Source organism: Leptinotarsa decemlineata, unplaced genomic scaffold (genome assembly GCF_025532065.1).
Source record: "Leptinotarsa decemlineata unplaced genomic scaffold, Ldec_3_MD MMD2_tig00078422_RagTag_RagTag, whole genome shotgun sequence".
In the NCBI taxonomy this organism is placed as follows: Eukaryota; Metazoa; Arthropoda; class Insecta; order Coleoptera; family Chrysomelidae; genus Leptinotarsa; species Leptinotarsa decemlineata.
Window position 1 is genome coordinate 9884092 of NW_027412747.1, and position 144179 is coordinate 10028270.

General features: G+C 33.5%; 3 protein-coding genes across 8 annotated transcripts in view; 2 read left to right on the forward strand and 1 right to left on the reverse strand.

The window, feature by feature from the left end:
• The window catches only part of LOC141487184 (uncharacterized), a 9730-nt gene extending 8357 nt beyond the window's left edge, over positions 1-1373 (forward strand). For all 3 annotated transcript variants that reach the window (XM_074185961.1, XM_074185959.1, XM_074185960.1), the window contains one exon: positions 1-1373. This exon is cut by the window's left edge and continues 1804 nt beyond it. The gene's annotated coding sequence lies outside the window, so the exon portion shown is untranslated.
• An 8850-nt stretch (positions 1374-10223) lies between these two features.
• On the forward strand, positions 10224-19547 carry LOC111503341 (uncharacterized). Of its 3 annotated transcripts, none has more exons than XM_074186218.1 (2): positions 10224-10786; positions 15543-19547. In XM_074186218.1, exons 1-2 carry the CDS (start codon positions 10604-10606, stop codon positions 15603-15605), a joined length of 246 nt encoding a protein of 81 aa, XP_074042319.1. In that variant the 5' UTR covers positions 10224-10603; the 3' UTR covers positions 15606-19547. The 3 variants fall into 3 exon arrangements, with proteins under 3 accessions (XP_074042319.1, XP_074042318.1, XP_074042317.1); XM_074186217.1 differs by lacking the exon at positions 15543-19547 and adding an exon at positions 10983-15535 and having other exon boundaries at positions 10227-10928; XM_074186216.1 differs by having other exon boundaries at positions 10228-10928.
• A 3779-nt stretch (positions 19548-23326) lies between these two features.
• puf (ubiquitinyl hydrolase 1 puf) lies at positions 23327-117152 on the reverse strand. Of its 2 annotated transcripts, XM_074186214.1 has the most exons (40): positions 116952-117150; positions 116759-116855; positions 111502-111995; positions 111314-111448; positions 109120-109391; positions 106582-106800; positions 105970-106140; positions 104226-104412; positions 101878-102117; positions 99295-99439; positions 99126-99236; positions 98907-99066; positions 96856-97002; positions 96621-96748; positions 96296-96544; positions 94179-94501; positions 93264-93474; positions 92997-93204; positions 92776-92910; positions 92528-92716; positions 89130-89427; positions 88444-88826; positions 83641-83817; positions 83017-83575; positions 76808-77427; positions 72475-72698; positions 68838-69333; positions 64696-65463; positions 54106-54370; positions 51973-52229; positions 51676-51866; positions 47765-47942; positions 47520-47639; positions 47342-47458; positions 40511-40745; positions 35214-35446; positions 31902-32105; positions 31593-31730; positions 31274-31517; positions 23327-23841 (listed from the first exon to the last, which is right to left on the reverse strand). In XM_074186214.1, exons 1-40 carry the CDS (start codon positions 117019-117021, stop codon positions 23585-23587), a joined length of 9855 nt encoding a protein of 3284 aa, XP_074042315.1. In that variant the 5' UTR covers positions 117022-117150; the 3' UTR covers positions 23327-23584. The 2 variants fall into 2 exon arrangements, with proteins under 2 accessions (XP_074042315.1, XP_074042316.1); XM_074186215.1 differs by lacking the exons at positions 23327-23841; positions 31274-31517; positions 31593-31730; ... (3 more) ...; positions 47342-47458; positions 47520-47639 and having other exon boundaries at positions 47810-47937; positions 116952-117152.
• Between the last annotated feature and the right edge of the window lie 27027 nt (positions 117153-144179).

Here is a 144179-nt window from a genome sequence, read left to right on the forward strand (position 1 = left end):
AGGTCTTACCTTTTAACGTGTGATTCCTAACACGGACGCGAACTCTGAATTTCGGGCTCGGAGCCGGATTCAGATCATAGCCCCGAACAAAAAACTGACTTCAAAATTTGAATTCAGTCTTCAAAGATATCACTAGACGTCTGACAAAGGCCCATCATAGGAGTCCTAATTTATATAACCTCCGTCGTCGGGATGAGCGTTTCAAGGTGAATCAATTAGTTTGGAAGAAAAACTATGTGATATCCGATGCTAAGAATCACTTTTCTGCCAAATTAGCTTGGACCTTATACATTTTATCAGATCGTCTCACCTCACAATATTAGTGAGTCTGACACAATTTAATAAAACATGTTCCTCACTGTAAAATATCGTCAGTTTCATTTTTGGTATTGAGTTTCAGATAAAAGTTTTTGTTGAAGTGAAAACTTTTTTTCGGGAAAGATGGGTGTTAAATTGGTTAAAGCTTTCGCAGACGAGATTTTCAGTGTTACTATCTTCATTCGAGTTTGAAGTCAGCCACTTGGGCTGGCGATGCAGTTCCAAACTACAATGGCCTTCAAATCCGAATGAAGATAGTAACACTGAAAGAGGGGTGTATAACGGTTTCAAAATTGTTATCTGAAATATCTGTGAAACTGTTCAATTTTTAATAAAACTCGAGTAGATTTCATGATGAAGAAAGGAACCGTCTATAAAATTTTACATATAGTTTATTCACAATACACTAAAAACATTTCATTTCGTAACATGATTTTTTATGATCCTGTATATGCCAGAAAGTAAAACAAGTCTTCCTATCTCTGTTAGATTCGCGCATTTACAAAGTCTATTCGTAAGATATCGTTTTTTAAAATAAGTTCATATGTCTTTTATGACGATTCGAGACTTCAGACACAGGAAGAACATCGCGATATAGCAGATTTGAAGGAATGTTTCAAAGTATTCCTGAATCGAAAATTGATTTATCTCAAGGGAGATTATCAATTATCTACTATCGTAGGATTTCTGTTGAATTTACTCAAAACTTTCTAATTGAAGTGTACCTTGTCGAAGAACTCGGACATCTTATACGACCTACTTGCTTGCAATAAATTATGTTCAGACATGTATAAATTTTTAGGCCTTTCATTTTCGTTTGCCTTTAGACAATATTTCCAGTAATAGTGAATCTGTTTGTTGCTAATTGATAACGCCCTTAAGATCTTCCCAACATTGAGAATAGTTGTTAGCAAATCTCCGTTAGATGACTCACTCGTTGGAAGCGTCATAAGAGCTGATTGAAAGCCTTAAAGAAGATAATATTGTTCCAGAAAACAGTTCCGGTTCATTTCTCACGTATTTTTAGTTTTTATGAATAAAATAGTGCAACATCATTTTTTACTTATTACTATCAACTTATTACTATCAACATAGAGCAAATGATAAATTGGTACCAGAACCGAACCTCGTGATACATCAAAAGTTGGAACTGTTTCATAACTTTAAGAACTATTGATTACCATCGATTTTGAAAATATGTTTGGAATAATTTGCAACGATCCAAAATTGAAACAAAAGTTACCTGATAATACAAGTACTTATATGCCATTGGATATTGTGAGTTACTTGTATACTAATTAGTGTCCGACCGAAAGTTCGGTTTCGGCAAAAAAACTAGTTTCGGTTTCAGCAGCAAACTTGCCGAAACTAAAACCGAAACTGCATTCGGGAGTTCCTGCGCGGTGATCGGTCATGTTCAGCGCGTTGAATTTCATACAAGCGACAAACACATTTTGTCGTGTCCACGTGTCATGACTTACTTTGTGATTTACTTTGTTTATTACAGAAATATTGACAGGTTAAGTGCCATGTGATTTTTATCAAACTTTTTATCTGGGCCACCATGTTTTTTTTTTGACAATTCACATCATTTGGCATATAATTCTCGCAAGCCAATAGCCTGCCAATTGAACTACGCAGACCTGAAGAAATCAATGACTATTTTTTAAACGTGGCTGGACATTCAATAGTAAATAATGACACTCTTTCATTCCACAATAATAGTAAATTGAACGCTCCTATGAACTTTTCCCTCACCGATATATGTGATGATGATATTTTGACTGCTATCAAAGAAATAAAATCTAATGCTTTAGGTATTGACAATATAAATATCAAGATGATTTCTTTAGTGATACTCTACTGTATTGATGAAGTTAAACATATTTTCAACGAGTCTTTCAGACAGGGTATTTTTCCAGATGTTTCCCATCAAATAAGAGCTTTTCTTGAAGAAAATCGAATACTCCCGTACGAGCAGTCTGGGTTTCGCAAAAAACACGGAACACAGACTGCCCTCTTAGTAATCGACGATCTTCGGAGATCAATCAAAAGTCACCATTTTAGTACTGTGAGATAGCTGGACACAGCTATCTCACAGGCCGATCACAGAGGGTCAAACTGGGATGATTACTAATGGTCATCCCTTAAAGAAACAATCTCAGGTGTACCGCAGGGAAGTATATTAGGACCTTTGATGTTTTCGGTGTTTATTTTTGATTACCCCACTTTCTTATCACATTGTCAAGTACATCTATATACAGATGATATACAGTTATATTTGTCTTATAACGCCGATACAGAAAGCTGCGTGGCCAATATAAACAGATTTGCATAAACCATTCCGATACTCGGAGAATCATGGACTGAAAATCAATCCAAATAAATCTTTGGCGTTATGAATAGGGTCTCAAAGACAAATAGTGGAAACTCAGTGTAGCTTTAGGCTCACTCTCGATAACGCAGACATTGAATTGGTAGACAGTGCTAAAAGTCTTGGCATAACCATAGATAGCTCTTTGTCTCTCCATGAACATGTGACAAACATTTTCAAAGTATCATTCTTCAAACTCAAATCGCTATAGAAATTCAAGTATCAGTTATCAGAAGAAATGAAACTCAGGTTAGTTGAAACTTTTACTTACCCCCATATCGAGTATTGTTGTTCGGTGTATTACAATTTTTTGCCGCAATATAACAAACAGAAGTTACAACGTTACAAAAGTTATAAAATTCTTGCATGCGATTCGTATATGGTGAACATGTCACCCCATTTTTGTAAAAAATGAAGGAGCTGAATGTGAGGTACAGAGTCCAATATTTGATAAAAATGTTTTTGTTTAAGTTGCTTCAAACTAAAACACCTAGTTATTTATATTGTTTATTAAGCAGGCATCCTGACATACATATGGTCAATTTGAGAATTAACTCATTCAACATACCTAGGTACCGTACTTCCAAATTTCAAGGATGTTTTTCTTATATAGCCCCTTGTTATCTTAAAGAAATTTTACCCCTTTTAAATCATAATATTCATCAATTTAAGAAAGAAATAAAATCACAGATGCTTACTGCTCAGTGCTTTCACCGATCGGACACGTCTTTCAACGAGGTGACCGCCGATAGACTTTTACAAGCTCCGACAAGTTTCCTATTCAGTTTGTCATTTTGAACTGATCGGTGTGGTTGTTTTGTTGATATTATTCGATAGTATCAGTATGAGCAGCCGTACAAAACGAATTGCGGCCTTGGCTATGGCAAAAAAAGGACGATGGTGAGTCTCTTCACAAATATTTGGTAAAAGAATTTTCAGTCATTGTTTTCAACAGATGATAATTCTGAGTCCTCGAGTGATCCTTTTGCGGACGATTCGTTCGATGATCCTGGGTATCTACAACAGGAAGCAGCCAAGATCTTACTGATGATAGTGAGTTTGAGAGTGGTTAATCTCAAAGATTCCCAAAGGCAACCACGATTCATCTCAGCAAGTCGCAGATACCACGATGAATGCTGAAGGTGTGATTCATTCAGAATTCAATATGAGTCAATCAGATGATGAGATGAATACAGAAAATGTTAAAAAACAAATGTCACCTCAAGATTCACACAATTCTGTTTGGGATATTCCAAGAGGAGGGCATTCACGTTTTGAAGAAACATTTGTGGGAGGCATAAATCCTCAATATCATGCAGGAAGTAGACCTATCGACTATTACTTGGCTTTCGTGGATTGGAATATAATTGACATGATAGTCGATGAAACCATTACTTATGCCACCCAGATGCTTTCAGAAGATGAGACTATATCTAACAAATCTCGAATACATGCGTGGAAACCCACCAATCGTAAAGATATAATTCATTTGCTAGGTCTTCTTAGTTATATGGGCATTGTTCCGTTGAATTCATTCAGAGACTCTATTAGTCTACAAAGTCGATTTTCCGAAACGAGGTTGCCCCAAGCGTAATGAGCCGAAATAAATTCGAGTTGTTATTGAAAATGCTCCACTTCTCTGACAACAATCTGTGTCCGGAAGGAGATCGCTTATATAACATTCAGCCATTGCTTGATAAGCTCATCAAAAACTTCCAAGCCATATACACACCCTCCAAAACGTTCTGTATAGACGAAACCATGATTTCAGGGAAGATTGTTTTTCAGACAGTATAATCCACAGAAAACCCATAAATATGGTATCAAATCATGTTCAGAAAAAGGATATATTTGGAATATGAGTATATATGCAGGTCAACAGAACAAAGGTAATCCGAAGTATAAAGAAAATCCAATATTATCATCCACAAAAATTGTTTTAGATCTGGCACATGCTTTCTTAGAATGCGGCAGAGTATGTGTCACCGATAATAGGTATACCAGCCTGCAACTAGCCCACATATTATTGGATAGAAAAACACACTGCCTTGAAACATTACGTAGTAATCGAAAAGGAAATCCCGCTAAAGTCGCGCAAAAGAAACTAAAAAAAGGTGAAATTGTTGCCAGAGAAAATGAACGAGGAATATGTGTGCTCATATGTCATACCTACATGTCATACTGACGAAACTGTACAAATCCACCATCGTGGAACCATCATCCAAAAACCAAAAGCAGTCGTCGATTATAATACTGGCAAAAGTTCCATCGATTTATCGGATCAAATGTTGAGTTACAGCACAGCTCTTCGAAAGACCATACGATGGTACAAAATAAATTGCAATAGATGAGCTACTTTTGGGTACCACAATTGTGAACACACACTTCATTTTTAAACAAATCGGAACGAAGTAACATTTCTATAAATGATTTTCGATATTCTATCGTGGAGGAATTACTGAAGTTCGAAGAACAACGGATTGTTGCTTCTTGCCTACCTGTAAGTCTGAGAGCTCATACTCTATCGAAATTAGATTGTAAAACTCGTGAAAACCGAACATACTGTAAGGTTTGTTACAAAAAAAGTCGACGGTATTATAGTGAAAAATAAGTTGAAAAAAGTCATAACTTTTTGTGTTCAATGTAAAGGAAATTCTCGATTCTGTTTGGAATGTTTCAACGCCTACCATAAAAATCGTTGAAAACGATTGAATAATTTTCATTGAATGGTTTCGAAATATCCTTGAAAAAAATATGAATAAACTTGATTTGTTTTATTGCTTTCTGTCACCTTCCAAAATGATATCGAGAACCTGACATCAACGTTATCTAGCGCAAGGCCATGTGCAGACACCAATACCTATTGAAAATGTAGAAGTGTCCGCTCAGCGTAGGCAGAACAAATAATTTCGAAGTGTCGGTCGCACACCAGTGACCTCCGTGGCCCAGTTGGTAAATACTATGGCGGACATGGGTGTCCCCTACGGCGCTGAACCTGTTAAGTATAGTTCAAGTAAAAGATATAGTACCCCCTATCTTCCAGCAGTTCCCCTTTAATAGCACACACAACGGCGGTACTCATCGCTACATTCTGTTGGTCACCGTAAAGTAATTTTATGTTTAATATTTTTGAAAAACCATCAATAAAATTCAAAAGAAGGATCTCAAATAAACAGTGTATTATTTTTAAGTGTAAGTATTTTTACAGTGCAATTAATATTTTTTCTTAAATATGGGTTTGTTATGATGATTATCAATAAGTAAAAATGTCGAAGACTCCATATAACGTTGTGATTTAAAGATGAAACAATAAAGACTGACTGATTACAATAACGTTTTCTTTATTTTTTCCCCAAAAAATAATCCCTGTAATGAAGATTCGGTTTCGGCCGAAACTGAGACCGTTGCCGAAATTCGGTTTTGGTTTCGGTCGGACACTAATACTAATAAATCAATTTGTGTTTTTGCAAATTTGTCCACAACCCTTAGAATGTGCCTCACATCTTCAATCAAAACTGGAAATGATAAATTCATCAATATTGAACACAAAAAAGAATTGAAAGTGAGTGAAATTGTCAGATTTTGCTAGTGCAAAAGCACGAATAGTACATTTTTTGAAATTATACTTAGTACTATGAGTATCCTAATAACGATCCGTAAGTAGCTATAAAGTTGTCCTTTATTATTTGTAACCCACTCTTTCCTAAAAAATACTTTTCACTCATTTTTTAGGTAGTTTGAAATTATTCAAATAGATATTTGATGTCATTCACGAAATATTTCATCAAGAACATATGGTTGCATTCTGGGGTGAGCATACACTTTAAGGCAGCGAAGGTGTTAAGCCATTCACATTACATTTAGGTGTTAAATCACCTAAATGTAACGTGAATGGCTTGTTGTAATCACACAAAAATTCAACAACTTATAAAATGAATTAGTAAGTACCCATATTGCACTATGGTGAATGAATACTAATTACTAATTCATCTGCATTGAGAGGCCAGCTTCAGAAAAAAGTATTTCGCTGTACACACTGCTGCAAGGTGTAGGAAGATAGATGCACTGCAATCAATACAATAAGTCAATGAATGAAACAATTTGTTGACTTCGCTTATCAACGAAAAGATCCGAATTAGACGTCAATATCGTTCGCACGGCGCCTACGTAAACGTGCTTCTTTCGATGCGCTAAATGGCAACGTTACGCCGGATATTCCATAGCCGAACATCCGGCTGCAATGTTGGCCAAATATCTGGCTGGATTGCTATCTTTTTATATCTATAAAAAATATCTACATTGACAGAGACATATTGAAAGGTTTTTGCGAATGACTGTTGAATAAGATAAGCAGAAGATGGCTCCTTATACTGTCGTTTCATTGCGGCTCCACTGCACATACGATAACAATAGGAGAAAGTTTGTTGAATAGTGATAGCTTCATCTCGTGTCTTATATATTATTGCCACTATAATACAAAATCAAAAAGAAATTTAGTTCTCTTCGGTTTTTGAATATTTAGTTTGAGAAGCAGCTCCATGGTTTCACTCTAAGATGAGATTAGCAATACTGATAGATTACGAATAAATTTTGGCAAGTTCAGAGTTGCAATTTACTCGACGGTAGCGGCGTATCGGATTTGAACATAAAGTAACGGAATTTTCCACAAATAATCAATATTGAAAAAATATGGAAGAAGAAGAGGCAGTGGACAGCACTCGAAGGTGTCTTATAAATCATATAACCTCCAATATCTTGAAAGTAAATAACTAAAAGTATTATAAATTATATGGAACAAATTACAGTGGAAATGGAAGATAGTTCATCTGATTATAGCTCGAGCGAAAGGTCTACCGCAGTTGTAATTGACGGGAACGGAACATGTTCAAAAATATACAAAAAATCTCGAAAACAAACTTTTTCTCAACATTGGTTATCTGATTCCAAATTAAAAGGATGGATAAGATTTGTTGTGAATAATCGTTCAAGAGCTCAGTGTGACTATACGTACGTGAGCAAATTGATATTCATTTTTACTTTTCAAAATCATCATTTCAAGGTAAGAAATATTTGGTCGAGACGACAGCTTTTGAAAATTAACTGCTGTAAATTTGGGAAATTAGGTACCATCTACTGAGTTGCACGGTTGAAAATTAGCACGATCCTGATTCCTGACATTAGTGACAGTTCAGTTTTGTGCTATCGGAACCACAAACTACTTAAGTTTTGTCTGGTTAGTAATTGGACGCGGTTTTTGAAAAAACTGGTTACTCATCACCGAACCAATAGCATTGCTATTGATTGAGATGCAATGAAGCGTCGAGGCACAGCATAGCTAACAATCAGCATGTACACTTGGCCATGCCGCCTTTGCCTTTGATGTGGAAAAGTATCTAGACGCCATTTTGAAAAGTGACGATAAGAGGGAAAAGGGCCGGACTCGCGAAATGGTTTTGGACAGGTTCGCACTCAAACTTTTTTATATCCAAAATGCTCATATAATTTTGATAAATGTAAAAACAGCCGAATTTTTTCTGAAATCACCAGTAGGAATACAATGGTTGAATCAACTGGAATATGAAGGAGAAATTGTCCAGCAATCAACTTCTTGCTATAAACTTTATGACCTACCTCTCTCAAAATAAATGTTATTTTGTATATAACTAATTAACCTTTCAGTTGAATTGCTTGTTTATTATAAGAATTGACGTTCTCCTTGCATTTTAGAATGAACTCTTTTTCAACACAAGTGTCTTTTTTATATATACATAGGTAACCTCTATCCAAACATCAACTTACTTTTTTTACTCCAATCTTTTTATTCTTTTTCAGTAATACTTTCACAGAACGTTTTTTACCCTCCTGAAATGTCAATATCATGTAAATTAAGGTTATGACTACTTTTGAATAAAACTGAAAAAACTGCTTAATTTGTTTTATTTTTACGTAACAAAAATGACTGCACAGTAAGAACTCAAAAATTAACATTTGTATCTTGTGCTGTCATCTAGACACCAATAGGAAAAACAATGGGCAACGACCCCATGGCTTTTAGCCGAAATTGAAATTTTCTGTTAAATTAACAATTTAGTTGACCCACTTGGGATCCTTCTAGGTTTCCAGGGTAGCTGGTTATTATTGTATGAGGAAAATACTAGGAATACAAATTGTTCATTTTAAAACATTTATTCGTGTCTCCAAATTATTATTTCATTCTTCCTTCTTTTTTTGGCAATATTTTTCAGAGATTTGAAATTCTTATTTAAATATTTTAATGTATAAAATAATCTTACTCTACTATATGTTAAAAGTTAAAATTCACGATACCCACAGAACACAGGTAACATATACGTCCTTACAAGATCAAATCCAACGTCTGAAATTTTACAATCAGTTGAGCAACTTACAAAATTAAATTTTACTAGTTTCATTGCTATTGAACACATTTCATTGGGAATTTTAAAGTTGTTATGTTGGATATACAAAATTACCAAAAATGACGTAATTTTCTTCTTAACGTGAATATCCTATACTACAGTTCGGTCACAGCATAGGTAACAATGAGCAATGTCACTTCGCTTGGCGGGAGAAGTTCGCACATATCCGTCGCGTTGATGAGTCCGCCATTTTGGGAAGTGACAGACTTTCTCATTCTGCTTTTAGCTTTGCTCTTGTTAGAACCAATTGTGAACTAATAATGAATCTCTGTATTGTTATTTCAGAGCATTTCAAAACGGAACTTTCGACACATTCGGTAACTTAAGGATGCCCAAAAATGAATTTGTTTATTTTATTTCTTCCTTGGAAGTAAACTTCTAAAGCAATTTTGAGAATTTTATTGTAGGAACAAATGTCATTGCAGGATTTTGTTGTTTGAACATTTCAATCATAACCATCCATGTGAAAATTTACCAATATCCCACCTTTTGAAGTTATATAGTAAAGTAAGATTATTTTATACATTAAAATATTCAAATAGGAATTTCAAATCTCAGAAAAATATTGCCAAAAAAAAAGGAAGAATGAAATAATAATTTGGAGACACGAATCAATATTTTAAAATGAACAATTTATATTTCTAGTATTTTCCTTATATAATAATCACCAGCTACCCTGGAAACCTAGAAGGATCCTAAGTGGGTCACCTACATGATATTGACATTTCAGGAGGGTAAAAAACGTTATGTGAACGTATTACTAAAAAAGAATAAAAAGATTGGAGTAACAAAAGTAAATTGATGTTTGGATAGAACTCACCTATGTATATTTATTAAAAAAAACATTTATGTTGAAAAAGAATTCATTCTAAAATGCAAGGAGAACGTCAATTCTTATAATAAAGAACAAGCAATTCAACTGAAAGGTTAATTGGTTATATAAAAAATCATATTTATTTTAAGACAGGTAGATCATGAAGTTTATACCAAAAAGTTGATTGCTGGACAATTTCTCTTTCATATTCCAGTTGATTGAACCATTGTATTCCTACTGGTGATTTTAGAAATAATTCAGCTGTTTTGACATTTAAAAAAAATAATGTAACCAGATAGAATGTCTGCACAAGAATTATTATATCAATTGAATTTGGGTCCATTCCGTAAGGTATATCAAAATTATATGAGCATTTTGGATATAAAAAAGTTTGAGTGCGAACCTGTCCAAAACCATTTCGCGAGTCCTGCCCTCTTATCGTCACTTCCCAAAATGGCGTCTAATACTTTTCCACATCAAAAGCGGCATCGGCATAGCCAAGTGTCCATGCTGATTGGTACCTATGCTGTGGTTCGGTTTAATTCTACAGATTGTGAGGAAAGTGACCCAAAGATAAGTAGAGACTAACAAAATTTGTTAGTGGATTTGTTAAACAAATCCACGTTTTCTCCAAATATTTTTTGAAAATTGAACTAGATAATGACTACTGAAAATTGTGGAAGACTAATTAAACAGGAGAAGGAGGAATGTACTGCAGTCCAAATGATTATCTCAAAGTATGAATCAGAGCCAGAACAAGTCAAAAGTGAAAATATCATTGAAGTTAATCATGATTTGAAATGTGAAAGGTATTCAGAAGTAAAAGGAGCCTTACACTGTGAGGTATGTGGAGGAGGTTTGCTTAGTCCAACTGATTTCTTCAGCCCTGATCATTCAAAATTCTGTTATAACTATCAATGCCAGAATGGGTCTAATACTATGCAAGACGAATATATGACTGTGGATTTGAAACCACTTACTTCAGGTAACACATTCATTTCATATATTTTCAACAAAATTTTGTTCTAAATCCTTGTAGAAAATTATATCTGACGAACTTACTGCAGTGATTTGAGATGATTCAAGTAACATTTCATTGTGAAACTAGCGGACCCGGTGAACGTCGTTTCGAACAGTCGATGAATGAGCAGATTTAAGATTTTAAAATTACAAAATTTGTTTGAAGGTGGTTGACAATGTTTCGTGGTGTATTTCATCAGTTCGGACTCCCATTGTCTAATATAATATAAATTGATTTGAAATCCCTGAAAAAAATTTTAAAAATTAACCGAAAAATAACAATTTTATTAAACTGAAATTACAAAGAAATAACATACAAGCACCAATAAAAAATTGAAAAGTTAGTACAAGCTGAAAATTTAAAAAATTAAAAATTTTTATTAACGACTAGAAATTAAAAAAATCCAAACCAAGTTACGTCACGACATTTCAATTGTGAGTATCCACAATCGTCTTCAGGTGAAAACTGGACTTATTCCTCCGAGATATAACTATTTATAGGTCATTCGAGTGGTTTCACTTATCCCCTCTTCCCTCTCTCTGCTTCATTGGTTTTAGCGAGAGATGACCGTTTGGTGGGAGTTTGTCGTTTTTCGTTTGATTGGAGGTCTCCATATGTTACGTATCTCTGCGCTAGCTTTGCTAAATGCGTTGTTGGACAACATATACGTGGATTCTTTGAATTTTCTCCCAAACCAGTGTTCCTCCTTGTGGATGATTTCAGCTTGAGCCCACTTGATGTTATGTTGATGAATCCAAAGATGCAATGCGAACTTTCAATGGCCTCTTAGCTTCACCGATGTATGATTCTCCGCACCCGCAGGGTATCTGGTAAATGCAACAATAGCTATTGTATAGCGAAACATGTGTCGCGGTTTTTGTAAAACCCTTTTATAGTGAAAATCATACAATACACTGTATTGATTAGTTTTTTGTTGCTTGTATGTTATTTCTTTGTAATTTCAGTTTTTTGTTTGATAAAATTGTTATTTTTCGGTTAATCTTTTTAATTTTTTTCCGGGATTTCAAATCAATTTATATTATATTACACAATGGACGTCTGAACTGATGAAATGTTACAAAATTATTAAGTATAATAAAATAAATGGTATTGGTATATAATAAATGGGGATTGGTAGTAAGAGGACACTCTTCAGTAAAGCACCCTGTGATACACATGTGAGCAAATAGTTGTGTTTATTATAACATGTCACCATTATCACTGATGTTTTGCCACTTTTTTATTATTATTTTTATTGATGAGATATCATATTTCAATACTCATTGTCCTATTCCCGAAGAAGACAAATAAAAAAACACAAAAATCATAATAATTGGTCTAGCTTTTTTTTAGTTCTTATATTATTATTATTATTTTTCTTTCTTTTTTCATATTTACTAATCTTTTAAACCTTCCCTGCACTTCCACAAATAATTCAAAACCAAAATAAGCCAAATTGGTCCAGGTCGAGTTTTAGGGAGACTAACGAACTGCAATTCATATTTATGCATTAGATTTTCACAGTTTCATATAGTTTCAAAACCCAAAAAAGTTCACTTGCGAACAACATCACAATTTCAAATGGCTATATTTCCTTTGACACAAGTCCAAAAAAACACGGTACGAAGCAATATAATAATTCTTCGAAATCATCTTCATAGAAATCGTCGATAGGTTATTGAAATAAATATTGAATAATATCATTTGGGCATGATGAAATTCCACCCGTATAAAATTATTATTGATCGTCTTTAATGTGAATATATAATAAATCCTATTATCTAAAAGAAAAAAGTTTTTGGACCGACATCTATAAGAAAACAACTACCCCCCTGGCTAATACCACGAAGGGCGTTGGATTATATCCGACAGGTGTCAGTGCAAGATTCTTCACAGAAGTAATTACTGCTTATGCTGTTTGGCGATACAATTGCCGGAATCGATTTTCAATTATTGGTTTCTGGTTATTTGGCCACTTGTCAGTGCAAGGCAGTGTACTACATCAACAAGGAGTCGATGATTTCCGATAATTAAAAATCGAATTCCTTTCAGAATATTATTCCTTGAACTAGGCTGAAGCAAACGACAAAAACAACATATTTCTCATCTGTCGAGGTAGTAACCAACTGTTTGAAAATCTGTTTCAAAATATGTTTTTCCGTTAATCAGCTGTCGCCCCCATACAAACGACAACTCTGAGAAGTTGAGAAACTTGTGCGAGCAAAGGACTAACGAGGTCTTACCTTTTAACGTGTGATTCCTAACACGGCACAAATCCTCGTATAGCGACAAAAAATATGGTATGGAGGCATATTCGAAGACTTGCTTTAAATCAAATTATTTGAAAGAACAATTCGTTCTGGCTAGTCTTTCCTTACCTACATAGTAGGTAGAATATAATCCGAATCCCTTCGTGGTATTAGTCAGGGGAGTAGTGGTTTTCTGATCGGTGTCAGTCCATAAACCTACTGTGTAGGTAGTGGAAGACTGACCTGAATGAACTGTTCCTTTGGATAATTTGATTTAAAGCCAGTATTCAAGTATTGCCGCCCACCTACTGCAGGAAAAATAATAACTCATAGTTTTCTAGGTTCTGTAAAGGGGTTGTTAGTCAGATCACAACTTGAATATGGTTCAATTATTTGGTCACCAGAGTATAACGTTCATAAGTTATTACTGAAGAAAGTACAAAATAAATTCTTGAGATATTGTGATTATAGTTTTAATCTAAATCTCATTGCTGATCATGAGTATAGTCTTATTCTCCTTACACTGGATAAAAGAAGGATTATGTTTGACATTTCTCTCATTCATAAAATAATAAAAGGAATTGTATCATGCCCATCTTTGCTTTCTCAAATGAATCTTGCAGTTCCACAAAGAATGCTGAGGCTTTGTAATTTATTTTCCATTAGTTTTCACAGAACAAACTATGGTAAATTATTTTAAGGTTAGATCTCGTAGAGTTTCTAAAAAGAGAGAATAGATTGGATAATAATAATAATAATTGATTGGCCATTGGTTGTCATTTTCGGATTTGAGAGTGTGTTCTATAACCGTGTTAAATCCTTGCTCATTGAAAAATGTTACTGTAGTCGCCAAAATACCTAAATGATAATTTAATTTAGTTATTTTCCGAATAAGTCTAATGTGAATGTCAAAAATGTTATTTATTAGTATTATAGTATGCTTTTTGTTTTTAATTAACCTGCCATATATACATATTGTACCCATTGTACATATTGTACCCATATTTTTAATAATTCGTTTCAAGCCTTTGTGTTTACATATTTATAAGTATAAGTTGACATGTTCGATACCATGTAGTTGGTCCATGAATGAATAAATTTCTTTCTTTCTTTCTTTAAGAATACTCTACTAATGATAATTTGAAGTGTTATAGTTGCTGTTATACTAGACTGTAGGTACCTAAGTAATTTTAGAACTTCATTATCATTATTTTGTGATTTGTTGTTATTTTTTTAATAAGTTGTTGCGGAGTGAGTACCCACTTGAATAAAATTGAAGTAATTCAAAAATACTTTCTAAAAATAATCTATAATGAAAAATATGATTTTTCAAGTGAACACCTTTTCAAAATTGGTAAAAAATTGATATATGTCAATAATGATATATGTCAAAAATATAATTATTATATTTTTATAATCTTTTTATTTATATGTATAAAAATTAATCAAAGGTTCAATATAATAGTAATGAGTATAATACAAGAAATAAATTAACGTATTCTTTAAAAAATAGAGTGAAGAAAACGATATCTCAAAAAAATTACATGTTTATGATTCCTTGTATATTTGATAAGCTGCCTCATTATATAAAAAATTCCAAATCTTTTTTTTTTTCATATATAAATAAAATTAAATAATGGATAATAGGGACTTTATGATTTTTTTCATGTTATAATGAATTTCAATTAATCCTAATATACATTTCATCAACTAAATTTCTGGATAATTTTATTTAATTCATATATGTTATTAAGCATATATTTTGAATTTATGTATTGATTTATTTTCTTTTTTTTTGCATATGTGAGATTGTATTTATAAAGATGTATCTGTTTTTATGACTTTCCTTGGCACAATTTTTACTTTTCAAGGTTATTACTAGTTAATTTAGAAGTTTGTTTATTATTATTATTATGTGTACAATTCCATAAAAGACATAATGTTATAAGTAAAATTTTAAACCTCTAACGTAAAATGAATCTTTTGAAAAAAGTTTTTTCATGCTAGAACAATAATACTGTCTCTCAACGTGCCTTTCACTAGCCAAGTTGACACCATCAGTTGACGACAGTCAATTATTTTTGTTCTGGTGTGTAAAAAATGTTTTTATAAGATTGTTGGATAAACATATACATGAGATTTAGAAGTATAGTTTATTCTGGTGAAAATCCTGTTAATGTTGAATTCTGTGGCATTTCAACTGAAAAATGTTATTTTTCTTGAATACTTTGATTTGAAAATAATATGTTTCTCGTGACCTCTATCATAAATGTAACTGTGTACTGAAATGAATTGCTCTAATTACTATTCATTAAATTATTTTTTACAGATCCTGGAATCCCTCTTTTCAAAACCCAAGAAGAAACAATTGTTGATAAGGAAGAGAAGATAATCAATGAAAATATGTCAAGCGAAAAAGAATATGCTTTTGAAAGTGTTTATTTTGTTGAACAGAAAATATTACGTGAAACAGAGGAAATTACTGAAATACTTACTTCAAGTTCAATTAGAGAGTGCAGAATTCGTGAGGAAAATGAAGTCTGTCCAAAAAATTTGAATGAAAGAACTGATGTTGAATCTGTTGAAAATAAGTATATAGGGAAGATCCCACATATAATTTGCAAAAGTAGCTTGAAATTGCATGAAAAAATTCTTGCTAGCAAAAAACCATTTCAGTGTAAAATTTGCTCTAAATCTTTCATCCATAAAAATTATTTGAAACATCATGAAAAAATTCATACTGGTGAAAATCTGTATCAGTGTAAAATCTGCTCTAAATCATTCCTTCACTGTGATCATTTGAAAAGACATGAAAAAATTCATACTGGTGAAAGACCATTTCAGTGTAAAATGTGCTCTAAATCTTTCATTCAAAAAGTTCATTTGAAACATCATGAAACAATTCATACTGGTGAAAAACTGTATCAGTGTAAAATCTGCTCTAAATCATTCACTCGGTATGATAGTTTGAAAAGACATGAACGAATTCACGATGGTGAAAAACCGTTTCAGTGTAAAATCTGCTCCAAATCATTCATTCAAGGAAGTGATTTGAAAAACCATGAAAAAATTCATACCGGTGATAAATCGTTTCAGTGTAAAATCTGCTCTAAATCATTCCTTAACTGTGATCATTTGAAAAGACATGAAAAAATTCATACTGGCGAAAGACCATTTCAGTGTAAAATCTGCTTTAAATCATTTATTCAAGGAGGTGATTTGAAAGGACATGAACGGATTCATACTGGGGAAAAACCATTTCAGTGTAAAATCTGCTCTAAATCATTCGCTCGGTGTGATAATTTGAAAAGACATGAAAGAATTCACACTGGCGAAAAACCGTTTCAGTGTAAAATCTGCTCTAAATCATTCATTCAGGGAAGTGATTTGAAAAAACATGAAAACATTCATACCAGCGATAAATCGTTTCAATGTAAAATCTGCTCTAAATCATTCTTTAGCAAACTATATTTGAAAATACATGAAAAAATTCATACTGCCGAAAAACCATAGTGTAAAATGTGTCAATGCGGTCCTTTGAAAGGACATGAAAAAATTCATACTGGCGAAAAACACTTCAGTGTAATATTTGAATTAATTCAGTCAGTAAATAATTCGAAAAGACATGACAATGATTATTAGCAAATATCCATCTTAGTGTAAAATCTGCTCAAAATCATTCATTGAGAGACCTAACTTGAAGTTGAATGAACAAATTCATACTGCTCAAAGTCATTCACTCAAAGTAGGCCATTGAGAAATGAAATAGTGGGCATTTACCAGAAGGACATGAGTTCAACCATGAATACAAGCCCCTCCATTTCCAGAAGAAAGTTTTGATACTTAACCTGTTGGAGAGCATGGAAATAAACTTATAATGAAAATCATACAATAAACTGTATTAATTAGTTTTTTCCTATGTAAATTGGTTATTTTATGATCAATAAAATCAATCAATCAATCAAACATTTATTGAATCAGTTTTCCTTCACAATCACATTAGACAAAAATTAAGCATGTTCAGTATTGGTCACATGAGTATAATAGAGCGGATACCATGTTATGACCTCGTATTCCAAGTTACCTACTCATGAATAAGTGGTAAATGGAGGTTGTGACAATGTTTTAGAAATATCTACTTTGCTGCGTTCAAAAGCCATAAATCATATTTGCAGAGGAGTTATCATTTTTTATTTATTGCACGGGATTACACCTATTATAATAGTACAATCATCAACTACAGCGCATTTCTTTAATGTCCCCCCCATTTTATTTTTTGAACGGGTCAACTCAAAAAATTGAAATTTGGAGTAATGAAATTAATGCATAAATACTGTATTTTGAAGTGAAATTGACAGACGAAACTTTCAAGATGGCGACTGGGCGCCATCCAGGAAAAAAATTAAATGGAAAGGGGGGTCTTGTGACACATTTTTTTGAAGCTCCTGACAAATACTTCATAACCCTAGATAATGAAGTCAATATCTTCACCTACTACAAAATGACGGAATATTTAATAATTTCCTGAAGACAAACACATTCATATCGATATTTCTAGAAATATTCGTTTTTATCTGCCATATGGCAATTCCAACAACCCGATAAGATTTGTTAAGTTATTTTTTTGTTTATAAAAACGACAAAAAATGTCAGTACGACAATGAACATCATTGTTCAGTTAGAATATTCTCATTTAGGTAGTTTTCGGTTTTACTAGTAGAAAGGTACCACGTCAACAATCTCTAAAATGGTTAATTCGTATCGTGGTGCGACGCGTAACTTTCACGATACCGAAAGGATTTTCAATGAACGTTACATAACAAAAAATATTGATGCGCGTCAGAGAGTGAAAGCATAGCCAGTTAGATATAGAGACCAGGTCTAGAGTAAGAAGTTAGTGTACTTCAATTCCTGAACTTGGTTGGTGAAACGCTCGTCGAGAAGAGTATTGCAGTTCTGGATTGGAAAACTGCTTTTTTTTGGATTAATTCTATTATTTCCTATACTTAAATACCACTTTACAATTCGTTCCCAGTATTGAAATCAATGTGGCAAATGATTAAACAGAATCATTCATTCAAGAAGAGTTTGATGTGGATGGCATAGAGCAAGGGTCGGCAACCTTTTTCGAATGGCGGACCGTTCATTTTACTGATTCATCAAATTTGAAAGGATTGTCAATTCAAAATGTCCATTTCTTTTCGTAAAAATCTTGAAACCGATGACGAAAATTCTCATCCAGTACTTTTAGTAATGCAATTAAATATTTAAAGGAACCTGTTTGTCGTTTTTGCAAAGTAGGAAAATGAAAAGAATGATTCTTTTCAAGTCGAGACATAAAAAATAATTTTAAGCTGGAAACTTTTTTTTTATTCAAAATAACAGAACGAATTCCGCAAACATTTTGAAAAAAGCAGGTTCTGATTTTTTGCTACAATTACAGGAATATTATTTTTATTTGAATTGAAGGGGTTATTTATGATGCACTGATTTGGAACCTTTGGTGTAGTAAAGAATATTACTGGAGTTTTTCCCAACACCAAATAGTTATTTTTAACACCTCAACACGTGTTTCGATCACTAAGTGATCATCTTCAAAGAGGAAGATTAAAACTAGAAACTAATGCGAGCTAGCCCTATTTATGCTATATAGGTATCACATTCAGGTAAACCATCCAGGCGTACCACCCATACAGGTATACCAACCTAAATTAATTTTACAATTTTGCCTTATCTATTATATTACAATATATGTTTATATAAAACAATTTTCAGCTATATAAAAATTAATTTCACAATATTGCCTATCCAAATTTATTTTTGCAATGTGTCCTTATGTAGTAATCAGTAAACCCAACAACATTATATTATTTTAACAAGCTAAAAAAAAAATAACGATTTGGTGTTGGGAAAAAACTCCAGTAATATTGTATGGGTTATATTTTTAGGAGTGATTGATTTTTTTTTGGGAAAGAAAGTTTTTGGCTTTCTATTACTCCATCTTGATACAAAAAAATGTGGGAATCTTCCAAAGAATGAAAGCAAGTAATCAAACCGAAAATAAGTAACTCTATACATGGATGTGTAGATCATGCAAATAAGCAACTTTCAGACACAAACTGGAAGAAAGCCCTCCTGAAACAGCTACTTTCATATAAACATTGAATTACACGAAAGAAAAAATTCTTTCGAAACAAATATTTCTACATGAACACTGAATTATATAGAAGATACTTTTCTCTAATCAATGTTTGGAATACAAACAATATCAATACCCAATAATTTGTTCAACAAAATTTCATTATCAACAATAAAATAAAATTATCAATTATTATTACTATTTTTATTTTCACCGAAGTTTACGCTGGTCAGGCCCATTTCCCTGAAGCCCCGATACATTCGTGAAGGCGCGCCAGCATTATCAATCAACGAAAACTCCCCACACCGTGGGATAAGTGATCATTGGATCCAAAAATCATGTGTAAGTATGACAGCCTTCTGCATCTGTCTGGCTAGGATTTCCGCCTTAGTGCGGCAAGTCGGTATGATTTTAAGATTCGAGAGAAGAGAGGGCATCATTCCACCAACGACTCCAATAATCAGAACAACCATCTTGACAAAGTGGTCTGGATAGAGTCTGCGGAGTTCGAAGAGAAAATCTCAATACTTTATCCGTTTTCTCTTCTCTTTTCGGACGATAATCGTCTCGTTAGGAGCTAAAGACTTCACGACAAATATCGTCTTGCTCTGGTGGTCGAAAAGGACTACATCAGGCTTATTAGCTTGTATGAGTCTGAGGGTGGGAAACGAATAGTTCCAATAAATTCGGCACTTCTCGTTCCCCACAACGGATTCGATATCCTCCGGAGCGTATAGGGCAACACTGGTGTCTTGTCAATACGGTAAGAATGCCGTAGATGGTATTATAGCACTCTTAGAGCCGCGTTATGTCGATAGATATAGGTCAAGACTGCATATCCTGGACATATGCTGATAGCAAGTGCATTAGGGGATCGGGCCCTACACCTTGTGTCAGGAACCTCTATACCCATCACGCGACTGCGTGTTGGGTATTGTATTGAAGACACAATCCTGGCAAGCCATGATGAACCCCCCAGTTTCCGACTTCAGCCCACCCGACCTGAGGAAAGCGAAATCAGGCGCTTTGATAAGCCAAGGTCTTCAATGATATTGAAGAACACCTCATGCATTGGCTTACATTGTCTGGAGAAGTGAGGTGACCTCTGCGGATTTTATATGAGATTTTTGCTGAACAGGTTCCAAATCGGTGACAGAGTTGTGATCACCTCGTTCAGTGTCAAAAACTAAACAGAGTTGATCAGCTGCTCTGGCAGGTGCCCTAAAGAGAAATTCTCCAATTCCTGATCTTTCATGGCGCGGACCTTGCAGAGAAAAGGATCCGAATTCCTAATGACTTTACAGGCTCCATTCTGTCATCTAGACACTCTAAACTCAAAAATCCACGGCCTCCCTGTTATCGGCGGAAGTACAACCGTATTATTATTAACAGTATCAAAAGCTTTACAGAGGTCTAATGACTGAAGTCCACAGTTTTTACGCTCATCTAATTCTAACTAAATATTAGAGATAATATCAATTCTGTGTCACTAAACCTTTGAAAGCCATTTTGATTTGGATAGAAGAAATAAATCCAGAGTTTTTTGTACTCAAATCATAAATTTTATAAATTGAAAGGGTATATTTTTAAGATAGATTGGTTAGTTTATTAGGTGGAATTGGGTGGAATAATACAAATGAAAATTTACATAGACAAACCAATTTACATGAAAGGTTCAGAATAAATGTTTGGTAATTTTCTTTACTTTGAGCATTTGAAAAATGAAATGTTTCTACATTTTTATTCAACGAGTTTGATGGCTACTTAGATGAATTTTCAACAAGACAGTGCCCCTTCTTATAATAGCAATAATAAAGGAACATTCAGATGCAATATTCCTAACAAAGTGGATTGGAAACAATGGACCAATTTCCTGGCCAGTTTGATCCCCATACCTAATTCCTTTGGATTTTTTTGGCTGAAGATACACAAAGGATGAAGCTTTTCGACACAGTACAAATATCAACTATTTCAAATAAAAAATAAGAGATGCATGTATTAGCCCTACACCCTTCATGCTAAAAAATCGCCACAGAAATTGTTTGATTATTGTCACTGATGATGCTACTTATTTTAAATGAAACTCTAAACTGCTCTGTTCATGAAGTTTAAACAGATAGTATCTCTGTATTTATTTCTGGTAATACTTTTGTACTGGGTCCGTTGCTAAACCAAGATAATTTTGTACTCTATTATACATTGATGCTGTTATTTTTTTTTCCAAATTTAAATTTTTTGCATCTTTTCAGTTTATTATTATATGAACCCGTTGAGCGATTTTCCGCCAATTTTTTTCTACAAATTTAAAATGGACCAAAGCGCTACCGAAACAGCCCGAAAAATTAACCAGGCATTTGACAATGATAGTGTTAATGAACACATTGTTCAAAGTTGGTTTGAGAAATTTCGTTCTGCCGATTTTAGCATTGAAGATGAGTCCCGAAGTGGTCGACCTACAGTAATCCAGGATGAAGATTTGAGGACCCTGGTGGAGACTGACCCATCACAAACGGTGCGTGGGATGTTGGAAGAATTGAGCGTCTGCTCCCATGTGGTTTTTGATGGTTTGAAACATATTGGAAAGGTCAAACATCTTGAAAAGTGGGTGCCTCATGATTTGAATGATTCACTGAAATCGTCACGTTTTAAGGCCTGTGCTTTGATTTTGCGCAACCAAAACGATCCTTTTTTACAACAGAAAACGTTCTGGACAGTGGTTGGATAATTATGAGCCACCCAGGCACTTCACAAAGATGAAAAACCCACCAAAAATAGACCATGACTAACTGTATGGTGGTCAGCGAAATGTACCGAAAATTGCATCAGTAGCAGCCGGCACTGGTCAACAGAAGAGGTCTGATCCTGCTCCACGACAACACCCGTCCGCACGTTTCACAAACCACCATTCAAAAATTAAACGAATTGAGTGTTGAAGTACTGCCTTGTCCACCATATTTTCCAGACCTCTCGCAAACTGACTACCGTTTTTTCAAGCACTTCGATAGCTTTCTCAACGGTAGAACCTTTGCCAATCAGGACCAGGCAAAAACGGCCTTTATCAAATCTCGAGCACACATTTTTATGCTGACGGAATAAATCGAATTGTGTTATATTGGCAGTTAAAAGTAGACTCATAAAAACGGACAAAACTTTCGAAACAACCTACTAGTTCATCTTGATTTCTTGTAAATTAAAGCCTATTCAGTGTTCTGAATATGTGTGGAAACAGCCTTGTGACATTTGTGAATATTACTTCTCTTTAAAATATTGCATTTTTTTTGGAAAAAGTCCAAGAAAACAAATGCAAAAATAAAATCAGATTATAAAAAACTGCCTGATTCCCATTATATCCTTTGTATTTAAAAGATTTAATGGGAATCAAGCAGTGTTGAAAAGATCTGCTAAAATACTCTTGCAAACTACAAGGAGGTCTAGCACGCACCTAGCAAATTTTTCACTCCTTTTTTGAATTAAAATGTTTAAGATTGACAGGCCTTACCTACATTGCAATGACTAAACTTCATTGACAGTAAAACTATTTCTGAAGGAGCTTCCAGGCTTGACTTTAAATAGGCCTGCAATATCAACATAAAAGAAGAGATTGCATATTCCTCAAGATGGTATTCCATATTTTAGGTGGGATTCAATTATCTGTGGTGAATCGTTTTCGTGGTTTGGAAACCTACCACATTAGAAACTACTCTCACGGCATACCATCTGGAGGATGTTGTTCAAAAAAGAAGAATTTCAATATGCATAAGACAGATATCCTACGAATTCAATTTTAGTGTGGTTTTGCAGAATTCAACGTAAAAAAATTGTGGTCAAAATAGTTATCCTTTTGTAGTCCACTCAAAAGTATATGTTGAATTATTCAATTCTGTATTAAAATATAACTGAACTAAGTGGTTTGTTTATGTTTTCACACACAACAGAATTATCAAAAAAAAATAAAAAGGATACAAACAAGAAACTACTCAAAAGAAAAATACTTTATTCATAACAGTCTCATATGAATATCAAAAGCAAGATAACACATATTTGATGATTTATTTATTACAATTTTAAATAAAAAAGGAATTTACAACTAACAGAAATCTTACAAAACCCTGATCGTGACCGTTATACTTTCATAAATTAAATTTAAAACTCTCAATGTACATTTATCCGTAATTCTATAAATCACTTTCGAAAACATCATCAGAACCTATACAGCTGCGCTCAATGTGAATTCAAGCGTCCTTTTTGACGATATCAATGAGCTCGTTTACAGATCTACTCAGCAGATCTAGGTCCTCAATGGGCCCTGGAACCTTCTCTTTTTTCTCGTCCAAACTATTTTCGCTGCACGAAGTACTCTGCGTTTCCGAATCACTATCACTTTTGACCTTATTGTTCGTGTTTCCACCAGTCGTTTCTTGCACCTTTGAAGAACTCGCTTCGCTGGAAGCTTTCTCCTCGTTCTTCGTTGAACCTTCATCACATTTACCTGGAAGGAAATTAATTATAAACACCTGAATTAGACTTCAATCAGTTATTCAACAATGTAAAAATTATGTAAAATTGAATTATTGCAATGTTTTATAATTTTCTGAACTCGGATGCAGACAAGTGTTATACAATCTTTTTCATGATAAAAAACATGTATATTTGTGGTTATAACAATTAATGATTCAATTTTGAGTGGGGTCATCAAATTTACTTATCTATGTATGAATATGCATCATGAGCTTAGTTTGAGAGTGAATTGAATAACATTTCATTTTCTGCAAACAAAATGCCCTTATTTATATTTGAAAATGGTAAACTTTTGTCTTACCATACAATGAGGTATGAACATGACCATTTGTATTTGTTCCTCAATTCAATATTTCTGTTCATTCTGTAAAAAATCTGTTTCTTTATTATCGAAGTTTCGGATGTTATACTTGTATTATATATTCTGTAGTTACTAACCATGATATCAAAACAAATCAAAATGTCAAAAATAAAACTCTCCAACACTTAGTATTAAAATCAATAAATGTCATATGAGGTATATATGGAAGGGTATTTTTTAGTGTGAAATAGATTGAGATGCTTTCTAATCAGAGATTATTTTTGCTAAATGTATCATATATAGGTTCTTGTATTTTACTCACTTGGCCAACCGTTTTGATGAAAATTGCACGTATTCTGATTTCTCATGATTACCAATTGATTGATTGGTATTACAGCAAAGTACAATATCTTTAATAACATTGTCAGTTTTTAAGGAAACTCCTTGGGAAGTATCCCCTGTAACCACTATTGAGGTATCTTCTGAATGCATGAACAACCTACCTTCTTTGATAAACTTAGGCAAGTCATTCATGTACAAAAGAAAAACGAGAGGCCCGGATATACTTCCTTGTGGGGTCCTTAAATAAATTATTTCCCCTTCGAAAAGTTATGTCTCAATAGCTGTTTCGATTCAGTATGAACGAAATCAGCCAATCATTCACCCCGCCTCAAATACTCAATGCATCTAATTTCTTTCGTAAGATGTGTGAATTAAGAACATCAAAGGCACGGGATAATAATATTCCTAACATTTAATATTGAAAAAGTAAAAATCATGAAATTATAAAACAATAACAAAACTTAATAGGCGATCCGGGGCGACTTCCTTGATTCCAGTGGCGCATTTGCTTGTTTAGCTGCAGGAAAACCTGGAAAAACCTGCAGCACCATATCATCTGAAGACCTTGATATGCCAATGTCCTCTCTTTCATAAAACAAAATGTAGGGTGTGTTCAGAGGTTTCCAATAAATTCAATACATCGCCAGAACACTTAGTGATTATCCTAACATTTAATTATTCTGTTCAATGTTATCGTATATATAGTGTACCAGGTCTGATGTTGCGGTTTCTGTTAGTATTTAGAGAATCAAATACAATACTTTCGAAAACAGGAGATGATAATTCTTTGCAATTTCTTATGAGTTCCATCAGAATTTCATCCATACTAAATGATTTGGATTTTTCATTCGAATCTAACAACTTATTTTGGAAAATAGACAGAAAAATTTTATGTCTCCCAAATATTGGAAATGGAACCAGTTTTAAAGGAACTTGGATACCACAAAAGGACAAATTCAAGAGCGATTGCGGTAGCTTTGAACAGTAGTCTAAGTAAATTAATTAAAGGCATTTTTTATGTTCTTCATTTGAATAAATAGAAGTAGTGATAAAATTATGATTGGTGTAACAATAATGTGACGTAATCCCTAGAAAACATTACCTATGCTAAGTGGTCAGACACTTCTAATTGACATATTGTGCAGGATACGTTTGTAATATTGCTAACTATGTAATCAAGACTGCTGCTTGTAGTCCTACCACCATAAGCAGTTACTCAGGTTGGTGCACAGTATAGTAGAACCAAACTAAACATTACCAGAGTAACAAAAATCTGATGTTGAAATATCCTTAAAGTAATATGTACCTATATTCAATGATTGCTTACTTCAGAACTTCATTCAATTTATCCAAAAACAAATCAAGGTTCGCATAATGACACATATCATTTTTTTAGATCATGGATATTTTTACTTAAAAAATTCTGACTTGAGTAAGTATTTGTTCCTACAATAGCTGGAGACTAGCTCATAACCTGCCATAGGTTAGGATTAGTTCAAAAGTGAGTGAGCCTATTTGACCCTCCAATGCAACCCGCAAGGGTTTATTGTGGCTCTCACCTATTCAAACTCGACTAAAACTTCTTGACAAAGCCAATTAGTTTATATGGTGAGTGGTGAGGCACAAAGTATATGCTCTGCTGTTTCATCGTAACCTGCCATAAGTGTCACCTCAAATTTTTCTTCTAACATTCAATATTCAGACATACAGTTGTACGATGTACAGACATTTGAGTTTGAGGAGGTACTCTGCTGAGAAAGTTTATTGCAAGAAGTTGAACTGACGTCTTGCCTTGGAAGTTACCCAAAAATCGCTGATTTTGTTCGAGGTTGAAATACGAAAAATAAACATTTTTGGGCCAGATATTTCACTCATATACTACTTCTGTTTAAAAAAATCTGTTTGAAATTTGTTTTACCATTAACCAGCTATTGTCCCCATACGAACGACAACTCTCAAAAGTCGAAACTTGTGCGAGCTAAGGACTAACGAGGTCTTACCATTTAACGTGTGATTCCTAACGCGAATTGGACGATGGGAAGTGAAAACTGATCGTCGGGCCTTGCGGTTCGAACCAAAACAAACACAAAAACAGAAACAACCAAAACCAATCCCGAGGCTGGACAGAAGTGCTCACCTCAATCTAAGGCGGTGGCTGGGGATGAACAGAAATGTCCACCCCAATCTACCGCTTGGAATGAGGCAGAAGTGGCAGCAACAATAAGTGCACCCTCCTCCTCCCTCACTCCACCTCCAACAGCAAGGGCACTTCCACGAAGGGAACCCCAAGAAGGTTGAAAAAGCCGCGCAACGACAGTAATGCCGGTGCACCTTCCAAAACCTTCGCGGAGGCCACCGTGAGACACCTCAAGGTTGCCAAAGAGGTTGAGTGTTCGGCGAGTCTTGGCCTACAATATAAAGGAGATGTCTCCTAGTGACATCTCCTTTATATTGCTCTGCCGTGATTGACCTTCTTTCCCTAGCTACTGTGGGACCTTTATGGACAGAGTAAACTTAAAAATCCTTTCTGACGCTGAGTCTATAATGGAGATGGATGTCGAGCTTACGACTCCAACTGACCTCCCTGTAAACTTAGATCAGAAGCGAATCTACAGAAGAGATGGATGTCGAGTTTACGACTCCAATTGATCTTCCTGTAAACTTTAATCCAGGAGCGTTATTACAGAGGAGATGGATGTCGAGTTTACGACTCCAACTGACCTCTCTGTAAATTTAATTCAGGAGCGAGTCTCCAGAGGAGATGCATGTCGAGTTTACGACTCCAACGGTCCTCCTTGTAAATTTAGTTCAGGAGCGAGTCTACAGAGCAGATGGATGTTGAGTTTACGACTCCAACTGACCTTCCTGTAAATTTAGTTCATGAGCGAGTCTCCAGAGAAGATGGATATCGAGTTAACGACTCCAACGGACCTCCCTGTAAATTTAGTTGAGGAGCGAGCCTACAGAGGAGATGGATGTCGAGTTTATGACTCCAACTGACCTCCCTGTAAATTTAGTTCAAGAGCGAGCCTACAGAGGAGATGGATGTCGAGTTTACGACTCCAACGGACCTCTCTGTAAATTTAGTTCAGGAGCGAGTCTACAGAGGGGATGGATGTCGAGTTTACGACTCCAACGGACCTCCCTGTAAATTTAGTTCAGGAGCGAGTCTACAGAGGAGATGGATGTCGAGTTTACGACTCCAACTGACCTCCCAGTAAATTTAGTTCAGGAGCGAGTCTACAGAGGAGATGGGTGTCGAGTTTACGACCCCAATGGACCTCACTGTAAATTTAGTTCAGGAGCGAGTCTACAGAGGAGATGGATGTTGAGTTTACGACTCCAACTGACCTCCCTGTAAATTTAGTTCAGGAGCGAGAGCTGCGGCGTACGCAGAATCTGTCTCAGGTGGGGGAACTAACCTCCCCATGAGCAGGTTTCGCAAAAGTTTGCGCTCAAGTGAGGTTTTACCAAAACCAGAGGCGAAAGAACCCTGCACGGCTGAATCTAAGGCATCGTCAGGTGGAGCTGACGTGCAAAAACCCTCATATGGGAAGGTTGTCGTGAGTATCAAGGTGGGAATCTTGCAACTTGACTATCCGACTACCTCATTAACAGAGCATATACTTTGTGCCTGTCCCGCTGGGGACCGAATCAGGTCTTTAGATTTCGGCAGAACCATACTCTTACTATCTGACCTGAAAGACCACTCACCATACAAACTAATCGGCTTCGTTAAGAAGTTGGGTTTGTTTGTCCGAGTGAGAATAGGTGTGAGCCACAATAAACCCTTGCGGGTTGCGGTGGAGGGTGGAATAGACCCACTCACTTTGGACCTAACCTAACCTTCTAGTGACCTGTCCACCTTCCTGGAAAGGACAGGATAGATGATGACCTAGGAGGACAACTCCTCGGGAGGATGTACAATGGGTCACATGTGGCCTACACTCACCCTCCCTACTCTATAGATACAGAACCTTTTACCTCAACTCATTTTTTTCAGCATCTTTCGAGTTTATCCCTATTAGTCCAGATTTGGTAAAACAACTAATTCTCAAAAAGAAGCCCAATACTGAAGGGCTCGACAAAATATCTAGTAAAATGCTCAATTGAGCATTGCCTTTTGCCCCTCACACTTACGATGGTGGTCTGAAAAGTTTCCGACCTCAACATGAAGATAGTAGCATTCATAAATAAAAGCTAGCGAATTTCGTTGTTCATCTGTTGACAGATTCTCAACCAAAGTTTCAGCCATTTTGGACGCGCAGTTGTTATGTAACACTTGTTTGAGTGAGTTGATATGTGTTTTTATGAAAATGGACAAAATCGACTATCAAGCTGTCAATATAAATTTGATTTTGAAGGGCAATACACCTACACAAATCAAAGATGAGTTGGATTCTGTGTATGGGGACTCTGTAACATCATTTACCACAAACGCGGCCGTAAGAGCTTGGGAGACGAGTTCAAAAACTGCAACCACCGTCGAAAACATCCGCCAAAGTTCACCAAATGGTTCTAGAAGACCGCCGAATTAAAATGAGAGTGATAGCAGAGGTTATGAACATGTCAAAAGAAATGTTTGTAACATATTAAATCAACATTTAGGTATGAGGCTGTTCGCGCGTCGGTTGCCACGTTTCCTAAAGTTAGACCAAAAACGTGTTTGAATTAACATTTTCAACGCTCTGTTGGCACAGTTCAGCAGCAATTAATAAGAGTTTTGGCGGCGATTAATTAGTTTAGATGAAACTTGGATACGCCATTATACACCCGAAACAAAAATTCAGTCCAAACAGTAGACTGTAAAAGAGGAACCGTCTCCAAAAAAAAAACACACAAAAACTGTTTTTTGGCTGGATGTTATAGTGACTGTTTTTTAAGATAGTCATGAAGTTTCTTTAATCGATTATCTTCAAAAAGAAAAAACCATTACAGGAGCATACTACGCATCATTACTTGATAAGCCGAAGACAGAACTTGCCGAAAAACGTCCACATTCGCAGAAAAAGAAAATCCTGTTTCACTAAAACAACGCACCGTTCTCACACCTCAGCGGTTGCCATGGAAAAAATCCACAAATTACGGTTTGAACTGCTTGACCACTCGCCTTACTACTACTAATAATAATATAATAATGATATCGTTCATTATGCATAAAAAATACATTTATACATAAAAGGAAAAGGGTCAGCCAAAGGCCATCTTCCACCCCTTCCAAAAATTATACAGTGAGTGTAAGAAAATAATTATAAAAATACTTATTTACTATCATAACAATGACAGAGAAGAGAAAAAAATAATAGATCATTGAGTTGCTAATAACTCTTAATATTCTTAATATATTAATATTCTCGTCAAGAGTAAATAGCCTCAGTGATCTTCGCACCATAAATCTGACATCTGTACTCCTCAAAATCGCTGAAGGAGCCATACTTTCCCAGCATATTCTACCTTCTAACCAGTCAGGCTTCCGTAAAGGTCTCCGCATTATGTGCTATGACTGATGATATCTTCGAAGGGCTAGACAACCAAAAAGTGGTATCTCTTACCCTATTCAATATGTCGAAGGCTTTTGATACTGTCAACCTTGACTGCCTAATCGCGAAACTCCATTACTATGGGTTCGATGGTCGAATTTCTGACTGGCTCAAAGCCTATCTCTTCAACCAATCATAATTGGTCAATGTAAATGACCACCTAACAGTACTCATTTCAGACACCCAAATTGTCAATAATGGTGTACCTCATGGTTCAGTACTGGCTACCACTCTGTTTGCTATTTTTACATCTAACTTGCAACAGTTAATGGAAGACTGTAATCTACATATGTTTGATATGCTGACAAAAATAAACAACGATCTTATAACCATAAAGAGGTGGACCGAGAAAAACTCCCTACTCCTAAACCCCACAAAATTCCAAAAAGTTCTTATTGGACCATCCTTCAACTTAAGCCACCTTGATGAGTTCCCTGTATATATTGACTACAAGTCCATTCCTTCTGAATGACTTGGTGTTATTTTTAACGAGCAGCTCAAATTCTCCAAACGATAAGGTGTTGTCGCAGAGAACCTACTTAAGCCTTAAAAAACTATTATCCTTCAAACGGGATCTGGACACTACCACTAAAAAAAATGCATTCTTTTTATAAAATCGCTTCTCCCCCAAGCACATATCGCCCCCATATTAGGAAATTACAAATTTTGAAACTAGATAAAACACGTTTTGATGACTACGTTCGACTTGTCAAAAGATCTTGGCTACTGGACTACCCAAGTACCTTGCCTCAAAATTAGTTTGGAGGGAGGATATTCACAACAGGACAGTGAAAACATAAACTATAGATTTTTCTATTCCTTTCCATCCTTCTTCATTTTTCGATGCAACCTTTTCTTACTTATCTGCTAAATAATATGCCCTCAAGAGTATCGTAATTTACATGCATGTACTCTAAAAAAATTTCAACAAGACTATCCCGAATGGGCAGCTGAATTCAATACATTTTAATGCCTAGTTATTTTTATCATACATTTTTAACCTGTTTTTTGGGCTACGCTGATATCATTTTAAATGAACTTATTTTTGTTATTATATTATTATTATTCATTCTGGAGTTGACATTCCAATGATGCAATTGTATCTCTCACCATATTTCTGGTTTTTTGTTCATACATATTAAATTTCGTATAAAATACTTTACATCGATCAGACAGGTGGAAATCGTTACTAATTTCGATCTTAGACTAAGAATGCTCACCTTTTTTCACATCCAATTTGCTTATCTCTAATTTGATTTTGCTCTGCAGTGCCCTCAGCGTATTGAGCAGTAACGGAGGTGGAACCGCCTCCGGACTGTTATACACCAAAATCAAGGCCCTCAAGTCACCCGACAACCTCTTTGCCATTTTTGAAATGTCGAAAGATCCAACTTGTTCACTTAAAGAAACGACCGTGTTGTCGATCATCCTCAGTGTTTGTTCGGAAAGCACGTGAGCGGACACCTGAAATTGAATTTTTGAAAGTGTTTGTGGGTCAATCAGAACTGTATTTGAATATTCGTTTTGAAGAACACGTACCTTCGGGAAAAAAGCTGTTAAAAAATCGTATATGACGTCCACTGTTAATGCGGATCTCTCGTCCAAGAGAATGGCATCAACGTAATCCACAAAGTAATTGCAAGATGTTAGCATATTTATATACTTCCGGTCTATGTGCTGTAAAAAAAAAAAAAACAATTTGGTATAGGTTATTTCAAACTTGATTCGAGTCCTACAAAGTGTCATCACATAAAAGGTCTGAAAGGGTAACAGTCCTAAAATTGAATACTTTCTTCTTTGAAGTTTTTATATCGTAGAATTCACTTGAGAATTTTAATAGCAACAAACCTGAGCTCTTGAAATGTCCAGCCACAATTTAGGAAAATAAGTGGAATGTAGGGGAACGGATTCGAAACCTACTACGGCGCTTAAATTAATCAGTACTTCAGGAACCGAATCATTATTTACAGCTAACCTAAACATCATGTCTATAAAATCGTGGTAAGGGTTGTAGAATTTATCCAACGCCATATCATACTCTGGATCAATTCCCTGAAATGAAAAAAAAAAGATTAAAAAAAAACACTTTTCCTACATCATCAAATGTGTATTTTGACGATGATGCTTTTAATTAATAGAACTGACCGATACTTGATGAAAATTAATATTAAAAATAATTAATATTCTATGATTTTCACTATAAAGGGTTTTACAAAAACCACGACACAGTTACTTCTAGTAACTTTCAGTTTACGCTTGAGGAAACTATTGTATAGCAAAACACATGTCGCCGTTTTTGTAAAACCCTTTTTTTATGTTTTTATTGTAATGGAAGATTTAATTTTATTCTTTAATATTATCAGATTGTAAATTTTAATAATAACTTTTTTAAATGATTGCATATTACTTTGAACTGTTTTGAAGTTGAAGTTCAGATAGATAGATAGGTAGATAATTTTATTAATCTCCATAAACCATTTGCATGACATGGGATAAGTCCAATGGTAGTCATAAAAATAAGATAAATATAATAGTTTGAATAGTCAGGTATTTACACATAACAAAATTAAGTAATTGATGGACCATACAATATACAAATGTAAGTCTAGAGTTGGATGCCAACTATTTACAAAACTTGTGGAAAATATAAACTAAAATGTACATATAAAACATATAAAAAATGTTTAAAATTTGTCTATAGGTCACTGGATGTAGTTCTAATATTCAACTCAATGTATTCAGTTAGTGAATAAAAGGAGTGATGGAGCAAAAAATTCTTTAGGTCGGATTTTGATAATTTTTGAATTTTTTGCTAATTTTATGCATTCAGGAAGCAGGTTATAAAAGTAGCTTCCAGCACACAGGGGAAATTTTGTGTTGAATTGATTTAGTTGTATGTTGTTTTTATATCGTGAAGATCGCTATTTTTTGTAACTTTATCTTTATTATTAAATGTATAAAGTAATAACTTATATAGGTAAACACAGGGGAACTCTAGAATATTTTCCTGTTTCGAAGTATTTCTACAAGATTCGATATAATCCATGCCAAAAATGAGTCTTATAAATCGTTTTTGTAAAATGAACACTCCTGATACTTCAGTTGACCCACCCCATGTAATGATATTACAGCTGATTACCATGTAGACAAGAGCGTAATACATGTTAATCAAGTGGTTTCTGTGAAAGTTCGATTTGAGACTAGTAAAAGCATAATACAGTTTATTCAGTTTTTTACATAAGTTATCAAATTTGGTTGTTGAAGGTTAATTTGTAATCCAGCTCCATACCAAGGAATTTCGTGCTTTCTGATGCTAAGATATTAGTGTGGCCTAAGTTGAACCTTTATAGAACCTTTTTTGTTCTGTTGATACTTCATTATATTTTTTCGGTAATTGGTATAAATTTGGTTGTAGTTTTTTCACATGGTACAATCACATGTTTCGAGACTTCCAAGCTCTTCAACATTTGCATAGTGCTTTCAACAAATGTCTGCACCTGTTATTTTTATTTTTTTTATAATTACTTGATAACTTGTATTTCATATATATATATATATATATATATATATATATATATATATATATATATATATATATATATATATATATATATATATATATATATTTATTTATTATTTATTATTTGTTCAATTACAATGAAGTAAAATGCCCAGATGAGCGTAGAACATGTCAGTGTAATAAATATACAGTTAAAAACATTTAAAAATTGAAATCAATTAAATGTGAGACATTTTAGTAGGTAAAATCTGAAGGGATGGTATCTTTAAAATATTCATCAGTTGAGTAGTATGCTCTATTTAGAAGAAAGTTTTTAAGTTTATTTTTGAGTGTTGTTTTAGAGAGGCTTCTTAGTGCATTTGGAAGTTTGTTATAGATTTTTATTAGAGTATACGGTATATTTTTCTGAATATAAGTAAAATTAGGAATATTAGTAACCAAATCTGCTTTATTTCTTGTTGGGTAGATGTGTGCTTTATCAAAGTCGTTAAAAAGCTTTGGATTGCTTTTAATAAACATTATGCTGTCAAGAATATACTGACTGTATAGGGTCAGTACTTTCTTTTCTATGAATAAAGGTTTACAGCTATCAGTTTGTTTGGATTTATAAATAATTCTTAGGCAACGTTTTTGAAGTGAAAAAAAATTTTTTAACGTTCACAGATGCACCCCAAAAAATTAGGCAAAAAATTATATATATATATATATATATATATATATATATATATATATATATATATATGTGTGTGTGTGTATATATGTGCATATATGTGTTATATATGTGTATGTATATATATATATATATATATATATATATATATATATATATATATATATATATATATATATATATATATATATATATGTGTATGTTATTTTGTGTAATAGTATTGTTTTCATATGCTTTGTCAATAAGATTTTTTTCTTAGACAATAAAGTACAGTGATTGATTGATTGAAATATTATTTGCAAAACTTGAAGAACATCATACATACAATGGTTGAGAGATAACCTTAAAGGTGAAAAATAAAATTTCAATTAGCAGTTTTATAATGTCATATTACTGGTTTGTTTTCATAAAAAAATTAATTCCTACATAGATCATTTTTTGAACTGATCCTACTAATGTTAACTCAGAAATGGCAAGAAAAACAAGGTTGGTCACAAGGTTGGTCGAATTTGACAAATTGGGGACGGAGGGGCAATGAAAATCTTTCTGCAGAACTTGACAATCAATGTTCGGTTTTGAAATATCTGCAAAAAATTAAATTATTTTCAATACAGTACTAGTAAACTTTCAAGAGATATTCTATGTATGTCTTTATTTTATGTATACGAATAATATTGCCATCTACTTTTTGAATACATCTCTGACAGGAATTAATTGTATGGCGCAACTCTGATGATGATTTTCCAAAAAAAATCAACGAAAAATACAAGTTGTGACATGCCTGAATTTGTAGTGATAGTGGCTACTAAAATTGATGTTAAAATTGAAAAAAAAAAAAGTTAATGACGGATTCCAACGAATGAAATGTCACATTGAAAATTATTTTAGTGAAAATTCAAGCTGTATTACTGCACAATCGAATTGATATCAACAATTGTTTGAAAATATGAAAGTTGAAAAAAATCATTACCCTACTGCATTCCAACTGATTGTGAGGCACCGTCATTTGGACCATGGGCCTGAGAGGACGGGCACCTCCTTTGCCTGCGACGATGGGTAAGGAATGACCCCTCCTAGGGAAATACGGCCCCAGGGGCACGGCATCTTGACTGTCTTGAAAGGCAGAGTGGCAGTGTGACAACAGCGGTACCAGCACTTGCATAGCCTCTGGTGTCATAATCACAATGAATTCTTTGAGTACATCTGAAACGATAGAAAGCACAAAACTGGTCAAGTCTTGAACTCATCAATGGATTTGTTGTTGTCAGTCATGACCCCCTTTAAAGGTCGAGGACATTTAAATATCGGTTATGATGATGAAGTAGAATAGAATAATAATAATTGTAAATTATTGAACAAAATTACAATTTCACTCAACTGGTCTTCGACCGAAGTCCTTCCGCCTTTGTAACAAAATTGCTTTGAAATAACATAGCTTATGTTACAATAGGTTTGTTCTAGCAGCGATTTCAAACGATACGGAATCGTACGAAGCATGCGCATACGAATATAGGCGTTCTAGCAAAGCAAATCCAGGATTCGAACTAATAGTCGCATGTTCTAGCGAAGACGAAATCCAGTTTGCAAACCGTATGAGAACTGTCGAAGTAGTCCAGAGGAATTCGTAAGGATTTTCAGTTTGTGACATGCGCAAATATTCGGAGTGATCGAGTGATCCGATATCACGTTTGTTATGATTTTGGAATATGGATTTGTTGGTTATGTTATGTACTAAAGAAATGAGAAACCAAAATAGAAATATTTAGTGGCTTGATAATTGGTTTAAAAATCTTATAAAAATTTATAGAACGGCAATCCTCAAAACTGTCCATTTTTTCATATTTGCGTTTGGAAATTCAGGTGAGTAAAATGATTTTATGTTTTTGAATGAAAATCAAGCAAGAATTTGATGATTTTCAACTATGCATCAACTATTCAACTCCATTATTACAGGTAGGATTAGCCGAAATGTCATCAGAGTCATCAAGCTCTGAATCAAATTGGGGAAATAATTCTGAATCATCCAATGATGAGGAACTTGTCGAAATGCTGTTTCATCACCATGAGGAAGAGGATGAAGATAATCACATCAATAGAGATGCTGCAGACCACAGAAATTTTGTAGCTTGACAAATTTTAAGATAGCAATAAAATTGTAATATTTCTGTTTGTTGATGTTCATTTCATTGTTTGGCATAAGTTAAATAAACATCCATTCAGGTAAAATAAGAATTATTTTTAAAACAGTATAAAAATATAATTTGCTCAAGGGTGGGTACTTTACGACCGGATTAAGAGTCAATTAAAGTAATCGGTGCTGAGAATGACACCACATCCTGTCATTTGCTAGAGAGACAGCACAGCCCTAGCACTGATTATTTTAACGGGCTGTTAATCAGGTCGTAAAGTACTCGTCCTAACACATAAACTAATAACTTCTTTCTATATAATATCACATAACAGGAACCCTATGTATGACATAAGATATCAAACTAAATCCCTCATACTAACATTGAATTCAGAATATTTATCAACATCTGAATTCTTATTTTTGCTCATTTGTCTGAGCAAATTATTTCTTGTTTCTAATAATTCATTTCTCTTTTTTCTTATTTATAACTTTTCTTTTTCCAATTTCAACATTTCTTCTATTTTGATTTTTCCATTTTGACCAAGCCGATGACTATTCAAGCCAATTCAATATGTTCATTTTTATCGGTTTTCACCTTCACTTTTCGCTGCACAAAATATAAATTTCAAATTTCCAACTAATAAGTTAGTTTAAATGACAATTTGACAATTGACATTTATCAACACAAATAAGCGTTCTAGCAGGACATGAATCCCAAACTATTTTCAACCAGTCTCACGGCATACATGCGCAGTTGGCCAGTCCATAACACCAGCTTCAAATCATCCGAAATTTCTTGCTAGAACAAACCTAAAATCAAAAAAAAATATATGGATATAAAAATGAAGAAACAAAACAATTTCATTGATAAAGTTGGGTTAATTTTTCCAACAGTTTTTATGTTGGGTGTCGATGTCATACTCTTGTATGGGGGTTTCTTGTCACAGCATACTTTCTAATGATTTCTATATTGCTGTCTTTTCTAGCAAACTTCTGAGTAAGTGACGGTAGTCTTTCCTCGATAGGGATAATACCAGTGAGTTGGTACAGCAGAGCTTTGGAGGGTTGTGTTTGGGGTTATTGGGATGCCTTAATCTTGTTATTTTTCTTATAGGCGTTGTTTCAGATAATTTAATTGTTTGCAAGGCCCTTTGTTTGTATTCAATAAGTTGGCGACAGATTAGTTTATATGCTATATAATCAGCAAGCTGCTGATATGTTTGCACCTGCTCCTGGGTTTGTCAAACTTAAGAAATGTGCGGCTCTTGCAATCACTTTATTTTTTGTTATTGACGTGGCTGTTGAAATTTAGTCTGGAATCAAGCGTAACACCTAGGTAATTAACTGTCGATTTTGCAAGTGAGATATGTTGGAAAACGTTGAATAAATATGATGAACTAAGACTTAGATGTATTTGGCTGGAGCCTCCATTTATTGAACCAGTTATTGTTGATAGATGTTCCAAATTGTTAATAACTTTGTCTAGCGTTTGATCAAGCGCATTTAGGACGGTGTCATCTGCATACTGGAGAATATATGCTGCCTGAAGTGGCTGATATTCCCTTGTTGGTGATGATAAATACAGAGCTGTAAAGTTATATAACAATGGTGAGAGCGGTGGACCCTGTGGAACTCCCTGCTCTGGGATAAATTTGTCTGAAAAACTACTCAGTATTTTAACTCTCAGTTTCCTGCCACTTAGCGGATTCTTAATTGTATGTACTAGATAGTTAGAATAACCCAGTAGTTTGAATAAAAGACCCTTGTGCCAGATACTATCGAATGCTTTGTTCATATCCAGAAAGATCGCTGCTGTTTTGTTGTTGTTCAGATTGGTTGTTTCAATGTTGTTCGTGAGAATCGTGAGAGGATGTATAGTAGATCTTCCTTGTCTAAATCCAAACTGGTAGTTTGGAATTGTATCATTAAGCATTTGGAGTAAACGGTTTCGTAAAAAATTTTCAAAGTTTTTACCAATTACCAACTGTCTGGAAGGAAGTGATCATCTAGGAAGGAGATTGTGAAGTGTATGCATTCATTTCAATGATTGTTTATGGCTGGAGGATTTGCTCGTCTGGCTTTTAGTCAGAGGTGTGTTTGGACTAGAGTACTTCCTTTGGTCCGGTTATGTAATTGATAACTGACCAGTCTCTGTATGATGTGGTCTTTGCTTCCACAAACAATGAGCAATGAATATTATTATTCTCAATGTAGTTGCAAATGATGTGTTTTCTGTATGAGTAGCTGTTTATGTTGCAATATAGCAGATTAATTATTTTGGACAAAAATGTACTGGATATTATTGTTGACTGGTTCTGTTGGAGAGATGGGGCCTTCAGATCCAAGATCAAAGATGAGTATGTAAACACGGTTACCGGAAAAGACAGCTGTGGTATCTACATTGAAATTGTTTACAAATCTGTTTCTCAATTTTTGAATTAGTTCCTGTCTATTAGTGTTTATCGGGTTGTTCAGTTCATTGACATATGAGTTGATGATAAAATCATGAACTGCTAGGGCTTAGTGAATTCTGCAGTTTTTCTTCTTTTCTTGTATTTCACGCGATTTTTTGTTGATAGATTTAATTTGTATATTAGGTACCTCTGGAATCGGTGAGGTGGGTCTCATCGGGCATTTAAATGACCACGCTTGATATTCCTCGAAACCACATTCTGTACATTTCTGTGGTAAGATGGAGGTACACTGGTTCTCTGGATGTAAACCCTGGCATTTGGGACATTTTGGTTGGGTGTCACAGGTTTCTGTTGAATGAGAGAAGGAAAGGTATTTGTTACAAGGTTTTGGAGTTGGAGGGGGAGGTTTACTTGCATAAACTGAATAATATCGAAAATTGTAGTAGACTCCATCTTTCAGTAGGGTTTCAAATGTAGTGAGTGATCCATTGATAATTCTTATAAATGATGTTGGCAATCAGGTTTGTCTGGAGATGATTCTTCTGCAAAATCTGTTCTCAAGGTCGCTGTTATTCAGATGGTTGCTTTTGTTTTCTTCGCTGATTTCTCGTTCTATGCCACTTATAACAAAAGAGTAGCTTCTTGTTTGTGAGGCGGATTTGGGGGCTGTAGAATTAGGTTGAGTTTCTCTGAAATTGCTCATCTTCTTGAATAATACAAGTCTTTCAAGAGTATCTGTAACTATCTTCAAATCATTATTTGTTTTGAGAATGAATCCTTTTTGTGTTCTAATTATCCAATCGGTGACCTGAGGAAATAGTTTTTCCCATTCTTGAATACCCTGTATCTGCAGCTAGAAAGAAAGTGTGCTGGCATTTTTATGGGTAATTTCTTTCATCAATGGTGAGAAGTTTTTTTATTGTTAGTTTTTTTGGATTGGAATGATTATCTATTGTTTTTGTGGAGGTTGAGGGATTAGAATTAGTACAGTTGAGTGAACCCAAAATAGTTCGTTGGATTTCTTCTGGATCTGGATGACTTCTTTGGAAGGTACTTTTCAGACGTCTTCTTGGTGTTCGTTTATGCATCACTTTTCTCCATTGTCCGTCATCCTGAATTTCCATTTCACTGTAATACTCCTCTGTTTCGGTATCCATAGTTAATTTCTATATAATCACATGTACTAAGTAGCAGGTGTTTTCTCTTTGACTGATAAATGTGAACTCAGTAAGTAAAAAAGAAATTATAAAAATTGCATTTTCACAATTTAATCTATATTATGTGGCATCTTCCTAGAAGAATGTGGTGTCGCGTAAATGTCTGTGTCGCGATAATACCCCTCACTATTTTTGACAATTAAACTAGGTTAGAATGAGATAACCTGTTTCTGAGAAGTTCTGTTTTTTCATTTCTACTTATGAGGGTTCTTTTATCCTCTTACACCATCATTTTCTAGTTTTTCTAGTATAATAGTGTTATTGGGGCTGTAGGAAGCTATACACCTTTAAATAAATTATTATAATTTCTTGCATTTATTTTTTCTATGACGTTGTAGACTGCAGTCTCAATAGATTCTTCTATCAAGTACTGATGCTTTCGGGAAACTTTGGCATATACTACAATTTTTTATAAGCTAATGTGACCAATTATAAAGTTGAATGACTTCTCCGGTTGACTATAATGGAAAATCTAACTTGCAACATAATCAAAAGAGAAACTTACCTATACACAGAGCCCTCATTTCGGGGGGATTATACGTATTGAGTAAAGTCGCCAATTTTCTAAGAACCTCAAGCCAGTCTTTCGTTGCAAGCAGAATGCCTCGAGCATCTTTGTTATCTCTGTATGATCTAATGCACTGCATCAGGTCCTGCATTATCGTCAAAATGTCCAACATGTCGCCGACGACGTGACAAGCAGTCGCTTCGTGTAGCATGACGTGGAGATTCTGGAAACTCTGTAAAAAAAAATTACATTTATAATTTTTATGATTTATCGTTTGATGTCCGTGAATGAATTCAAAAATATGATGTTTTCCCTAGATACTTTTTCTCTGTCAATTTATTGAAAATATATAAACAATTTGAAATCGTGATTATTCTTTCTTTTGTTAGAAGACGATTTATAAGTAGGTCACCCTAACATACAAAAATTAATATCTGGGGATTATACATATATAATTCAGACATTTACTGCTTATATTTACAATGTTTTCTCTTAAATATTACAGGTGATTTTGATGTTTCAATTTCCACTGTAAATTCTTCTCTAAGTCCCCTGTAGAATAATAACTTCATTTGACTTATAAGATTATATTTGGATGAATAGAAATTTCTACTGTTATCATTCTCAATGTCTTTTGTGAACCTATTACACATACCTCTGTTTTGTAATTTTTGCAGTGCTGAAATTTTATTCAACAATCATTATTCTGGCTTGAAGATATTCTTGAAAAAAAAAAGTTTTCTCAGATATTGAATGGAACTGGAAATGGTAATTGTTAAATGGAAATGAAAGTCCATATCAAAACTTATTAGTGTAAAATATTCGCTATAAAAGGTTCACAAAACAGAGGCAATATAAGAAGGAATGATGCATTGTATAGCAAAATAAGTGTACCTATTTTGTAAACCTTTTATAGTGAACTCTATTAGTGAGTTATGTTATAGTTTTTTCTGTATTGATCAATCTTTAATGAAGTCAATTATATCATCATTAATTTTTAATTGCTAATGTTTAAATTTATGTATTTGTAAGATATTCACTATAGAGATTTACAAAACCGTGAAATGCTTATAAGAGCTTTTTCAAGCAGAAACGTTGTATTGTATAGGGAAATATGCAAAGATATTCTTGAAAAAATCAGTAAGTTATGTTATAGTTGTTTCTGATATTTTTGCTTACATAATCGAAGTAAACCTGGAGTGATACTGTATTATTTATACTTCCCCAATTATCAGTTACACCATTTTGATATTGAAAGTGGTATCTTTTCTTCGGATTGGTACTACAAAGCAAAATCTATTTATTCAACAGGCAACAGTGCATGTCATTGTATTCGTCTGTTATTTGTACATGCATAATGTCAGTTATAATGGAACTAGCTTTATGGATTTTTGATTGATTATTTGGAACTAATAGTGACTTTGTGAATGTATTTTTTTATATTATCATAATGATAACTTGAAAGAATTAGTCAAAGCTCAGTCAGATAATGTCCCAGAGGTAGATGCAGTTTTTTCCAAATAAAAATGCGGTAAGTCAAAGCCAAAAGGTTAAAAATTCTGATATAACACACAGCAATGTCTTGATAGCATAATGAAATTCTTGGTTTCATATTATACCTGATATGAAAGATTGAGGTTTTAATAAACTAATGAATAGATAACGTTTCAGGAACGTTATTACATTCAGTGGACAAAGTAGAAAACTAATAATGACATTTCGTTATATTCTCTGCAATTTTACCTACAATGAAATAGTCTTCACACAAGAAAAAAGTGGTCTTTAATAAAAACTCTTCAGATTCATATCAAATGGAACTTTTATAGAAGCTTTTTTTTACGTAGACACAGTGGTGTTTTTGCAATATGGCGCCATATATTTGTAAACCGTTTCTTCAGAAACAGTAAAGTGCACAACTTAAATTTTATTCAGTATCTAATGACAAAAATAAAATGTTCAGGCTACACCGTTACTGTGCAGCCTGAATAGAAATATACTTATTCATTTGTTAAAGCAGTACATAATATGTTACAACAGCTGATTAACGGAAAAACATATTTTTTTTTAAAAGTGGTACTACACAGATGTACCTACTTTATTAGACTAGTCATACATACAGTTCCAAATGAGTAATAGGTATTAAACACATCAATTTACATTTAACAACACATTTAAAATATTGATATATTGAAAGTTATGTACGTTTAAAATGTAAACAGGATAATTTTTCAACTCTGCAGAAACTCTTCCACACAATAAAATGCGTTTCTTATCAAAAATGTATATAAAAGGGATTTAAAGCATTTCGTGCCTTCAACATTTATTTCATCAACCAGTTTGTTTTTTATGTGGTTATAAAATAAGATGCATTTATGCATATGGGAATTTTGGCTTATGATTAGCCTTCAGAATGTTTCATATAAGTTATTGCTCCTCTCGTCACAAAAGAATAATACAACCAGTAGGCTCTCTTACCACGTAACATGACCGCTCTTAGGATGAGATTCTCATACAACGCGTTCAGTGCTGTAGTATCGAAGGATTTGATGGTACCATGGACATCGGATTATTTATAATAAACGGTCGGAAATTGATATTGTGTTTAGTTTATTCGCTGTTGTTATTATTATTATTAGTTTTTGTAGTTGGTTATAAGTAATTTACCACAAAATATTCTATAATAACCTTAAATTTCGTTTTTATATGAGCGCACGCCTATAAAGAACGAAATTGGCTCCACACTTCGTTTCGAGGTCACCGAGAACTTTGTGAATTCATGAATGAAAGTAGTGGGAGTGGACTTACTGGTTAATTTTACTATGCTATGTAATTATGATAAGAGCTGTTTTTAGGTAACTCCTGTAATTGTTTTTTTACGTTTAAAGTACTGTTAGGATAGATAATTCTACAAATATTTGGTCAATATGACTTGAATCTCCTCAGAATATCAAGCCATACGACATATTCGACTGTACCAGACCACAGCAAAACAACATTAATATACCCGGCCCTTCAGTTTCCTCAGTTAAAAGCAATTTTTACTCAGTTTATTATTTACTATTTTATTATGACTTTCCCAGCTCACTTTGTGATCAAGAGTGACACCTAACAATTTAGTTGTTGTGACTATTTCACTATTAACACATAAACCACTGGTAGTACACCACTAATAAAATTGTTGTGCGACATTATTGGCAGTGTGTACTGTTTTGTCTAGATTTCCATCAGATATTTTCATTGTTGTTTCATCTGTATAAATAATATTTTTTGCATGAATGCATGATAAATGAATGTCATTGACAAAGATAGTGAATAGTATTGGACCTAGTATTGATCTTTGGGGTACCCTGACATTGACAATTATTTCTTAGGATTTAGCATTTTTCAACATGATTATTTGTTATTTGTTTTGCGATGTTTAAGATTTGATATTATCCAATTTAATGATGGTACTCTAACAACGATGTCGTACTGTGTCAAATGCTTTACTTAAATCAAAGAAGAGAGTGATTGAAGCAAAATTAAAAAAAGTTCACGTTAAGAAGAGAATGACGTCATTTTTGGTAATTTTGAATATCTACCATAACAACGTTGAAATTCCCACTGAAATGCGTTCAATAGCAATGAAACTAGTAGAATTTCATTTTGTAAGTTGCTCAACTGATAATAAAATTTCAGAAGTTGCCGAATCGAAAATACTTTTCTCAAACCACAATCGGTGGATTTAGTTGCAAAGTAAATGAGATTGTTATTAAAGCTGAATTGATACATTATAAATTTACGTTGTAGGAATAAACCACCACCTATTTATGGAGCTGATACGCTTGCAGAAAAATATGGGCATCAAGTACTTCGTCTTCCAGCATATCACTGCATGTTTAATCCCATCGAACATCTTTGGGGATTAAGAAAAAAATTTTATAGGGATAATGTGGGAAGATATGGCACTTCAGCTGACAAATCCTGGGCTATATGGAAAGAAGCTTTAGACAAAGCTACACCTGATGTATGGGCTAAAACTATTCGACATACTGAACAAAACATAAAATTATATTGGGACAGAGAAGTTGTGTTTGACATGGAAGATGTTCAGCCTCTCATAATAAATTTCAATTCCGATGATGACTATGACGATGATGATGACGAGTTGTGATAAAAAAATATATACAATTAAACGAATTTAAATAAAATATTTTCTTTTTCATTACTTATTATGAAAAAAAGGTGAAGTGCCACTATAATTGTATTTCATCTAAATAAGATTTACAATTAAACAAATCAACTACAAAAAAATTGGAAGGTTCGAAATGGTGCACATGTTGGCAACGCCGTAACTTGTCATCTTGTGACGTCATTCTCTTCTTAACGTGAACAACCTAAAATTGTCCCCTCCTATATTCTCATCTTCTCAATTGGACTTCCTGGAAATCTATTCTGATGTCAATGAAGATGTATCCGAATTTTACAAAGTGATTTAGTCCATACTTGAATTATACATTCCAAAAACTCCTAATTTTGTCAGAAAGTACCCACCTTGGTTCAGTGAAGATACTATGAAAGAAATCAAAACAAAGAATAGAATTTTCAAAAAACTGAAAACATCGAACTCACAACAATTTAAAAGAACAATATATAGACAGAGCCGAAAAATCTATCAAAACTGATCCCTGATTACACAAAGTAAAAAAAGGACTTATATTATTCCTGGAATACTTTATGTGGATGACATAGAATGTAAAAACCCTTCAAGTATTCTAAATGCATTTTCAGATTATTTTAGCATTGTTTATACTACCCCAATTGATAATATTGCCATTGATGAGAATACACCACTGTCAAATACACCAACTATCTCACTTGGGAAATTAAGTGAAGACGACGTTCAGATTGCTCTGGAAAAACTTTAACCCAAACAAACCTGTGACTATGATAATATCCCTAGCTTTTTTGTGAAATATTGTTCCTGTGTATTTGCCAAGCCCCTCCAAATAATATATAACAGAGCATTGAATACTTGTACATTTTCCGACGTTTGGAAAAACTCAAAAATATACCCAATGTTTTAATCTGGAGCTATCAATCAAATAAGAAATTATCGTCCTAACACATTATTGTCAAACTTTGCAAAAGCTTTTGAAATCTCAATATACGAGGTTCAGCTATTAAATAACGAGACTGCGCGCCTAGGGGACGCCCTAGTGGGGTGATGAAAAAACGAGGAGTGCGTTGGATATCTGGCAATATTTTCTATTCACGTACCAAAACATGTTTTCATCACTATTATAGTATTTGTGCAGTAGCGGTTTGAAACTAACGTATTTTTTTCTCATACCGAAAACCATGTGTGACGAAATACAGGAGCAACGTATCGATCTCAAATTTCTCGGTAAATTGAAAAAACTCCGAGTGCTATAAATTGTTGCAAGAGGCCTACGGGGACAATTCTCTACCTCGTGCGCGTGTTTCTGAGTGGTGTAAGCGCTTTAGTGAAGGTCGAGAGAGCAAGGATGTCCAATTCAAAATTCAATGTTGATCGTTTTTTTCGACATTAACGGTATTGTGATGACTGAATGGGTTCCAGAGGGTCAGACTGTCAACCAGACTTACTATTTGTCAGTTTTGGCAACACTGCGAGAACGAGTTCATAAGAAACGGTGCGAGTTGTGGAAGAACAACTTGTGGATTTTGCCCTCACCAAAGAAGTCTTCCACCACTGCTACGATCAATGGAAAAAACGTATGAAAAGGTGTGTGGCGAGGGGAGGGAAGAATATTGAAGGGGAGCATTCGAATGTAGAATAATTTTTCTAATAAAACCCTTTTTGAAACCAGTCTCGTTATTTAATAGCCAGACCTCCTATAATGGAGTATTTCTCAATGTGAAAAATAAAATACAATTTGAGCAACACGGCTTTATATCTAAGGATCAACCATCACCAATCTGATGTACTTCACACAAACTATCAGCAATGTTATTGATAATCAGACTCAAGTAGATACCATATTTAAAGATTTTTCAAAAACTTTAAACAAATTGGACTGTAAAATACTGATATCTAAATTAAATAATCTTGGCTTTGATATGGACCTACTGAACTTCTTTCAATCACACGTTAGTAATCGGTCACAATATGCTGAGTACCGTGGTCATAAATCTAAAACTTTCATTTCAACCAGTGAAGCACCACAGGAAAGCAATTTAGCCCCTCTTCTCTTTTCATTATTTGTGAATGACATAGGCAGAATATAATGAGTAGCATTATTTTATCTGCTGATGACTTGAAATTGTTTAAAGTCATTGAATCTCAAAGAGACTTTAAATTACTCTACGAGAATATTAACTGTTTAGCTTCTTGTTGTGAAACAAATAAATTACCCCTAAATATACAGAAATATCATTACACTACTTATACTTTGAATATCAAACCCGTGGAATACACTTACTCAAATCAAATTATTTTGAATCGGTGTGATGTAACAAAAGATCTTGTAAATAATAAGAGGAAGATTAAACTCTTGAAGATGATCACTTGGTGATCGAAACACGTGTCAAGGTGTTAAAATAACGGTTTGGTGTTGGGATAAAACTCCAGTAATATTCGTTTTGCTTTTCAATTATTCTGTGGTCATAACACTATTTTTATGTATTTGTGGACCTGTGATCCACAGAAACAATATTATTGGTTAGCAACTTTCAGAAATAATATGGATTTACTGAAAGTACCTATTATCGTAAAAATAGAAACTTGCAAGGAACTATGATTTTTGCGAAAATAAAATCTAAGCCAACTAATCATCGATTCACTTCATATTCGATACTGCCACTTACCTCGAAAACAATCTGCAAGCCCCCATTATAAACTACATACAGTTTATCATCATTCGTTTCCAATAGAATCCTAAAAGCTGATATCAAAGTGCCCCAGCTGGTCCTGCCATCAAGACACTCAAAAGAAAACAATAAATTGGAATAATGAAAACACCAAGAGTTTGGGTATATATAGTACCTGCAAGTAGGTCATTAGAGTATTTTTCCTAAAACTGTAGATTTCTCTCTGCTCCGTTTCCGTAGCATCCGGATGTTTCATTACCATCAGCTGCATTAATTTGAATAACTCTTCCACAGCCTTTAAATAAAGAAAATAATAAGAGTACTACAAGGTATTTAAAATAAGTATTATGTTGATTGATGTACAAGAATAAGAACATTTTTTGAATTGCACTTTTTACTGACTCTCTATTGAAAACCAACCTGTGGGTATTGTGTAGGGTGTGGAGTGATGTTTTTGAAAGCCCACTGCAGATTCTGGTGCTGGGCCAGATTTCTAGTAAACACCCTCGATTGTTGGCACATCATCCTCAGTAAACCGTAGTAGGCGGGTAACATGGCACGATTATACATCACTATCTCTTGATCATCGTGATCTGCTCTAAAACAAAATCATTAGTTTTCGAATTGACAGACATGATGATTATAACGCAAACTAAATTCATCAAGTATATATCATTAAAAAAAGGTTTCACTTTTAGCACTTATTATTTTGTTGAAAAATTGTCACAAATTAATCTTCAGTCACTTGAAAAACTAAGACTTAGACCTCTGGATTCTACACAATTTTTTTTCCAGGTAATAACATTTGTTCTGAACTATTAGGAAATGAACTCATGACCCATTAAACTAATTATACCTTTCATGTTCTGGTGAACAGAATACTGAGATTTGCAAATATATATCTCGCAGACATATACATATAGTATGTTTATTAAAATACAGCATATTACAGCAATGGTGCTAGTATGAATTTGTTCAATTTGCATAGATATTTTTTAATTTAAGTCTTTTTACAAAACTGCTAATTAAAATTTGTAAAATGGGTTTCCCATTAATGAAAAAAGTATATAAATATAATCCTATTCATCATAAATTGAACAAAGTGTTAGAACTGATAAAATTTGATGTACCTATAGCTCTAATTATAATACATGGTTTGATACGGGCATTATTACTGGGCCCTAATGAGCCCAGAAATACGATTCAGTTACATGTATATAAATTATAGAAGGTGGCAATAAATCAAAAATAATCGACCACAGGTAGACATTACTCAATTATAAACAATGCCTGCAGATTTGGACCGGCAATCACCATATCTCCTTATCAGAGTGACTTACTTTGGAAACAAATTTACTAAAACTCCTTATGAATTATCTCATTCTTAGAAATCCTTTTCAAATTCACGGGAATGAGAGGGGGAAAAGCCTTCATGGAAAAATCTGACAATTTCGACAAAAAGTTTTCTGGAATATTGAGGAAAGATCTAGAGTCGAAGTGAAAAAATATAAATAAAGAGCGCAGATACCAGAGAAAAAGAAAATACTTGACAGAGACAGCTGACAGTAAATAGAGGCATACTGTTATTATTTGAACGGATAAACATTGTACAACAATTTGTGAAATACAGTTTTATTCAAAAAGTGAAATCAATTTTCTTTAATTTACTACATTGTCACTTATCTATATCTATATGAACCAACGAAAGAAGTAACACAACTGATAAATCCGTAACAAACAGATACTACACTTTGATCTTAGCTAAGAGACAAAACTGCAATATTCTTCTCGACTTGCCTTTCATCAACCAAGTTGGTGTCATCAGTATATCATTATAGATTCACAATGTTTTACTAAATATTGTGATTCTATAATTCAACCATTGAAAAATTATTTCAATTAGTTAAAAAAAATAGCATCGAACTTTGGTTATCCGGACTTGGTAGTCGTGGTTCCATGGAGAGATTAACTCTGAACATTTCGCCCATAATTATGATGAGCATCTTCAGCGGTGGTTGGCAGCAATGCATTGTCGGTAACCTTGTGAATGAAGGGTAGGTAAGATGAACCAAGGATGGGGACCTGGGTGTGCATTTGCATGTTTGGTTTCTTCAGCCTAGATGATCTGATAAAGAAATCCAACAAGCAAACGTGCACTCTTACTTATCTGCTTATCTGCCCTATGTATTCACAAGGTTACTGACAGGATAGGATAAATTACTCCAGGTGAAAACGATTTTCAACCCAACTCGAAAGCTGTCTGCGTGCCTCTGCTCGTCCAAAGATTGTAAAGACCCCCTTTCCAATTCAGGAGTGTTTACTGGGTTCTGTTCTCCTGCAGGTCGGTGTATGTCGGTACCATTCTGAAGAGTGTAAGAACCTGACAGTTGGAAAAATTTGCAGCCGCAGAACAGACTATAAGACCAAGAGATACAATTTAAAAAAATAGACATGCTTCACACCACCCGCAACTATTAAACGCATCTAAACCATGAAGCCATAGAAATTTTTAAACACCGGAACAACTTCAAGAGAAAATTAGAAATCACGAAGATCAACAAAATATGGTATCCAACTCTTCGCCGATGCCCCTTCAAACCCGACAATGCCCGAGCCGATCAGGAGAGTCCTCCCCACCACTCTCTATCAATAAGTGTCAATGACAAACTTCGTAGGGTCTCATTAACGAGTCTACCAATGAAGAGGTCACAATGCATTGCTGTCTACCACCGATGAAGATGCCCATCTTAGTTATGGATGAAATGTTAGGAATTAATCTCTCCATTGGGCCACAGCTGACCGTGAAAGTTTGAAATTTCTGTTACAGCGTTTGTAAATAATGTTGATGGATGTAATTGTTACTTCGTGGTGGGAGAACATCATGAAAAAAAAAAAAAAGAAATGAAACTTTGTATGTTTTTTTTGCCATTTGTATTTGTAACTAACGTTACTGCAGTTTCGTCCTGTAAGGACATTTTCAAATGAATACAATAAACTATTTATTAAATTGAAAGGGTATATTTTTAGGAGAGATTAATTTTTGAGAAAGAAAGTTTTTGGCCTTCTACTTCTCCATCTTGATACAGAAAATGTGGGAATCTTCCAAAGAAAGGAAGGAAGCAATCAATTTAAAAAAATGCCCAATTTTTTCGTATCAAGATGGAGAAGTAGAAGGCCAAAAACTTTTTTTCCTAAACTATTTATTGTATTTGTGTGAAAATGTCCTTATAGGATAAAACTGCAGTAACGTTAGTTACAATTATAAGTGGTTTAAAAAATATAAAAAGTTTTATTTGTCATTACTGGAGTTTTTTGCCAACACCAAATCGTTATTTTTAACACCTTGACACGTGTTTCGATCACCAAGTGATTATCTTCAAGAGGAAGATAAAACTGGAAAAACTTGCAAGGCTAACCCTATTTATACTATACAAGTGTACCATACATACAGGTATACCACAACTTTGGTGTTTCAAATTAATTTCACAATATTGCCTATCTACTTGTCCTAAATCGATTTTAACAATGTGCCCTTTTGGTATTGGTCCGTCATCATTATTCATAATATTATTATGTTCACTTATTTCGCCGATCAGTTGCCCATCATATTTTGCAACAAAACCATTCCATAGACCTCAGTTCATTAAGATTAGTTAGGCAACCAGATGCCTATGAGAGTGTAGAAATAAGTAAACATAATAATAATATTATGAATAATGATGACGGACCAATAACAAATAGCATACTATATAGCTTGTTAAAATAATATTTTTAAATTTACTGACTATTACATAAGGACACATTGTAAAAATAGATTTAGGACAAGTAGATAGGCAATATAGTGAAATTAATTTTTATATAGCTGAAAATGGTTTTATATATAGCTATAACATTTAAATATTAGAATAGATGTATTTTAAAATTAATAAATAAGGCAAATTGTAAAATTAATTTAAGAAACCAAAAGTGTGGTATACCTATATGTGTGGTACACCTGTATGGTATACCTATGTAGTATAAATAGGGATAGCCTTGTAATTTTTTCCAGTTTAATCTTCCTCTTGAAGATGATCACTTGGTGATCGAAACACGTGTCGAGGTGTTGGGAAAAAAACTCCAGTAATATTCATTACTACACCAAATGTTCCAAACAGTTCATCACAAGTACATTTCTCATAGAAAAAATGTAGCGACCAAAATGGTGGCTATGTAGAAAAATAGATGAAGGTTCCCTTGGAGAAATGAATTTAATTACAAATTAGTCATTTAGACAAATTACCAACAATTTTATATACGTTTTCATATAGATTTTGAAAGGAGTGAGCACTTACAAAATATAGTTGAATGCAATGTTCTTCGTAACGTGGGCGTTCTGTAGCATCAACTGCACATTCTCCGGACAATCCGTACAGACGTGATTCCAAAATGCCAGTAAAGTTTGCTTATTGTGGTAGGCAGGTATCGAAGGTTCAGAAAGTTTAGGATGAAACAGATGCCAGAGCTGAATGAAATATTGTCCAAACTATAAAAAAAACGAGTATTAGTCATCAGAATGTTGTTTTAGTAAAAACGGTGTGTTTTAAAAGAGGGCCGCCCAACGCGGGGCAACTCGATGAAACAAACCTTACCATCAATTTCTCAGTCCTGGATATGCAACAATACATCATCAGAGCGAAATAAGTAGTTAGTTTCATGGTACCGTGCTGTTGCATATCTGTATAATGTTTGGCGCCTGAAAGTAACCTTAGTAAAGCTGTATATATTTGGTGAAGGACGGCTTGGGCTTCAGAGGTAAGTTGCGGCTCTCGATTGGATCGGTGCGTCGCGCGAAAGCCTTGACGGAAGGCGGTGCTCGGAACGAGCGAGACTAGAAGATAACCAGCAGCTGAAAATTAAAGACATGTGTGAAAACTACATGATCATGAACTCAAGAAGTATTTTTAATTTTAATTAAAACAGTTTTATAGGTTGAATGATGAAACTTACTTATTGCATAATAAACAGTTTGACTCTCCAGTACTTGAGTCGATTAATGTTGCAAAGAATATTAAAGAAGAATAAAAAGAAAATTTGGCAGTATGAAGATGAAGTTTATTTCATCTTCTGAAGACGCCAACTTGGTTGGCGAAACGCGCGATTAGAGTATTGCAGTTTTGGTGTTTGGGAAAAGTGATTTGTTTTGGATAAAAAACAGAAACAAAAACTAGTTTTCAAGTTATACCTAGATCATATTTCTCATCAACTTTTTGGATTAGTGTATCTTCTAAATGATGAGTAAAACCTATAGTTCATGTGTTTCGAGAAAAAGTAATCGCTCAGCGTTTTCTTCTATTTAACAATAGCTCATTTTCGTTACAAAAATGATAAAACGGATCAAACTCATTAATACAGTTTACTGTATGATTTTCACTATAAAGGGTTTTACAAAAACCGCGTATTATTAACCCTTGAGAAAGCTATTGTATAGCAAAATACGTATCACGGTTTTGTAAAACACTTTAAAGTGAAAATCATACAATAAACTGTATTAATGAGTTTTTTAGAACAAAAGTTGATTAGAGAAGGCCATAAATCATTCTGAATATCTTCAGGACGTCTGCAAATAATAAGAAAAAATTGAAGATGGATTGAATGTCAGTGATGAATAAATTTAAAAAAAAAACAGTATATGATAGTTGAAGATTTCCAGACGTGACTATACCTGTTGAAATTGAACTTTCGATTTTGACAATTTGAGTATGATTTGACAAATAGCTCTTAAACAAATTTAAAAGATTTCCTATGATTCTATAAGCTTGGAGCATGGCAATCAGAAGCCTGAAATTTGTATTTTGAAATATAAATGAATAAACTAGAAACCTATATAGAATCAACACTCAATTTGTTATCTAAGGCTCAAGTGATGTAACTTCGGATAGTTACTGACGATTTATTCTCGCTGAAACCATGCTGATCACTAATGTATATGACTAAGCCGATTTTATCATTTATTTATCTGATCAATATCTTATACTGTTGAGGAGAGTGGTGTGATGACTGCTGCATAGGACTTTCCGAATAATTTTTTAGTTTTTAGTACATTATCTACATCATTATCTTTTTTTCAATGAAACAGTTCAACATAAAATATTTTTTTACTAATTTCATTTTTAATTTTTTAGTTTCTAATTCTGTTACTCAATTCTTGTTATTCTGTTTAGTCCATTTAGTGCCTCAGTAATGAAATGTAATCCGTCATTTTGTAGCTGTGGCCATCTTGAATTTGAATCTTTTTCAAAGTGTACTACTATTCTACTAGTCGAGCTCTGTCATTTGATACCTATATTGAGGTAGCTGTGAAAAAATATGTAATCCGGCATTATGTAGCTGCAACTGCCACTACTATTCTACTAGTCAAGCCATGTCATACGATACTAATATTGAGGTAGTTGTGAAAAAATATGTAATCTGTAATTTTGTAGCTACGGCCATCAAAACTAAATGTGTGTGCCAAATATCAGATCAATCTGTCAACAGGAAGGAGGTCAAACTTCAATTACTGAATTTGACCCAAACAAGAGGGCAAGCTAAATAAAACCGTTTGAAAATAATTAAAATTTGGTATTTTACATTTTACGGTTTTAGAATCGAAATTATCTGTAAACTGACTTTCCTCAACTTTGTATGTAATTCCAATTTTGATGTTTATCTGCTTCATTTATTTTATATGTTTATGCGAGTTACCTTTCACTACTAAAAGTATTAATATCATTATCACTTACTGTTTCGCACACGCTGATTGCTATGAGCTATAAGAAAGTGTTCCAACCAGGACTCCATCGAGCCAAGAACCCACGAGTGGACGAGTCTATTTCTAGTGACTTGCAGCGCCAACCAGTCCAGAGCAGAATAAGGGCAGCACTCGGCTGCATCCCACACTTTCTGCAAAACAAGCTGGGTGAAGCACGGCTGAGACGGGGACGTCGATAAATTCTGATTCGGCGTTTCAGTGAGAAGCGTCAGAATTTTGAAGAATGGTTGGCAGCCCTGTGAAATGTAAGTGCAAAGGAATAACTAAATGTCTAGTAAACCTAGAACATAAATATCTCGAATTTGAACATCTGGCTCATATATCTTATCTAGGAAAAGACTTGAAATTCAATTGAATTGAAAAAAATTGAAAGTCCACGAATGATACGGAACATAATTGTTTTTTAAGAGATCTAAAACCAGTTTTTATGGGTAAACTTCATACATATGAAATTAAATCATGTTACCCAAAAATATTTTTGTTAGTCCATTATAAATATCTCCATTGTATAAATATAGATAATAGAAAAATTGAAATGAGTATTATATTAGAATGAAAATATTATGCATTTGAAATATGAAAATTAATTTACTTTGCAAAGATATTACCCTGAACTTTCATTCATTATTCACCAAATAAACTCATCGGCCTCCTTGAGAAGCTTATTTGATTGAGTTTGAATCATAATAACATGGCATGTATCCAATTTCTAATATTGAACTATGGGAAAAGTAGGACCTTTTTGGGAAAAATGTATAAAACACACAAAATAAAAAGGAACTTTCCCAAGTAGAGAATATAAAGGCTTGGACTTCCATTGTATAAAAAATACGTCGATAGATTTGAAAAATAAGAAAAAAATCTCTCAAAAAAAAAAAACTAAAACTACCGAAAATCAGGACAGAAATATTTGAATAAGTTATAGAGAGAGAGAGAGAAATATTCTTTATTGTCTAAAGAACAAAAATTCTTATTAACAAAGCGTATCTTATGTCAGCAATTAAAAAAAAGACACAACAAAACACACATCAGTCAGAAGATAAACTAAAATAATTGAAAACGAGACATACAACAAAACATTAATTAGTCCGAGAATAATGAATCAAGGTACATCATATCAAATGCTACATCAGATCAGGATAATTACACTTGAATTGCAATTGAATTTGATTTACAATGATTCATTAAAAAAGTTGGCAACGCAGTAGTATAGTTTCTCACCGAGTAAAGCTTTCAATGCTATTTTAAAGATTAATGAGCTTTTAATTTTCCTTATCTCCTGTGGCAGATTATTATATATTTAACAACCATTGTATATAAAAGAGTCTTTGAAAAGATTTGCGGCTGGAATAGGTACCATCATTGTTTGGATGGCTTCAAAGCAGTTGATATGTTTTCTTATCAGGCATGCAGTCTCCAATATGAATAATGCTACTATTGTCAGAATTTTATACTTAATAAATAATGGTCGACAAGAATATCAATTTTTTGCTTTAGACATGTACCATATTGTCCGTTTTTGTTCGATTGAAATGGCCTGCATGTGGTTGTTACTAACCCCCCAAGAAGACAATGCCATAACGCAGGTGAGATTCGATTAGTGAATGATAAACCATCTTTACGTTGGATAGTTCAAATTTATTGGATATGACCCGAACTGTATAACATCCAGATGCTAGTTTGCTTTGTGAAATTCAATTTGCCCTCTAAATGCGACATTGGTCTTTGAGACATTGAAAGAAAGTTTATTTGAGTTATACCATTTTCTAATCACGGTGACATCATTATGAATCAATTTATTCAAGGACTCTAAATACGAACTATGTCACATTATGATGGTGTCATCGACATAGTGTAAAATGTCCAGATATTTTGACATTTGGCAAATCATTGATATACACCAAAAATAAGAGCGGGCCCAGTATTGAGCCTTGAGATACGCCAGTCTTCATGTACGATTTTTAGCGAGTAATGTTGTTTTCACTATATGGCTTCGACTTGATAGTTAGGAATTACACCAACTCCTCTAATTCCGTAGCGCTGTAGTTTCCGTAATATATTTCATCATTCACACAGTCAAACGCCTTTGATAAAGCACAAAATACTGCCGCTATCATCTCATCATTATTCAACACAGTGTATCCTTTATAGAAAAAAAAGAATAATGAGACTAAATAATTATAATGACATTCAAAAATATAGGAGCGCTAATTTGTGAAGAAAAATTATTGTAACTCGAAATTGAAATGAAATAATAATGTATTGATGAGTAAAATATCAATAATATAAAAAAGAAATGGAACATTGAGAAATGACAACATTTGGATCTTTTCTATTCTCAATTGTCTTGAAACACTGGTTAAATAGTGTTTCAATAGTGCTTTTTGTATGATTTTCTTTAACTTTTTGTAAAGAATGGTTTTCTAGGGCGAAAATGGAGCAATTTCGAATAGAATTGACCTCCATGAATTGGCAAGAAATACTTTCTACCGACGACCCAAACATAGCATATGGCATATTTTATGACGTAATCAAAAATCTAGTTAACATTATTTTCAGGCTGAAAAAATGCTCGAGAAATGTTAAAGACTGTAAAAGCTGGATGACCAGTGGCATTAAAATGTTCTGCAAAAATAAAAGAAAACTTTATCAGATGAAACTCCAAGGAAAAATTCCACAAGACTATTTACATAAATATTGCAAAATACTTAAAAAAGTGATTAGAGAGTCAAAAAAATTGTGTGACAACCAGTTTATTAATAACGCTACCAATAAAGGGAAAGCAGTGTGGACATTGGTACAAAAGTACACAGGGAAAACAGAAAAGAAGAACGTTTCAATTCTAAGAAATATTGATAAAGAAGAAAAAGATAAAAAATTAATCTTAAACAAAGTAAATAGCTTCTACATAAATCAATGTTCTAAGTCTATCGTCATGACAAAAAATGAACATACAAGTTTACATCCAATAAATATAACCCTATTTCTTGCACCAACAACTGAACATGAAGTAATCTCTACAATAATGTCACTAAAAAATCTAAAATCGGTTGGCTATGACGAAATCCCGGTAAAACTCTTGAAATATGTTGCACAGGAACTATCAACACCCCTAGCAATTATTATAAACATGATGCTTAATAAAGGAATATTTCCTGACAAATTAAAAATAGCTCATATAAAAGCAATCTTCAAAAAGGGTGACAAGGATCAAATAAAAAATTACAGACCTATAGCATTACTATCAAATATTAGTAAGATTTTTGAAAGAATCATATATAATCGCCTTATATCCTACCTTGAAACATTCGAACTATTAAGTGATACACAAAACGGTTTTCGAAAGGGTAAATCGACAACAAGAGCAATATGTCAAGCTTTATGTTCAGTCATAAATAGTCAAAACAACAAGAAACATAGCTTAATGATTAACTTAGATCTTTCAAAAGCTTTTGACAATGTCAATCATAAAACATTGCTAAATAAACTTGAGGCTTATGGAATCAGGGGAACCTCAGCTAACTTGATAGAATCATACTTATATAATAGAAAACAGTACGTGGTCGAAAAATGTCACATCACAAATGAGGTTATAAGGTCTGATGAACTAACAATAATTAGAGGGGTACCACAAGGATCAATTCTAGGTCCATTGCTGTACATTCTCTATACCAATGAACTACAAATGGACAACAACTTAAACACTATACAATTTGCTGATGACACAACCGTTATCCTTGAAGAACAAAATGGAGATGATTTGGAAAGAAATGTGTTCGATGCTTTAAGTACCCTGGAAGCTTGGTTTGCACAAAATCACCTAAAGCTGAACCCTAATAAAACACAGGCAATCAAATTCTCACAGTCAGCTGAAAATGATTATACTTTTTCGGATGGTAAATCAACAATAACAACTAGTAAAAGTTCAAAATTCCTGGGAATTGAGCTAGATTTTAGACTGGATTGGAAATCTCATCTGGATACTTTGTCAGAAAATGTTGCAAGGCATTGCTATGCCCTAAGAGTCATCACTAAAACAATAAATGTTCAAGCGTCAATGTCTGTCTATTATGCACAAGTCCACTCAAGACTTAAATACGGCTTAATTTTTTGGGGTGCATCTGTGAACGTTAAAAAAAAATTTTCACTTCAAAAACGTTGCCTTAGAGTTATTTATAAATCCAAACAAACTGATAGCTGTAAACCTTTATTCATAGAAAAGAAAGTACTGATCCTATACAGTCAGTATATTCTTGACAGCATAATGTTTATTAAAAGCAATCCAAAGCTTTTTAACGACTTTGATAAAGCACACATCTATCCAACAAGAAATAAAGCAGATTTGGTTACTAATATTCCTAATTTTACTTATATTCAGAAAAATATACCGTATACTCTAATAAAAATCTATAACAAACTTCCAAATGCACTAAGAAGCCTCTCTAAAACAACACTCAAAAATAAACTTAAAAACTTTCTTCTAAATAGAGCATACTACTCAACTGATGAATATTTTAAAGATATCATCCCTTCAGATTTTACCTGCTAAAATGTCTCACATTTAATTGATTTCAATTTTTAAATGTTTTTAACTGTATATTTATTACACTGACATGTTCTACGCTCATCTGGGCATTTTACTTCATTGTAATTGAACAAATAATAAATAATAAATAAATAAATAAATATATTATGCCTATCAATCCGAAGAGTTGAAACATGATAGGCATAAGAGTTCAAAAGAATTATGTGTTCATAAACTCTTTCAGGATACTAAACATGACATTTAATAAAGAAGTACTTCAAAAATTCCTGTGAAAATACTCTATGTTATCAATCAATTGTATTTTGGTAAAGTGGTGACCAAATAATGCCAACTAGAGAAATACAATTTTGAAAAATTTATCTGAAAAGTTTATTTTCCACTGAAATTTTACAAATATTTCACATTACTAAATCTGCGTAGTCTTCAAACTTAACAATAGTAATGGGATAATTAGAATTGAAAACTCCTGGTTATCTCATTACTCAAATAAGTGATATGTTTCAGTCATGAAGAAAAAGTATGAAAACAAAATGAATAGATAGTCGGTCAGAGTCAAACGATTTCAATCAAACTGCTTGCTTGCTACATTCTCGGTTGTAAGATGTGAGTAAAAATCAGATATTTGCAGTGGCGGTATTACAGTGTTGTAGATACAGGTAGTTTGTTACTGAAAATTATCTACTTCACAAGGTTTTGAAAGACTTCTGGTTCAGTCAAGTTACAGTTTGAAGTAGACCCACTAAAATGGACAAAACTTTTGAAACAACCCAATATCATTTTATTTCAGCATTTACCATGCTGTATGTTGAAATAAAATGCTGAAATAAAATTATGCTGAATTATTTGATGATATGATTGAATGAAAATTATATGGGATGTAACGTGAAAATTCGATTTTATCAACCATTCAAAACAATTGTTATTAGATGTATCATTTATTGATGGTAATCATAAAATACATGTATACAATTTGAGAGTTCCATTTCAGTAAACATCAGCTATTAATTTTTCTTGATCATTTTACGTTTCCTTTTATTTATGGCTGGTGTAGTCTGAAACAAAAAGAATTATCATTAAAGAAATGAATTTTCTAAAGAAATTTTCACTTTATTTACCTACCATTAACTTACCCTGTAATCCAGAATGAAGGAATCCTTGCAAATTCTTTCATCTATTTTGTTTTGATCTTGTAGATTGCCAATGTCAAATAAATGCACTTATGGCAAATAATAATTGAAAGATATGACCAAAATCTCTGACTAATAATAATTATAATACATTTTCTATACTTAATATACATATGATAAGTCAATTATTGTACTACATAATATATACATATGAAGAATGAAAACAATAGTTGTCATATTTCGTTGAAATATTAGGACGGAATGATCAATGAAGACTTCATGTAAACTAAAAAATGCAGCAGTAAATATACTAAGAAACCGTAAAAAAATCAATGATAATATTCCTTCTATCAGAATATTTGCAGATCAAACGACTGCTCAACGAGAGTACTACAAAAAATTAAAATTAAAGCTGAATAACATCATAGCTGAAGGTGATAATTCTAAAACTATAAAATATCTGAATGGAATTCCAAAAATAGTGAATGAACACGATACAAATAACTAAATCATACAACAGATAAGAGAGAATTTACGTCAATTGAGTTCAATGTAGATATTGTTTATTTAAACATAGAAAATTTGTTAGTTCACAAAACTCAATTGATAGCTGACATTGTTTGTTACCATCCTGCCCGAATCACGAGTGAAATAAATAACCATGAATTTGAAATAACAGGCTATTCAACTATAAGATGCGACTCCAACTCAAGACACACAGGAGGTGTAATTATTTATATAAGAAAAGATATTAAATTTACAAACGGTAAAACCTATGTGCAAAACGGAAATTATTGGTGTAAATTAATATCTGTAACCAGCGGCAGCACGAAATGGATAATAGGAAGTTTATATCATTCACCCAGTGGAAGTCATGCAGCTTTTCTTGATCAAATGGAGATAATATGTGAAAAAATATTTTGCAGGAATCCTCGAGTGATTTTAGCTGGCGATTTTAATTTAGATTTCTTGTCTAATGAATTTTATGTTAAAAAAATTAAGCAGAGAAAGAGATCGTGCATCGTGTTACACCTATCAAAAAGTTTGCAAATACTAGTAAAAGTGGTGAGTTTAGACCAATCAATTCTTTGCCATTTGAAGAAAAGCTATTAGAGACTGTAGTTTATCAACAGTTATTAGAATATATTAACTTAAATAATTTGCTATTCACTAATCAGTCTGGCTTTAGATCAAAGCATTCATGTGAATCAGCTATACAACTCACTGTCACTAAATGGAAGGAAAAAATGAGTAATCATCTGTACACTATAGCAGTATCACTGGATTTAAAACGGGCTTTTGAAACAGTAAATAGAGAGATATTATTAAAAAAACTAAATAAATATGGTGTAGAGGGTAAAGTATTCAATTGGATCAGAGGATACCTCACAAATAGAAAACAGACAACAAAAATTTGGGAAGTAATGTCGTCAGCTATTACAATGAATCATGGAGTTCCTCAGGGTAGTATTTTGGGCCCGCTATTGTTTTTAATGTATGTTGAATATGTTGAATGTGACTACATTCATATATTCGCAGATGATACTCTGATATCAGTAAGTGATGGGAATATCAATAGAGCAGTGATCAAAATAAATGATGTGCTGAAAAATATGGATAGATATTTGAAAATGAATAAATTGAAGTTAAATGTAAGTAAAAGTAAGGTAATGATAATTACTACACCTTATAAATATAAACAAATAAATAGTAGTAACAATAACATAGAAATAAACAATGAAAAAATTGAAATTGTAAAGGAATTTGAATATCTGGGATTTATGCTGAATAATCATTTATTATTTAGTAGCCACTTTGAATATATCAAAAAAAAAATCTTGAAAAAACTATATTTCTTTTCTAGAGTGTCTCAAAACTTAAGTCTGAATTCCAGAATAACTGTGTATAAGACTATCATTCAACCTCGTTTTGAATATTGCCCTACATTACTATACTGCTTTGATCTGAATAAAATATCCCAATTACAAAAGCTACAAAATCGAGCAATGTCGAGCAAAATCGAGTATTGCGATGTAGTAGGTCAACTCCTATATCATTGATTCTGGAAACTTTACAGTTATTTACTGTGGAGCGAAGACTGACGTACTTAACTATGATCTATATCTATAAAATGATACATGAACTGACACCAACTTACATGGGTAAGTTTATTATAACTGTGAACCAAATCCACACATACAATACTAGAGGCCAGAATCATTTATATGTAAACAGGCAGAGTACCTCATATAGTGTAAAAAGTTTATTTTTTAAAGGATTCATTCAGTACAATGGTTTACCACAATATGTTAAAGAGTCAAGAAGTATACCAGAATTCAAACAAATTTATTATATATCTTTATACTTACATATATTGTAAGTTATATTTAGTGTAAAATAAGTATGTTAACTATTTTATTTTTTGTAAATTAGGATTGTCCTACTTAAACGAATAAATCAATCAATCAATCAATCAAAAAAAATCAAAAGTAAGCAGTAGCCTTTGACCGACAAATTTCATCAGCGTGTACATCACGGCGCAAAGGACAAGTTTGTGTTGATGGTTCTTATTAGGAACATGTCGACCGGAGATGATTGTTTTGGTTCAGAAACGAAGGTGAAACGTTTCATTTCAGTTACTATTTTTTGTGTTTCTGGTTATTTTCAGTGGAAGCCTTTCCCTAAGAGGAGGTGAGTTATTTTAACCATGTAATTTCTGGAACCAATATCTCAACTGGGATCATTTTCTGTAGATCTTCCAGTTTTCATTAAGCCATAGACAAATGAAGCGGTTTGGTATTTCCAAGGAGCGTAGGTTATCTAACCGTCACCAGCATTTCTATATGGTTAAGAATCCTTATGGATTTCTGTATACCGTCTTTTTGCTGTCGACCAGTTTGGGATCAATAACTGACTTACTCCATTTTTACATATACTTCACGATTTCAGGAAATGTATATATAACATCATCAAAAATCAGAACTATTTCGCTATTCAACCCTTCAGACTATATTCAGACACACCTGTTACTGATAACATTCAGAAAAAAGGACTTATATGGTGAGGAACTTCCAATTTTTCTCACGTCAGATTTGATTCCCATTACAAAGATTACTTATTTTTTGGAGCCTTACCTCATATCTTGTTTCTCTTTGAATAAATTGTATATACAACGAATGTTTCAAATATAATTCTAATGAAGCCATGAATGAGTAATATGAATTTGTACATTGTTTATTTTGTAAGATCCTACTGCAGCTGCGTCGAATTATTTCATTTGTTACATTATCGAATTTATATAATTTTTATAAAAAACTATAATTGCTTTCATATCTATCATATTTTTGAGGTGTTAGTCTGAAGTAACTATTAAATAACTTTCTGAACCACGCATATTTTTTATTTCCTGATTGTAACAAAATCAAATCAAGTGGCGCTCCATCCAAAAAACAGGTTGTTCCACAAAAAAAAAACACGACTACTACTCTCCCAATACATTGACTGCCTGAAGCAACCTGTTACGTTTTTCGAAATTCTCTCTTAACCATTAAATATTGATCATCATAAATAAAATAATCAGAAAAGGGTTATGAGGAATACGTTAAATTTTACCATTTCAACCGTATTTATGTTTTGAAGTTCAGGGTGAGTTCATAGTCAGTGGGTCTATTCGAGGATTCATTGCAGGTCTCGTATTCGTTCATTACATACTCTTTAGTAGAAAGGTAAAAAAAGGTCTTGAGAGTTTGTTGATATTCTTACCAGCTATGACATTTAAAAAAAAATCGCATTTGTATGGTTGAAGATCGACCTGGCGCACGTCTATACGGAACCAAATTATAGTACAGTCGAATTGTATTTTCGATTCAAGTTAGCTCATTAAACTATTCAACTCATATTAACTGGATGATGAATCCACTGAAGCCGCATTTATTAACGAGGATGGAATAAATATATACGTTGAACAAAACTCATTTTTGTGGAGGAAAATTAGTTTTTTATCGACCTGTTTTTGGGTATTTTCACCTTCCACAATCTGGAAAATATGAAAATTATAATGAAAAATAAATGATCAGCAAAGGAATAACTGTATATACATTTGAATTTTTTGTCCATTTCTGAAGATAGGTAGATTTTGACCTCCGAAACGTTAAGATAAGTATTGTATTATTTCTTAGCAATTTTTATTGATAGTCAAAATTGTTAAATACAACAAGTTACTGATGAAGAAAACATTTTTTTGGGGGGGAAAATACTTTGATTTTATGCAGTAACTTATCAGGGTAAACTGAAAAGTTTGCCCTTTCTACAACTGTATAAAGTTCTCCATTATAATTTTCATATTTTTCAGATTGTGGAAGGTGAAAATACCCAAAAAAGGTCGATAAAAGCATATATGATTCTCATCACAACATATTCATTTGAGTTGCCTCAATAGAGTTAGGGTCTAGTCACTGTCATAATCATATCAAATTGAACCGTCAAATTTCTGTAGAAGCACTTATGCAAAATTTCAATATTCAGTCACAATTATATTTGAATATTCGTGTTCATTGGTTTAATTTGATTAGGACAGTGACAGAGATTGAAATTAGGAGAATGATGCATAACTAGGTTCCAAGTCAGGTATAATGCAAGAATAACTATACGTAGATGTTAATTTCATAGCTATCAGTTTTATCGCTATCGGGAAGAAGCATTTTACCACTGTAAAACTCTGTTTTGGTGGCCTAGCCTTCAATTTTTTCATCATTTTATCGGTTTGAAGAAAATAATCATTGATATATTTTCAGTAGTATCGGGTAAGTTGTATGTTGCCACTTTTGTAAATAACACATGTGAAATACAGATCGATCAAGTTGAATAAAAGCTTGTAATAAACACTTACCTCGGCATTCCGAGATATCGCCTGGGATATCATACAGATAATAGCTTGGGCCAGCTGGTTATTCCCCTTACACAGCGAGTGGATCAGGTTCCTCGTCTGCTGCAGGTTGATGTTGTCTTTGATCTGCTGGTAGAGAAATGTGAACCCTTTGCCGCCTGCTATCGCGTTGTAGTCTTTCTCGCTCAACTGCATCTTCCCAGTAACGTCTCTACTCTTCTCCAACAAGGATGCGATCAGTGTGATCATCTTGTCGAGAGACAACGGCTTGTACTTGTCCGGCGGCAGAGCCACAACTTCTTCTTCCTCCTCACCTTCACTGACGTCGACAAAGTCGTTGACTTTTTGACCAAGATAAAAATGGACCATCGTGTTGATGGCACCGACAGCAAGCAGAAACTTCGATTCGTCCTCGCCCATTTTGCTGAACTCATAAAGGAAGCCAAAATATTCTGTTAGGTGCTTCAGGTGGGCCTTCGCGCCGTGCTCCATGAGCGACAGCAGCATCCTGATAAAGCGGGTGACACAAGAAGAGTTTCCGATGTTGGAGGAATCCACTAGTTTTCTTTCAGACATTTCCGACATATCTCCGGATTCCAGGTATAGTTTCGATTGCGACTGCTTCAGTCGCTGTATCACATGAATGCACAGCCTTTGGAACATCTGCCTCACCATTTGGTTGGGACATTTCAGCAGAACTTGGACCGGCCACCAGGTATTTTGTGCCATGTGATCTAAGAACCAAATGCAGGCTTCTTGGCAAGCATTGAACTGTAAAGAAGGAATTTATAAAATATCATAATGTGTGAGTGATGATACATTCTCGTTCTATAACCGTGAGTTAAAAATTTAAACTACAAAAATTATATTCTATAAAAAAAGAGGTTAACGAGGTTAAAGTACCAAGTTTGTTACACAGGAATTTTCATTTTTTAGGAATGTAAACTTCGATACAAAACAAAAATACAATAGGCTCAGGCACAACCGAACTATATTTCTAATATCGAGTGTTGCCACTGCATTCCTCTCACTAAATTTTATAAAGTTTGATGTCTTTCCAGCAATTCAGCAAAAGTTTTGAGAGAAGTACTTCTACATTGGATACTTCTTTTTAGCTTTAGCAATAGCAAAAATGCAGTCCTATGAGTAGAGCAAATGGAATTACATGTCCATCAAAGATCTCTAGGAAATATCATGCGTGCATCAAGAACAGGTCTATGTAGAGGCACCAACTTCAGGCTTCAAAAGCTATACTTCATTTCACTATATCAAGTAACGTAATTACATTTGTAGCAAGTCATTAACACAAATGGATGAATATGACAGCACACAGACAGTTTGAAATTGAATAGTTAAAAAAAAAGGATGGTAACAAGAGAGATGAATGAAATGGAAAAAAAACTGTACAAGATATGCATGAATTAGTGTATAATATATTGAATATCCAGTACTTCACTGAAAGGAAAATAATTCTTTGAAATTAGCATGTTGAAATTCTTCAAAGGAATGAAAACAGTATTTGAGGAGGTATTGCTTTATTTCCTCTTTGAATTTATTCAAGATAAGATTTTTCATTTGCTGAGGGAGTATGTTGTTCAGATTGAATTTTGATGTATTTTTTTTGAGATACAGAAATTGTGAAGCTTGGTGTTTGAATTTGCATAGCGTTTCTAGTATTGTAGTTGTGAATATCACTCTATGTGATATTAGTTATTATTATTGAATTAGTGTATTTCTGTATAACTTGCAACACATGAAAAATCAACAGAGTTGGCATGGGCATTATACGTTGATAGATAGATAGATATCTTTTATTAGTTCTTTGTAATGAAAAACCTTTTCAGGTGTAGAACATGTCAATTACAGTAAACATAGAAGTAGTAGAAACTCATGAGGCAGTACCATTAATAGTGGTTAAGAATATAAATGGCCACAGATGTATGAATAACAGGGTTATCACAGTCAATATACTTAATGTAATATTATTATAGTAGATACAGAACACGAACATATACATCCATATGTAGGGTTCAAAAGAGACTCAACTACATCACAATGCAGAATGATGAATGATACGACATGAAATATTCAACGTGAACAACATCAGTTTAAATTATCATTGAAGAATTCTTCCAGCAAATAATAAGCTTTGGAGAAAAACAAAGTTTTTAATTTATTCTTCATGATAATAGAAGACAAAGTTTTCAGAGATTCAGGTATCTTGTTATAAATATTAATGATTGAAAATGGTATATTTTTTTAAGATAGGTCAAATATGTCTTTATGTTCAAAAGGTTATTTTTGTTTCGTGTGTTGTGGGTATGGTTCCTGTCATGAGTCGCAAAAAGAGATATATTTTCTTTGACAAATACCACAGACTCATAAATGTAGAGACCTGTTAGGGTTGATATTTTTTTATCTATGAATATTTTTTAACAGCTTTCTCTCTGAGAAAGGTTGAATATTTTTCTGAGACACCGTTTTGCAATATTAATATTTTCTGTGTATGTGCAGACATTCGCCAGAATATAATGCCATATCCGATGTGACTCTGAATATAACCATTATATGCTAACATGGCAGCCTCAGTGGATATATTTTCAGGGTATAGCAGTACCTTGACCTTTGTGTTGCCACTTTATCTGTGTGGCTCTTCCAGTCCAGCTTTGAGTCAATTATAATTCCAAGAAAGGAAAGTTGGATCCACTAGTTCTAAAGTAGTTACACCATAACTTAAAAGTATTATTTGTGCCGTTTTGGGTAAAAGATATGATTTGTGTCTTGTTTTTGTTCAGTTTGAGATTGTGTGACGTAAAGTACTCCTCCAGAATCTTTAGCTTTAGCTCAACAACTTCAGGCACAATGTTAGTGTAAAGAATGTATAGTAGTGGGCCCAACACTGACCCCTGGAGAACACCTCTTACAATATATAGCATTTCTGATTTCATTAGATTTTCATCAGTATCCCTTTCAGTGACACATTGCTGTTTATTTTTCAAATAGGATGTAATTAGTTCGAGTGGCAGCCCTCTGAAACCATACGACAGTTTTGTGATCAGTAGCCTATGGTCAACACTGTCAAAAGCCTTGGCCAAGTCCAGCTGTTGTAGCCTTTTTACTATTGATAGATTCAATTACCTTACATAGTACATTGTGTGATAAATAGAGGTTTGCAATGTTCTCTAGAAGATGAGTTAGGCATTATTCTAAAAGCTTTCTTCTGCTAGCTTAAAATGCTAATTGAGTGAGGGGAGTGTCGCCATAGAGTAACTCCATAGTTTATTTTGAAATTAAACAATGAAAAATATACAGAGAAGAAAAACAGAGCTTGCAAGTTTTTTCTCAATGCCTACACATGCTGATGCCAACCTAATTTTTTAGCCCCGGTATAATACGACTTATGTGTGAACATTACAATTTTTTGTGTTTTAATAAAATTTAATTTTGGTTTATTTTTCTGAAACTACTCATTAGTTCCATCCTGTAAAGAAACATAGTCTTTGATGAGTTCATAATACAGTTCCAGGAGCTGATTAAAGTTGTGTCACCAAATAAGACATATTTATTTATATATATATATATATATATATATATATATATATATATAAAAATGTGGAGTAGTGGTCCGAGAACAGAACCTTGGGGTACACCACGGGCGACCTGCATATATTCACAGAAGTATTATCACCATATGAGACTCACCGGTAGCAATGAAATCATTATTTCATAAGGGTTTGAAAGAATACAATGAACTCCCTAATCACATAAAAGATGCGAAAACAATTAACAAATTTGAAACTAGTCTTGTTATGCATATAAGATGTCATCACTAATATTTGATCCAATATTATCATTATATATTGATTTATGTTCACGGACCTATGTACATGTTAATAATATCTTCTTTTGTTATCGATTTTTTATTATTTTTTCAATTGTATGTGTATAAGGATAAGTTTCGTATTCAATAAAGATTCATTCATTCAACATATTCAAAATGATGAGTTGAGCTTAATAGAACTTGAAGTTTTAATTGATGAATGAACAATTTATAATAAAATTATGAATTAACTAGAAACTACAATTTTGCAGCCAGTATTAATAATTTACAATATAAATTATAAAAAAAATCAAAAGATATTCACCTGCTTCGTAACCAGTTCGACCCACTGCACCATCGTTGGCTTCTCCTTAGCGTGAATGAACGTCTCGATGAAGAACGTCGTCGACAGCTGCGCAGCCTTTTGCGTGACGTTCGGTTCGATGGGAGGCAGTGTCTGCGGGATGTACCCGCATATCTGCCACATGAAGTTGAAGTATGTGTGCTCAAAGATGTTCTTGTCCTCTATAAAATGCATGTTGTCGCGCCATATCCAATCCTCGAGTTCCTTACTGAGTTCGATCGTCGCGGCGGGCGAAGGGGCTCTCGAAGAAGTGGCCTCGTCAGCAGTTGATGATCCCCTGTCGACGGGGCACCGCTCATAAAACAGCATATAGGCACTGTTTGTCTTCTCAAAACTAAAGTCCATGAACTTGTCGGTGACGCTGTCATATGTCTTGCTCGTCATCTCGCCTCCAAAGCATTCGGCCGCGATTTGATTCGGGTCAAAGGGTTTTACTTCGGCATCGTTGAAGAGGAACCTGCAGGGTTTGATAGTTAGGTTTAAATTTTTCATATTGAAAGTAAGTTGGTATTTGGTTGTTTCAAGAATACCAATGATAGATAATACATAAAAATATAATTCAATTGCTATCAATTTAACAAAGTCAAAAGAACTAATATACATATAAATCCTTAAAAAAACACACGACAACATAACATAACCAAAGAATATTGATGTAATGATATTTGTGTATAGTTTTTTTAGAAAATTAACATGTGATATTTGGTTGAACGCTTTTCAGAATCTCATACAAAGTGTTACTTGAGATAATTATAATAAATATTATAATTATTCATAGAAAAAACACAAAAACTCAACTAGGTGTTATTGATGTTGACATTTTATACTTGTACGTTTTTGTTTTGAAGGGTATGAAAGGTTACACAATTTATTTGTTTGCACTAAAGAAAAAAGACATCAGAAGTTCAAACTGGGAGATATGAATTGTGCTAACTTTTAAACATAGAATAAAGTAAAGAAATTGTTTCTCAAAGTAATCTTAGTGATTATTTATATACAACTGAACGGGTACTGTGAGCTTCACTTATGGAATTATCAAACCAAATCACAAAACATGCACTCACTTAACAAAAGTATCATTGAGAATTACACACCCATTTCTCTGATATCTGAATATATATATGAATATATTGAACAAAAATGCTGTATCTTGATGCACGTTTCACTAACCAACTAACAATCATAAGAAAATCACTAAAACTACTTTTTACACCTATGTTATTGTTTTTATATGGATCTAGACGAATTATTATTACCTTGCATAACGAGGAACATTAAATTAATTCCTAGTATTTTGTTATTGTTCCTATCGTTACTTACTACTCGACTAATACCCAATCTTTACCTATTTTGATACAGAATTTTGTTAAATTCCGAGTTCGAACTCGGGAATTTAGTAAAATAAAGAACATGTGTGGCCTTTCTACCATTTCGTAGATTTGTATCTACCATCATTGTTTTACAATCTCAGAGTTGAGACTACTGCTCTACCAAACTTCTCGCTAATGTGTATGGTATAAAGGTATGGATTTCTAACAACCCACACTTTGATATCAAGTGACGATCAATGTCTTTGTTGAAATTCATATCAAGTCAGGTGTTTTGTTTATAACTGATTAGGTATAGTTTTGATAAATGCAGTTGATAATTATCATAGTCGAAAATACTGACTGACAGCTATTTGACATGAAATAAGCTGACATTTTGATTTTTGAAAGTTTCACAATAAACTAGCAGCAGCAATAGTTAGTTCGAAAATGTGTCTTACAAAATTTCCAATTACAGCACAATTATTGCCTGAAAAATCAAATACAATACAACAGAAATAAGAATTTAAATGTTCGAAATTTTATTCTACAAAGAAATATAATAAGGAACTGTATATTTGTTTTACAAAGAAATATGTCTTATTGATTTGTTATTCCACAAATAGTGTACACAACACGCCTAGAAACAGTTTTTTTGGACTCACGGTCTTCCAAGACTCATCTACGGCACGACCTAGAATTTTGTCTACTCGTCCAAAAAAGCAGTATTTTCTGAACTTGTTATGTAAATTACTATTTCATTAGAAACAATATTTTACTGAACTGTCATTTCAATGTTTAGGAATGATGTTTGAGAACAAGGCATAATTGGGAATAAAAAAATTTAAACACATCTGTCAAGTCCTGAATTTGCTCATCTATGTTACCTTAAAAAAGTTACTACTTAATTCAAGAGAGTATTAACAATGTGTGATAATTTTGACAAAATTTATAACTCTTGTCATTTATTCTAGGATAGCTTGAAGCAAATTAAGCATGTCATGCAAAATCTGTAATATTTTACTGGTTTTTCTAAAACTGTACTTTTTGTTATCTATTTTTTTAGTAGCTTTCTTTTAATTTTTCTGTAACGTTATATATTTTAATATTGCTCTGTAAGGGGATTATACAATCTCTTGGACAGTAAATGCTAATTAGAGAATGGAGAAAAGAGAAATGACACTTTTTTTTTACCACTTTTATTTTTAACTTAAGTTACTGCAGTTTCGTCCTATACGAACATTTTCAAACTTATACAATAAACTAACAATGATTCATTACATTCGCCATTATATACCACCCCTGTAGGTACTAATAGAAAAAGAGGTACTTGACTTGATTGAGTACCTGAGTTTACAGTTCACAATGCGGATGTGCCAATTTAAAAACCGGCGAGTAAACTGAATCGATTTGATCATTTAACAGGTTGCACCCGCAATGTTTATGCTTGTGAATTTCCAAGGATTCTAAATAATTGAGTTTGCAACCCTTCCTGGCATAGTGCAGAATTTCCGTATCATTTACATTCGGAAACTTGTGGTTGCATGCCAAGGAATGGTTTGAAAACGTTGTGGTTGCATGCCATAATTTCTTTTAAATTTGTTTCTGGAAACCCAAGCCTACAGAATCATTTTATCAGAAATAAGACGTGCACCAAATTCTTGGGATTATGGATTGATAATATCCTGAAGTTTGATGAACACGTAAAACATCTCAACATAAAACTTGCACCTGGTTGCTACTCTTCTATCAGGGTCATCACCAAGGAGTTGGGAGTAGTAGCAGGAAAAACATATTTTTCATTAGTTGAGTCTCAGAACCTTTGAGGTTGAATCAACTCATTTATTTTATGTAAACATGTAAATCAATTCTCAACTGCTTTGTAAAATTTCATGTCCTTTCTACGTGTAAGTGTAAGACCTTGTATTCTTCCATGGTAATTCAATTAATTTACTGTAAATTGATTGATTTATTTTATTTATTTATGCTTTGTCAGTAATAATTTTTTTTCTTCGACAATAAAGAACATTTTTTATTTGATTCGATTATTATTATTATTATCATTAATATGATACCATCACCATATTAGAATTTTAATTGATTATGTTTGATCGTAATATTCAGAGGAAAATAAAACATCTATCTATCAATTATCTACCTATCATATATCCAATGGATCATTGCCTACTCGGAGGACGAAACTAGAGTTCCACTAAGTTACTCAAATGATTAACGGTCATATAATTGTTACTTTTCCAATAATCATAGTTAAAAGAATAGTATTTACATACCATTTGTCGCGCGATCCCGCCGTCCGATCCTTGATGAAGCTGTAGTAGTGGCCGCCGTCCGCAGTGCCAGTGTGGACTGTCACACCTATTAGATCGTACTCGTACTGCTCAAACTCGGCGTCGTTCGATTTCTGCTTCTCCTCTTGATAGTGCTGTGGCATGAGTTGCTTCTCAACATAGCCGGCCATGTTCAAGCGCAGCGGGAACGAGAAGTGCGTGTTAACCTAAAAAAAAAAAATATATTATATATTGTTTCACCCAATCATTTAATCAATAATTTCCTGTCATAAAGAACATGGAATTCTTTTGGAAAAACCACCCGTATAAATAAAAATACTGAATACTAAAAGCTACAATTAGTCAGCCAACATACATGAAACAAGAAAACAGGTAAAACAAAGGGTTCTGGCACATTCGTATGAAGGAGAAATGAGTTTAAAATCCTTAGAAATGAAAAAAATAATTCAATTAAAAGGTACCTGCATAAAATCCTTTCAAAGTATAATACGGACGACTACACAGCAAGAAGTAAACAGCCTTTTTAAAATCATCTAAGGAGTTAATTTCTCTAATAAAATCAGGTAAATGATTGAACATCTTTCAACCATTATAAATAATATAGTCCTTCACTAAAGTAGAGATAGTCTGGGTAAGTTAATACTGTTTTGCTTGCGTGTAGGAGAGCGGTTAGCCGTATTGAATTTATTCAGATGTTTTTTAATCAGACAAACTGTCTGCTATGAATATGCTATAATCATGATGCTTTGGCATGATATTATTATTGCGTGATCCCCAAAATGGGGAACCGTATATAGTGGTGTCATCTGCAAAAATTGTAAATGTACCCGAGATATCTATTCTCATCAAATCATTAATGTATAATAAAAAAATGGTGGGGCCCAGCATGGATCCTTGTGGTACACCACAGTTAATCAGTACTTTATCAGAAACGGACGAAGTTTACATTGGTTGAATGCAGGATTGAATAATAATTGATAATTCGAAAGTATCTACAGTACATTCGCTGAGGATACGTCTATCTGGACTTATTTAACACAAGATTTCAAAGCGAGTGGATATAACTATTTATAGGTTTTTCGTGTTAAGTGTGGAACAAAAAATTTGTGTGTTTGTTCAATAAGTTAAAGTATCATTCAAGTATCAATGAAATTATTTTGAATATATTCAACTATTTTACTTTAGAAATGAACAATAGCAGACCTCTTAAGTATTTACTATAAGGTCACCAGCGGGAACAAGTGTACTGATCGCTATCTGTACATGAAAGATATTTAAGAAAAACCATCATTGAGAGACAATTCTATAAAAGATATTGAAACATGTAGGATTCTAATATAAGAAGGGACAAAAAGGCTTTGTGTGAAAAAACAGCAATAGTTCAAGCAGAACAATTTTCGCTTCATATTTATGGATGAAACCTGGGCATTTTTTAAATGTATTCTTAAAAGAATTTGGCAAGATGATAACATGAAATCGATCAAACATAGTGAAAGCAGTACTGAAAGTAGAAATTCATGTGCCCGTTCCAATTCAAAATAGCTTCTGGCAGTTGTATCGCCAACAACATGTGCAAGAATTGCTTCTATGAAGAATCCTGCACTGACACCCATCGGATATAATCCAATGCCTTTTGTGGTATTAGCCAGAGGAGTAGTTGTTTTCTGATAGGTATCAGTTCATTAACCTACAGTGTAGGTAAGTAGAGAGTGGCCTGAATGAATTGCTCTTTTAGGTAATTTGCAGTACAGCTGTACGTCAATATCCAATAAGTAGGTTTGATAAGTTCTATTGGAACAAAATGGGTCCAGTTTGTACTGAAAAGATATCTTACAAGAATATATGTTTCAACACTTCTAAGTTCTACCTTTTACTTTCCGTGGATTAGACAATGAAGGAGAATACATACTGCAGCGGCTCTAGGTTGTGACGTTTTATGGTTCAGAAATGTACTCTTAATGAATATACTGAAAGCGTAAATCACTGTTGAAAATGGGGTATCAACTAAAATAGTCAATCATATAAAATTGTAATATATATATATATATATATATATATATATATATATATATATATATATATATATATATATATATATATATACACATGTACTTTTACATATGAAACTGAAGTTGAGATAAAAAAAAACATCAAGTATCGGCCAGTTCTATTCAATAGTTAAGATAACTTCAAACATTCTCAACAGAGAATAGCAGAGATGCTAAAAAACATTAACTTACGAGAAATTCCTTCAAATGTGTTTTAAATAATATGCAACAATCCATTTTTTAAAGTTAGAGGTGAAGATTTGAAAAGCTTCATACCTGGATAAAACAGACTATTCTCTTACAGTGATGTGTTATATCTAGAAAGCCGTAGGTAATAGTCATATCTGGTACAGTAATTATGATTTTTGTTGTTTTGATCAAAGAGTTCTAAACGAGTTCTCATGAAAATAATGTACGCAAATATAAATATATGAAGTAATGTTAAAATTATGTGTTCACTAACTATTTTCTATATGAGTCTCTCGGACGGAGACCGAATATTGGTCTGATTATTCTTATTTGTATGATGAAAATTCGCTTGGCATAAGAGTATTGCTCCACAATACAATAAGACAAGAAACAGAGCATAATATACATTTAAAAATTATGATGTATTGAATATGCTTTCAAGTTGAAGACTATAGTAATATCCACTTGATTTTTTTTCATACGTAGCTGTTGATTGTTTATCCCACCTTATATTTGAGTAAACATATAATTCAAAAATTTGAATGAAATTGTAAGATAGTCAACAGACCTTAATTGTCTTGAAGATAAATGTAAACATATCGTTTTCACACTATATTGATTGATTGTTTGTTTATTGTTTGAGAATAAAATTCTTGTTACAAACACAATGTCATAAATAAATATTGATATAAACATGAAGTATAAGATGTGAAGTATAAATGTATGAAATGTAAATGATTAAAATAAAATATAAACTATATATGCATACATATGTAAAGGTAACACGACAAGAACTGGGACAAAGAATAAAAATATGTTTTTCACAGTACAATCGCAATTTCCACACATTCTAAATTACAGGGCATCGTCAAAATGTTCATGATTCAAAATTTTTTCTCTTTGCAGATGATTTAAAATTTTTTGATGCAGTTTGCCTTATGTGTAATTCAATGTTTCAATGAAAGTACTTATTTTGAGAAGGCTTTTTCTTCTTTTGTGTCTGAAAGTTACTTCTTTGCATGATCTACACATCTTTGTAGAGTTTATTTTTAAATTGATTGCTCTCTCTCCCTTTCTTTGGAAGTTTCCCACATTTTTTGTATGAAGATACAGAAGTAGAACATCACAACCTTTCTTTACAATAAATCAATCTTTCCTAAAAACATACCCCTTTCAATTTAATTTTATATCATTCCATACTTAGATTCATTGTAATGCCAATATTTTTGAGTGACATATTTCTGTTGAGATTGATGTCTCAATTTAATATCAATTTATTTCCATTTGACACCTAGGGGAGACCGGGGCAAGATGAAGTTCGGGGCAGCACGGGAAGTAAGCTTGTGTGCGTGAATAGTAATCGTGTTCGGAGCGGCGACAGCGCCATTTGCAAAGACTGCAAAGAAGATTAAAAAGACAACTGACAAGGAAAACCTGCAGAAAAAGCGTCAAACCAAAAGGTGCAAAAAAGAAACTGAATCGGAAGATAGTTCATCCCAAGAAGAGGATGATGACTGTGCTTGCATCTATTGTGGGTACTTATACTCAGATTCAACCGAAGGTTGGGTCATCTGCGGCGTGTGCCACGGTTGGGCGCATAATTCATGTGCCGGAGTAGATGAGGAACATGAAGAGGCACACATTTGTGAACGCTGTCTACCCGATTAAAAAGCGTACTCGTTTTGCCCCACAGCGTTTCCCATCTTACCCCAGTTATGGGGCAAAACGGGAAATTTGCCGAGTTTATTTTTTCATTATTTGCCAAAAAAAGTTCTGTGATTTTGCATGCTACAACGTTTAATTATAAGAGAGAAATGTATAATGGTTACCTCTTTTGTTAAAGAATGTTATTAAATAGTTTGATTTTCCTTGTATAACGAGTTTTGTCTTAGCTATCTCATCTTGCCCCAGTCTCCCCTACATAAAAAACAAGTCATTTAAAAGCTAATAACACAATACAAGAGGTAAAAAAGATAAGTAAAATTGACTTAAAATTGGGTATAAATGAAAGGGGACTAAATATCACTAAAATGAAATAAATGAAAAAATTTTCAATACCGACTTTAACAAAAACTTACCTTCTCTTTGAGCATCGTCAGCATATTAAAAGTGTAGCGCATCGTGTTGAAGCATAGAATATGCGGCAGCTTCTTGAAGCAAGCCCTTTTTTCTGCTCGGACTTTCTTCCCACACTGCGAACATGTGTACATGTTGTCCCCTTCGAGTGTATCCTTCACGGTCACCTCGTCTAGTGATTCGTACAGATTCCGCATATCCGCAACCTGGCAACGCACCGTGTAAAATTCCTCTAGCGTTCGGCTGACATGGTCGCAATCCAACGAAACCACATTGTTGCTGATTACACCGCAAAACAAGTTCTTTATTACCTCCTTCAGATCGGGCGTCATCTCCTCTAGCTTGCTGACCAAATCGATAAAAAATTCTGCCATGTCTTTCTGCTCGGCTGTGTTCAGCGGTTGATGGTCCATCGTGTAGACTTTGCAGAAACTGCGCGGGTTGTATGCCTTTCGCTCACTTTCTAGCAGGTAAGCAAACATCCTTTGAAGCTCCCTAAGGGTAGGTTCATGTTTCGCTTGATCGGTGTTAGCGGCCAAGATAGAGGCCCGAGCTTGCGGCATCATGTAGAGGTGTTGCATGCATGAAGCCATATAACAAGTTGCACCAAGATTGGTCAAACCTGAAATGAAATTAAATTTGATTTAATGGGAAATAGTTCATTCATTCAGTATCTAGAGAAAAGATTTCCAGGTTTTTAATATAAAGCATTGAATATAAATAGAACTTCCTTCAGTAAGTTCATCAAATGGTAAGGGTAGGAGTTGAATATGAGAAAAATTTTGGAGTTATAGATTGATAAGTGAAACTACTGTGAAGTATATCATCCACCACTGGTGGATGCTGGGATGTGCTTTTGTTCAAGAAATTGTTGTAGATGAAGTTCGGTAGTTCTGATGTTGCCGCAAGATGCCAATAGTCAAAATTATCTTGAAAATACTTTTTTTTCAGAAACAAATATGCAAGGTTACCATAAAAAATGCGGGAGTTGACATATTATGATCGTGTCAAATTTGAAAATTCATTTTTACTGGCAATCAATAGATTTGTTCTGTTGTTCCAATCTATTAGATTTTTTATCTTATTGAAACATTTCACTCCTACATATTTCGAGGAATTTTGACCAATGAGAAGTCTGGAGAAAGGCAGATGAATATTTTCCTTATTCCTTGTATCATGTGCATGTATTTGGTCATTCTTCAGAAATGTTTTTTCATTGTCCTTTATAAAAAATATGTAGAGGCAGGGTAGCGTTAGTATTTTAGAATTTCGGAATAGTGGCTTACAAGATTCTGAAGGTTGAGTTTTATTCATAGCTCTGATGATTTTTTTCTGAGAATGAAAAGCCCCTAGTATGTGAGTTGAGGATCCCCAAAATATTATTCCATATTGCATATCTGACTGTGCCAGTCCGAAATAAAGAATTCTCAGTACATCAGCTGATACTGTATCCCTCAGATTCCTAATAATGTATGTGATTGTGCTGAGTTTTGGACATAAAGTGGTGATATGGTTTTCCCATGAAAGTTTCCTAAAAAGCACAACACCTAAGAACTTCATACTCTCTTTACTTTCTATCGATTTTCCATTGACTGTTAAGTAGAGATCATTATCAGGATTCATATTTTTTGATAAGAATCGAATATGATAGGTCTTAGCAGTGTTTAGTGGTAGTCCATTTTTACTACAATAATCACTGATTTCCTCTGATACCTCATTTCCATTCTTTACTAGTGGTTCATTATTTGTTCTAGACATTTTATTAAAAAAATAAAATTGATTCTCGTTCCACTACTGGTCAATCTACATAATATAATGTTGATAGGCGCACTCAGTTTTTGTTAATCTCTTTCAAGATTGAGTCATTTTCACCAAAAGTTATTCGCTGTCTCTTGCTCGACATTAAAAAAAATTATTAAAAGAAATCGGGAAACTATGCATACATAACCTGAAATAATATTTCATGTAAGTGTCAACACAATTCACATCTACCTCTCAGTTTACATCATCACGTTGTAGTATACGCAACACAGTCAAGTCAAACAAACAGCAATATTAACAGTTTTTAAGCAGCCTACATAAATTAAATCAAGTAGGCCATATTAGTCAACAGATTTGCATGAAAATTCTACATAAATGACTCGATGCACCAGTGTTTACTGTCTAGACTCGACCTTCTAATCGAAAGTATTACTGGGCCCAAATCAATCATTATATCAGTTTTCAGGTGATGGGATGTAAAACAAAATAATAATATTGAAAAACTGGAAAAATCACCAGATATAGGCTGTTCACGTTAAGAAGAGGATGATGCCATTTTTGGTAATTTTGTATATCCAACATAACAACGTTAAAATTCCCACTGAAATGCGTTCAACAGCAATGAAACTAGTAACATTTCATTTTGTGAGTTGCTCAACTGATAGTAAAATTTCAGACGTTGCCGAATCGAAAAAAACTCGAAAACTGTCAGTCGTTCTTTTCTTTTCAGAACTAATCATTTCTTTTGATAAGACCTGTGTATATTCAATATGCCTAAAGCATTGTCGAAATAGTCCCAACAAATACTAAAAGTAAGTAAGAATAATAGCAATAAAACATATTAACAGTACAAAAAAATTTGAAAGTTCGAAATAGTGTACATGTTGGCAACGCCGTAACTTGTCATCTTGTGATGTCGTTTTCTTCTTAACGTGGACACACTACATCTCCGGACGAAGCGACTATTGTATAACATCCGTTATGCAATAGAAGGAGACTGGTCTACTGTGCCGAAGGGAAGCAAAGGCCATAAAAAACGAGAAGAAGAAGAACGTGAACATTTCTGGTAAAATTTATACAGGATCTCTAAACATACAGTGGAATATGAAAATTATTTCCAATGAAGCTCAACGAGATCTAAAATAAATTAAAACAATTCTGAAGACTATCGAGATAAGAAACATACATATAAGAAAATAAATATTTTGAAATGAAATCTCGAAACACTCATCTCTCCAAAAATATCTAAACAGTAACTTCTGGTAAATGCATGCTGGAAAATAACTACATTCCAGCTAATACCACCAAAACCTACTATGTAGGTATGTTGGAAGAGATGAATATTTCGAGATTTAATTTTGAAATATATATTTTCTTAACGAGATCTTTTGTTATGTGATGAAATTGGCCGATTATGAAAATCCAGTGTTCATTCAAGTAACACTTTATTCATCTCAAGAAACAAATCTGTTTATATTGGGGATCTCAACAGTAATAAAAATATATATAAATAACAATACTTAAACCAAAAAAATCATACAGTCAAAATAATTAGTGATAAAAAAATCTTGAATTTTCAATAGTGACAGTTCATTTCTTAAATAGAAAAAATCTCCAAACATTGTTTTCAGTTCATTTTCAAATTTCTCTACGGATTTTTTATTTTTTATTCTTTCTATTAATAAATATGAAAAAATTGTTATTCTTTGTAAAATAAATACAACAATAAAAATTAATTGGCGCTCCGGGGCGACTTCATTGATTCCAGTGGCGCATTTGCTTTTTCAGCTGCAGGAAAACCCGGAAAAACCTGCAGCACCACATCATCTGAAGATCTTGATCTAACAATGTCCTCTCTCTCATAAAACAAAATGTAGGGTGTCTCCAGAGGCTCCAATAAATTCAATGCATCGCCAGAACACTTCGTGACACGACTATCGTCAAACTTAAACCAGTCCGTTTCTTCTTTGACCAAGGCGTAATAATGACCACATTCAACGCCAGAACCACAGTGAACAATGACTGCATGAATATTATAACAGTGGTCTGCTAGGTTGAAATGTTCATCTATTTCGAACCTTCCAAAGAGTTTCTTGCTTCCGTTAGAGGTTGAGTCTTGTTTGAATATCATCAGTGTTATTATTAGATTGACTGGTTTAATAACGATCTGTTGGATTGGTCTATATTGAATCAAATCATTTGTCTGGTATTATAGTTAGGGACATATTTAATTTTTTTGAATTTCATGTTAGAATTTTTGTGGCCAGTAAACACTTCATGTAAGAATATATACCCAATTTTTGAAAATTTCAATATTAAAAAAAAAAATTTTTTAATATAAATTTATAGTCAGTTCTAGATGGGATGATTTATAAATACATTTTATTACCTTGTTTTGCAATATCTTTAAAAGTTTCGAACTATTTTGGGAGGCAGAGCTACAAATCATGTAATTATATCTAAAGTAAATAAGTGAAAAATATATATTTTTCAAACAAATGTTGTATAAAATATCTAATGGAAGAATAAATTTGGCTTTTATTTTTTTGTATGTGTACCTTCCAATTTAAAATTTCATCAATATAGAGTCCAAGTAATTGAGTAGTTTGTTTATAGGAAAAGATATTGTTAAAGAAAGGAAATGAGATGTTAATGTTATTGATTTTATTTTTGGAAATATAAGATGATTTATAAAAATTCAAGGTTAATTTTTGTAAATGAAGCTTCATTGATATTATACTTAGATCATTTTGAACATGTTCATGCATGATTTTACTGAAATATAATAAGGTTGTATCATCAGCATAAAGTTTGATCTGTTCCCTTAGTTTTAAATTTAATATTGAGTTTATATGAATTGAAAAAAGTTTTGGGTCACACCACAAGTAATAAATCGTGTAGACTGTAGAGCTTTGACTGCCCTCAATTTTCACAAATTGTTGTCTGTTTTCAAACTATTCCAACACTTTTCTTTTGATACCAATGTTGAATCATTTTTTCACTAATATTTTATGTTTGACTGTATCAAATTCTTTGCACAAGTCTAAAGATACAAAGCAGCCATTTTGGTTATCATCTATTTTTTTTGAATATCTAATAATTTCTAAAACAGCCAATTCTGTATTCCTAGCGTTTCGAAATTCATACTAAAATTCATGATTTTTTCTGCTATTTTTGAGAATACCGGTAAATCAGAAATTGGCCTATAATTGTTCAAGCACGTCTTTTGGCCATTTTAAAATTTTGGTGGATACTAATCATCGGAACGTCGTGAAGTAACTTGGTTTGAAATCTTTTTTAACTTTTTTGACTATTTTTATTTCACTGTAATTTCATTTCACGTTTTATTGCTTAATATAGTTGATATTTTCAGCTATTCATTTTAATTTTATTTGTTCTTTCAGAGATTTCAAATCATATTAGAATTTTATCAGGCAATTGTTTCTTAATAATTTATTTATTGTTTTCCAGGGACTTTTTTTGACTTCATTACAATAATAACTCCGTTTAGTAATTTTGTTTTTTTATTAATTGTATTTTTACCAGTTTATTGTATTAATTATAAATAACTGACAAGTAAGTTCATTCTTCTTAAAATACTTAACACATATTTTGAAAAGCTCTGCTTTATGTCAAAACATGGTTTGGAATCTTCTTTAATTTCAAATCTTTTGGTATGACAACAATCATCAAACATTTTTATAATATCAACACAGAGGATGTTCATGTCCGAGGAAGAATGCATATTTTTTGATAACGAATTCAGTTTTCAATTTTTTTTCAAGTCGAAATATTTCACATCATTTTTGATTTAACAATTTTTGTGAATAATTTACAGGAACATCAAATATTTGAATATTATGATCACTCAATGGACTAGGATTTTTAGTTACAGTTGCAATTTTTTTTTTTTAATTCGACAATATGTGATCTATCAGACTTACACTCTTGCGTGTGACTCTTGTTGGAATATTTTTATTGACCAGCTCGAAACCCGTCAAAGAATGAATATCCATGATCCTATTTTCATTTATACAATTTTTATTTAGAATATTGATATTCATATCCCCAACAACCAAATAATCATCATATATTTGATCTAGTTTAAGTAATTATTATTATAATAAAGGATCTTCTTGGAAAAATTATATGCTATCTATTAGTATTACAATGAGTTTTATAGATAATTCTCTCTCAATATTCTCTGAAAGTGCTTCAGTCAAAAGTCTGTATCAACTTTAGCAGAGTTTAACTTTTTCTATGTCCGTAATACCAGTTATAATGACTTCTAACAGTTATTTTCATTAGTGGGGAATATATTTATTATACCTCCTATTATGTTTGTAATATACACTTAAAAATGTTCCTTGAGGTGTTTGAAGCAGTTTCCACTGATGTTCCGAATAGAGTGCTAATGAAACAATAAAGAAGAGGGTATGAAAAAACTTACCAACATAACCGCACTCTGATCTGCCGTCCTCGTGCGGCCAATAGTCCCAGGGATAGGGTGAATTCGGTCCCGGCTGGTGTTGTTGAAGCAGTTTCTGGTGCAGGGCCGCATAATTCTCAGGGGAACCTTTCACTAGTTCTACAAGCAGATCGAAGGCGGCTGTCCTTGAACGAGGTGACTTGCACTTCGGCACGTGCCGTAGTTTCGGGTTTGGTAGGGCAAATAAGAATTCAAACACCTCATCGAGTAGGTCACGACCCCCTTTGTCAGTCTGGAAGGGAGGGCGGTGCTTCAGCAGGTTGGCGATGAGGTTCAAGAGACCTATTAGACCGTCGTCGTCGACCGTACGATGCCTGGTTTCAAGATAGTCTCGCGAGAGGACTGACATAGTCAGTTTGTTGGCCAGTCCGTTAATATCGATTATGCAGTTCTGGGGGTCTTCAAGACTCTCTTTCACCAAGTCGTCGGGAAGGCTATCCACGAGACGGGAAACGAGCCAGAAGTAGTCCCTGCACGCTGGTCCGTAGGGTTCCTTACCTTCCTCAGGGGCTTGAAGAGCCTGGGGAAAATAAAATATGCTTAATATGGATGATACACGAGCAAGACTCTGCTCTAAAAATATACCTCTAGTTTTTGAGGGCGCATACTTTCGGCTTTCTCCAGATAGAGCAGCAGTTGGGACAACATGGGAGCTACCAAGCTGCTTTCCATGGGTTCACGATTTGCTGATATGCCTAAACATAGTCTATAGATGGCAGAGCACGCTTCTCGTCGCACAGCTGGTTCGGGGTCTTCCAATACCTAGATACATAGATCAATCAATAAATCTTTTACTAAATCTCGAAAACCATAAATATTCATAACAGAGATCTTGACTGAATTTATAATATAAAATTATTACAGGAAATGAGTTACTTCTAAATACAAATCATATAATATATCTCCATATAGTGAAAAACTAATCATGTTCAACAGTTTACCTTTTGAATTGAAGAAGATAAAAGCGATGCATACAAGGTGTGTTTACAGTTCAGCGGTTTAGCATGTTTAGTTTGTTGGTGAGAGGCATAAAAGTTTTGTGTTATGCGTGTTCAGCAATTTTTTGATATCGAAAATGATGGATCGAACAATTTTTATCGAGTTTTGTGTAAAAATGGAATTTAGTGCTTAAAAAAACACTTGGAATGTTGGCATATGGTAATTGTACTCTTGAGTCAGAAAAATGTTTACAAGTGATACAAGCTTTTCACAGAAGGTCGAGAAGGTGTGAACGACAACGTTCACTCTGAAGCCCCAGCACATCAACAACCGATGAAAATGTTGAGAAAGTAAAGAAAATTGTTATGAAGAATCGTCGAATTACTAATGGAGAAGTTGATGAGGATGTCGGTATATCGATTGGCTCATACCATGCAATTTTTTCCGAAAATTTTGGGGATGAAGTATGTGGCAGCAAAGTTCGTTCCAAAATTGCTGAATTTTGACAAAAAAAACGTAGCATGAGCATCACTCAGGAATTGTTGAATAACGTCAGCCATGATCCAGATTTGCTTTAAAGGGTCATAACTGTTGACGTATCATGGGTATATGGTTATGACACCAAAACCAAAGTCCAATCGTCCTAATGGAAGAGCCTGTGAGAGCCAAGATCAAAAGAAGCACGCCAAATTCGATCAAATCTTAAGGTTTTGCTCACATTATGAGCAAAAAGAAGCAATCAATTTCATTTAGTGCAAAAAGTTCTACAAAAAAAATAAGAGGCAATATTTTTTAGGACTCTGATCAAATTCCGAGAATTTTTCTAATATTTTTAGATGGTTTTTGAGATAGTGAACACTAACAAACACACACGATATTTTTTTGTATTGATAAAATCCAGAATAAATGAAATATACGATTACTTTTACTATACTAATGAAAAGTAGGAATATCATTATACGAGGGTTGCCTTTTATATTTCGGGATAAGAGACCAAAAACAAATATTGATCATCGAAAATCACTTTATTGTTTTCCAAAATATTCCCCATGAAGATCTATAAACTTTTGCATGTGTTTGAACCAATTGTCGAAGCACTTTTGCCACTCTGATTGAGGTATCTCCAAAACATGCATTCTGAATGCATCAACTGCTTCTTCAGGTGTCTAAAAATATTGACCTCTCAGTTTGTTTTTTACGTGCAGGAATAAAAAGAAGTCATTCGGTGCCAAGTCAGGACTATACGGCGGATGACTCATCAAATCGATGTTTTGGGTACTCAAAAATGCAGTTGTTTGAGCCGATGTGTGAGAGCTCGCATTGTTGTGGTGAAGAAAGATCCGTCTTCGGCGGTTGGTTTTCCTGATTTCTTGGAAGACAACTGGCAAACAAATGATTGTGTACCACTCAGAATTGACTGTTCTGCGTTGTTCTACTGGTACTGTTGCTACATGTCCAGTTTTTCCGAAAAAAATAGATGACCATTTGCTTGGGAGTACTTCGTGTGCGTACAACTTTTGTTGGATTTGGCTCCTCTTGAAACACCCATACAGTCGACTGCTGTTTACTTTCGGGCTCATACGCGTAAATCCACGATTCATCACCTGTCAAGATGTCATAGACGTGTTCCGAAGCACCACGATCGTATATTTTGAGCATTTCTTTTGACCAATCGACACGAGCCTTTTTCTGATCGATTGACAAATTGTGTGGGATCCAACGCGAACAAATTTTCTTGACAGTCAAATGTTTATGCAATATTGAATGTATGCTGGTCCCACTAATGCCTAAGGTTGTCTCAATCTCACGATAGGTCACATGACGATCTTGCAATATCAGTTCGCGCACAGCATCAATGGTTTCCGGAACAACAACTGATTTTGGACGACCTTCATGAAATTCGTCTGGGAGTGAATTGCGACCACGATTGAATTCTCCATACCATCGATAAACACTGGTCCTTGATGGATCTTCATCGCCAAAAATGGAATTAAGTTCATCCATGCACTGTTGCTGAGTTAATCCACGTCGAAAGTTGTAAAAAATAATACCACGAAAATGTTCACGGTTTAATTCCATTTTTGGGTCGAGATGAATCTTTTAAGTTACTGTAAACAACACAAATAGCGCGTGTATGTCAAAACGTTCTGAGTACGTATAAGCTCAAAAATGTCCAACTTTACGATATATAACATAAAAGGCAACCTATCGTATTCCTTTTTTTTATTATCAAAATATTTCATAGTTTTGAAGAATAACTTGAAAACTCTAACTGAATCAGTTCTAATTCTCGAAACTAACCAACATTTTTGTATATTTTTTATGGTTTACATAATTTTCACGAAAATTCAAAAATTGTTTCTCATATTAATGTATAAGACAGATCATTTCATTATGATTTCCAACATGTTGAACAACTACAAATAAAAGTTTCGAATGAACAGTCCACTCTTCTATTTCTTTGTGCTTGCCCTCTTCAGATCGAATCAGGTTCTTAAAGTTTGGTAGAGTTTTACGTTTACCATCTTACATACCAACAATACATATCCAACAATAATGTGACCTCCAGGATCATACAAATCAAACATGGTGTACCTCAGGGTTCAGTCCTAGGGCCACTGTTGTTTATAATCTATATGAATGAACTGCCAACCTTCTTAGACATCGCAGATGTATTTATGTATGCAGATAACTCAACTTTTTTAATCAGAAGCAGGAATTTAGAAGAGATCGATAGAATGTCAATATTTTATCTTTGAATAAAAACAAAACTAAATAAATAACTTTCTCAAAAAATACAGCAAATGATTCATCAATCAAAATACTAAGATTTCACATAGATTTCAACCTGAACTAGAAAGAACACATTCAGGAATTGCAAAAAAAGCTGTCCAGAAGTCAATTTTTATTTAAAAATCTCAGAAAAATAGTATCAATTGAAGTGCTGAAAACTGTATATTACGGTATGGTTCACTGCCACTTAATGTATGGGATTTTAATATGGGACACAAGCTCAGCGTGCCACCAGTTATTAATAAATAAAAAAAAAATTGTTAGAACTATGGCTAAGGCTGGACCAAGGGAACATGCCAAACCATTGTTCATCAAAATGCAAATTTCAACACTTTCATGTATATATATCACAGAAGCCATCTTGTGGATACACCAAAACAAAAATGCGAACACTACGGGGAGTGAAATTCATAAGTACAATACCCGCAATAAAGAATTGTATAGACTACCTCGAGTGAACTACACTAAAACAATGATGCAGACCGACTATCTACCAATTAAACTATATAACCTTATACCAATGGATTGGAAGACATTCACTACAAAAAAATTGAAACACTACTTAAAACAATCACTTCTTGTAAATCCACTTTATAATATTGAAGATGTTTTTTTCCATATTTGGACTTAATATTTAGTACTGTCTATTTAATGTACTACCTTACATAAAGCCTAGTTTCTAGGATTATCTCATTTTTACAGCTTTACATAGCTTTACAAATTTTATATACATTTTTATATCTACACCTCAGTCTTGACGTACCTACACAATTATGTTGTGAATTTATCTCATAAACATTTTTGTAATTTTTAAAGGTCAATAAATATCTTATCTTATCATCTGACCTGGAAAGTTATTAGGTATGAGCCAAAATAAACCCTGGAAGGTTGCGGTAGTGGGTTGAACAGACTTACACACTTTGGATCTAACTTAACCTGACCGACTCTTCTATAAGAAAAGCATAGTTTTGTTTGATTTGTTTCAAAATAATGAAACAATCAATCGACAGTTTTTGATATTTCCAAGAAAATCAAGAACAATGAAAAATTGTTATATTGTTTTATATGCAGTCATAGTATAGTATTCACATTATTGGTATTTAATTATTGTTTGAAAATATTTTCAGAAGAACGAAACTATCATATTTTCTTTCAAGTATCTTAGAAATTTGATCTGTCAATATAGATTTTTTTCATCTTCATCCTATAATATGAAATTAACTTTGTTATGTCTCATAAAATTACTATTAAAAACTTTACTAAAAACTATTAGAAGAATGATTGTAGTATTCTCATTAATAGTATGTAAATATATAAAGTTGAGTTCACTGTAAATAATATCCAGCCTACTTCATATTTATATAATTGGTAACCAATGATAATTTTTGTAAAACTTTGCGGTTTAAAATTGAATCCACTACTATTCGGTCGTTTCCTTATTTACAGGTGAAAGATCGCCTGTTTCAAAATGTTGTAAGCTCTTCAACTTCTATCTAATAGCTTTCATAAAACTACAGTTGTTCAATAGCCTCTTCTTAGTTTTATAAAATAGCAATTGTTTTCGTTACATTCAGTCTACTCATGAGGTTACGACTAAATGCTATAATCTAATGCAATTATTCTTCCTATTCAACCGAAACAAATCAATTATCTCACCAATCTCTGCAGCCAACCAGAAAAATTAGGCGACTGGAATAACTCGAGCCTGGCTTCCTCACAACAATGTAACCAAGACACCAACAGAGCCAGCGCATAATGAACAACCTGCGCCCTTCCCCAAAATCCTGTTTTATATTGATTCAGATCCTTAGGCCTTGACGATTCTTCGAGAATACTAGTGATCTGAGACATCATGGATTTCGTGTTTATCAATGCCAGAAACGCTTCATTTAGGTTTGGTATCATAATTTTATCGTTCCGAGATGATTTTGTTTCTTGAGGCAGTGGATCCACTCCTAAGTGGCAGAGAATTTTCAGTAACGACGCCAAACAATCTTGCTGCCAGTCACTACCATCTCCGCCATCTCTTTGAAGAACACCTATGAACAGAAAATTAAAACAATTTGAAAAACAATGTACTGTTCAATGTTTTAAGACATACTAATTTTAAGAATGCCATTCGGACTTGCAAATGCACCTTCTCTTTTTACGGGTTCATAGACAATAATTGTAGTCTTGAATCATATACTTGATTAAATATCAATTTAATTCAATTGATAACTGTAGAGCAAATAATTAAGTTATATTGCAAAAACGCCTCTGAAAAGTAGAATCTGCATCACTTAATTCAAACGGCAGCCTGAAAAAGTGATATGATACAAAAAATTAATGGATTTACCTACCTGACATGAAAATATCAAATATGTGACTCAGTCCTCCGTGTTGAACAAATTTCCTGCCCCAGGATTCATCCTCTTCATCTTCGTCCGCATATTTCCCTTGATTACTCTTCGCACTAAGAGATTCAATGATGTAAAGCGAATACATAAGTTTTTGAGCACTCGACGGATCCAACAGCTCAGATAAAGGAATATCAAGGTGTTTGAAACCTCGCAGCAGCTTGGGACTAGTCGGCAAAAGACTCAATATATCCCAGACTCTCCTGCTTAAAACTTGAGCTTTCGTGTGCGGAATCTGACGCTGAAATCAAACGAGTAACATAGAATTACTATTAAAATATAGAAGTCAAAGTCAAGTCATAGCATGCTTTATTATCTATATTATTCTTATTGATAAAGCTTCTAAATGTAATAGTACATAAATCGTAACTGCTTAAAATAAGCAGGAGGTCATGATAATTAATAATTAAAATTAAGCAAACCAATATGGATTGTAAGATGTTGAAAGTGGATGTACATATACAGTCATGCTACTAGAAATCATTTTTACAACAATATAGTAAAATAGATATAAAAACTGTTTTTCCTGTTTTAATTGGTTATGAACACAAAACAGGACAGAGGTAGATGATAAAAATAATAACACAATAAATTTATACTTTGAATTAAATTTCTTGTTGCGAGGGCTGGTCACACGAAAACAAAGCAGGGTTGTTAAACAAATACATCAACATTTTAGAAAATTGCAAAGTCCTAGAGAAGCCTTCTAAAATCATGCTGCTGAAGTCTTCCAAAATCATGTTTTTGAGTTATCAATTTCAGAGTGAAAGCAATATTTAAAAAATTGATGCAAAAGTGGATGAATTTGAAATTTAAATATTTAAATGAAAAACAACAGTTTGTTACAAAAATGTTTACCAACTTTTGGTAAAAACTAAAAAAGGTGACACTCGTATAAGTAATTCAAAACCAAATCAGAGGTGAACTTGAGACCTAATGGTGCTGAACGACAAGGAAAATTCACCATCCTCTTTCAATTCATTATAATATGCATTTTGTAACATAGACATAGCTAACCATCGTAGACGGACTACTCTCAAACGACAAATGTCATTTACAAAACTGATAAATTAAACTTTGACAGCTGAATAACAAAAAATATTCTAAACAAAAAAAATTACAAAAGGCAGTATACAAAGTCAGACCAATTTCTGACATACTCCCACCATAATCCCAGTTTCGGTAGATGAGAGTTGACTTCAAATTGGGCTCAGTTCTACGTAAGAGTAAATCTTGAAGGAGGTTTTACTCTTCTTTCCCAGTAGTAACGATTTCTTCTGTGGGTCTTGTAGATACTATCGATCATCTTCGTTATGCACAATATGTCAAGCTAACAAAGTTCAATAAACCTGTGCAGTTATCAAATATCCCATTAACAAGTGGAGCAGCTCACCAACATTTCAATCGTGTTTATGACCAAGTTCAAACTTGGTTAGGACATGATTTGGAACCCCAGGAATGGGGTTGGACAATGAGTAAAGGATTGCTGCTCCAGATGAGTTACTCAATACGATATTCTGTAACTGCAAAAGTGATTGTGGTTAAAGATGTGGATGCAGGAAAGCAGGGTTGCAGTGCTCTTTAGCTTGTGGCCAGTGTAATGGGCAAGCTTGTCTCAATGCTGTACCATATGAGACCGATGTTAACGAAGGGTCCTTTGATCCAGAAATCATGGAAGAATAGGAAACGAATCTGGGTGAAGATGACAATGGAGATGATAACGCCTTTGAATGTTTACAGCTGCGAGGAGATGACGACGATGAAGAAGAAAATTAAAACTCATTTTTCTCTTAATTATTTTATGTTTTTTAACATTCACAAATGTATCAAATGAGATTAAAAAAAATTATTTAAAATTTTATTTCAGTTTATTTCTTTTCTATTCATTTTTATTTATTAAAGAATAAATTATAATGTAATATATATTTTTCCCTCTACAAATGTATAACTACATGGGCAGGTAAGTTTTATTAAATAAATTGATTCTTAATTGAAAAAAAATAATTAAAGAATTTTTTTTTAAATATAATGTATTTGTTAATAAAAAATGAAAATTATTTATTAGGTAATAAGTTATAAACCTTAAATGAGCTGATTTCGATCGGGACAACCAGCTGATTTCAAATAATATTTCATCTGCGCTCGCGCTGCTATCTCAAAAACGATTCAACGTATGAAAAAATGTTTGAAACAAAAGTTGTAGAGAATTTAATTCTCTACAAATTTACAGTTGGGTGTGTCCACTTTGCTAGGCAAACTTCCTAAAATGACTGGCCTATCATCAAATTGTTCTTTTTGTTTTCACTCCTTTATAAAAAATTGTCTGCTTCCTCAAACCCCTGTAGAGATAAATTTCCATTTTTTAATTTTTTCAAGTTGATACAGTTGAAAAGAAATCTCAAAATCCATTCATTGAAATTAACTATCTTTAGATATTTCGAGAAGTATTCGTAAACAGATGAAAAACCATAAGAATTACAAATTACACATCTTCAAACATTTCATCAATAATTATAAGAGTTACTACGTTACCAAGCACGTAAAATCTCTTCTGGAAAGCACAACTCTACCAACGGATATAAAATGGCTCCACATTTATCTGAGGTAATACCTAATGTTTCCATTGAGATCAGTTGAGCTTCCATTCTACCATATGAAGCATTCAAATATACTTTATTAATCATATTATTCAAAATCTATTTTGAAATATCTTAAATATAGTATTTCACTAGCAAAATTTCTCTACTAAAACGAGATTGTACACGTTGAATAACCTTTGGATAATTGTTCGAGATAGGCAGAAAAACGTTCAACTGATTGACATACTCTCTGGACTTAAGAATAGTAGCTTGAATAAGATACTGAAACTTGTCATGATTATCTATGGATTCATCCTCATCAGTACGGTTGAATGGACTCCAAAAGAAACGCCTATCCCTAATTTCACTATAAAATTATGATAAATTCATATCTGACAGTTCAAAAACAAAAAAATTTATAACTAAAAAAAAAAAATATAAAAAATAAATGTACAGAGTCAGACCGATTTCTGATACACTTTTTCCCATAGATGACATCTACTCAAATTCCATTTATGACTGTTTAATATATAAGAAGTGAATAGGAAAAATAGTTTTATTTTTTATTCGATATCAATAGAAGAGTGTAGTTGTTTCAGATAAATTATATCATTTGGTTTGTATCTGAAAGAAACTTTCATAGGGGATTTGCATATATCCCTAAACGTTTTCCATTGTTACCTCTAATATTTCAAAATAACGAACTTTCAACTACTTCGAGAGGCATTTTAGCACATATAATAAATTACTGATTGGACTCACCCCGCCTTTAACTTGGATTTTCATGGAGCTCAATGTGTGCATCAAAGAAAACAGTTGTTCGAAATAATTCGGTTGAAGGAGCAATAACGTCGGGAGGCACTCCCTGGGTGGAGGTGGTTGCACTGAAGGAGAGTCCAAGCATTCCCTCTTTTTCATGTTTCTAGACATACCCACCGAAATATAGACCATCTGAAATGAACATTGATAATGAGACGTAACGTTAATGGATGCTAGCGCTGAAATTTTACGTGGTTGTCTTTAAATCCCATTTCGGCTAAGGTTTTTTCCTCACAATCGATGGTCAATTCCTGCCCTTGGGTTATGATCCTGATCCAAGTATCGCCAGTTTTCGTTTTGTTATTTTCACCAGTTTCATTCTTCATCTGAAAACTTCAGACTATAGTTACAATATCCAGGAAATGTGCCTTCCAACGTGGTACCTCAAACTTGGCACATTGTAATACATTACCTGTTGGATTCCTTCGCACCACTTCACTATTTCCGCCCTGAGATCTGCGACATAGTCAGTATTGAGCATATCCAGAAAACACCGTTCTGTAGAGCTACCAGACTGTACAATAATCCTGATAGGAGTGCTAGGCCTATCACCCAAAGCAGCAGAATGACTGCCTATACCTTTCCCTTCCAAAGCCCATTTCCTCAAATGAAAAGCATACCTGAAAATTATCACAAAAATTATATCAGCGAAAACGTTTTAAATAAAATATATCTGTACCTTCTGCGGAATGTTTCGATGTGCGTTTTCATCAACACCAAAGCTCTCTGAATACAGAGCAAAGATGCTTCTTCTGAACCAGTGGCCGATGCCAGATCCTCAGAAGCCGCTTTTAAATGGGTCATGCACTGCCAAACGAACTGGTCTTCGTATTGTAAATTGTGACCCATATAGTAACTGTTTATATATTGAATAGCCGCCATACTGACATCTGCCAAAAAATAAATATGCCTGAAGTGAAATATGTTCTTGAGAATGATAGTCATTTGAAAGAATATATAAATAATATCACTGATAAGTTTAGTGTTTATGGTTCTGAGGAAGTAAACAAAAATGGAAGAATAGTTTTATCAGACCCATTCTCAACTCAGGGGGAAAATGATATGATGCAGAATTGCAGAGGCCTAAGTGTAGCATTAGTTATTCGAGAAATGTTAGATGGTCTTTTTGTAGAGGAATTAGTTACATCCTGAAATCTAAAATTTATACAATGTATTGATGGATATAGCCTTTACTACGTGGTAGTATCATCATGAAAAATGAGAAATAAAACTTTCTGTTTTTTCACCACTTTTATTTGTAACTAATGTTATTGCAGTTTCGTCCTATAAGGACATTCTTAAACAATTACAATAAACAGTTTATTGTAATTGTTTGAAAATGTTCTTATAGAACGAAACTGCAGAAACATTACTTACAAATAAAAATTGTGAAAAAAAGGGTTTTATTCTCATTTTTAATAAAATTTATACCATTTACTCATTAAAAAAAATTACATTATATTTCTATTTATTAATCATAAATACTTAAGAGAGAATTAACCTTTCAAAAAGCTGACATTTGGTGTGTCCGTTAATGATTGTATTGCAGTAAAGACATTATCTTTAACTTGAGTAAGAGAATATGTGATCTTACCTGTATTGCAAGCGTTTAATGCGATTTTCCACATGTGGTCCATCCCGACATTCTGGCTTTCTCCCATGCTGCCCTCCAAGTCTGAGGTTAGCAGATTATTCAAGCTGCACAATTGCTGGAAAAGGCTCAGGCATATCATGCTGAACTTTTCCGGTTCCAAACTAGGCAAATGACGGATGTATAGCCGGTGAAGAGCATCGATTTTGAGAGCGTGCAGTTCTGTCGTTTTAGTTTGAGACAGCAACCAACTGAAAAGTTCGTCAGAACACTCGTCGTCATGTGCTAGACACTCCCACAGAATGTCCACTTGGTCCAAGCTTAGTCTGGAAAAAATAATGTTAGAACATTAATGATAGGAACATATTTTCATTCTTTCAGCGTCTGAAGCATAACCTCTGAGAATTACATCATATTTCATATTTGAGTAGAAGTAGGCAAAGTAAACATGACTACTAAAGCAAAACATGTTTAGACAGTTTAACACATAAGTCATGAGTATGATCTGGCCATTTGAGGTGATGATCTCATCTCATTATTGACAGCTTATTTTTTCGACCCAATTTTTTGCCAGCACCTGAGTTTGTATGTATTTTCCGAGATGTGAAATTTCCTGTAGCTTTTCTGTTTCTACGACCGTCTTTCTTATAGAACATTCAATCTAGTGTCATATTTTCAAATACACATACATGTATTTGATTATTGGTTGTATTTTTACACTATTCTATCTATACTATTTTTAATTTTTCAATTGTACTGAGTGAAATAGGTCTTGAACCCATAAATAAATGAATATTAGAACTATTATATTTATGGAATTTCCTCAGACTCGGTAGGTTGAATACATATCTACATAAGGCTTTGCTTTACAACCATTTTCAAGTAGAGTTGACAGTTGATCCAACAGTAGTTGAATCTCATAAACCTATTGCAATTTAAAAAGAAGTTATGAATTTTTTGTTTGTGAAGGCTTTTTTAAATTTCAAATTGATGTTATAGATATTATAGATAGTTTATATTTGAGTCATCTTTTGATAAAGTATAAAGTAATGATTATGTCTGTAACTAAGTAAGTAAGTAAATTTATTTGACTACATTACATTACACTTGTAGCAGGTCATACAAAAAGTGTATATACTAATATGTATACATAAATAATTCAATGTATAAAATTTAAAACATGACTATTTTCGATCAAGTTTAATGTAGTACGAAAAAGCCTTACGTAATTTACTAACAAACAAAGAGATTAATTGTCTGTTAAAATTATGAATTGAGATTCGGATAAAAAACATTTTCATTAAAATTTCAAAATAGTAAAGATTTTTTATTCAAAACTTTACAGTTTGAATGATTTTCTAGAATTTCAACTCAAAGCAGATTTTGAAACAATAGCATATAATATTTTTCTCAAATGTTGGTAATAAGCCCTATTTGAAAATGGTGAAAGTGACAATCATATATAAAAGTAAGCAGAGACAAGCAATTGTTACACTGACATAATTTCAAATGTCTTTATTTGGGTTTCATTATAAATTTAAAAATTGGAATAGTTACATTACTAATTCCAATTTTCAGGTATTTTATTTTGAAGCAGACTTCAAAGTAACAGTGTACCATATTTTTTCTGTAGTGTTGGTGTTTAGCACAATTTGGAAATGAAGAATGTGTCATTTGGAAATTACTGTTACAACATATTTTCAAATGTCTTTCTGAAGATCTTATAATTAACCTAAAAGAAGGTGTTTTTTTGCAATTCTAAGTAAAATTATATTTTTTGTTTCCTCTTGTTTCCACTTTATTCCTCAAATGATCAATGAATTTATGAAATATAGAATAATGAAAATAACTTTTGTGTAATTTCTAGTAGTTCAAATTAGACAAAAGTTATTATCTTTATTCTATATTCAATATGAATTTCTACAAAATAAATAGGTCATCAATCGAACAAGCTATATGGAAATACTATTAAGAGAAATTGGATGATTGTAAAATAGTAACACATACAAATAAAATAGTGTCAAATGTCTTTCAAAATATTTCATCATTAACAAAATCTGGCAGTGATTATTATATTTAAATCAGAAACGAAAGAAATAGTCCTATGATGGTTTACTTACTTGAAATTAGTTGGTGATACCACTGGCGAAAAAACAGCAGATAAAAAATGTAGCCGAACTTGTACTTGCATTTGATGGGTGTACATTGGCAATGACTTATTTGGATTTGCTGTGTAGACTTTCAAATTATTGAAAAAATGCGTCATCATGTGATGTTGTCGATCGGCCCAATGAGTAACGTGGTGCATATCTAGGCCGCGAAAAGAAGTCAATAATTTCGGAAGCATCCGAAGGGATACAACAACGGATCTGAAAAAATAAAGGTTAAATTAAATACAGAAACAATAGTTTTTGTTATAAGATATAGTTAGTGTCTAATACCTACACGTTGTTTGCTAGATTATTTAAACAACCCTCAATGAATTTCATGCGTATTTCTTTGTCAGGTGTGTAACAGATTAAATTGCACAACGTCTTCTCAGCTTCTAATGCTAGTCCTTCTCCCAGCTGACACTGAAAAAAAATATTCTATTTGTTCAATAATATAACAAGGTGGAACTGACATATATTTTGAAGGTTGAACTTAGATGGCAATTTTTATATTATGATTTGGTACTTACAATTTTATCATCCTGGAGTAAATCCCACAATAAAGTATTGCCTGGTTGGCAAACATTGTCCACTTTAAAACAAGCAGACATACGAGGGTCTACTCTAATAGGTGACTTTTCAGGAGAATGATTGAAAACGTGAATATTCATATGTGCCTAAAAATTAATTTGTCATTAATATCTACAATTATGAAGGAAAATAAATTGGGTTTTTGGGGAATTAAATTAGGATTATTTATGAAACAAAGTATGTCGTAAAACAAGCACTTTTTCTAATCACCAGAAATACAACACACCACATAGTAACGGCTACATCCATCAATTTATAGAAATACAACACTCTTCTCATGGTGATACGCGTGTCGAGAAGAGTATTGCTTTTCTGGTGATTGGGAAAACTGTTTGCTCTTGGATTTATTCTACGCCAGGGGTTCCAGTTTTACCTTTTATTGAAATAAGTCCTGTCTTTTCAAAAGTATGAACAATGTCTGAAATATTGAATACTGCTACAAATGTTGAAATCAGTAATAATCATTGATGAATACATAATCAATTCTTCAAATCAAATATACTTTATTGTCAGAAGAAAATACATCTTATTGACAAAGTCTAAAGATACAAACAACCATTTGAAATTTACACATAAAATAGAACACATAAAAATATACATATACCAAGCGAGAAAATATTAGTAATAGACCCCATCAACCAGAAGCATTTTTACCTCATTTCTGAATTTACTGTAAACATTGATTTTTTTATTTTAACTGGCAGGTGATTGAACAGTTTGATACCATTGAAGCCTTGAAGAAAATAACGCCGGCCGTCACTGGTAGCCAAACCAATTGTGACGTAGCTAAGAGCGCGCGAATGTATGATTTATAAGTAAGTATAATTTCGAAAATTTCGTTACCAAGGCAGATCTCAGGTAAGGTGCAGCAAATAGTAACAATGCTGATTTAATTGATGTTGAAGGATAACTTATTTCAGTCACATCATTCTTTTATGTCTTCAGAGATGATCTCATGCAGAACATCCTTGTTGTGCCATAATAAGGTGGTTTTGTCAGCAAAGAGGGTGATTCTGGCTGATATATCTTTGAGAGCTAAGTTATTTATATAGATGACAAAAAGAATTGGGCCAAGGATCAAGCCTTGAAGCACTTCACATTTGATGGACTGTTCAGAAGAGTATGATTGGAACCACTGAAGTGTGATGCCTCTGAATGATGATCTCAAAAAATGAATAGTATTTGGGAAAAATCGAATTCATAAAAGGAAGTAAAATAATAGTGAAAAAGCAATGTTTTCAGAGTGGAAGATTGCTGCAATTCATATTACTCTCAAGCGAATTCAGAAATTAAACAAACAATAAATCAGAAACAGAATAATTATTTTTGAAATATGGAAATGGGTATTCAAAAACACACCTGAAAATGAAAATTATTTAGATTTTAGGAAGTTCATTAATTGTAGTAATACGAAAGTAGAGGCAATTACATCTTTATGAGTATACTAGATGTAACCAGAGCCAAAAACAAAGCACTCTTGACTCGATACCAGACAGTGCTGTTTCTACCGAACAGGGCCTCATCAGTGGCTGAGCATGAATGTATTGCTGGATTCAACTGTCCTTAAAGAACAAGCTCAAGTAAGTAGAGGCAAAGACATCTCTCTTTATGCAGACCACATCTCCAATCTTTCTCGAATACCTTGAAATTATGTATTCTTTTATACTGGCTGATAATTTATTACATCTTTCAACCGCTACAAAACAAACCACTTTTTACAAGTACACTTTTTTTATAATTCCTCAGACAAGAGGTGAAATCAGAAGTCATTTTCGAGGGTTTTTAAAAAAATTGAATGTGAGACTATATTAAATCTGTATATATATTGATCTCCATTTGAATATCATTATCTAGTATGTGTATGATTTAGCTCAACTCAATAAATATACCATGTTTCTTCAGATAAATAGAACCTTTCTACAGATTAATAGATGTGCTAGTAGCTAATTGCAAAAACGTATTGCATATGCATCTGAAAAATCATACTTACATGATCAGTCAAACGAGCCAACTCCTCTTCACAAACTGAATCCTCTCCATCAAAATCCGCCATGTTTTTCTCTGACTTGTTGCTCATCCTCGAAGAATAGCTGCCTTCAGCGTCTCCCTCAACTTCAGCCTCTTCGCCACTGAGCATCTCCAGAATATGCCTGTAATGATCACACAGTTTGAACCATCAATCAATTCGCAAAAGATAAATAATACATACCCTCCTCTGGCGTGTAAAGAGAGAAAATTTGCGCAAGCTCCGTCGTGGCTTTCTTTGCCGAGTTCGCTGCAGGAAGAACTCTCCTCCAGGTAAGCAGCTGGTTTCAGATCACTGAAATTGAATATATTTTGTAATAAAATTGGTCTTATAGTTGTACATTTACACTTACATATCGACTAGGTCGTTCATTTGTGATGGAAGCACTAAGACGTCATTTGTCATATTAAGAGTACCCTTAATATCGTGGTCGCTGTCAACATCAACTTCGCTGAGTGTTTCTATACCAACGGCCCTGGATGATCGTTTGTGACTACCTGTGTGAACAAGACAAGCCTTCAGTTTTGTTTTGACTAATCAAAAGTTATGTTTCGCGCCCTATCTCTAAGAGATATTTGCCAATGGAATTTTCTCCAGAATTTATCTTATCCAAAATATCTTATATAGATCCTATTGACCTTTTCAAAAAATTTAAAAAAATATCTGATGAAAAAACACAATGAGACTTAACGTTCATTTTATAAATACACATATATTTCTTGTGAGGCGTAACTTGCAGTTTAGAAACGTTTTATATAGGGTCAATCGGGGCAAATGTGATACATCATGAGAAATGGGGCTAATATGATACACCAGTAGATTATTTACGTGCTTTGTGCCAAAAATAGTTTTAAAAAAATACTGACTGAGTAATACATTCTATTATTGTTGGGCATAACGAAATTTCTCATTAAGTGGTAAGTGGACAATAAAAAAATAAATAATCAGCAGTGATTTTTTTAAGCAAAAAAAATTTCAGTGACTGACTGTAAACTTTTATTCGAACTCCGTTGTTTATTGAGGTAGAAATGTTTTTATGCGCCACCCGTATTGGGGAAAGATAGCTTTATGTTTCTACATTTGAAAACAAACAAAATAGGTAATCTTATCACGAGATATATGACGTCACATATAGGGGGCTAATTTGATACAAATAAGGGGGTTAATTTGATACAAACATTGGGGCTATTGTGATACAGCTGAAGGGGCTTTCTTGATATTGCAAAACCTTGAAAATTGTGCATTTTATTAGTTTTTGTAACTTTCTTGGATTTCAACTTGTTTTGTTTTGTGAGAAGTGGGGGAGGAGTGAATAAGAAACATAAGAAAACAACCACATCAGGCACCCATGAAACCCAACCATCGGAAAATGCTACCCAAGACGAAATAACAAGAAAGGAAGGGAGTCAGATAATTCAGGAAAAACAAAGAAAACAAAAGAAGCGTAAGAAAATAACGGTTTCGTCAGACAGCAAATCAGATATCTCGAGTGAAATTGATTTTTCAGATGAGGATAGCAGTGATTCCGACATTATACAAGCCATGCAGAGAGAAGAAGAGTCAGACTTGGAATTTGAGAAGACTTCAGGAAACTGCAATGTTAGTGACATGCATGATCAACATACTACACCAAATTTACCTACACCTGGGTTGTAGGTAAATTTGCAACCAAGAAGAAAGTGTTGCATTACGTAGGTCAAGTTATGGATATTGAAGCTCGTGAACCGAATGCAAAATTCACACGAATAAAAGAGACACATGAAGATACCACAGTTTTTTGTTGGAAAGAGCCGGAAGATGTGTCATTTATTGAAAATGAAGATGTGGTAGAAAAACTTGCTGAACCTGCTTTGGGAAGGAGAGGAGAACTGATTTTCAACTCGACTTTTGAATATTATAATAATCAATAATTTCATACAAGAAACTTTGAAAAAATCATGGAATGTTAAAAATGTTAAGTTTTTTCAATAAACGGTGCTTTAGTTATTTTTACAAAGTTTTTTTTCAGTGGAAAAAACATGAACCAAACACGGTTGTATCTTTTATATGGCTGAAGACAAAAATTCGAAAAAATTACTGGTATCACATTAGCCCCAGAGCTGTATCATTTCAGTCTCGTCTTACGTTCATTGACGATATTTAATAAAATACAATGCTGTATCGCTTAAGCCCCATCATCGTATCAAATTAGCCCCACCAGGTGGGGTTATTATGATACATAGTTTTTATTTTTTTTTTCAGCATTGGTACTGCAACTACATTTTTGTGCACCCATAAATAAACTAACCAATACGAATTATATATCCCAGTATTTTTTCAAAATGGCTTAATGTATATGGTTAGGTATTATAGTGAAAAGTGTATATTTTTGTATCATATTAGCCCCGATCGACCCTATATTTTTTTTTTACTATAAGACGTTTATTTTATTTATGTGTTTCCAAGATTTTATAATATATTTGAGGTGAGATGTGACAACAAATTAATTTTATTTTTAGATTTAGATAACTTTCTCACCGGTAGAGCCTTCGCCAATCATGACCAGACAAAAAACGGTGTTTGTCGACTTCATTGATTTCCGAGAACTGTCTTAAGCGGCACAACACAATTTTTATGCTGACGAAATTAATAAACTTGTGTTGAGTTGGCAAAAAAGCACTGATTTAAATTGCACTTATTTATGAAAAATTGAATAAGTATTTACTAAGATATTACAGTTTGAAGTAGACTCACAAAAACGGACAAAACTTTTGAAACAACCTTATATTTCATTACTGGAATTGGGCTTGAGCATTTTCCAAAACCAATGGCTCCAGAAAATTAGAGAGAATTACACTTACCAATTGTTTAAATGTAATAAAAATGATGTCTGGCAGAAAAAAAGTGTGGTTTCTATCGTTGGATAATCATATTTGGATATTCACATCTAACTAACCTTTTTGTCGTTTCACTCTAGTTTTCCTCAATAGTTTTCTCCTTTTTCTCATTTTGGATGGCGAGTCCTCCACATCAGCCTCGTCTTGCGAAGAGCTAGATGGACCCGCCTCTACACTTTCCGGAAGAACGTTCAGATTCGTTAGAATTTTTTTACGAACATGTGCTCTTTTCTCGTTCTTAGATTTCATTTGTCCTGTCCACTTCGATTTGTTCGACTCTGGAGTTTTGATTGGAATGCCTGAAATTGAAACATCTTCCTTGATATAATGAAATTTGTTTTTTTTTTCATTCAAAATTACCACACATTTATATTCTAAAAAAGGTATATGCTTCTTGATTAATTTCAGACGAGAATTAAAAAAAAATTCAGTACAACCATAGTGTATAAAATGAAATAATAATTCAACAAGTTTTACAGACAATTCTATTTGTGGTATGGTTATTGAATCTATATAGGGAATGAAGGGAAAAAGTTGTGAATTGATGTCAAACTACAAATTTTATGATGGTGAAGTCATCAGAAATTATTCAGGGGTTGAAAATATGGAAAAAATTTGAAAAATTAGTTCAACCATTTTAATGATTATTACATAAATGCCACATCATCCTCCCATCATAATCCCCAGCGGGATCAAAAGAAGATTCTATAAGATTCGTTCTCTGTCTTTAATTGCAGCTTTCACAGCAAGTCATCTAGTTGAAACTAGAGCCCAAAAAAAATGAAGCATTCATGAGCGTGATTCATTGTCTTTTATAGACAGTTGATTTAGCAATGCACGCCTGATTCAGCCTAGCACCATTGATGATACTTATGTCGTGTCGAAACGACACTGTCTGGTGTTGGATTACGAATGCTTTGTGGGCTCTGGTATGAACTGGTTATTATTGATAAACTGAACGGAGAAAATATTTGGTCTTATACTTTATCGATATGACTTTTCGAGGTTTACAACTTCGCAGTGTGAAGAAAAGTGTACAAATTTTTTCCTTTGTTCAAATGAAAACTGTTTTTATTTACAAATGTTTCTCCACTTTGAAAAATGACGACTTCGTTAATGTAGACAAAATGTATCATAAAAATAGTAGAGTGGAACCAATTGATACAATTCCCTAACGCAAAAAAATATTTATGTATGCTGATGATACAAACATACTGGTCTCATATACTAACACACAGGATGCAGTAATGAGGGCGAATATCACCGCAAATGAATTTCATTAATGGTGTTTTTATAATGGGTTACTAGTAAATGTATCTGAAACTTTTTTTATGACATTTATTACGCAAAATATTAGTTATCTGATAAAAATCAATAATAAAAGAATTGAACAAGTGAATTTTATAAAATTTCTTGGAATTATTATAGACCATAAGATGACATGGAAGGAACACATCAATGTTCTTGCGAGAAAATCAAGCATTGTGTGCTTTATAATTAGACAGCTTCAAAGAACAGTGTCTTTGGGAGTATTTAAATTGGCATATTATGGACTTGCCCAGTCCCTAATAAGATAGGGTCTGATGTTTTAGGGCAATTCAACTCATGTCAATAAAATATTTCTCATGCTAGGTTCATAGTGGGAGCTCATCCGAGGACTTCACGTAAACAGTTATTTTCACAGTTACAAATTTTTACACTGCCTTCACTGTATATAATGCAAATTACTGTAAATATAAAAAACAAGAGCTTTAATGTTATCAAATAGTTCCATTCACAAATATTCAACTAGAAAACTGGAAAATGTATGTCAACCTTTCTTCAGACTAAAGATTGGGTAAAAGTGTTATATTTATCAAGGTATAGGGTGTTTTAATCGTTTTAAGGAACTGTTTGGTCCAACTCACAAATCTAAACTGCTTCAGGAACACTCTTCACAAATATTTGAAAGAAAACATATTTTATTCTTTAGATGAATTTTTGATGTAAGTGTATGTGCATTATTATATTATTTTATCACTATCATTAAAGTACTGTTATTTTAATGTTCTTTGATTGTACAATTGTTTCTTTATTTATTTACAGAAGGTACTTCTTTTCAATATATACTTATTTTATGTTTGTATTTTTGTAACTTCTAATGTTTATTGACTTTCAATATATTCTTATTTTGTATTTGTACTGCTGTAGCTTGTAGATTCTGTTATGACTAGTCCAATAAGTTTATATGACGTACTTTTATATATTTGTATGGACTTCAGTGATGAATAAATTTGATTTGATTTGAACTATCTTAATGATCTTCCTTCAAAAAAAATTGTAATATTATTTTTTCTATCAGTATTACTTTGAAGACAGCAGTTGCACTTTTTCTTGAATTCCAGAAAATATAAAAAAAATCACTTGCCATCCAATTCAGTATCAGTACTGCTGCCTTCGCAATGAGCTCTCTCCATAATCTGCTTCTTGGCCAATTTGCAAGGAGGAGGTCCGTTGTTATCTACGAGCTGTCCTGTTTCATCTTCATCGATTTCGACCCCATCAATGTCCTCGCTATCGGTTTTGTGACTTTCTGACTGAGCTGAACTATCTCCCTATGCAAATTAGAATAGGATGAAATAAAATAGTTTATTGGTGCTGTTGAATATGAAGCTCCACAAAAGTCAAGATTGATATAATTGAAATAAACTAAAACTACAACTAGCAGATCTACTTATAAAGATTACATTTTGAAATGTTTTGTTATCTAATACAAATACAAACAGAATGTAATTATAAGTCAATCATGATATTACGGGTGAGATACATCTTCTCCAAATCTGGAGAGGTTAGATGGTCAGCACACAGAATTGTGAATATTGCCAATTACACAAAACGGGCTTATGCGGAGCATAGTAAACTTCTGGCTGATATTGAAAGTCGGAGCATTTTGGGAGTGACCTCCTCTAGTATACATCACAAAACAGCCATATAGATCAAATATTGAAACATCAAAATTAATACAGACACATTGGACAAATAACAATACATGTTGAAGTCATTCAGTAGCAACACAGTGATTCACCTAGTACTCCTTAAATTTGAATGTAAATGAGTGCATGCTTCCAAAAATTTCAGTTCAACCGGAAGATATTTGAATAATTTGATGACTTTGTCCTCGACCCCTCTTTCAAATAATGCAGTTCTACGAGTTGGTGTGTGCAGTAAAAATATTCTTGGACAGCCAAGCGACATTGAAAGCTCCTGGCTATCACTGAGCAACTTTTAAGTTGGTAGTGAACCGCCAAAAAGACTCCTCTCAATGAAGATACTCAACAAATTCTCTAGTCTGGAGTTTGGCCACACTGGTTTGGAAATGAATAAAGCTGCTGACTCCCTTGCAAGGTAGGGCGCTACAAGCTGCTTCATCTGACCAGAACCTGTCATTGGTAACACTTTAGGCAACATCTAACAGGATTGTTCCATTCCAAAGAATTTATACATCCTTCAGAGTATTTTTCCAAAAAAATTTTAACCTATAGTAGGGATGATTCATGTTGTCTAACAGGTAACCGTCGTTTGTATCATTTTATGCAGAGACTTGCACTGTTGGAAGACGCTGTGTTTGGAAAAATCATGAAACGGTTGAGCACACCATTGCAGACCAAATCAGGATTTCAGACTTTGTCAATTTAGCTATCACGGAGTGATTTGGAAGATCACTTACCAAATGGCTTTGTCAAGAAGCTGGAATCATTTGAATGAGTTTTAATAGTTGTGAGCCTTGATAAACCCTTGTGAGTTGCAGTGGAGGGTCAAATAGACCCATGCACTTTGGACCTAATCTAACCTACTTAAGGCCTTACTGATCAGATGATTTTTCAAAACAAAACTCCTATTATGTTATGTAATAGGAGGCGCACTGGTCAAATGCGCCTGTAAGGAAGCAACGACCATAACCGGAAGAAGAACAACTTTGTTTTCCATTTATCTAACATGGCAATAAAATTTCAGAGTGGGGTCTAAGAGTATTTCCAAAAATATTACCGAATTTCAATTTTCTTGTATAAAATGGTTTTTCAAGAAAAATATTATTGGGGAATCAAGAAAACTTAACCTGATGAAGAAACGAATCTTTATCCAAGTAGACACTGTCCAGTCGATATACTTACATGATCTTCTTCTGAGTTAGTTGGGTCTAAGCTGACGCTGTTCTCAGATGAAGAACACTTGTGCATAGCAATTCCTGCACCTGATGTTGCCACGTTGATCATCCCTATTTCGGGAGCACCACTTCCTCTGGACCAGATTGCTTTTATAAGAGCGGATGCTAAATATAATGTCTGAAAAAAAATGATAACATTGTTATTAGTCGAGGTACACCTTTTATGTACTATCAGTTTCCACTACTATCTATCTATCTGGTTTTTAAACTGACTAAATAAAATATTGAAAAGAGAGCAAAGTTTAAAAAAAGAAAAATTAATTTCATTAAATTTGCGTAACTTTTAGGTAATCTTCCTTATTTCAGTCTTTAGATTATTCTCTTCATCTTCAGGTAATGAAAAGTAGAATAGGAACCTCCGATGCAAAATGAAAAAAATTGTCTCGCACATCAGAACTGACACTTTCCTTGACAAATGTTTTCCTAACCAAGTTGGTCGAGTATAAAAAATGTCAAATGATTAAATGTTACAAATCTGCATCTGTATATACAGAGTGATAATATTCTTCGATATTCAAGCACTAACGGCGCCAAAGTAGAAAAAATATTAATACTGTACCTGCTCTGTGTGATCCTTCGGTTCCAGTTTAGTAAGTAAACTGTACAAATGTAGAGTTGGTGCTGCAGCTAAATGTTTCACAAGACCAGGCAACAAATCGTGAACCGGTTTTGAGCAATGCTTCAGCTGAGCAGCTGCCCAAATGACGTCCATGTGCTCGCAAGTTATCCTCCCCTCCATTGCCAAAAAGTTCAGAATAATATGACTCTGCTTGATAACCTTGAAGATAAATGTATGCATATAAATGAAACGTGTATAGAGAGGACAAAACTTGTTTTCATTGGCCATAAAGTTTATTTCTTTATAAATGGAAAAATAACAATTGTTGACAAAATTCAATACATAAACTTAATTATAAATATCTTTAAGACTAATAATATACATTTGTACCATACATACAATGGTCATCTGTGAATAATCGTGAAAATGAAATTTAAGATATTCATAAATAATATTAAAAAATAGGGAGAATATTCCACTAAAGCACATTAATTCTAAAGTCATAATTTGCAATTGAACCCTTTGAAGATTAGGTGGAATATAGGAAAAAGTAAAAAGTATAAAACATATTCAGTTGCTTCTCTCAAAATTTTAGAAATTGGAGGAAAATCTCCTTAACAGTGTCGTGAAAGTTTTCCATATATAAATTTACAATTTAGAGGAAAATGAATTTATTGATAAAATTTTAAACCGTCAGTAGTTACACTTGTTTGATATTGTTGATCTGTAATAGTATTCAGGAAATATCAAGATGATTGCTCTTCAAAAAGGCTATTTAACACAAATTCCATAACCTAAAAACGAAGCATTCATGATTCAACATCTGAAAGCACCATTTTGACCCCACCAGTGATGCTAGAAAGAACTACAAATGCCTTCTTAGTCTCAACTGTCTATACAGAACGATTCCTCGTAAATGAATAGCTTGACATCTTCCCATATAAAGATGCTACATACTGAATCGACAGAAGACTTAATCCACAAATATTGAAGATAAACAAAGGCCCATAGCCAAAAATAGTTTTTGACGAGTTCAATTTTCCAAATACATCTCTAAAGTCAACATGTCAGATATTTCACAAACCTCAATAATATAGACAGATAAAAAGTGATCAGCAAATGAATTTACTGTCTCAGAATCAATTCAAAAATAACTACCATTAGTAAATTCTGGGAATTTCAACCTATCAATACTCCCACTATCAACTTTTCTGTCGACCCACAGGAAAATGTGTTAGAACCACTTTCGTTTTTATGCTAAATAAACGATATCGCGAAACATCAAGAATTTGGTTGCACACCACAAACTAATAGTGTACAGAGAGAACGTATATCTAAAATGAATGACTATCTAGAACATAGAGTTTCACCACCAGAATCATGATTAGAGAGAAAATAATCCAGGTTGGTAGGATGAATGGAACGTGTAGTATCAAAGACTGACACTGTTGACGCTCGAAATTCTACCTTTGTTCTCGAAGTCAATGCATATACCACTAAAGATGTCTACCTTAGTAGCAGAAGAAACATTTGATACAACAAATTCCTTTCGACCACAGCCTCCCAGCTCGAAAATTGTTCTTTTTAATATATGTTTTTGTTTGCAAATTTTGGTGTCCTTAGAAATAAATCACTTTCTTCTTCTTCATTTAAAAACACAGTGGCAGCTCAAAAATACGCATAATGGGGAATGTTCCTCAATTTGGGTTATTACAGCAAATGCAAGTTTGAACAAAATGAAGTTGAGTTTAATTCATGAGTTTTTCAAATTCACTTCGAAAAGTATTCAAATTGATGTTTCAAATGTTGGGTTTTAATTTTTAAAGGAATTTGTTTCTAATTCACATATTGGCAACAGCGCCTATATCAAGTTGAAATAATTTATACGTACCTAGATATTCTTCTTTGAAAAGAGAAAATTATCTTTATAAATCAAAAATTAAGGCAAGATATAAATTATAGTTCAATACCACCTCCACAAGTGCCACATAAACAATAGTTGTTTTGTTATTTATTTATATAGAGGAAGATAGGTTAGGTGCACAAAATGTCATATATCACAGAATGTCTCGGAACTCGGAACATAAGTAAACAGAACAGCACGCCTCTGAAATATGTCATCTTTGTTTGTCTCATACAGGTAACAGATTCATTGTACTTTATTAGCTATAACCGATGTTGCCAAATGGTGAAATAGAAACGAATCCCTTTAAATGTTGAATGCATTATTTCATTCCTCTTTTTTAAGTATTTAAATAATTTTTTAAAGAAAAAGGTTGAAATGATAAGTTTAAAATGCGTTGTTTTAGAGCTCTTTTATGAAAAACTACTTGATTTTCGTCAGGAGGAACATTCCCCATTACAAGATCTAACTGACCGATACTTGATGAAAAGTCATTCAAAGTTTACATAACCGCCACATGTGTTACGCTATAAAATAAGATCTTTGGGCGTCACAGATGCTATTGTATAGCGAAATACGTGTCGCGATACACATCAAAGTGTTTTTTGAATATGATATGCATTAGTTTGTCTTACCTCAACGTGCAGATTGGGGCCGAATATGTGTGAAATTATGTTGTTGCTAATGAGCCAGTCTGCCATATGTCTCGGCGCTGCCTCCGCCTCCGGTAAAGATTCGCCCACGCATATTTCCGCGAGGACGCCGATTTGATTGTTGATTTGAGTTATCCCTGCTAGACGCATCGTCAGAGTGGTTGACGTGAAATATTTGAAAGCCAAATCCAGACCGTCCAGGTCGAATGCTACCGGCGAATCAAGCGGATCTTTTATGGCGTTCCACATGAAATCTGAAATATAGTTAGTGAAACAGTTGTTTTGAGATTCATATAATAGTAAAAGAAACGTATACTTTGAAGAAAAAATACTCAATAAGTGATTATATGATTACCAATGAATAATCTCTCCCAGCGGCATCTGTCTGTATGCAATAAACTCGAAAACTACCAAACAGATTTTCATTCTTTTGCAATATAACAAAACAATACACTACATGTTTTTTTCATGGCCTACAGAAAATTCTGCGATGACATATGTTCATCTTTTAGGGATGGCTTTCTACACCTATTTCATTAAAAAAAAGGGATCACATATAATGTGGTAATTGGAAAGCTGTTAAGACGGATACAATATTGAAAGGTAGAACTGGACCTAACCTCACCAATTGATTACGTTAATGGTTCAATTTCATCAAATAAATTAGATTTGTACCCAATTAGATGTATTGTCTGAACATGATGAAATATGCCAATTGTTGTCATGAAACTAGGAGTAAAAAAGAAATTGTTAAGATAAGTGCCACAAGGGTCAATATTGGGGCCACTTGTTTTTAATGGCTGTACCTGTAGTACTTTCTTTTGGTTCAATATCTCCTGCAAAACCTAAGTAATTGGAGTCAATCAATTTTTGCATGACTTGCATATTGTAAGTTTTTAGAGATTTTAACTGTTTTACATTTTTATTCCAATTGAAGCCATCAAGAAACTACAGGATCGACTAATTTTGTAATTATTTGTGTTCATTGAAACAATATTGTTGAAATGGATTAATTTTTTAGGAGTGATTGGGAAAAACAATTTTTTGGCTTTCGGCTTTCTGCTTCTCCTTTTTAAAAAAATGTGAAGAAACTTCCAAATAGAGAAATAAAACAATTGAGTTTCTTTCATGTGATTCAATGCTCATGTGAAAGTAGTTGTTTTGAAACGGCTAGAACTATACTAGTTCCAAACTCCAGACAGCACCAAAAGATGGCAAATGAGTATTTGCCGAAACGTTGTGAGAATAATCCTTGTGAGGATTAAAAACACAGAAAACGGAGCGAAACCGAGAAAAACATCTCATTATTTTATGAGAGTTACGTTTATTTCACTATTGGTACCAAATATGTATCCCTTCGTAGGGGTGCGACAGCTGGTTAACGGAAAAACAGATTTTAAATAGATTTTTTTCTTTATAAATAAAGTATAAACTCGTACATGTATGTATTAAAGGCTTGTTTATAATATGATTATTTTTTTGATTCAAAAAAGATTTCAAAACTACAGAATTTATAGAATTGGGGAATGTGTATAATCTTGAGGTGTAACTGACATCCAAATATTAGTTTTATTTTGGACTCATTACAATTGGTTATCATTGTAACAAAGGATATATTTGTCATCTATAATTTTGATTATTGAAGTTTTGAATAATTTGGTTTCAGAATACTGTAACAAATTTATCATCTTCGAATATCAAATTCCTAGTCATCAAGCAAGAGGAAATACAGGACAACTACTTCACTTACCAAACTGAAATATTGCTTATTCAAAGAAATGATAACATTATAAATAATGGACACCTATCACATATAAAATGCAAAACTGTTGATAATATGATCTATCATTATAATGGAATGTTTTATAAAATGTCTTCATTTGTTATTGATTTTTAGAATTGTTAGGATAAATGTTTTACCTAATAAAGATTCCTTCGTTAAGGTGTAATATTTATTTACATTTTTTTAACACCACATTATGATAACTGACTGGCTATAAATATACCAATGTATATAAAATAGTAACACGAATATTTTATTCTTTTCATTATTGTTTGGATCTATGCATTGCAATGATTCAATTCTTTGAAAATATAATTTATAAAAATAAAAACCATGCGAGACGAATCCCTTGAATATTTGACAAAGAAATGCTCAAAAAAATGGAGTACTCACCAGCCATGCTCTTAATAGTTGGAGTACGTAGATCTTGATCTGATAGTTTACACATGTACCGCAGAACACAGGAACGCAATGGTACCAGCATAGAGACCATGCTCTTATAGTTCATCCATAGTTTTAAATTACAAACTGAAAAGTAACACCAATAACATAACAGTTGGAAAATGAACAGAAATACTTACCAACAGATATCATCGCATGTGCAGTAGAGACTGGCAGTAACTCGGGAGTGAGTTTCGTGAAGCATGTCGTCATTGCTAAAAGCCCACCCATTTTGCAGAACCAACTAACGTTCTTTAGGAGGTAAATTGGAATCTCTGAATCGTGCAAATCGCAAAACAAATTCAGATTCTGCATCTCTTGTTGGGTCAATTCATCCAACTTGGCCTGAATTGTGTGTTTGTATGCTACATACAAAGGAAAATTCAGTAAAAATATTTTAGAAACCAATATCAATAGTTTATCCCTTTCTATAACTTCTGGATTCTCTTTTTCGTCCTCTGAATGTTTATTGCTTTTGTGCTTTTTGTCAGGCTCATCTTCTTTTCTTTTATCAGTCGCAGGCTCTTTGTCTGAGAGGCATTTCAACTGACTCGCTGCCATATAAATGAGGCCCTGGGTGACATAGCTAAACCGTTCAAGGTTTTTTGGGTCACGGTAACAACACATGCACTGCCTGAAAATTAGGAATTAATATTTTTAGTTCAGCATGAAATTGTTATAAATAAGGGAGACCCAGTGAAATAAATTGTTTGTTATGAGGATTGACTCACATGATGAAGACATTGAAGTTAATAAAGAGATAAAGGAGCTTATAAAATAGTTAAAAATAAGAAAAATTGCATAATTGAGCTAAATTATAAAGAAAAAAAAAACGTGGTTATGATCTGCGCAAAACTCAGGAAGATATTCTACTTTCAACAAATTGAAAATGAATGTCAAATGTGAAAACCCTTAAAAAAATATGGATCCTAAACATTTATTCATAGCTTCTTCAGGCGATTACAACTTGAAAACTAGATATATGTAGTTCTTGTGAAAAATGATATTGACTGGAATCAATGAAGTCGCTCCGGAGCGCCAATTAATTTTTGTTGTTGTTTTATAATTTTCTAGATAATTAGAAATAGATTTAGTTGAAATAGATATCCTAATATACATAAGTATTATACAAATATATCAGTTATTAAACGAAATTACAATAAAAACTGAAATATATAAGACCTATATAGTGGAATATATTGGTAAAACATAGCAGTAGTAGATGATGAAGATATTAATAGATGGAAGAATGATGAACAACTCAATTGGAATAGTATTGTGCCCGTAGATATTGAGTAAGGAGCGTTTGAAGAGTTGGAGGTTGTTACTTTGTTTAATTTCATTAGGAAGCTTGTTATAGTCCAAGAGTCCTCTGTGAAAAATAGAATTCATTGTTCTTGCAAGGTTAGTTCGTGGGACAACCAAGTCATCTCTTCCTCTGGTATCGTATTTGTGTATCTGATGGTTATATGTAACAAACTCATAGAAGTAATGTGGTGCTTTTCCAGTGAGTATTTTGAATATGAATATCATAGAAAAATATTGTTATCTATCTTTTACTGTCATCCAATTCAGAATATTAATCATTGATAATATAGGAGTATATTTATGGCATTTTAATAACAAGCACATTCCTCTGTTTTGTAATTTTTGTAGAGTAGAGATAGAATTACCGTTTAGTAATGATATCAAAGTAGCACAGTAATCAAAGTGTGGTAGGATTATTGTTTTATGAACAGTCAAATTAGATTGGAATGTTAATTGTCTACTAATTCTAGTAAAGAAAAATATTTTTTTTAGAAATTTTATTACACATATACTGGAAGTGTTCTTTAAGTTCAAAGTGTTATCAACGATGAAGCCCAAGTATTTGAATTCTTCCACAATTTGTATAGTTTCGCCGTAGATTTCAATATTAATTGAGGTGATATCAATTAAGTTATATTTATATTGTGTTGTCAATATCATAGCTTTCGTTTTAGTGGTATTCAATTTGAGTTTGTTTATGTTCAAAAACTTCGCCACGTTTTCTAGAGTCAAATTAATTTTGCATACAGCTTTATGAATATCAGAGTCCCTTGCTGCAATGAGAGTATCATCTGCAAAGAGGTTGATATACATGATATAGTTGACAGTTCAAGTGCATGATATACAGCATCAATACAATTTTAATTATTTACATTTAATCACTGATGATAATCTTGAGAGCATACACTATGATTTTTTCCTGGTCTATCAGCACCAGTTTTAAGTCAAAAAAACAATATATGTAACAGTACATGTAGTGTTGATTCTATATACAAGACTAGCAAGCCATATTGTGTTGGTAATTATTAATTATAGACTCATAGCAGTCATAAATAATTTTGAAAAGATTTTTGAACATACACTCAAAAAGTAATTGTCAAAATTTCTTAACAAAACTCGTATAAAGTTAATTTGGTTTCATAGACAACTCTAATACTGAATGTTCAGTTCTTGAAAAAAAAAGTAACTTTTGGATAGATAAGAAAAATAAACTCCCGCCAAAACGGTCATCCCTCACGGAATCAGTGAAGCAGAAAATGGAAAGTAGAGAAAGTGAAAGTATTTCAACGACCTATAAAATAGTCATCTCTCGGAGGAATCAGTCCAGTCATCACCCGAAGACGATTGTAGATACCAACAATTGAAACGTCGTGAACTAACGTGACTTGGAATCTCTACACTTTATTTTTATTATTTTCTTTTTTGCATTCCTTTAATTTTTATTTATTCAATTATTATATTTTCACTTGTAGGTTATTTCACTATCATTTCATTTCAGGTTTATTGTTGCTTAATATAATTGTTATTTTCAACTATTCTTTTTTTTTAATTATTCTTTTTTACTTGTTTCAGGGATTTCAAATCATTTTATATAGTAGACAATGGAAGTCCGAACTAGTGAAATTCATCACGAAACATTGTCAATCACCTTCAAACAAAAGATAAGAAAAATGTCTAACTATTTTTCTCGGTCTTGTCAAAGCTTTGGACACAGTGTTTCATGGCAAGCTCTTACAAAAACTGAATTATTAAAGTGACTGATTCAGGATTACCTAATTTATAGAACACAAAAAGTTGAAATTGAAAAACGGGATAGCGTTTCTATTTAAGTTATTTTAGGAATTCCTCAGGGTACTGGTCAGTCCTGTTCATGACATACATCAATCCCTTATGCCAAAGACACTGCTAGGCTCGTTAAGGGATTAACTATAATCAGATTCCGAGAACCTGTTAGGATGTTGAAAAATTGTGGTTGAATCACAACTCATCAAGTCTTAATATTGATGAAACCAAATTTGTAATTTTCACTGTACTTCAAAGTAAATAATCTGTTAAGAACATGCTCAATATGGTAATATAAAATGTAAAGCTGGAATATTTACTTATCCACTTATAATAATAATTATAATACATTTTATTTGCAAACATTGATATATATGTACACGAGGTCAGTTCAAAAATACGGGAAATATTTAAATTTTGCAGGCTACGTATATTCGATTGGTAATTTTTTTAAATAAGTTCACTCGTCTCGAACATAGTTTCAGCTGTTATCAAATAATTTGTATTGAGTGCTCAAAAATACCTGAAATGGTGACAAAGGCATACAGTGATTGGGAGAAAAATGTTTACAAGTGATACAATCTGTTCACAGAAGGTTGAAAAGATGTGAATGATGAAGCCCACCCTGGACGCCCCTGCACATCATCAACTGATGAAAATGTTGAGGAAGCCAAGCTATGTGAGCGGTATATAAGAGATGAAGTACTAGTTCACAACCCACTTCATCCAAATCAGCATGCATATACTCCAGGAAGGTCTACTGATTCGGCCCTTCACCATGTGGTTGGCAGAGATCATTGGACAACAAAGATTCCACCCTGGGTATATTCATAGACATCAAGGGAGCGTTTGATAAAACAAACTTTCCAACAATTACCCAGCAACTTCACTCCAGGAATGTACCCCTGGTAGTAGGAGAATGGATACCCAAGTTGCTCTCTAGTAGAGCAATAAGTATCAATGTAGAAGACATCACAGTGAAAAGACTGGCCATGAGGGGATGTCCACAGGGAGGTGTCTCATTACCTTTTCTCTGGAACATAGTTCTGGATACCCTAATTAATCACCTTAACAAAAATGGATTCTACGCAATTGCATACGCAGATGACATAGTTATCTTGCAGGCCGGCAAATTTGTGAACACACTGAGCGCAGGATGGGCTCAAATTGATAGAAACATGGTGTAAGGAACATTCACTGTCTATCAATCCCAAGAAGGCTGAGATGGTCCTTTTCACCAGGAAAATAAGTTTATCGGAAATACAAATTAAACAGAACACAGAGTCAGATGCTACAAATGCAATCCGCATTTATAAAGATGGCTCAAAAACCAAAGAAGGCTCAGGATGTGGAGCGTACTCCAGATAACTAAGCCTAAGGATTAAGTGGGGAATGGGAAGAAATACCAGCGTGGTCCAAACAGAACTGGCTGGTATCTCAATTGCCACAAAAGAAATAACCAGGAAAGGAATTTCTGGCAAAAACATAATAATCTGCACCGACAGCTGACAAGCCCTATTAGCCTTGAACAGATAACGTACAACCTCAGGGCTAGTACTAGAGTGTCACCAAGATTTAGCCAAAGCCTCGGCCCCTTTAAAAGGACACCTGAACGTGATAGGACTTAGACGCAGGCAATGTAACTTAGGGACAGATACAGCCTGTCATATTTTATGTGAATGTGATACCCTGATTCATCGAAGGCAACTATTTATTTCCAAGCCAAATTTTTAGAAAGAACAAAACCCAATCTGTTAGGCAGTGTTTGAAAGGAACTTTTAGCACCAAAAATTTTGTGGCGGCAGACATCTTTGGTGGTATAGATGTTGACTATTACACATTCCAAGAAGAAGTTTCTTTATTATTAACACTGATTTGGCATTGTAATGTTAATTCATACATTTTTACTACATATAACAAATTATTAGCAATGACAAAATGGCATACGTCTAGCGGCACTGTAATCTCAGAACTATAAGAAGATGAAACCGAAAGTTGTGACGAGCTCTATAAAAGTAAAAGAAGATTCTAACCAGTAAGTGTACACACTTAATAATATATTACTTTTGGACTTGAGTCTTTGGCAACGATGACTATGGTCATTAGCTTCCTATGCTAACGAGGTTGAAAACGAAATGAAACTGATTAAGGAAAATAGTCTTTCGGGGAACCACCTCAAAAACAGAATAATTATGATCCATTTATACTGTAGATGTACCATCATGACAGAACTGTGCAATATTATTGGAAAACCAATTTTATACATAGACAACAGTATTAGATTTGAAATATAAAAGTACTGCTTACCTAGTTGGCCAAGTCTGAACATATACATATACAATATCTACATCTCTATTAGTCAAAATAGGCTGCTCGTTCGTTTCCCTACAAAACTGGGGCTCATCTGAAACGGTGTTTAAGTGGACAATAAAAAACAATTATAACTATGCACAGTGGCCTACTGTTATTTTTCTGATAATTTCGTAAATCGAGAACTTACATGAAATGAGAAGTTGTAGGAAGTCTGAACACGCGTCACACATTTTAATGTTTCCTAAAATAACGCTCATATATTTCCCATGTCAGTTTATTTTATTCCAAAACGTCTTTACAAAGTTTTGGAATAGACCTTTTGTTTGTCTATACTTGGGAGTTTTAATGACAAATATCCACCATTTTGAAACGTCTCCAAGAAACGAAGAAGAAATGTCAATTGTCTAATTTAGAAACAATGTTGCCACAGCAATGTGAAGTTTGCTGAACTGCTTGAATGTCCTTGCTTCACGATTATTCTGTGGTCTACACTATTTATTCTTGAGAAGCGTAATACACCTATCGATGATTTGCTACATGATCACTGTCACTTTTGAATTTTCAAATTAGGAACACGTATTTTCCATAAGTAGAAATCACAAAAAAGGCATTTAAGTAGATATTAAGAGTATGCTAAAACAAAAGACACACGTCTACTAAACAAATTTTATTTTTCTATGTATAATATTCAACTCTAGGAAAAATAAATAATTGTTGTTTCAAGCGAATATAATTTTTCATGAAAATAAGTTTTCAAGATAACTTGGAACTGTAATTCAATCGAATATTCCAATAAGCCATCAGATTTTCATATTAGATTATTTATTATTTGTCGATACGGACCCCTATGTCTTACACTCATAAAAGTGATTTTTCGAAAATAATATTCTTTCGTTTTGCAACTGCAACAACGAGATATTACAAGAAATATATCAATCGGCCGAAAATTCTCAAAAGAGCAAACTTTTTTCTCGCAAATTTGGACTACTTGGCGTACACTCATAATAGAGATTTTTCGAAAAAAAAATTTTTTTCATCATTTTATAACGACGAGATATAACAAGAAATTTTTCAATAGGTCCCCAGATTCTGAAAAGAGCAAAATTGTTGTGGTTGTGAGATCACTCCTGCGTTTAAGGTTGGGAATACTTAGTTTTCCTCGGACCTAGGACTCAATTTTGCACTGAATATTCAATTAATTTAATTTGCAAAACTGGAGATTTATCAACTTTCGATTTAAAATTTACGATAACGTGATTTTAGTTCCCAGAGGAATGCGAGTACCTGCTGTCTAGAACTGATTTCATTTGTGTGAAGGAATCAAGACCGCGAAAGTAACGCAAATAACTCATTTTCAAAGGTATGCGAGTATAGTCTATATGAAGTCAATCCGAACAGCTAAATACTTTTGCTACATTACTATCTACTACTAATAAAAACATCCGTGTCGGTTTATGAAAAACAAAATTGATTTTGACAAAAAAAATTAATCCACGCCGCCCAAGCCATATAAAGAAACGGCCGACGTTCGGTAACTATTTAGTTTTCATGCCATTCGAATTGACCTCGTGTATACTAAACCTGCTTTAATGAATGTAAATTCCTTCAGAATGTGCACAGTGCAGTAACTACCACTTTATTTTTCAGAAGAATTGATTCTGTTCCATCAGCATACCAAAAGTTAATTTTCCATGATAATAACTACATAATTTTCACAAACATTCTTATTTCTAGACGCGTTTCACTAACACACGCGTCTAGAATAAGACTTCACCACCACCATTCGTGTTATGTCTTTTAAGATATATATTGGGACGAAAATGAGCAAGTTTTATGAAAATTTTGTGAAAAAGTTATGAACAGAAATGAAAAATAATAATTTTTAAAAAGCAATACAACTTCCAAAATCAGAACAAAATTTTGTCTAATTGAGTGAGCGAAATTCATGATAGTCATGTCAATAGTTAAGTTATTTGGATTATTGAAGGAAGACGGTTAAAATATTTAGTCAACATTGTTATAGAGAAATAATTATCAAAAATAAGAAAAGGAATAAAATTAAATGAACAATTAGTCGTTAATTGAAAAAATAGAACACTAATTCATAAAGAAAACAAATGATTGTGATCTTAAATGAAAATGAATGGTTCAAACAGTAAGTGAGATGTGAATTGTATAAAATAAATGATAATGAATGTAATATAAAAAATAAAAATGAAATAGTCATCAGTTTCCATTTGAGGACGATTCTGGATACTAATAATCGAAACGTGTCGTGAAGACTTTTGGTTTGGAATCTCTCTTTTCATTCTTCTTATTTTTATTTTTCCATTAAAAAAATCTGTTTAAAATCTGTTTTTCCGTTAATCAGCTGTTGCCCCCATACGAACGACAACTCTCAGAAGTTGAGAAAATTCTCACCTTTCACCTTTTAACGTGTGATTCCTAACACGGTTTCAGAATCATCCCAGTTTCAACCCGACCACGGTCTTCCGATCGTGAGTCGGGCGCACTACCACCGCTGCCAATTCCATTGTTTCATATCATTCGTCTTTATTATTTTGGTTTCGTGTTTTTATTTTTATTGTTTGCATATAATTAATATTTCACTTATTTTTCAACCCATTTTTCATCTTAGATCATCTTAGATCTGGGAACTAAAATAATTTGTTTTCTTTACAAATTAGCATTCTTAGTTTTTCAAATTTCATAGGATCCTTTCTTTGGTGAGCTAAGTTATCAATAGTTTCATTCATTGACTTATTGTATTGATTACAGAGTGCACTTATATTTGAGCACCTTGCAGCAGTGTGTACAGCAAAATATTTTTTTTGAAGTTGCCTTATTTACAAACCGCTTTTTACGTCTTAATTCAGAGAAATTATTATTCATTCACTATAATTTGCCCTTAGTTCAGTGAGTAATAATGAATTTTCTAAGTTGTAGAATTATTGTGTGATTACTGATTGTATTTCTTAAGTGATACTAACGAAATGAAGCAAATAATTACCTCATTTTTTTAAATCTGGTATTCGGCTGGATGTTATTTGGGCCGCTTTATAATTACCGGACATACGTTTCATCTCTAAATATTCTACGTGCTGAGCGCATAACGTGTTGGCCATGCGTCACAACAACATGTGACAAATCAAATACCAAAATTTTCTCGTGACAACAATAGACAACACGTGAAACATCGTGACAATATCTGACATTAAAAGTACAAGTGACGTAAATGCCAAGACGTGAACCTCTTCATCTTTTTTCAGTTGTTGGACTCAAAGTTTGTTTGAAGGTAGTGACAATGTTTCGTGGTGCATTTCATTAGTTCGGACTACCATTGTCTTATATGATATAAATTTATTTGAAATACCTGAATGAATCTGTAAAACATTTAAAAAAAAAGAGATTAGATGAAAAACAACAATTATATCAAGCAAAAAAACTGAATTTATAATGGAATAAAATACAAGCAACAACGAAAAAATCAAAAAGAAAATTAAACTATTACCACAAGATGAAAATTGAAAAATTATTAACAAGAAATGAAAACTAAAAATTGAAAAATTCCAAACCAAGTTACTTCACGACGTTTCGATTGTTAGTATCCACAATCGTTTTCGGGTGATAAATGTTCCGTAACCGTAGCTATACCGTCGTCACGTCAGAGTAGAGACACGGCAACATAGGTTGATTTCAAATTTCAATTGGAATATTTATTTTCAATTTTGAGGTTTTACTAGTGTTCTTCACGTCTTTTTTTTAGTGCTCCCTAAGCCGCTATATTTGAAAGATTTTTGTTTGAATAATTGGGGAATGGGCGAAACAAGTTGTTTTGTTTTGTGAAGAAAAAGGTTGTGAGATCACCCCTGTGTTTGAGGTTAGGGATACTTAATTCTCCTGAGAGCTAGGACTTAAATTTTCGCCGAATATTTATTACTTTGATTTGCACAATTGGAGACCTATCAACCTTCGAGTTACGATATACGACACCGTTCCTGGAGGTATGCGAGTACCTGCTGCCTAGAACTGATTTCACTTGTGTGAAGGTGTCAATACCGCGAAAGTATCGTAAATAACGTATTTCCAAAGGTATGCGAGTACCAGTCGGCGGAAAGAGTTGCTTTGCTGAATAGAAAATCTTACAGGTTGTGCAGTCACCATCGCATTAATTTTCTCATAAGAATTGATTTCGTTTCGTCAGCATGCCAAAAGTTAATTATTCACCGAGTAGGGTAACCAACCCGCGTTTACAAAGGCACCGTGATTTTGAGTCCCGGAGGTATGGGTGTAGGTACCTGCTGCCTGGAATTGACTTCACTCGTGTGAAGACTTTTACTCCAGAAGATTCTGGAATTTTCTAACATAGTTCAGGAAGTGTTGAAGTTCATATCTTTCTAAGGCAGCCGATATTCTTGTTGGCATAACAGGGGTAATTGAGGTTTATCCCTAGTTGTCGATTCCTCATCCTGTCAGAATAACTGATAACTGGGATATCCCGGGGTTAGTTATCTCAGATATCTCTATTTGCTGCTACTCTGGGCCCCCTGTCTATTCGAACAAAGGATAGCACCATTTTGTAACATCCACCGCCGTAGACCGACGATAAAACTACAAGGATCGCCTTCTTTGTACCTACATTGAGACGATTTCAGTATTTTTAGACAAGTCGGGAAATTACTATTCATTAAGGATATATCAATAGCAATATAGTAAATTAGAAAATATTATGATTGAAATGTCATCCCACCCTGAAGAGTTTTTATTTTTCAGATCCAAGATTATTTCCCTAATTTCATTTCCCAAAGTGGGTGAATAGTTGAAAGAATTTACTAAGGATATACATGCTGATTCACGGTGGATGTCACATTAGACGTTTCCGGTGAACCAGACACCAGCTCACTTCGAAAATTCAATGGAGAGCATATTCGGATATTCTAACTTAATTCTAACCAACTAAAATATTTTCGACAATGCGGTATTGCCACTTCCATTAGAAAGAAGTGGCAACTTTGATTTTTCAATTGGAAACCCTGTATACAGATAATAATAATTTTGGAATCTACAACCATTACCCGAAAACTTTTCTTGATATTTTCCTATACCTATCTATTTTCATTTTCGAGATATGAAATAATTTAAATTTTTTTCTTGGGAAATCATGATCTACAAAAATGTTGATATCTTTTACTAAAGAAATACTATGGTACTGAAATTTGATTTGGAGTTAGGTGATACTTTCCACACTTCAACGTAATCTCCTTTACTTCAAGGTGCTATGAAAATTGTGTTAATTTTGATCTATCAAGAAAGTATATTTTACATTTACTGACCTTCGAGACAGACCAGATATACGCGGGCTCAAGGCATATATAAATGCACATTTTAATTACAAAATATAAAGGTATAATTAACTTACTGATAATTTGATAGTGTGTCTTAGTGAGCAGGAGGCTGATCACTTTCACAAACAAGGAAACAAGTAACTCAGCTAATGCCGTGCAGAAAGCTGAAGTAAAACCATGAGGAACCTGTGCAACGTCTTCCAAGATTCGTCGCAAGTAACTTCCTGTAGGTAGGTATATGAAAAGCAGAAATTAATTTCATTTATCAAATATTAACTTTATTAACTTATTTGGTTGTTAATTATAGTAGTATATTTCGATTTATATATTGTTTTGTTTTTCAATGTAACATGGAAACTTTCGTAATGCGAGTAATTTAGGTGTTAATTTTAATAAACAGCTGAAAATCGAACACAATTATAAAAAAAATGTTTGATTCGAGTTTTTTTCGTTTTCTGCATTTTTTGAGAACATATACCATAGTGACGATACCACTATTGAAAAGAAGAGATTTCAAGGAAAAAAAGCACACCGACTTTTTTGAAAAAGCAGATATTTTGACATGTGAATTTTAGATTGAAAACTAGGGTGCTTTTTTGATATTAAATGAAAATAATGTGAAAAAAATTTTCAAATCCAGAAAATAATTGCGTTTTTGGTACATAAAAAGGCAAGTTATTACCAAATTTCGTAAAAAAAATGTAAAAGATAAAAATAAAAATATTTTGGTTATTTGAATTTTTCATAAATTTTGAGTTTATGTGAAGAAAATATCGATACAAAAGTTGTAGATCTTTTTATTATTTACAACTTTACACTTCAACTTTTCTCCACAGGGATTATAGTTTTGCAAGGAAATCGATATAAACCGATTTTTAGCCTTAAAACTAACCCTCTCCCACTTCCCGACCTCAAATCAACCGTAATTTATTTTTTCTTTCATTTTTGTTATTTTTATCTTCCTTTTCCAATGAATTTAATTCTACTATATTTTTTTTCACTTTTTACCCTTTTCAAAGACTTCATTCAGCACACTGAAATATATTTCCTGAAGTTTTTGCGAGTTATGACTTATTTATTTTAAATCGCCATGATTCTTCGAATTCATGATAGTCTAGCGTACCCTTCAGGTCAAACTTTTTCTCCGCCTCCGAAAAACATGGAGTTTATGCGTTATGATAAGTTGAACATAAAAAATCAGGTGAGAATAATGGAGTAAAGGGGAACAGCATTTTTAAAATTCGATATAAAATCAAGGCACATTTTTTTTCATAAGAAATGATAAATAGTTGTTTTTGTTACATTGTTTTGAAGGAGAAAAAAATATAAAGAACAAATTTACATATTTATAACAAATGATTTATTGAACAAAAACATTTTTTAGTTATCAGAGGGTAAGATAAGTTATGATAAAAAAAAGAGTTTCGTAATATTACTTACAAGTGGTAGAGAAAAATTGTTAATTAAAAAATCCGTTTTCAAGCAATGACTTTTTTAAAAGTTATTTTAAAATTATAATTTGCATCAAATATTGTGAAAAAAAATTCGTTTTGGAACAATAGCAAATAAAAGTTAAAAAAAATCATTTTCATGTAGCTTCTGATCTTAAAAAAACGGATCGATAGTAATATTGAAAAAAATATTCAATGCTCAATAAAGCTTTTCAGTTTTTAACCCAAGTAAATTGTTGATAACGAACTGAAAAATAACATTTTTTATAACGGCAATTTTTTCTGAGATCTTTTTAAAATACCTCAGAAAAAAAATCCCAGACTTATGATTCAAAAATTATCGCACTTGCAATGTTCCTGTTCGAGTAGAAAAAAAATTGTTAATCAACTAATGCATAATTACTTGGAAAATCACTATACAAATTTTTGACCACGGATTATTGTTATTCATTAATCCAGTAGTTGCCTGAAATTTTTCAATTCCTATTTTTTTATACTTCATTCAAAGTCGCATCAACCTCCACGTCGCGGTCAGCAACAGGTGGACCGTGGTCCGATTACGGACCGCGAAAAGTTGATCCGAGGACCGCCCCAAATATTGTATTATATACCAAGTACATACATGTACAGGTATACCATACCTTTATCAATTAAAATAACACAAATAAATTCTAACTTGGTACGTATTCTATTTCAAGTTGCCTAGTTAACCTGTTTTACCTACTACTGATAAGTTTTCTATGTAGCCTGTGTGTGTGCAAATCAGACTGATGCGATTTAAATATTTTCAAATCTCTGTTATGCACACGAAATATCCATAGATTGAACATCGTACAATTTGTCGAAAATCTGTGCAGGAGTATTCCACAGCGCACCGCGTACTTACCTTACTTCAGCGTGCTTGCTCCTGTTTTGTTTTGTTGAAACAAGCACGAGCGCGTATCGAAATCGATAGTGGGGGAGTGGAAAAGCACTGAAAGCAGACTGCCAGTCATCAGTAGCAGCACAAACAACGGAGTAACCGGACATTTGTTTTATGATTTCTGTCGTTTTCGTTCGTTTGATAAAAAGTCTTTCTGTACCTACGTTGATATGGATCCTAAAAAACGAAAAGTCGACAGTGAAAATAAAAGGTTTTTGGCAGAATGGATTGAACAATATTGTTTTATGCTGCCTAGTAGGCCTCAAGCGGTTCCAGTGTGCCTTATATGCAATAAAACTGTCGCTAGTGTTAAAAGTGGAAATTTGAAGCGACACTACGAAACAACTCATCAGCAATTCCACAAAAACTTTCCTCTTGGCAGACAGGCTCGTAAAGAAAATGATCAGACATATCTCAGTTTTTACGAAAAGAGTACAAAATACTAGTCGCATGAGCGACCAAAAAAATCCACAGAGGCAGCGTTACGTGTGTGCTGGATGCTTAATAAATACCAGAAACCATTTTCAGATTCTGAGATAGTGAAGGAATGTATGTTGGCAGTAGTTGCGTCACTTTTTGAAGGAAAAAAAGATGTTGTATCTGTAATTCAAAGTATTCCTTTGTCAGCGAGAAGTAATACACGAAGAACTGAAAGTTTAGCTGCGGACATTAAAAACACTCTTCTTGAACTTCTGCAAAAGGCACCTTGCTATGCCATAGCACATGATGAATCATGTGACATTGTTGAAGATGAACAAATGTCAATTTTCGTAAGATTTTTTGACATTGAGTGTCAGATTTCTAGGGAAGAGTTGCTAGCAATATTGCCGTTGAAAGGTAACACTCGACGAGAAGACTTATTCAAGGCCATTGATTATTTTATTACGAAATATAACATCAGTTATGATAAAACGGTTTCGCTTTCAACTGACTGGGCCCCGGCAATGATTGGCAAAGAAAAAGGTGTAGAAAAGAGAATGAGAGATAAAAATTCAGGTCTAATATCGTATCAGTGCATAATTCACCAGACAGCCATTTGTGGAAAACTTAGTGCTATACTCAATGAAGTGATGGACAACTTGGTCAAGTTGATTAATTTTATGAGATCCCATTCTGCTCTTTAGCACCGACATTTCAAAGAGTTATTTTCTGAATGTGATTCTGCGTTTTCTGACTTACTACAACACAACAATGTTTGTTGGCTAAGTAAAAATCAAGTTATTGAACGTTTCTGGCTAATAAAAGAATAAGAATCCTTTTTCACAAAAATTAATCGATCCTAAAAATATAACCCCTTCAATTCAAATAAGATTTCTCTTGGCTGGGATTAAATCGAATAGGTGAACGAATGTCATTACGATGTCATCGATGACATAAGCAGATCAAGTTTATTAAAAATCGTAATTCATGAATGAAGTGTGTGTATTTTCTATAATGTTATCCAATTTGGTACTGAAGAGCCTTAGGGCAAGGGTCTTAAGGCGAAACATCGATTTATACCAGTGAGGATGACAGTGTTCTATGTAAGTGCAATTTGTTACCATTCATTCAAAGTAGAACTCATGAGAATGATATCTGATTTTTATTCCACAACGAATGTTTGAAATACAAACTGAGTAGAGAAAAGTATCTTCTGTATGATTCAGTGTTCATATAGAAGTATTTGTTTCGAAAGAATTTTTTCTTTCGTGTAATTCAATGTTTATATGAAAGTAGCTGTTTCAGGAGGACTTTCTTTCAGTTTGTGTCTGAAAGTTACTTCTTTGCATGATCTACACATCCATGTATAGAGTTACTTATTTTCAAATTGATTACTTCCTTCCTTTCTTTGGAAGATTCCCTCATCCTTTTTTATTTGTATCAAGATGAAGTAGTAAAAAGCCAAAAACTTTCTTTCCCAAGAATCCTCCTTCTTGCAAAACTTGGATACGCAGGGAGCCAGAAAGCACTTTGAGTTTATAAAAAACGAGCGCAATATGCTGGTTGTGGCTTTTCTGAAAGATATCTTAAAATATTTGAATGAGCTCAATACAGAGTTATAAGGTAGGTAATGGAAAATCAATATGTGATCTGATACAAAGCGTGTCTGCTGGGTATCTTTGAAAAAGATATCGTTAAACAATAATTTATTCATTTTCCGACAATTCTTGAATTTAAAAAGAAAACCTCTGAAGAAGACATTGCAGAATTTGTAAAATTTCTGGCCGGAACTTAAGAACGAATTTGCTACAAGATTCCAAGACTTTGCAGAGATAGGCAAGCTATCTCCGTTTCTTAAATATCCCTTTGAAATTGATGCTGCGGCAAAATGGACAGATGTGGCTGCCAAGTTGTTTAATCTGTCAATGCCATTGATTTGCAAGAAGATGTGTCTTCGCAAATGTATAGAACGGTATCCACTGAAAAATTTTGGGCCAATCATGTCCCCCAAAAATATGAAAATTGTAAAAGACTAGCTATCAATTTGGCCACTATGTTTGGCTCGACATACATATGTGAAACATCTTTCTCATAAATTGATTTTTTGAAAAACAAATATTGTTCAAGATTAACAGAATTTGTTTAACAGAAGTCACACTTCGAATTTGCTGTTCCGCTCGAGAACCAAACTATAAAAAGCTGGCTCAAGATCGTCGGTGTAATTTCTCACATTAATAAGAGGTCTTATATTTTTAGGCGGGTTGGCTGTCCTTGTTCATCTTTCACTGCCTGAACTACTGTGCATGCTGTTTTTGGCGAGTGCATTGGCTTAGGATTTGGGGGTTGAGCAAACCGACCAACGGATGCCTGCTTTCACGTAGCCCCGCTGGATACGGGAATAACAGAATCTCTTGTGGTTCTGTTATTCCCTAACTGAATGGCATCCCAATAATGGCTTAATCCTAAGGTGTGTGTATCCGTGCCGAGAGGATGAATGACACTGAGCCTATCAGATGTCTCTACGGAACCTTCGAGATACCGGGCAGCACCCTCTTGTCGTAGCATCGCCTTGTCACGGTAATGCGGGGCTCTGCCGTGATTGACCTTCTTTCCCTAGCTACTCGTGGGACTTTTATGGACAGAGTAAACTTAAAAATTATTTCTGACGCTGAGTCTACAGAGGAAATGGATGTCGAGTTTACGGCTCTAACTGACCTCCATGTAAACTCAATTCAGAAGCGAGTCTACAGAGGAGATGGATGTCGAGTTTACGACTCCAACTGACCTCCCTGTAAATTTAATTCAGGAGCGAGTCTACAGAGGAGATGGATGTCGAGTTTACGACTCTAACGGATCTCCCTGTGAATTTAGTTCAGGAGCGAGAGCTTCTCAATTCCCCAACTTCTAATCCAACAACTGAAACTTAAAAAAAATTGTGGTGCAGCCAGGAAACGACTGAATCGTCTCCTCAAGAGCAAGGAACTTTATAAATCCGCCTTGCACCAAATTCTTGAGCGGCGTACGCAGAATCTATCTCAGGTGGGGAACAAACCCCCCAATGAGCAGGTTAGCAAACGTTTGCGCTCAAGTGATGATTCACCAAAACCCGAGGCAAAAAAGCCCTGCACGGCTGAATCTAAGGCATCGTTAGGTGTAGCTGACATGCAGAAACCCTCATATGGGGAAGTTGTCGTTAGCGATGTGCCGAGTACGGTTTGACTCGAGTCAGACTCGATTTCTGCTTCAGAACTCGCCTACTCGAAAACCAATTTATTTTGTTTCGAGTACGCCGTAAGAATTAAATTAACTCTTGTGGAAAGGTAAGATAAGATAAACAACTGGCAAGATGTTACCAGTATCTTCGAAACCAGTGATATAATCGGAATGGATGTAAAATAAATTGACTTTTATATTCATTTCGTCAACACATAAAACGCAGAATTTATCCTGGGGACATAAGAGTGTCGACTTTTAATTTTAGCTTTTTGAAAACTATGTCATTTTCCAAGCCACAGGATATTTTCAGTTCACTGAATAATTTTCTTAGAGTTTGTGGCGTTGGCAAACAAAACAGTTTCATTAAAGCATTTTCATATACGTTAGGCCCTTAAAAGTATATTGATAAACATTTGATTTTGAATTCAATAGTATATCTTCTACCTTTGGGGGCATTTTGACTTAGACATAATTGAAAATTGAGAAAAATCAGCGACTTCTGATGGGCAAGCCTTAATAATCATAATGAAGAAAAGAGAATTGAAACTTTCTATGTTTTGTACTACTTTCATTTGTAACTAACGTTACTGCAGTTTCGTCCTATAAGGACATTTTCAAACTTATACATATATAAGTTATACATAAATATACTTATACATGTCCTTATAGGACGAAACTGCAGTAAAGTTAGTTACAAATGAAAGTGGTAAAAAACATAGAAAGTTTCAATTCTCTTTTCTTCATTATGATTTCCTACCACGTAGTAACGGCTACATCCATCAATTTCTTGATAATCAGTTCATGCAGGTAATTTAAAGATATCAAATTAGGCGCATCTGCAAGTTTCCTTCTCAACTCTTCATTTTCTTTGCACAGTTTTTTGTTATGTCTTTTTAAAGCAACGTTTTCCTCTTGTAATGTTCTTCAATTTTTTCTCAGCTTTTCCTTCCTAGGTGTATGGCTTGATAAAATCGCAGGTGTCTGAACATAAGTCGTACTAGACTTGGGGGACGAGGTTGGGGTAAAAGAGATTGCCGAATCTATTACCGTGTCGCGTCTACTGTAAGACGACGGGGAGTATGCGCGGGAGTAGAGGGGCGGTTTATGCAATGAAGCGTTATCGCCGAGAACGCAACCCGAACGAGGGCAGAGGCGTGAGGGCAGACGTCGTTGACAGTTGTGTGCGAATTTCTTTATAGGTAACATAATTCGATTCTCGAAGCTATTCATTACTTAGTGCAGTTGGCATATTTTTCAGTTACTGTATTTTCAAAGTAAAATTATAAATTACTAGCTGTTGCCCGCTTTTAGCGGGCAACATCCAGCTGTTACTGTCTGAAGCTACAATTTTAAAATATGCAGGTAGGTTTTTTGTATAGCGTAAATAAGCATCAAGAATCAGGAATTAGGAATTTCTACCCCCAAAATTCAATACAATCTTTGAACCCCTATTTTGGGGTTTTAAGATTGTATTGAATTTCGTCAGTTTTGAAGTTGGAAACCTGAAGTTTTGGGTTAATAAAAAATATTTTAAATATTTGGTCTGTCACGAAACTTATTGTGACAAACCAAATTCTATGCGGGCGAAGCCGCCGGCAACAATTAGTTTATAATAATTCTCTCTTCATTTTTGAGTGCTCCCATATAAACGAAAGTGATCTCAATCCACCATGTAACATTCCAAAGTTGTTGCAGATAAGTCAATTGCGAAAGTTTGATGAGTTTCGTGACTCGGCGCACAAAGATGAACTCAAGAAAAAAGTATCAACAATTTATTTTGAAACTAATTGAAGCATGGAAACTTCAAAATGTTCGTGGACCATCAGTTCAGAATTCAAGCAGTTGAAAGAGAAAGATTGTAGTTATATATACCTAATTGGACAGTAATATAGTAATAAAGTATATACCGGGTGTCAACGAATCTATTAGACAAGTCATAACTTCTAGACTATTAGGTGTATCAAAACGAGATTTGGTACAGATAAATGGTATGTGGAGAGGAGAGTTTTCACATATTTTTCACTTTCCGGTCACTTCCGGTTTCAGCGGAAATGGCTCCGGTTCTGAATTTTTAAATGGAACACCCTGTATATTGTAACATTTTTGGATTTCTGAGACAATTCAGGATCAGAAACTGACATTTCCGGAAGTTTTTCAGCCTACTTGATTTTTTCAGAGTCACTTTTAAAATTGCATCTAGGTGGCCATGATCGGACGTAAACTAATCTATGGACCTCAGGTGATATCAGAAAATTGCAATAGCGGAGTTTTAGTGACTAGTGTGTTGAATATGAATGAGACAAGTTTACAAAATAACATTTTCGTGTCTAACTATTATTTTTCAAATGGCGACCATTTTTTGACAAGCACTTTCCGAAAAAAGGATTTTTTGACAAATCTAACGATACTAATTTATTTGCGATTGGATTACAAATAAGAACATAAATTAAATATTACTGAGGAAAATACTCAATACAAATTCATTTACTTTTGTCAAGGGTGCCATGGATAGGAATGATGCATAATATTTTGCGGTTATTTCCATCAAGTCCACTTTGGAGAACAAAACGCTCACCTAGGTTATGACAGTGACATAAGCTTTATGAGCAGAAAGTAGAAGTTTCTCTTGATTTTCGTTAATTTTAGTTTAATTTTTCGTCGAAATAATGTATACTCAAAGTGAAAAAGTGGATATGTTGTTATTGTTTGGAGAATGCCACAGAAATTCAAGGAAAGCTGCTGAGTTGTATGCTCAGAGATATCCCAATCGGCAACACCCATCTCATCAGTATTTTCCCTATGTTGAGAGTCGTTTTAGGCAAGAGGGAAATCGAGACGCAGAACAGAGGTTTGTCATAAATGAGGAGACTGAGATTAACGTTCTTGCTATGGTAGAAGTTGACAAAACGGTTTCTTTAAGAGAAATTAGTAGAGAAATGCAGATAAGTCACGAATCAGCAAGAAAAATACTGAAAAAGCACGGATATCGAGCATTTAAATATCAGTTACATCAACATTTGTATGCTGACGACGGCAATAGAAGAGTAGTATTTTGTGATTGGTTGCTTCAAAATCATAGAGTTAACCCAAATTTTATCAACTTCATTCTATTTTCCGACGAATCACGGTTTACAAATAATGGCATGTTTAATAAGCAGAATTGTCGGTACTGGGCCCAACAAAATCAACATGCAATGAGAGAGGGCAATTTTCAAGAAAGGTTTGGCGTCAATGTCTGGGCTGGTATCGTTGGAAACAGAATAATTGGTCCAATATTGTTTCAAGGTCAGTTAACAGGGGTTAGATACTTGGGTTTTCTTCAAAATGAAATCGAGGATCATCTTAATGATATGCCTTTAGAAGTTTTACGGCAAATTTACTTACAGCAAGATGGAGCACCACCCCATAATAGCAGAGACGTACTTGATTTTTTAATAGAGCATTTTAATAATAGAGTTATTGCAACCAACGGTCCAGTACGGTGGCCTGCCCGCTCACCGGATCTGACTGTGTTAGATTTCTTCATTTGGGGATATGTAAAAAAAAGGGTTTACTATGCAACAGCCCCAGCCACTCTCGAAATCTTAGAAGAAAGAATTCAACAGGCATTTAGAAGTATATCGCCTCAAATGTTACAAAACGTGTTGAGAGAAACAATTGAACGAGCTGAAATGTGTCTTGAACAAGGAGGGATGCACTTTGAAAATTTACTATAGTGGAATTTTCAAGAACTTAGGATATTGCAAAAAATCTAAGTGCATCGCTGAAATTATTAGTTAAATTTGTTAAATTGGTTGATCCAATCGCAAATAAATTAGTAACGTTAGATTCGTCAAAAAATCCTTTTTTCGGAAATTGCTTGTCAAAAAATGGTCGCCATTTGAAAAATAATAGTTAGACACGAAAATGTTATTTTGTAAACTTGTCTCATTCATATTCAACACACTAGTCACTAAAACTCCACTATTGCAATTTTCTGATATCACCTGAGGTCCATAGATTAGTTTACGTCCGATCATGGCCACCTAGATGCAATTTTAAAAGTGACTCTGAAAAAATCAAGTAGGCTGAAAAACTTCCGGAAATGTCAGTTTCTGATCCAGAATTGTCTCAGAAATCCAAAAATGTTACAATATACAGGGTGTTCCATTTAAAAATTCAGAACCGGAGCCATTTCCGCTGAAACCGGAAGTGACCGGAAAGTGAAAAATATGTGAAAACATTCCTCTCCACATACCATTCAACTATACCAAATCTCAGTTCAATTCTCCTAATAGTCTAGAAATTATGACTTGTCTAATAGATTCGTTGACACCGGGTATATATATATATATATATATATATATATATATATATATATATATATATATATATATATATATATATATACTCCCATATCGATTTCAATTTAAGAGCCACCGGTAGACAGCTGTTTCAGCGCCTATTGGGCATCGTTAGTACAGGGCAGACGGTCGATTGAAGACAAAATGGGAAAAACCAAGAACGTACTTGATAAAAATAGCTGCGTAAACGTATGCGAAACATAAGTGGAACCACCTATTGGTGTGACACCCAAATCAACTTGCCAAGTTTTTATGTCAGTGTTTGACCAATCAACCGACAACTGCGGTAGCAGAAATTTGGGAAGCTGACCTGAAATGCCATCGGAAAACGAATTCACATGTTTCTAGAAATGATATGAAATCTAGAAAGGTTAATGCAGTCAATCTACTGGAAAATAATTCCATGAAAATCAAAAAATAAATAGATAAGTACTTTTTAGTCATTCTCATAACCACTGACATAAAAACTTGGCAAGTTGACTTGGGTGTCACACCAATAGGTGGTTCCACTTATGTTTCGCTTGCGTTTACGCAGCTATTTTTATCAAGTACTTTCTTGGTTTTTTTCTCATTTTGTCTTCAATCAACCGCCTGCCCGGTACTGACGATGCCCAATAGGCTGAAACAGCTGTCTACCGGTGGCTCTTAAATTGAAATTGATATGGGAATGATCAAAAAGTACTTTTCTATTTATTTTTTGAAGTTGTAAACCGATTTTAATGATTTTTTTTGAAATATCAAGTACTAAAAGGTCCACCTTGGGACATAATTTGAAATGTTTATTAAAGTTTCAGGGCATACTACGATATTTTTTCTTAGTCGAAAATCGGGATTTTTTATTAGCGATTTTTTTATTGAAAAAAATCATTACGCCACTGGATTCAGAGTGCCTCTAAACAGGTGTAACAAAAATCCCATGAAAAAATATTTATTATTAACAAAGTTATGACAACTCCAAAATTCGAAAACTCACACAGCTAACAGTTACAAAAACACCCTATATCAATAGATATAGCCATGGGAATATTTTTTTATGATTTCAACAATAAAGTGCCGCCAGATGAAAAAAAACCAATAGCGTAAATATTTTTAATGAAAATAACGGAATTACATTCAAGTTTTCACGCAAATTAACTAAAACTAAGACCTAATATTTCAATTTGAATCTTAGTTGTCATGGAAATGATATTACAGTTTGACACTTGTGAAAGATTTAAGTGTACTATTGTCAACAATATTCACCTTACAGTTCTTCGAATTATTTTGTGTCATGGCTGCAAGATTGAGCGTAAGAGAGAAAATTGAAATTGTACGCCTTTCGGGAGATGACGTTAGAAGTGCTAGAGAGGTTTGTAGAGTATTTAATGAGAGACATCCAGATGGTCCTCGTATTAGCTGCGGTACAATAAATAAAATAAATAAAATATTCAATGAAACTGGTGCAGTATCAAAAATGATGTTAAAAAGTAATCCTGTACAAAGACGAAACAGGAATGACAGGAATGATCAAATCATTTTAGATCACTACAAATGGAGTAGTGTCATCAGAGAATTGTCGCTATTGGGCAGCGGATAATCCTAACTGGGTAATAAAGTGTAAAATTCAGTATTCCCAAAAAATCAACGTCTGGTGTGAGATATTGAACGAACGAATTATTGGTCCTTTCTTTTTTGAGGAAAACATTAATGCGCAGAGGTTTCTAGAATTTTTAAACACAGAGTTTTGGGATGCTATTCACGAGCTGCCAATCAAATTTAATTTGAACGATCAAATTTAATTGTCCAGTTAGATGGGTGTTCAGTTCATTATGCCAGAGCTGTGAGGCAATGGCTTAACGAACATTTTCCAAACCGATGGATAGGCCGTGGTAGTCCGTTTATAGAGTGGCCACCCAGATCTCCAGACCTCACAGTTTTGGACTTTTTTCTCTGGGGGACTTCTCACACAAAAGGTTTACAAAAACTGCTCAAGAGATAGAAATGAACGTTGTGCAAAAATTCGACAGGTATGTGCAGATATTAGCCCTCAAGAACTAAGGAACGTAATCAGAAACATTCGTAAGCGCTACGATACATGTATCGAAATACGTGGTGGATTAGTAGAGGCTACTAGAATATGAGTTAGAATTAATTGTTGCACTGAATTGAAACATTTCAATAATTAGTTATTAGTTACGTTTATTAAAATTTGTTGCTTCATTGTTAGTTGAATTGTGTGAATGTAATTCCGTTATTTCCATTAAAAATATTTACACTATTTCTTTTTTTTCATCTGGCAGCACTTTATTGTTGAAATATATAAAAAATGATATATTGTGACTGTTAGCTGTGTGAGTGTTCAAATTTTTGAGTTGTTTGACAACCTCATTTAGATCAATAAGTAATTTTTTGTACCCATTTGTATTTTCTATAATATTATTGTTGTTTAAAATTTATGATAATAATAATAGTTCTATCGAAATTGTTTGTTTTTTTTTTTAGTTGCCTCTGCTTTTTCGAAATCAAAGGTTTCTTTAAGAAAATAGCCAAGTGATTGAAACTTTGCAACAGTCATGTTAAAATTTTTATAGCAAATTTTTAATTTCTCTCTAAAGATGTCCGTATAAGTAAAAATATATCAGAAAAGTTAAACTCCATGATGAGTTTGTTATGTATACATGAATTGATGACAATTAATTGAACTTGTTTTTTAAAATAAAGGAGATATCTGTCAAAAATAAGTAAAACGTTAACTTCATCCTATTTGCATAAAATTTGGCATATGGATATAAATTTGCCGTAGACACAACTTTTTCAAGTAACTTTTTGTTAAATTCGATCTAGAAATGCACTTTTTCAATTTTTTTCAAAAAAAAAAGTTGAATTTGACAAACACTGAACGTCAGTGGGTCGCAGTTGGCCGCATCATTTTAAGTTAAATTTAAAAGTTATCTTCAAAATATAAATAATTATCCATTTAAAAACTTTGTATTTCATCTCTTCCTGAATTTTTATTCGGTATTATCTTCCATGTTCTTATGTTAATATTGCAGTCCTAAAAGTTTTTTTCCACATAATCCCAAAGAATTCGGAACCCATCCTTTACTTCAATGTACAATGATTACTCGCGATTTTTCTCGACCAAATAGCAATAAACAAAACATAATTATTAAATTTTCAAGGAAGTTTTATTATGAACAATAGATATAGAAACAATTAAATTCTGTTACAAATGTATTATATACATTAATTACATTATGATTATTCATGAACATTAGTATGAAAAGTACAATTTGAACAACTCCTGATATTAATTCCTTGCGATGTCGAAGAGCCTTATAATATATTTGAACTTGCTGAGTTGACAATTTCATGGGCACTAACATTTAATTCTTGAAGTAAAGAGGGCGATGCTGTAATGCTGGAGCTAGCTGTTGGGATTATTCTTTCATCAATAGCCGTTTTATAAAAAATAGATTGATCGATGTAATCCTCAGCTACTGTTGTAGACTTCCATCCTCCGTGCTTCTTAATATACGTCATATTTGCTCCTGATTCTGCTAGCAAAGAAGCAGAAGACCTTCTGAAACAGTGACCTGTATAACTTTTTGGTTCCGGGAGGTTCAGAAACTCAGCAATGCTAGTGGGCATTTTCCCAAACGTGTTTATACCAACTGGGTTGCCATTGCATTTATAATTTGAGTATTTCAGAGAAAAACGTTGATGATTTATAACAGAAGGGCGCAATGGAACGTATTTATTGAAATAGTCAATGTTTTTTCCAACAATGCAAAAAGAACGACCTATTTTTGTTTTTGTATGTGGAATTTGGACAATCAATGAATTATCCATTAATTTAATGTCTTCTATTAATAAATGGCACAGCTCTTCACGCCGGCAGCCTCCACATATTCCGAAAATAGTAGAAACTTTTATCATCAAAATTTTTCATCTATCGCCTCATTTATAAACCTCTGGACTTGTTCAAACGTAAGAATGTTTGATTCTTTGGACCTATAATTTTCATTTTTCCGCTTTAAGAATGCTGTTACCTTGAAATATTTGCTTGTATTAACACCATTTTTAAAGAGCGCACTCGACTTTATCATTGATTGTTTTTTGATTTCTCTTCTACATAGGCTAAGAAGACGGTTTCGCTGAAATTTCCTTCGACGTTTTCAAGTCTATACTAGCTAAGAAAATTAGAATATGCGATGTCGTACAGCTGAGCCGATTTTTTTGGTAACAATTGAATGAGCCTTTTTCCCGAAAATAGTACAGTGAACGTGTCAGTAGAGGCAGCACTAGTAGTAGGAACAAACATAAACTATTTACATGTAAAACAGTGATATTTACGTAATATTAATTTATTATTTAAAAATATAAATCTGATATAAAAAAATATTTTGTGCTAGTATAATGCCAACAAAGCATTGCTGTTTTGCGAATTGTACGTCAGATAATTGATATGCTTTGAGGAGAGGATGTAACAATGCAAAAAATGCACATTCATAAATGCATATTTATATGTATGCTCTAAACATGAAATGAATAGTAAATTTCTCATAGTTAAATACCATTGATTAAAATGAGATATACCCTCAATTGTTCATTGAATTATATTCATTTATTATATTTAATTAAATTAATTTCATTACCATCTATATTTGATTCATATTTCACTCGGAAATAAATCTAAAATTCATAATTATTTTAAATTCCTTTTATTAAAGTTTGAATCTAACGCTACTTTTTACTAGAGTCTGTATATCTGTCTTTAATTCACTTTTTTTCAGTTATTTTTAAATTACGGCATGCAAGCCAACGTTTTAATGTTACAACATTGTTATCCTTTACAGTTGCAAATTTTAGTTTTGCTCCTGGAAAATCTGCTTCTGTTGAAAACATTTTTTTTAAATTGTACTTTACCATATGTTCATATGAGGATTAGGCAGTGTTTGTCCCTACCGAACTACTAGCGCTGCTAGTAAGTGATTTTTCGTACTTCACGAAAAACGTTCATTGAAGCTCTTTTTGCAGCTTCTTCAATATCGTCAGTAACACACAATTCCTCATTATTGTTTATCATACAAGACATTGAACAACAGCAAGAACTTCAAATGTGACTTCAAATAAAATGTGTGAGCTGTAAACAATACTATTTGTTGGTAACCAGGTGATTCGGCGTTACCAGACGCGGCTACTTCACAGCAAATGCGATAACATGAAAATAGTTAACTGAGAAGAGATGTCAAAATGCGTTTTTATAGAAATATTGAATTCGTCTATTTCAGACAGTTGTACAAAAAACTGTATAATATTTTCTGTCGTGTTTACACAACAGAAAACTTCCATATGTGAACCTTGATTTCTAATATTTATTGTATATTTTTGAATGTGACGATTATTATTTTTTTTTTCACCGTAGTGTGCGCTGGTCAGGCCCTATCCCCCGAAGCCCCGATACATTCGGGAGGGCGCGCCAGCATAATCAACCAATGACCACTCCCCACACCGTGGGGTAAGTGATCATTGGGTCCGAGAATCATGTGCCCTGAGCAAACGCAGTGAGCCAAGAATGACAGCCTTCTGCATCTGTGCGGCTAAGATTTCTGCCTTAGTGCGGCAAGCCGGTATGATTTTGAGATTCGAGAGTAGAGAAGACATCATTCCACCAAGGACTCCAATAATCAGAACAACCATCTTGACAGAGTGATCTGGATAGAGTCTGCGGAGTTCGAAGAGAAAATCTCGATATTTTATCCGTTTTTCCTCCTCTTTTCTGACGATATTCGTCTCGCCAGGAGCTGAAAACTCCACGACAAATATCGTTTTGGTCTGGTGGTCGAGAAGGACTACATCAGGCTTATTAGCTTGTATGAGCCTGAGGGAGGGGAACGAATAGTTCCAATAAATTCGGCACTTCTCGTTTCCCACAACGGATTCAATATCCCCCGGAGCGTACGGCAACACCGGTGTCTCGTCAATACCGTAAGAGTGCCGTAGATGGTAATATAGCACTCTTAGGGCCGCGTTATGTCGATGGATATAGGCCGAAACCGCATATGCTGGACATGCTGATAGCAAGTGCATTAGGGTCTCGGGCGCCTCGCGGCAGGCCCTGCACCTTGTGTCAGGGCCTTGTATTGAAAGTAAGTTTCATTTTGTTCGTGAAACTTTTTGACTCTCAAAATAAAATCTTACTATTAACACTCATATCATAAATAGATATTATATTTTACAATTAAAGTGTGCATTTATCTAGTCATTGAGCCCGCGTATGTTTGATCTGTCTCGCAAGGGTCTTGGTAGATTAAAATTATATTTTTAAATCAATTATTAATTAATTTCAATGGCATTCTTACGAAAAATAATGCACTGAAACTCTTTCTTGAAGAATACATTTCATAAGGACTGACAAAATTGTATTTCAAAATCAGTTAATAGCCAGTAGGGCACAAATGTTTTTATTGTTTGTTATTAATAGGAATATCAAATAATTTATTCATTAATTAATTTTCTAATGATGGAGCAATTTATATTGAAACATTTTTATTGATATTCATAATTTAAGATCCTCAGTAATATATTGCAATAACTAGCCAATATTCTCACAAGATAGATAATTTCCGTACGGTCACAGAGGTTCAATAATTTTTAAAACCAATTAAGAATTAGTACCATTGATTTCAGATGGGGATTTCAATGTGAATAATTACATGTGTCATTAATGACATTCCTCTTAAAAGAATTCAATTGCAAATTAACAACAATTCAAGAGAACCTACTACCAGCTATGGAACAACAGTAGATGATGTATTTATTAGATATCTTGGTAATATTATGTCAATACTTTTGTAACATACTTCTTTTTTTTGAGAACAAAACACAAGCACTACAAGAAACTCCTTAAGGCGCTCTCAGAGCGGTGCCTGAGCGAAAGTAGCGATTCACATTGGATTTGAATCGCTGGAGATTAAATCCATTTGGAAAAACGTTCTTAGGAAGTTTATTTTACAAAAACGCAGTTCTCCTGATGAAAGAGTTCTTAAACAGTGAAGTTCGAGGTGTACTGAGTTGAACCTCAAAACGATGAGCAGCCACAGTCCGTCGCGTATTTCTGATATGTACCGCTCTTGGTGGAATCGAATGTGCCAAGTCACTTGAACACTTCCCGTGAAAGTATCTATAGAAGAGAGACAAATCTCCAACCTCTCTTCGATGTTCCAGGCTATCAAGTTTGCACATGATGTTCGCGTCTCCAATCAGGCGGATGGCTCTTTTCTGAGCTTTATAAAGCATCAAAAGTTGCTGAGGTGTGTACAGTTTTCTGGTTCAGAATAGTGTTCTAAGCTTTTGAGAAGCAGCCTTTGCAATTCCAACGACCAATATGTCTTGACATATTGGTGTCCATTTTAACCCCCAACAAACTCATCGTAACAGAAAGTGGAATTGTCTGACCTGACATTATTATATCCGGTTCGGAGACATTTATCTTCTTCGAGAAAACCGATGCCTGGGTTTTTGTGACATTGAATACCGTCAGAGGCAACATCGAATATAACTATTACCGAAGTCACTGCTTGAAAGAATTGAGAAGTCACAATTTGAAATAAATTATTAATTGTTGTATTTAATGAAAATAATTGGTTATTGAATCATTATTTTTTCGAAAAAATTCGTAATATTATATTTTTACACTATGCCATATAAGTTCCTGTCGTAATCTGTTTTTTAAGTATATTATTTGTAATTACAAAATAATTTTGATGTTTCACATCTGCCGGGCGTCCCGTGACAGCTCACAATTTTTTCAATTAGGTACTCACATATTGATAACAGCCTTCATAATACGGACTTTTGACGTAATTCAACTTCCACTACAACTCTTTTTGTAAAAATTAACAAAACATTAACAAAACGATACAATGAAGCAATTCTTTTTTTACGAAAACTGAAATTTGAATTATCGGTATCCTCTTAAACTGGACATTATTTGAAAAATACTCGTACATTAAAAACTATTTTTCGTGGTTATCAACTGGAACATTCCAACTAGTTTCAAATGATGAAGTGTAAATTCACCATCCCCTGTGATTTGATATTTATCGCGTGTGGAACTGCTTGTTGATGGTCTCTTTACAAAACCAATCCCATTTAGTTTCTCTTTGATCTCACGTAGCACCTCGTGATATGAATAAAATTGTGTATATACTTCAACTACGTTATATTCAAGTGAGTAGGAGGTACGTAATGAATGAAAAATCAGGTTCTTTTCTGTTTGGAAGTTGGTGCACGCTGTAGACACAAATAGTGAGAGATAAATTTCAATATGAATGTAAGTTGAAGATTGGTCTGAGTTGATAAATAAATTTTGATCAGTTTATTCACGTTCGTCAAATAGTACAATTCCATAATAGTAGGAACTTGATTCCCAGAAATATTATTGCATTAATATGAAAATATTGTTGTCAGGTTGTGATTCTATATATTTTATTATCATTTCTCCTCATCTGTTTAGTATAACTTCCGTACGCCGCTGAAAGAGACAGATTAAGGAAAAAACATTAGTCATATCGAATTAATTCTTGCTTAGAACAACTCAAAATACTTTTATTGAGAATTTTGGTTTTTAAATAATTAATTTTACTACCTGACTTTTCTTATTATGGCAACCTTATGCTGTAATAAGTAGTAGTTAAGATGTATTAGTAGTCACTGCTGCTTGTGACAGCTGGCTTGAAGATACAGAAAAGTGGCCTACATTATCGGCACCAGCATGGCGACGAATGTATATTGTTGTAACTGTATTCATTCTGATAAATTAGTTATACAATAAATAAGGAATCCGTTTGAGTGTGAATATTCTGGTATAATAATACATGGCGCAGTCGGAGGAGAACTACTGAGCTGAAAGACAGTCTATATCAATCTGGTGTGGTTGTAAATAAAAGGAAACATGGAGGGCAGAATACCAGAGCAAATGAAATGTGAGAGAAACCTCAGTGAAAATTTCAAAAAAATTTACCAGAATTTTGAAACTTATAGCAACTGAGAGAGACACCAAAGTGGACAAAATTAAAATTGCATTGTTCCTGAACCTAATAGGACCAGAAGGAGTAGAGATATATGATATTCTGAAAATTCCGGCAAAGGACGAGTTCAAAAGCGTTATTGATGCATTAAAAAAATATTGTTCTCCACGAAAAAATAAAACTCATGAACGTTTTGTGTTCAATAGTAGAGTTCAAGGAGTAGATGAGCCTTTTGACAATTTCTTTGGTACAAAGTTATGAATATGACACTCAAGAGGATAGTATATTAATTGACAGAATCATTCTAGGAACTAATGACACACAAGCGCAGGAAAAATTGTTGAACATTGATAGCATCACCTTAGAAAGAGCTGTGGAACTTTGTAGAAATGCCGAAGTAATGAAACGACAGATAGAGTCGGTCAGGAATAGAGATGGTTTAGGAGTAAACAAAGTAGATGAGGTGAAATCTAGGCGAAAATCTGACAATATGAAAGAAAACCTAAGGAAGAATCTGTGTAAAAAATGTAATGGGCGACATGGATATGCTGAATATCCAGCATTTGGGAAAAATGCTTTCAGTACTGTGTGTATGGCTAGAAGATATGGAAACTTTGAAAATAGAGGTGAAAGCTCTCAAAGGAAAAATTAAAGAAATATAAGAGAAGTTATCAAGAAAGAAGAAGGTGAAGATAATTTTGAGCTTGGCAGTTTGTTTGTGGACAGCTTGAGAAAGGTGGGTGAGATCAAAACCAAAAATAAAATGGTATGGACTGAACATCTTGTAGTGCATGATAAAAACATAGATACTGGTTCTGAGGTTAATGTATTGCCAAAAAAGTTCTGAATGTTTTATGCACAGGTAGTAAATGTCATAAATTAGAGAAATGTGCTACAGTACTGGAAGCATATGGTGGTACAAAGCTAACACCCAAGAGGAAAGTTAAACTTCAATGTTTATGGTCAAATAAATCTTTTGAATTGTAATGTTTAGTAGAAGATTTGGATGTTAAACCAATAGTTGGTTTACCAGCATGTTATGATTTAGGTTTGATCAAAAAGCCAGAAAGTGTTGATGTCAGTCAGGAGACAAGAGATAAAGAAAAATTAATTGCTCAAAATAAGGATGTTTTTGAAGGAATTGGTATGTTTTCTGATATTTGTAAAATTCAGTGAAGAGAAAATAGTAAACCCGTAGCAAAGCCTTGTAGACGTATTCCACTTTCTATAAAAGATAGGTTAAAGAAGAAATTAGATGAGTTAGAGCAACAAACTATAATAGCATAAGTTGAAGAAGCAAGTAAATGGGTTAATAATTTAGTAATAATTGAAAAACCAAATAAATCATTGCGTTTGTGTCTGGATCCACAAGACTTGAATAAATGCATCAAAAGGCAATACTTTGAAATTCCAAATAAGTTCTAAGTTGTCAGGAAAACAATATGTTTCTGTGTTGGACTTCAAGGACTGGTTCTATCAAATGAAACTTGATGAGAGTTCTAGTTTGTTAACCACCTTTGCAACACCTTTTGGCTGTTACAGATTTCTAAGGCTACCGTTTGGATTGAATTTGGCACCTGAATATTTTCAGAAGATAAATTATTAAAATTTTGGGAACATTGAAAATGTAATAATATATTTGATGACTTGTTGATTGCTTGTGATACTTTAGAAGAACATGACAAAACATTGAAATTAGTGATGGGTAGGGCTAGGAAAAAGGGGCTGAATTTAATGAACAAAAATTTCAGTACAAACAGAACGAAGTAAAGTATATGGGTCATATTTTCAGTAAAGAGGTTATGAGAGTAGATAATGAGAAACTTAAAGCCATCGATGATATGAGGGCACCAGCCAATAAAAAGGAATTACAAAAGCTGCTAGGGTTGGTGAATTATGTCAGAAAGTTCATTCCAAAATTAGGTGAAGTTGCTGGACCTCTTTGTCAGTTTCTTAAAAAAGACATTATTTTTCAGTGGTTAGGAGTTCATGAGAAGGCACTAAAGTATATTAAAAAGGAAATTACTAAAAATATTACCTTCAAAAATTTTGATCCTAAAAAAATATAATAATTCAGACAGATGCATCACTTAACGGGGTTTGGGATGTTGTTTGTTGCAAGAAGGAAGGCCTGTAGCGTATGCCTCTAGACAGTTGACAGATATAGAAAAAAATATGCAATAATAGAAAAAGAGTTGCTTGCTATTGTATTTGCTTGTGAAAAGTTTCACAATCTTATTTATTTATTTAGCATAATGAATAAACAAATTTCCCTAATAAATTCTCCAAGATTGCAGCGACTAAAATTGAAATTATTGAAATATGATTTACAAGTACAGTACATACCAGGAAAATATTTATATATTGCAGATTATTTATCCAGGAATGTAAATTCTGAAAAGGTAAAAAATTTTGATGAAGTGAACGAAATGGTACACTCTGTATAAAAGTACTTGAGAATGAGTGAGAGTAGGAAAGAACTATTCAGAAAAGAAACCGTGAAAGATAGCGTACTGAAAAAAGTTAAAGACTATTGTGAAAAAGGGTGGAAAAAGATAAAAAGTTATGAAGGAGAATTGGGAGTTTATTACAATCTTAGGGCTGATTTAGGCGGGGTAAAGAATTTGTTGTTTTATAATGATAGGGTGATTGTACCTGCGGTTTGGCGCAAAGATATGCTGAAAATTGTACATGAAGGACATTT

What these genes read in the sequence shown, in the direction of transcription:
- LOC111503341 (XM_074186216.1), top strand. Translation starts at nt 10,604, where the DNA reads ATGACTACTGAAAATTGTGGAAGACTAATTAAACAGGAGAAGGAGGAA. An exon ending in TTTGAAACCACTTACTTCAG is followed by an intron (nt 10,929 to 15,542) that starts GTAACACATTCA and finishes TATTTTTTACAG; the next exon opens with ATCCTGGAATCCCTCTTTTC.
- puf (XM_074186214.1), bottom strand. Translation starts at nt 117,021, where the DNA reads ATGAGCGTTATTTTAGGAAACATTAAAATGTGTGACGCGTGTTCAGAC. An exon ending in ATTTGATATTTTCATGTCAG is followed by an intron (nt 88,827 to 89,129) that starts GTAGGTAAATCC and finishes TTCTGTTCATAG; the next exon opens with GTGTTCTTCAAAGAGATGGC. An exon ending in TCGAACTGGTTACGAAGCAG is followed by an intron (nt 65,464 to 68,837) that starts GTGAATATCTTT and finishes CCTTCTTTACAG; the next exon opens with TTCAATGCTTGCCAAGAAGC.